The following is a 144,179-nucleotide window of genomic DNA, read 5'->3' on the forward strand; positions in this document are numbered from 1 at the left end:
GCTGGGTCTTTTTTGGGGGAGGCTAGACTGGTCCTTTAGGGAACAGGGAAAAATGGGGTCTGTGTTTACTCATTTGACAGGGACATAGTGATGAACCCATTTTCCTTCACCCTCTGCCTTTTATTAAAGGCTGTGGGTTCTTGCAGTAACTTTCGATCGCGCAGAATCCCAAGCCTTTGGCGCGGACAGACTGGTGGCGGCGAGCCCCGGCGCTGACCGCTGGGGTCCGCGGGGTCCCCGTGAGGATGGCGCGCGTCGCGGCGCGTGCGGCCCAGGTCGTCGAGCCCGCGAGAACAGAGGTCGGGGCCCCGGGGCGAACACGCCTCTGAACCAGGGCGGCCCGGGTCCGGGCCCTCGGGGTGTGTGCAGCCCGGGTCTGGGCCCTCCGGCAGCGGCGCGTCGGGGTCTGCTCAGCCGGGGGTCGCGGCCCTAGGCTACCGCGCGGGCAGCGCGGGTCCCGGAGGCCGTGCGGCCGGCGCCAACCGACGTCACTTCCGACCGGAGCCAAGATGGCGGAGGCGCGGCCGCGGGCTCCTGGGCCGGCGGAGGGGCGGCGGCGGCTCGGGCGGCGGCACTCGGCGCTCTGAGGCGCGGGGCGTGGCGGGCGCAGGTAAGAGGCGGCCGGGGCGGGTGGCTTCCGGGACGGCGGCGGGCTCGGCGCCGGGACTCTCGTTCCTGCCCGCGAGGAGCGAGGCGGCAGGGGCGACACGCCGGGGACCCGGGCGTGCAGGGCCGGGCGGGCCGGCGGGCGCGCCCCTTCCGAGGTTCCTGTGTCCTGCGCCCGCGGGAGCCTCGGAACGAGGCGCGGCCCGCCGGCAGCCCGGTGGCGGTCCGGGGTCAGTTCGTCCCGCGACGAGCACCTCGGCCCGGCCTTGGGGCCCGGCGCCGGGAAGTAGTAGGGTCCGCTTTGTCGCTGTTGGTTTGCCGCGCGCCCCGCGGGGAGGACGCGTGTGGGCTGCGGGGCGGCGGCGCCGGGCGGGCGGCTGCGACCCCAGCGGGACCCCGGGCGCCCGCGGGTCCCAGGGCCGTTCCAATTTCAAGTCGTCTTGCTTCTCTTTTTTGTGTTGCAGGCGAACGTGTCTCTCACACTTGCGTTCTGAATTTTTGTGTCTCGCGTCTTTGTGTTTCCTCAATCCACAAAGTGTGGTTTAAGCCTGGGAGTGTTCTCCCTCGGTAATCCCATCATAGACCCACCGGTGTTTTTGTTTTTAACAGACGTGCAGTTCTCTCTTACTCATTTTGTTACCAAAGGTACCCACGAACCTGTTTTTTCATGGTGGCAAGTGAGACACGAAGTAGACCAAACAGGTCTTTCCCACACCTCCGTGGTTGCTCCCGACCCACACGTGGACCACTGAACCGGGAATAACCCCACATCGACCTGGGAAGCCCACGTTCCCTCAACTACGCAGCTGTGATTTCCCCAGAGAGGACACGCATGCTGGCCCCTCATCTTCCGTTCAGCGTTGCTTTGGGGTTTTGGTTCTATTTCAGAGGTGGAACGCCCTTTGGTGAATCCCAGTTAAGTCTTTAAATCCCTCTAATCAGACTCTAAAATGGTCCTACCCAGAAGGCGATTAAAGTGTTATTTAAAGTTTTTGTTTACTGCAGAAAAGCAACCACAGTGTTAAACAAATGGAACCTTTCAGTGATTCTCTTAAGATGCCAGACTTCATCTCCGTTTGATCAGTTGTGTGCAAGTATTGGGGAAATGTAGGCCTTTAAACGTTGGTTGATTTTTTTTTTTAACATGTTATGAAATGTGCTGTACAAATATTAAGGAGGAGGAACTGAGAGACATATCGTATGTTCCTTTTTAGTAGGGTCTTGCTTTTGAGATGGCATGCAGCTGCCCCTTCATTCTCCAGAAGCTAACTTACACTCATTTGCCCACATTCTTTTACATGTAGAATCTCAGTGTAGGCTTGAGAGGACCTTTAAAGATCGTCCAACTCCCTCATTTCAAGCGATGGAAACTGAGATGGAAATTCATAGCAGGACTAACATTTGTTCACAGGTTCTGGTGTTCCAGGGCTCTTTTTACACATCTTTTTTGGTTTGGTTTAAATAAGTTAATACATTTGTAGTGGTTAGAAAAGTGCCAGGCACTTAGTCATAACACTCAATAGAGGTTCGCTTTTGTTGATTCTGAAGGTGGTTTCTTTCATTGAAAAGTTGGCATATTCACATTTGTTTTTTCTCATTTTGTGGCCAGTTCCTGAAACAATTTGGTATAAATTTGTAATAATGTATTGATATTCGTTTTGTAAGTACAAAACGTAACAAAAGATTCTCACTGTAGGACAATTTGAGAATGGAGAAAAGCACAAAGAAGGAATAGAAATCAGCCATTCCCTTCCCACTCCTCAGATAACCACTGTGAACATTTTGGCAGACCTCATCCTCCTCCCTGTCTCTCTTGGTGTGCAAGAGTATTTCTTTCCTTGTATATATTTATTCACTTCTATGTATTTACATTTGCTACAGTATTGATATCATGTATACTGTTTGTCTTCCCTTACGATATTGTGAGCATATATCCAAGCCACTAAATCTTATTCAATATGATTTTTAATGGCTATGTCATATATGCACTGGCCATAATTTATTTATCAATTCCATATTGATCAGTAAGGTTTCTATAGCCTGAGATTTTCTTTTCGTTAAGATTTGTTTGAAAGGTTTTTCTATTGTGAATTTTAAAGTTCTGTCATCTTTTAAGATACGTGAGAATGTAAATTCTGTTTTTTAGCCTCTAAACACTCATTCTTCCTGCCAATGCAGTTTTAAGAAATAGCACTCCATTTCAGCTCCCTTTTTTTTTTTTGCGGTACGTGGGCCTCTCTCTGTTGTGGCGTCTCCCGTTGCGGAGCACAGGCTCTGGACACGCAGGCTCAGTGGCCATGGCTCACGGGTCCAGCTGCTCTGCAGCATGTGGGATCTTCCCGGACCAGGGCACGAACCCGTGTCCCCTGCATCGGCAGGTGGACTCTCAACCACTGCGCCACCAGAGAAGCCCTCAGCTCCCTTTTATTCTCCTCCTTCAGCCGGGTCTGTGCAGTTACATACATATATCTGCACGAATATTCTTTTGATGATTATTTTACGTTAGATGTTTATTTATTCATGGGGCTGTTTCTTTAAGCTGCCCATCTCTTTTCAAGTTCCAGATCTGATTTACAAACCTTTTAAGTCCTGTTAAATCATAGACTTTCTGGGATGGAAAGCACCTTAGGTTATTTACTAGTTTCATGTCTTCTGACTTGATTTTCATGCTATTTTTAATCCCCATGCAGAAGCAAAAAAGCCTGTGGGCTGCACTAGAAAACTCCACAGTGGGGACTGAAAAGGGAGTAGGTGGACAGTGGGGGAAAATTGTCAAGCTTGCGTGGCAACGTGTAGATCCAGGGAGTTTCCAAATGATGGGGATGTTACCCGACAGAGACTACTACTGATACTGCTGACGTGTGTCCAGGGCTGTGCCGTTTGCCTGGAGCTGCTCAGTTATGCTGTCACTCCTCCCGGCACTTGGTGAGAGGTCTGGGGTCCTGTTCTGGCTCTTTACTTTTGAAGTTAGTTGTTTATAGTTAGAGCCGATAAGATCATCTGAAGGCAGTACTTAGGTTCCACTAAAGCAGGGTTTCTTGGCCTCAACATGGTTGACTTTGGGGTTGGGTAATTTGTGTGGGCTGACCTGTACCTTGTAGGATGTTTGGCAGCACCCCTAACCTCTACGCCCCAGATGCCAGTGGCACCTCCGCCAGGTGTGACAGTCGACAGAGTCTCCAGGCATTACCAGATGTCCATCCCTTGTGGGGGCAAAATCGCCCCAGTTCGCAGCCACTGCATTAAAGGAAAGTCCATCAGACTGGGTGGTTGAATCATTGAAGCGGTTTATGGAATCACTGTAGTCACAGAACTGGAAGAATATACTATTCAACGCATGGTTAACCTCAGGTCCCCACTGAAGCCAGGGAATGGACCTACTGTGGAAGTTCTTTCCTGAGTTTGGTTTTATGACTTCGTTGAATGGTCACTTTCAGAAATTTTGCTTTGGCGTCCCTTTCGTGGCAAGAGGTAAAGCAATGTGAGGTAACCTGGAAACTACGGAGGAGTTTTCATGACATAGGATCAGCGTTCCCAGTGTGTAGGTTAAATTATTAGGAATTTTAAATAAATTTGCATAGAGTTGATACCTGGTGAATAATTTAAGCTTGTGGTCTGTTATACTGAATAACACGGAAACAATGGTCTTTCCTAGAAAATGAGACTTAGTGAAGCAACCCCTTAAAAACTGATGATAAAAGTCTAGTTTTTCTAAAATCTTTTTTTTTTTTAAACCACCGGTTCAGGGTTATGCACTGAAAGTGATAAATTTGTCCTGAAGAAATAAAGTTTACTGTTGAAGTGCTTACTAACTAGTACTTTATAATTTCGAGATCGGTTATTGATTTTTATGGCAAACATGCGACTTCCCCTGGGGAAAAAAAGTATAAGTTGTCAAATCTTTATTTGAATTATTTAAAAGAACAGTATAGGTTGAAATTTTATCGAGGAATAAGTAATCTTTAATCAGTAGTAATAGTAATAATAATAATAATGAGTAATTTAGCACTTAACAGATAAATAAAGCGGAAAAGAAGAGACGTGCTCTTGGACCACATTTGGTGATGGGCTGGTTTTCTGAATTACAGACTATCTGAATGTACAGAATCACATTCATGCACTGGGATGAATGCATGTGTCATTTAAATATTCTTTCTTAAAGAGAATGCCTTTCATCCCCCACCCTGACTTCCCTGAAGCATGTATTAGAGTTACTGTATGTAATAAATCTGGTTCATTTGGAGTGAATTATACTTACAATACTTTTCTCAGTACTCTATAATCCTCATTCTGAGGGTCTTGGTTCACGTCATCTACTCTGTTTTCATTTATTAGTCCTTTGGAGCCTGCAGTAAAGGAGGTTTCACTGAATGCTTATATATTGGCCAGCCATTTTGGTGAAAAACGTATTTTGTAGCTCTTGCAATAAATCATATGATAGGCTTTGCTTTGGAAGAGCTAAATTACTTCTTGGCACAGTTTGCCTGAAATATGGAAAGCTAAGTGCAACTGTTAGTTTGATGACGGTGGGCAGCCTGTCTGGAAATTGGCGAAACTTACAGATTTTACATGTGCATATAAGTAGTTCCACTAAGACTTCATTAAACTCTGGTGGGAAAATTCTGTGGCATTTTGAAATAATTTAAATGATGCCATCAATGTTTGAAGAGAATTGTGAGATTTCACCAAACCTTATATATCAGTATGAATTCTGCACATTTCATAAGACCTTACTAAGGCAGTGTAAATTAGGCATAAATTGGAGTATCAGTATAAAAATGAGATTCTAAATGTTTCCCATTCCGTGAGTCTTATTTTAGGGACTTTGCCGTAATTCTGAGAGGCCTAATTTTGAAGTACATCTAAAAGTAGGAATTTTAAAAAGAAGGACTCTTGGGATAAATTTAGATTCTTCATTGTGAAGCTCTGTTACCTCTGTTAGAGGTTGTTGAGCAGGTCAGGTCACTTGTTCTGGTGATAAATATTGTATCAGTGCAATTCCCTGGTAATTTATTTGAGCGCTACCTCGATCGATATACAGAATAAACTATCTCACAGATCAAGCGCAGGGACTTCGTTATTTCTGGCTGTGGTAGGGGTAGGACAGTTATCTTCTCTCTCTTCTTCCTATTTGAAAAGTGTGGACAGTGATTACTTCTGTCTTTTCCTGGGATGTTTTAAGAAGAATAGATGAATATGTGAGCAATTTGAGATACTTCAGGTTTTTCAGAAACATTAATAGCGTTTTTCTTAGACACCTGTTTAATGTAGTAGGTATTGAGGGATAACGCGGCAGTTATTTTCAAGAGAAACACTTCCAAGTTATCTCTCAGTCGTAAAGGTTTTTGGCCTGTCCCATCCTCCCCCTACTGAACATGGTGGAGGGGGCGACTTTTTCTCCTAGTTTTTTCCACGCCTTTTGCACAAAGGCCAGTCCTTCACCTTCTACTCTTCTCTCTGGATAATTTTTCTCTTGGCAGTTTCCTCTGTCCCTAGGCACCCCCTTGTGGCTGAAGACTTTTAAATCTCTGTCCCCCCACCTTGAAGGCAGTCTGTGGTGGGACCTTTTTTTCCTGTTTGATGGATGCAGCTTCCCCTGAATGTCTGGCCTCTCCTCAGAGCCTCTAACGTGGAACTCACCACCTTCCACTTAAATGCCATCCCTACTCCTGGCTGCCCTGTCTTTAAAATGTACACATTCTTCTTGTCAGTCACATTCCAGATTTTGAACTCATCTTCACCATCTCTTTTTACCTCCTGTTCAGTTAGAAAACACATTCTGTTCATTCTTCCTCTGCAGCGCTAGTCATATTTTTTGTTTCTTTTCAGCTGTCATCTGTGTTTCAAACCTTTATCGCTTATCATCCAGATTCTTAACCGGCTTGCCTGGCCCCAGTCTTTCTGGCTGCCCTTTCCTCTCCTGCCTCCTCACTCTTTCCTGTCAATTTAACCTTCCTAAACTGTTAGGCATTGCTTTGTTTGTGGCAGTTCTCCGTCGGAAACTCCTCTGGGGCAAGTTGCCCACCCCAGGTGGCCGAAGCTGCCTTGCTGATGGGCAGTCCTGAAAGCAGGCTCTTTCCCTGGCCTCCTGCCTGCATACGTTCACCGGCGGCTCTGCTTTTAAGTAATCCCTCTTCCGTCTTTCTCTGAAGACCCTCAGGGCCTGTGGAGTGGGTCAGGAGGGAGGCTGGGTGGATAATAACTCCTCCCTCACTACCTGGGGAACGAACGTTACACACAGGCCAAGTTTACTTTTAACCTGGAACTTAAACGCCCCTAGAACTATCCCATCTAGCCTATCACTGCTCTGCACAGACCCTCACTTGAGTGGCACTGGCTGGCTTACTATAGCCGATGGTACCAAGGGGTAGTCTTTCATCCTCTGTATCATACATGGGGGGCGGGCATTCCTCTTTACCTTGAAACAAGAATCACAAATAATTTATTTTGAGGAAACATACTTCCCTTTAAACAATAAAAATTCATGTGTGTACAGAGCTTCTTAAACTGTAGAGCAGTACACAGACATTACTCTGCAAACAGTAGGTGTTGCTGTTATTTTAAAATGCTCTTGAGAACAGAAATAGTTACATATTTAGAGGATAGGCTCCAAACCTCAGTTTTATTTAAAGTAGAAGAGTCACTCCCTACCAGAATAATAATAAACTCTTGGGAGAAGACCTCTAGGATCTCGTGGTGATTGTGAGCCCGCCATCTTAGTGAAATCTAGTTTCAGTTGTCACTTTATGTGGTGTAACTTGTGATTTTGCCCTGTTATTCGCTTATGAATTTCAGAAGCCTCCTTGTCATTTATGTGTAGTTTGTGGAGGCTGAGTTTTCCTATGTATTTTATTGTGTAGGAAAAACCAAAAAAGCTCCGAGCAGCCACGTGTAAGGTGACCATATTAATGCTCAGAAAGTGAGAAAGTGCATACTTGAGAGCCGGGACGAGAGCCTCACGTTACTGACGCCTTCTTCCCTTTTAAAGGAGATTCAGAAGTATTTTGGGCGTTCTTGAAAATCTCTCAATTTTACATGTTTAATCACATAAGTAACATCTGCATTGGCAGCTCTAGTGGAAGAACAATAACTCAAAGGGCTCAGTTGAGAACTCATTTTATTTTGGGAATTGTGAAGTGAACTGTCACGGGGCATCTTTTGCTTTTAGAAAATTTGTGTTTGATTTGGAAGCTTGGCATTTGAGTGTTAGGAAAGAATCGACTTAATTTTCCTTTTATAATAATTGGAAGTTTTTACACATCTAACATAGGGGAAATGTTAGAGAAGTATCATTTCATAGGAACTTCTTTGAGTTTAATGCTGTTTTGTAGAATATACAGTCAGCAGTTGGTTCAGCTGTCCTTTTCTGGGGAGAGATGGGAGTTGTAATAATGATCTTGAATCTGTGCACAGTTCTCATCAGACAGCGGGGACTCGCTGGAAAGATGGAGAAATGGAAAGCATTTGTAGAATTATTTTAGAAACCCTAAACAAACCCTGAAATTTTTGATGTAATAAATTAAACGTTCAGCATAATATAATGACACAGATGTACACATTTAGTCAAAAGAATAGGGAGAGCGTATAATAGTAGCCATCTATAACAGCAGCAGGTAAATGATGAATAATCAGCAATTGCTATACATTTATTGCTAAACTAGCTCTTTATTAGTGGATGCTTGGAGCAGTGTTTTTTGAAAATTTTCCTTTTAATTTTTTTTTTTCAAGTGGAGAGATATTCTAAGGGAAGAAAAGAGCCCTAAAGTGCCATAATCTAACTTTGTGTTTGTAGTACTCTCCTAGTCTGTCTGCTGGTCTCTTATTTAACATTCTGCTGTGGTGTTGTTTAACTTAGATGTTTCAAACAAAAACTCTAATCAACCTCGTTGTCTCACCAGAGCTCTGTGGCTCTGAAGCCATTCAAAACAGCGGACCTTCTGGTTTTCCCCTCAGTTCTGCGGAAACTGTTGTCACTATCGAATTATCTCACCTGGAGTAAATTCTCTAATCTCTGCTTCCTTATTTAGGTTGGTGTCAGGACACTGCTCTATGAATTTGGGGAATCAGGCTCAGGGATATTTGCCTGTGGTATTCTGGGCCCATTGAGGAAACCAGTTTATTGAAATGGGAGAAATCACTGGTTTATTTGTGAGCGTTCTGTTCTCTTTGTATCTCTTAATATACACTTTAGGTGGGGAAATTCCTCTGTGTCATACGGTTTGTTATACCATTGCCTTTTGCCTTGGGTGGAAATCATTCTAGAGGGTAAGAAACGTGAGCAGTTTAAAGCAGTAAGAGTTCGTATTCTCTGATTTACCAAAGAATTACCAAATCCTTGCTGTATTCTCAGTCTCTTTACACGCACACACACACACACACCAACACACAGACTCCTTATGCTGAGAATGATAAACGTACCAGTTGTGATGTTTTCCACTTTAGCGTATTTAATTTGGTGATATCCTCTGCTTTTTACAAGGAAGGTTGGGGGTATATATTCTTCAGTGTGAAACCGGATGTTCTGGATGATTATTCTTGTGAAATTTATATATTATTTCAGAAAAGGAAAATGAATGATTTTTCATTTAGCAAATTGCTAGGCAGATTCAATATTTATGAATTATGTGCTTTTGCTTAATCCAACGAATAGATGCTGAAAGTTTTCATATTGATAGCTAGAGTTTATAGATTGTAACTTGGTGATTCCGTTCTTCTGATAGGAATTATGAATGGTAGCTTTTTATAGTGAGTACATCAGCTGTGTTTGTTGATAAAAACTGCATTTGAGAAGTTGGCATAATTTAGATATTCTGATTATTTTTCTAGAAGTTTCTGGATTGCAAGAATCTTTTGGTTGAGAAAGCTGAGTGTTAAGCACTGTAAATCTCCTCCGCAAAAAGCTTAATCATCTCTGTGTTTACTACAATGCTATTCATTTACCATGAGAGATCTACTGTATGTAGTGATGAGTTTTAGAATAATTTTTTTTATGTAGGTCATAAACTTTGCAAGACTCCTTTTACAAAGTGATATTTTTAAAACTTTTTTTTTGGCATCTAGTCCATTTTCCAGTGTATTTATGATTTTAAACATTTTGATACAGTCATGCTAGTTCTCTTATTTCTGTTTCATTCACTCTTTGTCCATAAGCTGTGTGTTGCTTCCTGAATCTTAAAAGTTAGTTTCTTCTGAGTCTTGATGTTACAATGTGGGATTTTTTTGTAATCTAAGAGAATAATTATAATATTAGTGACCCCTAAGTGAATGTTGCAAATTTGATTATTTTCCAAATAGCCCAAAAGATCTAAACTGATTCAAAAGAATAATTGTAAAGTAATTATCAGTAACTTATAGGTGAATATGCGAATCAAATGATTATTTTCCTCATTCTTTCCCTTTCCTCCCAGACTTAAACTAATCTTAAAGAATCTGCTATTGCTTTTTCTTTAAAGGTTTTTCATATAGTTTTGTAGGTTTCACAAGTCTACAAAGGACAGGTACGACAGATTGACGTGTTAGACGTATTGCATTAATGTTAGTTTGTTGTCTATCTTTTTTTTTTAATCTGCCTTATCTCAGAGGATGCGTGATAGAGGTATGGCTGGGGCTGCAGAGCTGGTCTGACCCTGGGACTGCATATTTCTATGGGGTTTCCTGCATATTTCTAGACTTTCTAGTCTCTGGCCTCCATGTCAGATGACAGCAGCTTAACAGTTGCTGAGGTTGTCTTGACTTTCTAAGGGACTGGCATTTGAATAAAGACCCTAATTATTTTATTGTTGCTGTATTCATACTGATCATGTATAATCAAATCATCTTTATGGTATTATTAAGCTAAATATTTGTAACGAAGATTTGCCCTAGAATTTGAAAGCAGTGTCTTGAAAAGTTAAGTACGTGCATATTATTAAAACCTTGGATCTGTAAAATCAAGGTTAAGCTCTTAGTTTTGTAGGAGTGTATGCTGTTAGTATAGTTGGTGATAGAAATTCACATGCTCTAAATCTGTATATCTGTCTAATATACTTTATCTGAAAAGCGTCAACAGGTAGAATAGAAGGGAAATGTAGACATACTAAAGAAGATTTGGTCAGGCATAGAAATCCAAAAAAGAAACTAAGACAGAATCCAGGGTCAGAGAAGTCCTGGGGATTTTAAGATTTTCATTATTTACCATTGGAAAACTGAAGACACTTAATTATTAAGCATTTTTTAAGGTTTGATGGAATTATTAAGTTTCGGTGATAGGTGTGGAAAGATTTCTCTTTGCTTCTACACTGATAGGATTGATACTTCAAGTTCTCACATTTGATAAAACTTAGACCTTGAGACATCTGAGTTAGATAAGGGGGTATATAAATCAATGCTATTGAAGTCAACACTGAATGTGAAAGGTACGTAGAATTGCCAGGCGCTTCCACAGGGGTTTTGCAATCCTGGAGGAATCTTAAGGAAGTTATTCCAATGACAATGTTTAGAATCTATAGTTGCTCTAAAATATATTATCATATTGTAGCTAGGACGTGATTACTACAGTTCAGAGGTTCTCCACTGGGAGGGTATCTGGGGATGTGTGTAGGTATTTTTGGTTGTCAGAATGCTTGGAGGGACTGCTGGCATTGATTAGGCAGGGCAGTGCTGCGTGGCCTTAATGGAAGGGACAGTCCTGCACAAGAGTTCTCCAGCTCAAAATGCAGTGGTCCTCTGTTGAGAGAGACTGCTAAAATCTCAGTTCTTTTCTTGTAACGTCCCTTGTTTTTAGTATAGTTTAATAAATCTAATTTAAAATATCATTTGAGAAGTCAGTGTCAGATTTGCAATGTTTTTGATTATTGTAAAATATTTTAGATATATAATATGACAATGTTGTGAGGCAAGAGGGAGAAAGAAAAAAAATGAGGGTGTGGTTTTTAGCAATTAGGATTAGAAGTGATGGGAGGATCTAAGCATACAGGGTAATTGTGAACCCTTAAACAAAGGTGTTAAGATCCTCTAGTCTCTGGAAAGAAATGTTAGGTGCATTCCTATTTGGACCGAGAGGGAACAGACAGTGTAGAAAGTCAGAGAGAAGATTATTAATATCTGAATTATATTGTAACTTTTTTACTAAGAAGAAGATTCATTGAGATAAATGGAAGACTAAGATGTTTCCAGTACTTTCATATTTTAGTTATTCAGTTTTAGATGTCACAGTATCTAAGTGGTTTGGTTTGTGCCTGTGAGCCAGCAACTACAAAACGGGAGGAAAAGGAAGGGAAGATGTTTTAAATAAAGAGGGAAAACAGATGACAAGCAGATGGGAAGAAGGAGGCAGCATCTCAGAAAACGGCAGCTCCATTCTTCCATGTCCTTAGGATAAAAACCCTGGTGTCATCCTTCACTTCCTCTCTTTGTTTCATACATAGTATCGAATCTGGCAGCAAATCCTGGGGACTCTATTTTAAAAATAGATCCAGGATCCAATGACTTCTCATATCTCCTCTGCTACCTGGGCCAAGGCACTATCATCTCTTGCCTATATTGGGGCATTAGCCTCCTAAGAGGTCACCCTACCTCCTTACGGTCTCTTTTTAATCTAAGCCTCCCAGTGGCTTTCCATCTCTGGTTGGAAAAGCTATAGCCATTCTGGTGAACAGCGCTTACCTTGCGAAGCCTGTCTTAGATCTGCCTCCCCTGTACCCCTCTCCACTCCGTACCATCACCTCCTGCACTAGGCCTCTCCTCTACTGTGTACAGTCTTACTCCCTTACGATGCTCCTTCCCCATCCCTTCCTGACTCTCAGCTCTTCTCCTTCCAGCTTTTAGCAGATGTCCCTTCTCAGTGAGGCCTTCTCTGACCATACTGATGGATTCACAGGCAGTGAGATAGAGACAGTTTAAAATCCCTGTCTCCCTGTCCTTCGTCTCCATGTGCCTCTGTTTTTCTCTAAAGCACTTTCATTGTCTGACTTTCTACACATTTTACTTGCTTATTTGTTTACTGTGGTCTCCGTCCTGAGAGGGCAGGGATCTGTGTGCTCACTGTTCAAAAGCAGAGCTTGGCACATAGTAGGTGCAAGGTGAGGCAAGAGTAAAAAGCTGGTGAAATATGGTTAAGAAACCTTAGCAGAAACCAAAATTCTGATACTGTGGCGGAGTTATCTTAACTTCCTTGAGTTTGTGTCGTTAGTTGAGAGACTAACCTTGTGAAAATTAGCAGAGCTGATTTATTTGACGGTAGCACAGTGCCTGCTGGTCTTAGAAGAAGCTTCATAAATGATACTGATGATTCTTGTGAGAAGGAAAGGACAAACCAAGGGAAATGATAAAGCATCTTTCCAAAGATCTTTTTCATTAAAACATTTGCATTTTACTGCAGGTTTTTTCTCAAAGCGAACTCTTCGTGGCCATCGTTAGTAAATCCACCTCTGAAAGTTTAGTGAGAGGGCAGGTGAAACCCCTGCCATTTCATTCACTTCTGGAGCCCTAAGGTGTCACACAAGGTCCTCCTGGTGGAACTGTACGGCTGTCAGTAGGCATTTGGTAGAGGGGGTCGGGCGTGCACGCCTCAGGGGCCACTAATCTCATCACTGTTTGACAAATACACATTTTAAACTTTATAATGATTTCAAGTCTCATAGAAAAGGATGGATTATGTTCAATAAAGGATGTATATACTAAGGAAGGACATGTTAAAAATATGTGAGAAAGATGCTTAATGTTAAAATTTAAAGGAATGGACTTCATGGGTTAACCACCAGTTTTCTGAAATTGTATTCACTGAGTATTTACTTCATAGAAGTTTATATTTGTATAGCACTGAGCTCTCTGACAAATTCCAAGTTATCAAATACATTCCCTGTGCCAGATATGAATAAAAACTAGTTCAGGTGACCAGGCCCTAGCTTAAATATAGTTCCTTTGTTAAAGGTGATCCAGGTGAGTGTGGTTAAAGAGCTCAAGAAAAAAAAAACCCAAAACGATCCATATTAATGAAATGGGGTGAAATGTCAAAGCACTATTCTTTAGGATAGTGGGCAGGCTATCTGCCCAGTGGCAGGTATATTCTCGGGCGAATAATGTCCCTGAATTATACTTTCTTTGGTTTATTAGCAGTTAGAACATGAAGTTACAATGTGAGCAGAGTCTTGTGGGTCTAGGAAGAAAACATAAATATAGGTAAATTCGTGAAGAAATAGAATTATGCTTAATGATGTGTATGTATACATGCTGAAAGCAAGAATATTACAGTGGAAGTGCTACTCTCATGATTTTCATATATTATGAATGACATCAAATGACTTCTAAGAGAGAACGTTGCAGAAGGGACCATCTTCATAGGTTGTTATCTAGAGACAGGTATGTCATTTGCATTTCCAAGAAATGATTTTGTCGTCTTGTTACTATACTCTGAATAAATTGAAGAAAAATTTTAAAGGAATAAGTGTAGGTCTTTCCAAACAGCTTTTATTAAAACATTTGCATTTTACTTCAAAGTTTTCATTCTTTTCCTCAAAGAGAACTCTCCATGGAAATGTTAGTAAATCCACCTTTCTACTTCAGGAACTTGAAAAACACAATAACTATACGTTATTGTGTTTTTCTAATTGTATTTGTATTCAACACAGTATTGATATAAGTAAAAGAAGAACATTTACATTGCATAATAAGTTACTCAGCACTGCTTTGTATTTCTGTTAACAAAGCTAATTTATTTCTTCTTAGGGATGATTCAGTTCCAAAGCAAAAATTTGATGTCATTCTAATGAGTCTGCTTTCAATTGTAGAGTACAGTGAAGCCTCAGTAAAGAATAGTAAGACATCTATTTTATTGTAGATAATAAATCTGCAAAGTAAGTTCTCAGCATATATTGAAGTTGATCTGGCACGGAGTTGCTTTATGAATAGCCCTTTGAGCAAACTCTGCAGTTCTGTGTGTGGTTTTAAATCACTGTCAATTTGTAGGCAGGTACATATCACAATTGTCTGTTTTTCTTTTTAGGGCTCATGTAATCAAAGAAGTTTCTTTGTTGTGTGTATCTTTTCAGAACACAACAGGAATTGAAAATGAATCAGGTGAGTTTAAAAATAAGAATTTATACAAATACATTACCTAGATGTTAGACCAGTTCTTGATTTTTAAAAGATAGTAACACACACCTTCATTCCTCCCAGATTTTCCTTTCTGTTTCTTAATACCAGTCATTAGTTCATCGTTTTCATAGTGTGTGTTTGTTCGTGGAGTGTGCATTGTTTTGGCATGAGTTGGCTTTTCTGTGGAACCCTGAGTAGAGGACTCATTCTTAGGGACCTTAGTTCAGACTTCCTTTTTTTACCTTCCCTGCCACACTCTAGTGTTATTTTTTTGTTTCGAAGCTTATTAAGCTTTCATTTTTAGTACTTTTTATTTTGTAATAACCCATTGGTTGCACAGGGAAAATTGGAAGTTATTTTTAGAGACCAAAACTGAATGGGGAACTTTAAGCTTTCTGTCCTTGAAAAACCCGTTTAGAGGGCTTCCCTGGTGGCACAGTGGTTGAGAGTCCGCCTGCCCATGCAGGGGACACGGGATCGTGCCCCGGTCCAGGAAGATCCCACATGCTGCGGAGCGGCTGGGCCCGTGAGCCATGGCCGCTGAGCCTGCGCGTCTGGAGCCTCTGCTCCGCAACGGGAGAGGCCACAACAGCGAGAGGCCCGTGTACCGCAAAAACAACCCCCCAAAACAAAACAAAACAAAACAAAAACCCGTTTAGAATAAAAACAAGAGGGCAGATATTGAAATGTAAGATGTATTTCTCCTTACAGGAGGGTGTGGGGTTACCTGGAGATTAAACAATTCTGTATTTCTGTAGCCTCAAGGGTGTTCTGATAAGTAGAACCAGTTATATAGATTTTATATGTTCTAAAGTAGGATTCTTATTTTCTGGTCTTAATATCATTTCACTTGCAGTTCTAGAAATGTATGGATGTCAGAAACATTCTCTTTTGAAATCTTTATAAAACTCTTTTTTAAAAAATATGAAGGACAGAACTTAAAAGTGTGTAGTCTGTAATTTTTGGTGTTTAGCTTAAAACTATCAGGCTTGAAAACATTTTGTACTCTGAATCAACTGAAACTTCGGACACCTTTTTTTACCATTTACAGGTGCGTCTAACTGGAGCTCACAACTCCAATTTCATTAAGTGACCAAGTTTAATAAATTCAGTCCTGTGTTGGGGTTGAGAGGTGTGAAGTTTTTGGAATGGATTCTTTTGATTTCTTTTCATTACTTTATCAAAAATGCGTTGATTTTAATGCAGAGGACTATACATCATAAAAAATGAATCTGGCAAACACATGGGGCACATGGTTGCTATTATTTTAAAGCTTGCAGATTTACTGACATGCTTTTGAAGGCAAATTATTTTTGAAATGGTGAGATGGGGGAGGGAAAAGAGAACAGAATGGATTTTTCATAGTCACTGTCCTTCAAAGTTATGTGCGGATATATGTCGTAGAGTTCATTTATTTTCCTTTTTTAAGATTGAGTCTTAATGCTGACCTGGTCTCCCCATGGAACTTGCTTTCCTCCTGCCTCGGAGCTGTTGCTAGAAGAGTCTCGATTCTGGAATGGAATGATGGTGAATGCTTCCAAAGTGGAATCTAAATACTGACATCACTTAGGTTACATCACTCTTCAACAGCCACTTACTTCAGGTGGCTAACTGTGCTAAGCTAATAACATTTCATTTCGAATGTATTTAGACCTGTTTGACGCCTCACACTTTGGCTTTAATATTCCATTTGTATCAAAAGGACTTGTGTTTGAAGAAAGTCCGCGTGCCATTCAAAAGAGTCGTGGTAATAACCGTTTCTTTTTTTGGCTCTCTTACAATTTGGTTTTGCTCTTGACAAGTTTTAATATCAGATCTACAGAGGACTGCCTTTGATACCAGATGCCAAATATCAGTGGGGAAGTGTCCTCTTATGTTTCTACTGGCTAGCACATTTTCTGATTTGGGTGTCATTTAAATGCTCTGGTAGCAGTGAAACTTTTATTTGGATTATAAAAATTGTCCCCTTTTTATGAGTAAAATTTTCAGCATCCTTAGTTATATTTTTATTATTGGAGGAGTATTAGTCCCATGATATTGAGACCTGATTACTATAGCATGACGTACAATCTATGAGTGTTTTTCAGTAATTGTCCCAGTGATTTTTAAAAATTAAGAATTGTTTCAGGACACTTCATGTTTTTCCCTCTTGTATTTATTCTTATTTTCAGCCAGTGAAATTGAGCAGTAAGTGCTTGAAAAGCTTCAAAACAACTACACAAAAATTCAGATATTAAAAAAGTTTTAACTTGAACCAGATTGATTTTTAATTAAAATCTTGATGGTGAGTTTAGGGTTAGATTTTTCTCTCTAGGGACTGATCAGCATTGCTTTGGTGAATTGTAGCTGTCAGATCTGTCTCTTATGATTGGTGTAGTTTCTAAGACAATAGCACAGAATCTTTCATTCATACATGCCTGACAGTTGAGTTTTAGGGACCAAAGGATCCCAGGAGTGAGCATACCATACTGTTTACAAGTGAGTCCTTTAGAAGAAACAGCAGAGTCCAAAGCCTCCTGGCATTTTAAACACTGACTGTTGAAGCAGCAGTTTGAACTGCTGTCTTATCAATGTGTTTCAAGTCGTTCCTGGTGTGGCTAGCCGGGCTCTCCCTCCACTCTCAGCCCTGGGCTCCACAGAGCTCCAGACCCACATGCTTTTTGTCCTTCATTCTCTTTCTGTCTGTTCTCAGCACTTAGCCCCTTCTTACTATCTCTTCTCTTTCTAATTTAGAATCCAGCCTTTGCAGCCACTGTATCTCCTCCCCTCACTCTCCATTTTCTTTTCTTTCCACTTTCAAATCACAGATATCCTTTACCTGCTTCATTGTCATTCCACACCCATCCCTATTAACGTGGAGTTGTTCCACTATTCTTCTTATCTTTTCCTAGATTTATCTAGGAGAATCCAGAACTTTATAAATGGCTGTCTCATGGACAGAGAGTTTAGAATGCTTTACTTTATAGAGCATCCAAGGTGAGCAAAGTTCCGTAATGCACATAAGCTCACAGTCCCTTAAAGTAGGTGTTCTAGGGTTTAATGCCACTTGCTGCCTCGTGAGCGCTTAACCAACACGCCAGGCACCGCGATGCGTATTACAGATATACTCTTTCAATTCAGTCTTTTGCAACCACTCTATGGAGAGTAGGTATCATAACTATTTTATGGATGAAGACATTAAGGCCAGAGGCCTGTGATCACTCAAACAGTAAGTGATAGAGCTCTCATTCACTCAGACTCAATCTGAATCTGATTCTGATTCAGGCCAGTCAGATTCCAAAGCGCAGGGGTTCTTGGTCACCATGCTGTACTGCTGTACCGGTCGGGATAAGCTGTGTTATGCTGCACTTACAGACGGGCAGCTCCAAAATCTCAGGGTCTTACACAGCAACCATTTATTTCTTGTTCTTGCTGCACATCCAGTGTGGATCTGCTATTTTAGTTGCTTAAGAACCAAGGATGATGGAGGCTTTGTCTCAGTACTTGTTTCTTCTTCTGCTGCTTAACTGGCTAGAGTTACTCCCATGGTTGCATTGAACTTAAAACTCAAGTGGGGAAAGCAGTGCAAACCCATCAGGTGCTTGGGAGGAGAAGAGAACTATAATATTTAGCTACAGCCCCAGTGATTTTTTTTTCCTGCTTTATTGAGATATAGTTGACATATAGCATTGTGTAAGTTTAAGCCCTAATGGTTTAATACTGCTGTCTTGATCACTAACTTTTAAAGAATCTTTATATAACTCAAATTGTTACTAATATATGAAACTTTCTATCAGTGTAGTAGTTTTATGATTGCAGCATGTCTGTATACTGATCAGTCATCTATGGCAAAGGTCCCCAGCCCCTGGGCGGCAGACCGGAATTGGGCCGCACGGCAGGAGGTGAGTGGTGGGCAAGTGAGCGAAGCTTCATCTGCGGCTCCCCACCGCTCCCCACCACTCCCCACCGCTCCGCATCGCTCCCCACCTCTCCCCATCACTCCCCACCTCTCCCCACCGCTCACCACCGCTCCGCATCGCTCCCCACTGCTCCCCACCGCTCCCCACTGCTCCCCATTGCTCCCCACTGCTCCCCACCGCTCCCCACCGTTCCCCATTGCTCCCCATTGCTCCCCACTGCTCCCCGTCGCTCCCCATCGCTCACGGTCCCGCCTGAACCACTCTCCCCACCGCCCCCGTGGAAAAAATTGTCTTCCACGAAACTGGTCCCTGGTGCCAAAAAGGTTGGGGACCACTGGTCTGTGGTATTGCCAGTAATCAGTAGCAAAGCAATTTAGTGTTCCAAACTTGTTTTAAAGTTTTACTTACTAAAATAGCAGAAGCAGCTTTTAATCACTGATGCTGCAGATCCAACCCTGAGAATTGTGATAAGCCCTCAGAATAATGGAAAGATCCATATCCCATTACTGTAGCTGTTCTGAATGTTCTCTCATCCCCTCATGCGTCCTGCATAGACTGCATCCCAGTGTGTTGTGGATTCTGCCTGCAGGGAACTAGGTACGCAAGGGCTCAGCTTTGTAACACAGAGTTTTAGAGGGAGACAGTTAAAAAGCAGGATGACAAGCAAGATAATTTCAGACAGTGAAAAGTGCTGTGAAGACAGTGAAATAAGGTAATGTGATAAAGAATGATGGGTGGAGAGGTTCTCTGGATTACATGGTCAGGGAAGGCTGTTCTGAAGAAGTGATTAATAACAGAACGGAGACTCAAGACATAACTAAGAACCAGATATATGAAGATCTGGGGAAAGAAATTCTAGGCAGAGTGAACAAACAGTGAGTGCAAAGGCTCTGAGGTGAGAATGAGCTTGCTGGTTCAAGGAACGGAGTGCAGGCCAGGGGCTGGAGCGTGACGAGTATCAGGGGCTCTGGACAGGATGAAGTTGGTATGAGGGATGAGGGCCAGATTTATAGGGCCTTTAGGGCCATGAGAAGAAGTTTATCTTTTTTTTTGTTTGTTTGAGGTACGCGGGCGTCTCACTGCTGTGGCCTCTCCCGCCGCGGAGCACAGGCTCCGGACTTGCAGGCCCAGCGGCCATGGCTCACGGGCCCAGCCGCTCCGTGGCATGTGGGATCCTCCCGGACCGGGGCACGAACCCGTGTCCCCTGCACCGGCAGGCGGGCTCCCAACCACTGCGCCACCAGGGAAGCCCAAGAAGTTTATCTTTTATTCTTCTAAATGCAATGGGAAGCCACTGGACAGAGACATCATCTGATTTCCACTTGTTAGAATATCGTTCTTCCTGTGCTGCAGGGACTGGATTGTTAGGGGCAAGAATGTAATACTATGTTTGTTCACTATTAACACCATATTCGAGGACAGTTTCTTTAGTTGGAAGCTTAATAGACCTGCCAGCTTTTTGAAGGAGGGTACTTTTGAAAGTGTTTTCAGAACTATTTGACTGCTGTTCTTTTGCAGAGATGCTGTATAAGATTTTCTTGTTCTGTGTCCCCATCTGCTTGTTGTTAATTGCAGTCGTACTCATTCCTTAACCAAATACAATTTAATGCTATTTTAGGAAACTGAAGCTTGTTTGATTTTTTTCCTCCATTGTTTGCCCCCAGAATAGTAACTAAGAGTATTGTTTGCCAGTCTAAACAAAGAAGAATTTGAGTGTTTTAATACTCTCTGATTCTTGGATGTCTTTTGCTGGTGACGACAAGTGCTATGGTGATTAGTATTAGTCTGTTGTAGCAGGGATATGTATCTTAGTGTGAATATACAATGTTGTGTTCTTAATATTAAGGGATGTTGAATCTGATCTCTCCTGTCACCCACTGCTGTTGCTCCCCAGTGTTGGTTTTGATCAAATCGATATTTAAGAAACGAGGAGCTTTAATTAAATAGGTTAAAACTGATGTAGTAATTTATGATCAGTCTTTGGATGAAGTGTATAAAAGGAGTTACTGATATAAATTTAAATGAAATACCAGTAAAGCTTGCTTATTCTCATATTTAAAAAAATAAAGATATTAGGGACTTCCCTGGTGGCGCAGTGGTTAAGAATCCGCCTGCCAATGCAGGGGACATGGGTTCAAGCCCTGGTCCAGGAAGATCCCACATGCTGCGGAGCATCTAAGCCCGTGTGCCACAACTACTGAGCCTGTGCTCTAGATCCCGCGAGCCACAACTACTGAGCCCACGTGCCATAACTACTGAAACCCGCGCGCCTAGAGCCTGTGCTCCGCAGCAAGAGAAGCCACTGTAATGAGAAGCCCGCGCACCGCAATGAAGAGTAGTCCCTGCTCGCCACAACTAGAGGAAGCCCACGCACAGCAACAAAGACCTAACGCAGCCAAAAATAAATGAAATAAAATAATTAAAAAAAAAAAAAAGAGGGACTCTATTTAGCATCTTGAAAAAAAATAAAAATAAAGACATTAGTATGTGTTGCCTGTGTAAGATGGTACATGCAGCCTTATGTAATAGCAGCCAGTGCCAGTGTGCTGCTACATATTAAACGCAGTGACTGTTTATTTGAGAGTGTGAAGAGAGGGGTGTAGGGAGGAAGTGGAGCAGGCTGGGTCCAGAACACACGTGCCTGGAGCAGAGCGGATGGGGTCAGAGAGGCGTTGGGTCAGGCCTGTGGTCATTGTGAGGACCAGAGCGGACTTTGCTCAGGGAGATGGGACACCTTTGGAGGCTTTTGAGCAAAGTAATGCTTGACTTGGGTTAAAGAAAAATCTTGAGAAAAATTTTTTTCTATGGCATTGGTATTTTTGTTCTTTATTTTCTCAGGGCATTAACGTCTCATTTTAGCACGATTTAAAGCGGAGGGAATAGGATTCATTTACTTATTTTACTTTAAAAATCAACTTTGAGGTATAATTTATGTGTAATGAAATACAGTCGTTCGAAGTGTTGAGTTTTGACAAATGTCTACACTCATGTAACTGCCATCACTGTCAAGATATAGGACATTTCCATCACCCTCAAAAGTTCCTTCTTGCTGTTCTGCAGTTAGTCCTCCCCCGAGCCCCTACCCCAGGCAACCACTGATCTGCTCTCTGTCCCTATGGTTTGGTTTTTCCCATTCTAGAATTTCAGGTAAATGGAATCATATAGTATGTGCTCCTTTGTGTTTATCTCCTTTTGGTCAGCGTATGTTTTTGAGAGTCATCCATTTGTTGTGCATATTAGTGGTTTATTCCTTTTACAGGAAATATTTTATGGGAGACCATCTGACCATCTAGATAAACCTGTTCATAATCATATTTCTAAAGATTTGGTGAAACTGTGGGATGGCTACTATCTTTCGTTTTAGGTGTCTCCCCTGCTTTTTTTCTAATCCTAAAAATATATATGGTGTAAAAAGTCAAAAGCACTTTTGCTGTTCTAGCATATTATTAATATAGAATTATATTTTTTGTAGGTAACTATAAATACAGATTTGACACTAAAGACATTTTTAAAAAAGCTTCCAACTAAGGGGATTCCAATCTGTTGTTATTACTTAAACCTCAACTAGTGAGTGTATAGTTTAGGAAACTAATGCATTGAATAATGATGGCCCTTAAATCTCATTTTGAATCATGTATTTTACTAGGTAAATTAGCAATTTTTATAAAATCCAGGACATTGTCTTTCCAAATGAAAATATTAGATTATTTCTGAAATTTGAAAAAAGAAATTAGTAACTTGAATAGCATTTCCTTACATAACTGTGGAAGGAACTGTGGCAGAAGTCTTACATTTTTTGTTGTTCTGATATTAATGCTTTGGTAGAGAAGGTTCGAGGGTTGTTTAGCTCTGCCTCACCTTTGGTGTCTTGTGACTCACATTCCCCTCCAGCTGTGTAAACTTGGGCAAGTCACTTGCCTTCTTGGTATTTGTTTCTCACCTGTTAAATAGGGATAATAGCGGTGCCCATTCCATGCGATTGTGGGCAAGAGTAAATGAGCAATAAATGTAAAGCGCTAAGACTAGTGCCCGGCACGTAGGGAATGCTGTGAGCATCGTTATTACCACCTTCAGCCAGTAACCAAGTCGCGATTCTGCCCCGTAAATACCTTCTAATCACTGTTACTGCTTGAGTACAGACCGAGACATTCCTTGTTTACTAAACCTCCTAGTTCATCATCTCACCAACAGTCTGTCTCTCCTCATGGTATCGTTCTCCACGTGCCTTGAAGTACTATATGTATAGAGCATAAAGCTGACCGTACAGGAAGCCAGAAAAGTGGACAATCCTGCATTGTTTGGAATGTCTTCATGGAGGAACTGGGATGTGAACTTGACCTGGAAGGATGTAGAGGATATTGACTGGTCAGAGGAATTGAGGGTCAGAAGCACCAGTGGTCTGGGTCATTGTAGGTTGTGAGAGCCCCAGAGGAGTAAGAGGACCTAGGCTGGTGAGGGCAGGAAGAGCCAGAGGGTTGTGCCTGTAGGGGCCAGGAAGGAACTTTGAAGAGTAATATGGGGAGTTTTCTTCCAATAGAATTGTTTTTTTTTTTTTTTTAAATCTGTGGGTATAGCAAACAAACTATCTGACTTGAAAGGCTGTAGGTCCACAGTTTGCTGCTTTGGGTGAAGGTGGTTTGAGAAGTTGCAACTCAGTCTTGCCAGTAACAGACTCACTGGGAGGCAACAGAAAGCTCCTTTTCCTGCTCAGCCCCCACTCCATTCCCACCCTGCATCAGAACCTTCTGGACAAGGGGCACGGGTATGTCAGGGTGAGAAAGCTCTCAGGTACCTCATTTTCTTTGCTTCCCTTGAACTGTGAAAGTTTCTAAAACCAGTAGAGGAACTACAGGACTTTATTTAGAATGTTTTTAGAAGAGCTTTGAACCAGATGCTTTATAGGTTGACTAATAGAGAAGGCAGAGCGTTCGGAGAAGTTGAATATGGAATAGACTAGAAGCCAGAAGACTATGTCACATCTCGTCACTCCCCTGCCCCAAACCCTGCAGCGCCCCACCGCTCTCCAAAGGCCGTCTGGTCTCTGTACCTTGGTCGTGAAGGTTCTGCAGGATCTGGTGGCAACTGCCTCTGCTTTCTCCCTGGCTCACTCTGACCTGGCCGCAGTGGCCTCTTTTTGTTCCTGAACTTGCCAAGCCCTTTGGTCTCCTCAGGACGTTTCTTTGGAAGGCTCAGGCCTTCACACATGGCTCATTCTCATCTTTGAAGTCCAAGTCTCTGTGTCATTCTCAGTGTCATTCTCTGGGATGCTCTTGCTCCCCCCCCAGCTACCCTAACTAAAGCAGTAGGCTGTGGGCCGCAGGTGGGCAGGACCCCCTGCCCTCCTTGTTGCTTTCCTAGGTTCCTAGGGTAGCGCTGTGGTGGCACGTGGGACAGAGACTGGGCGTTTGTTGGATGGGTGGGATTGCTGGGCTGTTCCAGCGTTAAAGGAGGGCGGCGGTGGGCCCTGGAGGGAAGGGATCAGACACAGCAGATTTTGAAACCTCACCAGCAGCGTTTGACTGTTGACCTCTCTCCCTTCCTTGAACCTTTTCCTGGCCTTTCTGGTACCTCACTGCCTCTGGGCTGTCTTCTTCTAGGCCTCCTCTGCTGCTTTCACTCTGAGATAGTGGTGTCCTGAGGGCTCGTCCTCACTCTTCTCTTGCTCTCCAATCTCATCCACTCCCCTGGACTCTGTTACCAGTCGAGCCATATCCACTTACAGCCGTCTGTGCGCCTGGACCTCTTGACATTGATTGCCAGACACTTGTTTATTTGACTGTTCCCTGCGACCACTGCTCTGAGCTACGCATCCTGTGCTGGGCTCCGGGGGCAGGGCGAGTGAAACAGACCTGCCCTGTGTGTCTGAGACCTCGGCTTTGCCTCTGGTGGAGAGGCCACCAAACAGGCCAACCCATCAGTGCGTCAGGGTGCAGCGTGCAGTGAGAGGCGAGAGCGTGGGAAGCTGGCCTGATGGGGACCCTTGCCCGGTAGGACACTGGAGACAGGCTTCCTCTGGGTGGGGCAGGGGCCTGGAGCACCGACACACACTGGCTCCCTTAGGAGTCCTCAGGCCTTGATGGGGTCGCAGTCCCACCATCTGGGGCTTAAAGCAAAGGGTAGGAACTCTGTTCTCCTTGTCCATCCTTGCAGGACCCCTGACGGGCATCAACGATAAGTTGTTGCCTTTAATATTTTGAAGCCACTTAACTCAGTTTGTTCTAGTCTGTTTTACTTGTTCTCCTTTGGTGATTAGCAGTGAAACCTTAAAAAAACCGAACAAACCCTTGTGCCTATAGGGGAGCACCCCCTCCAGTTGCGCTCAGGAAGCTTGGCATGGGGGGGAGGCGGGGGGGCACAAATATGTGGGTCCAGCCTCTTCCCTCGCATCACCACCCTCTCCTGTTCTCTGCCTCTCAGTCGGGAGATGGGAGGTACCGGAAGGTCAGGGGAGGTCTTCCTCAGTCCAGCCATTCTCAAGCTTTTTGTTCACGTGGATTATGTATTTGGATATTTACCATGAAATTGAAACAAATTTTAAAACTTTGGGGGTGGAATAATTATAGATACACAGGAAATTGCAAAAGTAGTAGAGTCCTGTACGGTCCTCTGCACTCACCTTCCCTGGATGGTAACGTCTAGTACGATATCAGTACCATGGAATCCACTTGGTACAGTGATGTTAGTCAGACTACAGCCCTTATTCATGACTCAGAAAAGTTAAAGCACAAGATTAAACAATCACACATTCCATTAGCCAGTGGCATGATGACATCAGCACATGTCAGAGCCTCCAGAAAACTTCCCTGTACACATCTGAGAGTGAAAAAGCCAGATAACGTCTTATTATTATTATAAAAATGGCTCTGACCTTGTGGACCCTCGAAAGGGACTTCCCAGGCACCACCGGATTATAGTGCGCGACCCCACTGGTTTAGTAGTTTAAATGTGGACTCCTGTCTGTTAAATTCCTGTCTGGAATTTACCTGGGCTCCACTATTTTATGTAATTTGGGAAAGTTACTCGACAGGGCTACTCTAAGACTTGGTATTTGGGATTCCTGCTCCTGAAGCATGACTGTCTGGGTTTGAATCCTACCTCTGCCACTTACTAGCTGGGAGTATAGGCAGGTTTCAGCTTCATCTGTAAAATGGGGTTATAAAAGAACCCACAACCAGCATGATAGTGTAAAGATTAAATGAGGTGCTGTAGAAAGAGCTTGGAATAGTGTCTGATTAGTATCCTGAATACTCCATCAGCGTTAGCTCTGATTATGGTGAGGATTCGGTGAGGTGATGTGCAGAAAGTGCTTGTTAGCACAGAGCCTGGCCCAGAGGAAGGTGTGAGAGTCATGTTCCCTGAGCTCCCCATTATCCAGCATGGGAAGGTCATCCTCGGCCAGAGGAAGAGTATTGCAGGAAAGCATAGAAGGACCTTTAAGAGGCTCCACAGCAAGGTCAAAACTGGAGATTCCAAATACCCGTAAGGTTTCTTGTGTTAGGAAGCAGAATAAGCGTTCCTCTGCTGGGGAGCCTCTTGAGAAGGGGGCCTGGGGCAGCTGTATTAACCGTAGTATCTTCACCACCAGCACATGCCAGCCCGGAGCAGGCACTTGGGAAGTGTTTGTTAGTGATTGAATGATGGACAACTTGTGGCCATTAGTTGGGGCAGAGAGGGGATATTGACTTTCTTTAACTTTGAGGTAGGAAGTTGGAGACATGGAATTAAGGAGGTCAATTAACAGTTAATAACTAACTTACTAACTTAAACTTACTATGTTAAATTTAATACATACCAATCCAGATCAGTTCACTGATACTTGTTTCATTAAGTAGGGAATTAAAGAGTTCTTACGTTTTCTATTATATAACAGGAAAGTAGAGAAGCCCTCGTAGCTTCCCCCGTGCTTATCACAGTGGTCAGTGTCAGAAACCCTTGAAATGGAAATGTGCCTTTATTCTGGGACAGCAGGGGTGGGGTGCTGGGAGGCCGTTGGCCCCTCTGGAAAGAGGAGCAGCCAGGGTTCCTTCCTGGAGTGTGCAGCCTGGCCTCCGGCTGCTTACCTTCTACCCCTCTCATTCTGTGTGGTTCACGGTTCTCCAATGGCATCACCCCCCGCCCCCCCGCCACACACACACACAGCGCTGGCCGCTCTTCTCTTCTCCACTCTGCTGTGGACATATTGGTCTAGTTGCCTGTCTGTTCTCTGAACACACCACACTTACTCCTAACTCAGCAAGGTCCTTTCCTGACCTGTTTATCCTGCATATTGTCACAAGATTCCCTTCCTACTTCTAGAGAGGTCTTCCTTAAGCCCTCTGTCTAAAATAGCACCCTGCCCCTTCTCCCATCACTGTGTCCCCTTCTTGTGCTTGATTTCTCTTCAGAGCATCAATAAGTACCAAGCACTGTCTGTCTTCTTCACTAGAGTAATAACATTGTTAAGGCATATGTGATGCTTAAAACATTGCCTGGCCCACAGAAGGGACTCAGAAATCTTTTAACTAGACGTTACAGTTTCTTTTAGACAAAATCAACCTAACAAGTATTCCCAGGATTGTGATTCTTTAGTGTAAGCACCAAGATGACTCTGTTTAGAGTGTGGTATTACCTCTAATACTATCTGTCTACCTATCTAATACTATATATATATATATATATGTATGGTATTAGATGTATATCTATCTATATATATATATATATAAAAAAGTGATTATGTGTGTGTGTGTATGTATATGAAAGAGATCCCAGTTTATGAGTGTGTTGGGAAGAGAAATTTTCTTTTAAATATTCTTTTGTTCCAAAGGTTTACTTGTAAACTGGTTGCTTGGAATTGAGAGCATATCACATTTTCTAAAAAAGGATCCTTACATTGACCCAGAAATACCTACCTCGAATTCAAGAAATTCAGGCACTCATAGAGAAAATGCTTTCAGATAGACGACTCTGCTATTTAATTTTTTCCTAGCTTTCTTTTTTCTAAAAAAGGTTTAAGTTAACTTGCAAGAATCATTTATTCATTCAAGTACTTAAATGACAACAAACATTTCAAGTCTGTTGCTGAGCACTGGGAATGCAACATGGAGTAAGGTGGACACAATCTGTCTTCCCTGCAGTCTGACGGGGGAGGTGCATTAAACACATAATTATACAAGTAATTATTTAAAATTGTGGTAAGAGCTATGAAGGAAAAATAGGGAAGGGGGGGAGAGGGTGGTTCTGTTTAGGCAAGCCGTCCTACCGTCTTCTACTTCTGATTCCCTGAAGATGTTCCATGCAGTTTGCAGCCACAGCCACTGCAGTGGCGTTTGCAACAGCCGGAGAGGTGAGAGGAAGGCCCTGGAGCTGGCCAGTGTCTGGACTGAGGTCCTCCGGTTTCAGTTGAGTCCCTTTGGAGTGTCAAGGGTACGGAAATAAACAGGAAAAAAAGCTTTCCTCTACTAACTGAAGGAGCCCAAATTAAAAATAATGGTTTTGCTGAAAGCAAGTAAATACATGTGTGGGGACTTTCCTTATTTCCTTTTCCTGTGGCACCTCTGCTGAGGTCCTTTATATTCACAGGTGTCTCAGAAATTTTAATATCCATGATCTTCAACTTATCCTCAAGTTACAAATTTCCTGTGGGAATGACCAGTCCTGCCTTAGGTGCCATCTCCTGTTGACATTTCTGGGGAAGTTTGGAGGTTTTAGGACAGAGATTCTCAGATTATATTCCAGCAGAATCTTTTCTTTTTTGAAATCTTTGCTTTATTGAGGTATAATTGACAAATAAAATTGTAAGATGTCTAAAGTGTGTGTACATCGTGGTGGTTTGATATACCTATACGTTGTGAAAGAATTCCTACCATCTACTTAATTCACATACCCATCACCTTGCATATCTATCTTTTTCTTTTTTTTGGTGAGAACATTTAAGTTCTACTGTCTTAGCAATTTTCAGTTCTGTAATACATGCTGTCAACCATAGTCACCATGTTTTATATTAGGGCCTCACACCCGATCCAGCAGAATTTTAACATACCCAAATACCACAGTAGTTACGGGCTCGGGCTCTGGGGAGAGACAGACGGAGTCTCAAATCCTGTCCTTGAGCAGCCTGGACCACTTCCCTAAGCCTCAGTTTCCTCCTCTGTGTGTGTGGTGAGGGAGAGGGGAGCTGGGAGGGGGCATTGACAGTGCCTGCCTCTTGGGCTGTTTGGAGTAAGCTTGCACACAAGAGGGTTAGCACAGTGCCTTGCACTGAGGCCTGAGGAAGTTCCCGGTACACATTAAGTCATTAATATTATTGTAATACTGCCTGGAAGTATCAGTTTGAGTTGGCTGACGCACTGTCTTTTCAGAGCTTCTGGGGAGGCTAAGTGGTGTCAAAACCTTTAAAATCTTCGCCTGGGTCCCATCTGAGAAAGGGGAAGAAAATTCCCACTGACTGTGCTAACTGGCCATGTGCTAATAGGACTCATCACTGCGGCTAGTACTTGTTAATATTGTGTAATTTATCCAAGTTAAAAATAATTATTATGTAGCCTAGGATAGCAACTACCAATTTAACACCTTTTCCCTCTTTGGAAAAATTTATTCACGTTTCCGAAATTCCAGTTTATACGTGAAAATTTTTAGAATGAGGGCACTGTATTTAGAAGTGAGAAATTTGTGTGCTAAATTTATTCACGCTTTAGCTAATGAAAAATACCATAAGACCATTTTCTGGGCCAGTTTTGATATTCCCATGTCTGGGAAGGCGTTGAACTTGTGCTTGGTGATACTGTCAGGACCAAGGCATAAATCAAGCAGGGTGGAAGTATTTGTGCTTCTGGAGTGTATGCACCATCACCTTTGCCCTGTCCAGGGAATGAACCCTGGTGCCTCGATGCCCCCTTTTGCACATTTCAACTCAGAATAGCACAGTAGACCCTCCTAGTGACATGCTTGTTGCGGCGGGATTTATTTCTCTCGAAGCAGCCTATTGATATGTTTTTTTAAAAACTGAAATGCTAGGAGTACAGAAATTTGGATGATACTCTTTCCTTGGCACAAAACATTCTTAATAACTACAAGATCTTCATTGTTCTGGGAAAATTAATCTTTTTAGCTTGGAGTTTGCTTTTTCCCTATGTCGGTTTCTTTGAAAGTCCTTGAGAAATGTTTCCCTCTGCAGTGAAATAAAAAACATTCAGACTACAAAACCCATCCTTCTTGGCGGGGTCACGATCTGCACATCAGTTCTTCAGGGTATATGTGGTGCCAGTTAATGGCCACTTGGTTTTCCTTTAATTTGAAAGTTATCTTTAGACTAACAGTCATGTTCTATGAGTTGGCTCAAATCTCCCCTTTCCGTTACCTTACATACATCTATCTAATAGTAATCTTATTTCTTAAGAATTTTGGCATATACTTAGTAATTTCTAAATTCTCTCTTTCTTAGAGACTTTGTGATATTGTGGGGACTTTGCTGTTTAGTTACTTGGTATACAGTCGTATAGTATACCGTTTCCTGGAAAGGTCTCACTTCCATGGAGGGCCCAGAATAAACTGTAGTGTTCTTGCTGGGAATCCTCAAGCCCGTCAAGGGGTTGTTGCTGGAGGGATGAAAGCATGGATGGGATGGGGGTCCGATTGGCTGGCACGGCCTTTACAGCATGTGCCAACAGTGTTCATTTAAGTAGGGAGTGCTGGTTTTTATTTTTTTAATGTCCTTAAATGCTGATGGTAGCCTATGACTTAAAAGTAAGCTTGAGCTGTATTTTGCTGCCAGATTCTGTGGGAGTTTAAAACAATATGGTGCCAGAGATTTACATGTTTTTAAAATGGCCACAGGTGGCTGGAACAAAATAGATTAACACAGACATGCTTGAAGGTTACAGTGGTTTCCTTTGGAGACTCACAGACAACCATCAAAGCCACTTCTCAAACGCTTGACATCATCATCTTGGTCTGGCTTGCCAGCTTCGGGTTTCAGTTACATTTTTGCTTATTTGCTTATTGGGCCAGAAAAAAATCAAAAAGGAGCTGGGTTTTCTTCCTTCTGCTGTTATCCTTCTGCTTCTTCACTTGCAGAACGCTGAGCCTGTGGCAGCCGCCGAGACCCTGGCCGAGGTACCTGAACATGTGCTTCGAGGCCTTCCAGAGGAAGTGAGGCTTTTCCCATCTGCTGTTGACAAGACTCGGGTTGGTGAGCACTGGGGTCAGAGAAGGAGAGGGAAGGGAGGGCAGGCTGTGGCGAGGCTTCCTCTGGGGCTTCTCAGGTAGGGAGCTCACTCTAAAAGCAACACATCTGTACTCTGACTCAGAAGATTATGTTTTCCAGTTAAGAATCCAGGGTGGACATAGATTATAAAATTAAACCAGAAGCACGCCTTCACCCATCCACCATCCTCGGTGATTCAGCCTGAGCAGCCCCCTTCCTCCGTGTCTCCCCGGGGCTCTTCTTCCCGTAGGATGGATTGCTCCCTCCTCTGATTTCACTGTGATTTGAGTGTGATTATGCTGTTATATTTATTTCATTATTTTGTATTTGTTTTCACATCTGTCCCTTTCACTGATTGTGAGTGCCTTCATTTCTTATTTAGCTTATGTCTCCAGTACCTGACGCTCAGTAGATATTTTAGTGAACGATGACATGAGTGTATTCCAGTGCTTCTGGCTGGAATTTCTTGTTGAATACAGCCAAGCTTTTTTTGTATTTAGTCTTGTTTTTGTGTCCTAATCTTTAGACAGAAGGCTAAGGAAATAAGTTATAAAAATTAGTCAAAGTACAGTCTTGGAATATATCATGTTTCTGTCCTGTTTTCTGTTTTTAAAAATGTACTTCTGATATTCCAGTTTATGTGTGTATGTGTATGAATAAATTTTTAATAAATGCTTTTCCTAATTCTCATTGAAAAGTATTCAGTGAGTAATTTGAGCATTTATATTGTGTTATTCATGAAAGTAGTTGATTTTATATCTCCACTAATTACTTATTAGCTGGGATAACAAATGGGATTCATAGCAGACTTACAGGCAGTGGAATTAGTTCATCGTAGCTGGGCAGGACTGGCTGAGACCACAGCCTCCGTCTGTAGGTGAGGTACCTGAGGCCAGAAGGTGACGGAACCTGTTCACAGTAAGAGTCACCCTGGCGCTGGTTCCCTTGACTCCAGGGCATCTCCTGCCATTTTCCCCACTGCTTCTGCATCTTGCTTGTTTGCCCTGTGGTCAGTGTGGAGAAAATAGAAGTATCCCTGAGAATACCACAAAGCAGCATAAATCTGAGTTGCCTGAAACTCTGAAAAGTGAGTTGTTCAAGTTTTCAGGAAACACAGAGAGGAGAGCGTTTTCCACATTGAGCAAACAAACTTCAAAAATATTTATTTGAAACTATGTTTCTAACCCTTTATAAAAGCAACTTATGTTCATTGGGGACAACTTGAAATCTGTAGAAAAGCAGAAAGAAGAACTTAAAATTTATTTGTAGTTTTGCTACATTCCAATATTTTTTTCCCTTTTAATTGTTGTGATTTTGCTCTTCTCCAAGTGTTTGTGATTATGCTGTCTGGGTAGTTTTACATGTAAACATTAAAAACAAGCAAATATAAAATAATCTGTCCTACTTATAAAACAGTATAGGTTCTTTGCAGGCTATTAGGAAAATACGGAAGAACATAAAGAAGAAAAATAAATATCCCCATTGAATACTTGATTTAATTTGATCTTGCGTGATCTCGATTAATTTAACATTGTCTTGCTTTTAGGCTATCTAGCCTTTTAAGTATTTTGTGAAACTGAATTGCTTTTAATGCTTTAGTCTTTAAAATAACCACAATACATTATGAAAATATTGGTTTTATTTTCTAGGTGTCTGGGCCACTAAGCCAATTTTAAAAGGCAAAAAGTTTGGGCCATTTGTTGGTGATAAGAAAAAAAGATCTCAGGTTAAGAATAATGTATACATGTGGGAGGTAAGAAATAATTCTGGTCCTTTGTTTATCAGAGTTCTGTACATTTTTTAAGATATTCTATTCTCTTAGGATTTGACATTCTGAAATTAAAATAATCATCTTAATGTGTTCTTTAAAATCAAGAATATTTTTGTTAGAGAGAAAATGTGTTTTCTTAGATACAGACTGATTTTACGTTTGTATTTTGAAAGTGCTTGGCTGTCCTCAACAATAAATGTCAGATCTACTTTTTATTTGCCTTGTTCAGGACTTTGCAGCCAGGACTTTGGTCTGCCACTTTACAGGCTTGCAGACAGATACCATAAAAGACACTCCAAGGTGGCCGCAAATACAGCATTGTTAGGGTCTTCTCCATATTTTAGAAGCTAATCTCTGTGTTGCTGGAACATTCAGAGTTGGACATATTTAGCACATGGTATATTTATATAGTGCTTTGGACTTTTAGAAAGGCTTTCATTCTGTTCATTTCACGTTCTCACAACAGTCCTAGAAGAGAGGGAGTGTTCGCACACTCCGTACTCAGGGAAGCCATCCAGAGCAGAGGGAGCAACTTCTCCTTGTGGGGCCCACGTGTCGAGAGTGTTGTCAGTGCAGAACCAGAACCCACGTCTCCTGCCTGGCAATGCGGCGGTTAAAAATGTTTCATTGGCTTGCCTGGGTTCACATCCCACCTTTGTAACTTTGGGCAGGGCACTTAACCTCTGGGCCCTAAAACCCTCAATTTAAAAGTGGGGAGAATAAAAAATAATCTCATTAAGAAAGCTGTAAAGATAAAATATCTTGTTATTGTTTGCCGGAGAGTTGCATGTGAATTCAGCATTTCTGTTGAACTTAATTCAGATCAGGTGCCCACGGGAAGCTCCTCATGTTCTTGTAGAACTCAATGGTGTGACTCCTTTTTAAAGCAAGTGAAATTTTTTGATGGTAAGGAAAAGCATTTCTTTCAGATTGTCTTAGATTGAATCACATCTGTTTCATATGTAAACATATAAAAGTCTAAAAATAAGATACGCCTAGGAAATGTCCGGACACTTTCCATCAAGAAGTTCGGTGGCATTTGTCCGTTGGAGGTGTGTTGCTATTTTCCTCAGTGCTACGAACAGTGTTTCTTGCCTTGAAAATTCTGACGGTTTCTCTAAGTAATTTTGAGAGTTTCTTTGAATCCCTTATAATAAATCTAGTGACAGTTAACCCAAGGGGACTTAGGAAATGACCATTTACCAAGGGAGTGATTACTTTGTGTTATTTCACAACTTTTGAGTGAAAAGAGTGCTGTATTTGTAGAAAAACTGCCCAACCAAAAAAAAAATTACTTATATACTGCCACAGTTTGGGAATCCTTATGACGTTGCCGATTCTTGTTAGTCAGGTTTAAACATTTAGTTCTTATCAAGGCTGGCTTTTCCTCCCTGCAATTAAAAAAAAAAAAAATCTGGCTGTCATTCAGATAGTTTCAACTCTGAGGTATATAGTCCGTGCAGAAACCTTTAAGCCTTTTGCTGTGTTAAAATAAAAGTAGATATATATGACATACACATGTGGAGGTATGTATTTGGCAAAGTATAGGAAGTGTAAATTATAATGTACATATTTCTTATAAAGAAGAAAATAAAAATCCAGGTAAAATTTAGTGTTTCCCCATTAACGTATTCCAACCTTGGTCTTATCTTCAGAGTTGCAACAGAACGCCCCCAATTAATGTAACAGAAACGGCTTATCATTAAAATCTCATCTTGGCATTTGTTCTTCCCATTAAAGCCCCTTAAGGCCAGTTTATCTTTTAGCAGCCTGGTCTTTTGCCTCAGCTAAAACTCCATTTTAAAGCTAATCTGAGAGAAAGTGTTAAATTGCTTTTCTTGAGCCCTTTATTATCTAACGCAGTCTCAAGTCCTCTAAGTTTTCACTGAAAGCATTCTATTAAATCAGAAATAACGAGAGAAACAGTAGAGTATCCTCAGGGTGAATGCACAAAACAGTCAGGTTCTGGAAAGAGGAGAGCACTCTTTGGTCAGTTCCTGGTGGGGAATTGCTGGCAGGCTAAAGGCTGGACTTCATGTAATACTTCTCTCAACTACCCCCCTCCCCCCGAAAAAACCCAAAAAAACCAAAACGCGCACACACGCAGTGAGCAATGTGCAGTATTCTAAAGCCACTTCTGGTAAAAGCCTTTCACAGTCACTTCCGTGGGGCTAAAATTGCTTCTGATGAACAGAACTTTTGAATTGTTTGCGTGCTTTAATAAGTCCTTTTTTAAAAAAATTAGTCTTTATTTTTTAGAGAGTTTAAGGTTCATAGGAAAATTGAGCAGAAAGTACAAAGAGTTTTGAAATCTCCCCCATGAGCCCTATACACACAACTTCCTCACTATCCACATTTCTACCAGAGTGGGACATTTGTTACAACGACACACCATTATCACCCAGAGTCCATGGTTTATATTATGGTCCACTTTTGGTGTCGTACCTTCTAATAAGTCCTTTTTAAATTATAAAGGTAATACATGCTCAACTGTAAAATAATATAAACAATACAGAAAACTATAAACAAGAAAGTAAAAATCACCAGTGAACATCATGGTGTGCATTCTTTTAGTTCTGCTTCTCTGTCCTGTTTTTTTTTTTCTCTCACACACACTGGTACGTATACAAACACCATATATAGACATTTCATACAGTTGAGATCAAACAGTATATGTATGCAATTTTGTAACGTGCTTTTTTCTCTTAATATGTTATGGATGTGTCCATGTCAAATGCTTATCTACATCATTATTTCTTATATAGTACCTAGAATTCCATTGTATCCTTCCACTGTTTAACCAGTGGACATTTAAGTAGCTTTAATCTTTTCATGATATTAACAATTCTTCGGGAGGGAAGGATTGGGAGTTTGGGATTAGCAGATGCTAGTATAGGATGGATAAACAACAAGGTCCTACTGTAAAGCACAGGGAACTATATTCAATATCCTGTGATAAACCATAAGAGAAAAGAATATGAAAAAGAATACATAGATACGTATAACTGAGTCACTTTGCTGTACAGCAGAAAACACAGCATTGTAAATCAACTAGACTTCAATAAAACTAAAAAAAACAAACAATTCTTCAAAGTATGAAACTCACTGTATATACATTTTTGTTCACTTGTCTGGTTATCTTCTTAAGATAAATTCCTAGAAGTGTAATTGCCAAGTCAAAAGTTATGTACATTTTAACTTCTGGTAAATTTTCCTAACAGGCCTCCAAACGGATTGTACTAATTTACATAGCTACCAAGAGTAAATATTCCTTCCTATTCTTTTTTTGTTTTTTGGCCGTGCCAGACGGCATGTGGGATTTTAGTTCCCCGACCAGAGATTGAACCTGTGCCCCCTTCAGTGGAAGCGTGGAGTCCTAACCACTGGACTCCCAGGGAAGTCCCTTCCTAGCTCTTTAAAACCAGTACTGTTAATGTTTTTAATAGTTTCTTCCCCCCATTCTTATAGATGAAAACTGATAGTTCACTGCTTCCATTTGCATGTTATTCATTTAGGCAACAAATTTTGAGTCGGGTGGATGGAGGGAAGAAGTAGAATTGCATTTCAGCTAAAATTGATAGAGAAATTATTTCTCTATAATGAGAAGACTTTAATTTTTTCAGAAGTGAAAACAAACTTTTTATCATTCACACTGTTATGATCAGATATTAACAAGTACATTTCATAATCTTTGCTATCTCAACTCTTCTAATTTCAAATTATTTCTAATTTAAAAATGGAGGCAAGAAGATATGAGACTAGAGAAGTCAACCAGCTGATTCTACAGAACCTTTTTTCAGAAAGTACCACTCAGCTCTTACTGCTCCTTTCCAGCCTCTAAACCATGCCTAGTATGCTAGCAAAAGACCTAGATCACTAGGGAAATCCAATCTGCCACCTGTTTTTTTACAGTCCGAGAGCTAAGAATGGATTTTACGTTTTTAAGTAATTTCAAACAAAGATCAAATGTTTTGTGACATATGAAAATTATATGAAACTTAAACTTCAGTTCATTAATAAAGTTTTGTTGGAACTCAACATTCATTTGTTTACATATTACCTGTGGCTGCTTTTGCCCTGCAGTGGCCAAGTTGAGCAGTTGTGACAGAGACCATATGGCTTGTAAAACTGAAAATATTTTCTGGCCCTTTACAGAAAGTTTGCTGAGCCCTGGTCTCTGTGTGTGAAAAAGAGAAGCAGTGGGAGTGAGGTCATGTCTGGGGTCTTAGGTTTACTGTGAAGCTGTGTGGTTAATAGGAGTGCAAAGATTTGGAACTTGGTACTTAAAAGTGGGCTAGCCATAGATTTCATTGTCATAGAAACTGCTATACCAATCATATTCTTTCAGGAACTTCAGGAGGGTGAGGACGTTGAAGTGCAGAGAATTAAGCGACCTTTTTGAATGAGTTAACTTGTGCTTAGATTGGCAGCTTGGTATGGTGCAAGAAAAAAATTGTCTTTGAGAGTTTATTTACTTATTTAACCCCTCTTTGTGAATAAGCTCTTACCACGTGCTGGGCACTTTCCTCAATTCTGGAGCGCTGAGCTTGGCATATAACATTTGTGGTATTGTATAGACTACTGACAATGCCCCATGGGGATTTTTGTTTGTGGAATAAAAGAATACTAGAAACACCCTAAATCTTTCCACAGATGAGAAATCTGAGATGAGTGCAGGTGACCTGCTTAATGTCTGAAACGGTCGGTTTTGGAGTTAGGTCTAGAGCCCAGATTTCTTGGTTGCCTATTCAGTGCTCTTCCCACCAACAGAGCCTAGAGATTATTACTCTTTTTTGTGTTGTGGACCCTTTTGAAAATCTCCCCGGAAAATATACAAATGCACATATATACACAACATTTTTTATGTGATTTCTAGGGTTATATGGAATTTTTAAACATCCGTCATCCAGAGTTAGAATTTCTGATTTAACAATGAGTTATTTCATTCATCCTGTGGAGGTTGATTGGGGACCTACTTTGAACCTGTCAACATTTATTGAGCATCTGTTGTTGTGCGGGTTTCCAGAAATATTTGTGTGGTCGTAGGTATGAAACTTACTCAGAGTAGTTTCAAATGAGGGTCAAGGGTCAGGCAGTGTGGGGTTTTGGTAATGATGGCTCTGGGACTGGGCTTTGCAGGTTTGAGAGGCCCAGCTGTTTAGTTTTCAAATTTGTATTTTAGAATCACCTATAGGTTGGCTTATGGTAGTAAAATGTGCTACCACCTATTAGATTTTTTATTTCCCTTATTCTAGAATCTTCAGAATATTTCAGATACAGTGATGCCTTTGAATAGCTCTTAAAAGAAGCCCTGGTTTTCTAAAGCAATCTGAAGAGTGAAGTGGTTGATACCAAAGATCCATTTTTGTCTATAGCCCTTGGAAAGTTACTTCTGTAGGGTGGTGTCTTATGGTCCTTAACAAGCCCTCTGGGCGTCTAATTCTGGAGCTCAAAAACAAATGGAATGTGAACAGACCAAGAAGGTGTAGTGTTTCCTAGGTAGCAGTGTTAATACAATTCTTTATAACTTATAAAGACATAATTTTTATTAAATGTTTTCCTTGAAATGCTCTTATTCCAAAAGGTTATCCTTTTTTTTTTTTTTTCCTTTATCCTTACTTTTAAATGAGGATAACAAGCTCCTCATAGATTTGTTTGGCTACAAATGAGATCATATATATGAAAATACTTGACATGGATGACTCTGGCTAAGTAAATATTAGTTGAACCTGAACATCAAAGAGAAACTCTTGAATGATCATGTAGAGGATAAAGACACTTTTTTTAAAAAAATGGTTGCATATTTAAAGATTACTGATCTTTATTTTTTGCTTAGAATTTCATTCTCTTCTAATGTCAGAGTATGGGCTGTAATTTGAACCAAGAAGTTAGAGTACTGTGTGGGGGGAAGTCCTGGAATCGACTTCTGAATGCACACTGAGTTATTATTTACTTATGGAAATGCATTGGGAGGTAAATGCCATGCAAGTTGGGCTAGTGGAGATGTGAACCTCCTGTCTCCCCTTTACTCCTTTTGTCAGTCTGAACACATGGAAATATAATTAGATGTTGTCTGTCTTCCAGGGACAGACAGGGAAAGTGGAAAATGATCATAATGTTGGAAATTCAACAAGCTAGATCCCCAGAGAAAAGAGATGAAAAGGGACCTCAGACAATATGACAAACCAGAGCCACTGGAATGGAGCTTGGACCTCCAGGAGAGGTTTCTGTGTCCATCAACAGTGTGTTAGAGCTCTAGGCTACATACAGGTGGAGGGGCAAGTCCAGAGAACAGCCAGCGGAAGGCTTTACTTCTGTAGACTCTAACTGTGGCGGGACTGGTTTGGATGAGTAAAACACTTACCTCAGAGTGAGGAGGTGCTCTGCCTTAATTCCTGGGAGTGATTTCTGTCAAAGAAGGTTGGTTACTGCAAGTTGAGAGTGGGTAAGGACCTCAGGCAAACAGTTGAGGGTTGGAATGATGATACATTCATGTTAATTGAATGAGGATTTTTTTTTTTTAATTTGCAAATTTGAATTAATGCATGTATATTATAACAAGTAAATGATCAGTTAAAACCCTCACCCCCAACCCATGAGGTAATAATAACTATGTTTAACAGTTTGGTTCTTTACAGACCTTTCTCTGTCTGTCATGAGGGTATAATTTTGAATGTGCTTTTAAATTGGAGTGTGTGCTAAAATGTGAATTTAGATTATTTTTAGGGCTTTTGAAATGATTGGATTAAATTGAATTGAAATTGGGTGGTGTGAAAATTACATTCTGTTTGACAGTGAGTTAATACCTAGTCTTTGTTTAGTGGTAGGGGCGGAAAGGAGGTTAGGCCTGGATGACCCAGGGGAGGTTAAGGATGGGAGGAGGGGGTTGGAAAGAGAGAAAAATAGAAATGGAGCAGTAAATGCGGGAACCAGGTTTGAATCCTGGCTGTGACTCTCAGTGACTTCAGAGTTCTAGTAAAATTATCATCTTTCCCTAGTGTCCTCATGTGTAAAAGGGACTTAATAATATTTCATAGGGTTCTTGTAAAGGTTAAATAAAATAACACGTAGAGCATTTAGCCCAGTGCTTGGCATAGAGGTGCTTCCCTTCCTTCAATTCTTTCTCTCCAAGTAGGGAATTTCCATTTGAAAGTTAACTTGTAAAAATTTTTTTATAATGGTACATAATCAGGTACCCTTGCTTTGTTAAAAGGGACTGTTTATAGAGGAAAAATTATTAATTATATGGAAGTATTTCTCCTTGGGATCAAGTCAGCTGAGTATTTCTTAGTCATTATCAAGATTTGGAAATAGACTTGTTATGTATCATTGTTGAGTTTGAGCTGGGCTGGGAGTTTTACCTGCCTTTGCATTGTCTCTGCCCGAAAGGAAGGGATTCTAATTCTCCCTGTCCTTCCACTACCCGAGCCTCGTGGTGTTATGGTACATGTGCAGTCTAGTACTTTGTACTTACATTAAGTAAAATTCTGTCACATTTTAAAAGATAGGTTCTTTGTGTCAGTCACTGAAGTTAATTCTGATTGGAAACCAAAATTTGACCAACTGAGGTAGGAATTGTATGAAAACACATTTTCATCCCAGTTCCTAATTACAAGGTTTGACTCTCAATAAAAGTGAGAAAGCTACATATATATTTTTTTAAATAAATTTGTTTATTTATATATTTATTTTTGGCTGTATTGGGTCTTCGTTTCTGTACGAGGGCTTTCTCTAGTTGTGGCAAGCGGGGGCCACTCTTCATCGCGATGCGCGGGCCTCTCACTGTCGCGGCCTCTCTTGTTGGGGAGCACAGGCTCCAGACGCGCAGGCTCAGTAGTTGTGGCTCACGGGCCCAGTTGCTCCGCGGCATGTGGGATCTTCCCAGACCATGGCTCGAACCCGTATCCCCTGCATCGGCAGGCAGACTCTCAACCACTGCGCCACCGGGGAAGCCCAAAGCTACATATTTTTTAAAAACTTTGTACGTGTGATGATGATGATGGGAAGAGGATGGGGGGTGTGAGCCTAGCATTCAGCAGATCTTGGCTGCCTTCCTTCAGACTTGGGTTTTCATTCATTCTCCCCACCCTCTTCCCCTTTTTTACTTAGAGATTATACTAAATCAGTGGAGGAAAGGTAGAAAATTCAGGTGAGCAGAAGAAAATAAAAATTATGAATAAATCCCACTTCTCCGAGAAAACCATTATTAACATAGTCACGTATTTAAGTTTCAGATTATTTTTCTCTTCATATATTAATATGTTTAAAACAAAAATGGTATCATCTGAGCCATACTTTGTATAAATGGCTTTATTCAGTCATCAGTGCATTACGACTTTTATACTGATAAGTATATTTCCACAACTTCTGGTTATCTTTGTTTTCTCCTAATTATAGAGATAATGTGTATTTACTGAAAAAATTCTTAAGGAATACAAAGATAACAGAAGATACAGGTTTCCACGTGAGTCAGTCATTCACACACAGTATTTGTTAAGGTCTGCTTAGTATTCCACTGTATGCCTGGATTGTCATACTGAACTAATCTGTGGTGGTCTCCATTTAGCAATGAATTAGAAACAGTCTGTAGTAAACCACGCTGCTGTGAACATCTTCGTACATACATCATGGTATGATTGCCCGGTCATCTCATGAGAATAAATTCCTACAAGTGTATATGCTGGTTAAAGTGTGTGTACATTTTAAAGTTCTTTGGTCAGTATTTCTTAATTCCATCCAGAAAAAATTAAACCAGTTTATTCTCTGATTAGCGTTTTGGGGGAATGTCTGCTTTCTAATGCTGTTTTTTGGGGGGTTTTTTTCCCTTTAAGAAACAATTTTTACCAGTTTGACAGGTAAAAACATTACTTAATTTGGAGTTATTTTTGATTATTAGGTAAATTTAATTTTTTTTCTGTGAGGTTTTGGCCATGCGTATTCCTTTGTGAATTACTTGTTTGCACGTTGTAAAAAAATGGAATTGTTCATCTTTTTATATAAAACTAAGTATTTTAGTTTAAGCATGACTTAGTAGATGCCTTAGTCTCTTTTGTAACAAAACGAGCTGTACATAAATACTTCACTCAAGTGGAACACCTTGCTCTTTGCAAAGGTCTTCATTGACCTGGGAGCCAGGAAATGTCGGCACAGCCTTATTATTATTCGCCAGTTGGCCTATAGACTCTTGATGCCTCTCTCCAGCTGCCTTTAACTGTGTGGGATTTTCCAGCACCATCTCTGCGTTTGTCTGTAGCTGTGTCAATATATGCGTGGGGAGTGAGTGGGACTCTGCTGTCTATGGTAATAAATCCAAACAAGACTTCTTATTCCTAAGTTAATAAAAGGTAACTAATATGGACTGTTAAAAGACCAACTGACTACTCCATTTTCCTTATTTTATCATGCTGGCAAACAGGGCAAAAATATCTCTTAAACATTTTAATGTAAAGTAGCTTAAGTTATTTTGGTGTGTAAAGTTTAAATTTTGTATTGTGATTCTGTGTCTTCCTAACATACCACGTGGGGCTGCACTTTCTCTTTGTTTTAAAGGGAGAGGAGCGTGTCAGGCATGCTCGCATGTGTACAGGCTGAGGGTGAGTGTGACAGTGAGTTTGAAAAGGAGTGAAGTGTGACATGGATAACCTCTTATTAGAATGGTGCAGTTAGGTGTTTTAGTAAACAACCAGTTTTTGAATAAACTCGCTGGGGGTGCTTACGGGCTAGTGAAAATATTGACACTTCGTGGTGACTAAATAGAGTAACCACAAAGCACTTTCTAGCATGGCACCTGTCACATAGTAGGTGCTCATTAAATGATGACAGTTATACGTTCGTATATCATTTCATTAATTTCATAGTTATTTATTGAGAGCCTACTCTCTGCCAGGCACTGGTCAGGGTGTTGGAGGTACTGCAGTGAATGAAAAGACTGAAATGTCTTCTCATGGAGCTAATACTCTGGTATTAGCTGGGGAGATAGTCACTAAATAAGTAAGTAAGTAGATGATCCCACACTTTAAAAGAGCACAAGTACCATGAAGAAAAATAAATCGGGGAGATGACTGGAGGTGCTGATGGGAAGCGAAGGATTCACAGCTTTAGCTAGGGTGGTCGAGGAAGGCACTGTTACGTAGAGGTCAAGCAGAGCTGGGATTAAGCCCATCTTTACTACTGATTAAGTGAGTGACTTTGGGAAAGGTATTTAATCTTTGATCCTTAATTTCCACGTTACAAAAAGGGATAATAATGAACCTGATGCATAAGGTTAAATGAGATAATACAGAAAGCATGTAGCGGTATGTCAGATATCTAACTCGCAGCAGGAAGAAAGTGTTGTTCGTGGCTAGGAAGGTGGGCACTGCCCTGGCAGTCACAGGCTGGGAGACACAGGCCTGCCCAGAGGAGCCGAGAGTGGGGGCTTTGTTCCTGCAGGAAAGCTGCCGCAAACAACAGTGTTTAATGTGGGCAGGAGAGAAAAGAAGAAATGAGTGGCGGGAGTCTTGGCTGTGTATGTGTAGGGAAAACACAGAAGCATCAAGATTCTCTCCTTTCTTCCAAAAGCGAAAGTAAAAGACTCATTCCTTTTGCTTTGTTTTTGACAGGACTGTCACCAAGTGATTCTGCAGTTCTATTTCAGTGCCTAATCAAGTGTTTTACAGTCTAATTTTGGGGAAGTAAAATCTAGATAAATGGATGTATGTATATACAAAGAAAGTTAACAATAGCTGCTCAGTAGATTGTCTTTAAGATGAAGGACTGAATGCTGGAAGCATCTGGCAGGAGGAATTCACTGAGAGAGGATGATCAGGGGAAGCTTCTTGCAAGAGTAGAGTTGATCTGACTCCTCAAAGAGGGATCGGGTTTTTGGTCTTGTTTCGGAAGGACACCGATATTCCCTGCTCTGGATAGAGAAGGTTTTAAGGTCAGCGGAGTTTGCAAAAGCATCATACCCTGTCACCCACGTGGAGGTTCACACCGCATGTTCACTTACTGAAGTTTCTGTCAGCCCTGCAGTAAAGGCACCTGCTGAGCTGTGAGCCCCAGCAGGACTGGGCCTCCACACTCTGACTTGCAGAGCAGCCCAGAAAGCTCAGGGCATCCGGGTGCTGTGGAGCACCGCTGCGGGCTCACTCTTCCTCTGTTACCCTGAAGGGAGTAGAGCTGTCACTTGTCTTTGTGTACGTATTTGCGAAGCATTTGGAGATCATCAAGCGCATTTCCTTATAGCACTTGAAGTTTAGGAGAAAAAAATTACACCCAAATAGAAAAATAACTAATGAGGATTATACAATTTTGGATCTCAGTTTTCATCTTTATTTTCCTTTTTTCTGTTGCTTATTTATTTTGTTTCCGTGAAATGCTTTTATAGAGTATTTGCGTATAATGAGCAAGAACTGTCTTAGAAGTTGAAAATGGAAACCTTTAAACGATATTTTATTTTAACAAAATGTGTTTTTCCCCCTCCCAAGGTCTATTACCCAAATTTGGGGTGGATGTGCATTGATGCCACCGATCCAGAGAAGGGGAACTGGCTGCGCTATGTGAATTGGGCTTGCTCAGGAGAAGAGCAAAATTTATTTCCACTGGAAATCAACAGGGCCATTTACTATAAAACTTTAAAGGTAAGAGTGTTAGAATTAGCCTGCCGGTAGTTACTCGGCATGCGTTTCTGCAAACGCTGTCCTCAGTCGTGACCGTCGGGAGTGAATTTGAAGACCTTGAAAGGGTTCTATTTGAAAGTGGTTCATCGAAACAGTGAAAGGTCTGTGTTTTAAATATGCAGTTGCCACTGCTTCGTGTGAGGAAGGGCACTAAAGCAGGAAGATCGTGTTGAGTAATTACGTACGGCGTCTTTATAGGTACTGATGAGTTAAGCATGTGGCAGCTGCTTCCCTCCTCTTAAGATACAGATGCATTGGGCACTGTCTGACTGGCCAGTTTATCTAACTGTAAGAAACTCTCAATAGCTCTGGTGGTTCTGTGTTAACTGAAAACACATTCTTAGTCTTCAGTATAGTGTAGCTTTGGATTAGCTTTTCTTTTCCCTAAATTTTATTCAGAATGGAAATTACACAGAACATGTTTCTTACTTCTGCCAAATTTTTATTTGGAGACATTAATTGTTGAGGAAAATCAACAAGTAATGTAAAGAAGAGGAAAATCATGTTTTAGAGTTTGTGGTGAGGTCAGAGGTCACTGAGTACATTCAGGGAAGTTAGAATTAGGAAGCGTTGTTATACCTGCAACAAGCAAGCCCACATCTGTCTCCCTCGTTTTCATGCTCTCCTGGAAGGCAAATCTGCACTCATCCTGCAGGGAAATGTTCTCTCAGGCAGAGTCTTGAGGCTCTAAAGATAGATGATTGTTGCTTTTTGCTTTTTGGAATAGGTATGTTTGCCAAAGTTGCTGTAAGGCAGATTTTTCCTTATTCACTTACTTCCATTAAAAATGTCATAGACTGGGGGACAGTCCATGAAAAAAATTATCTCCATGTAGGTGAAAACTCTTGATGAACAAACATTTAAGATGATGGTCAGCTTTGTAGCATGCTGAGTTTTGCCTGTGTGTAGCACTAGGACTTTTGGAAGTTAGCTTACAGCTGTTTAACTTTCCTTTGTATTTTTCCCTGTCATCTTTAGGCAGTTGGATTGCCCTTTACCTCATATAAACCCACGTCCTTGCTTTCAATTCCTGTAGGAAATATTTTTTTTTGTGGTACTTCTTCATTTAAAACTTCTATAACCTTCTTCCTGCTGGATTGTAATAGCATGATTTTCTGGTAGGCATTACTGTACAATTTTGTTACACTGGAGTTGGAAATTGGATTCAAAATTTGATTCAATAATTCATTCTGTTCTCAAATTAATTTAAAGTGAGAGTTACATCTGGTTGAATCAGTGAGGCAGAATTCTGGTGGAGATGAAGTACCAGCGAGGGGATGCATATGAGACAACTGAGGGAGTAGGAATGAGGTTCCAGGGCAGAGGAAGCCCAGGGAGATACTGGGGCACTTGGCAGTTCTTTCATCAGACCTCAAGTTATGATGTGTTCATCTCTGATAGCAAAGCCGAGAACCATTGAGAAGCAAGAGAGAATAGTGTTTGGGAGTGAACTCTGGAGCCAGACCCCTGGATTAAATCCTGGCTTGCTGTGTGACCCAAGGCGAGTCATTGTGATTTTACTAGCTGTGTAAATTTAGGCAAGTCACTTTCCTGTGCCTCAGTTTCCTTATTTGTAAGATACAGATAATTATAGTGTCGACCTCATATGGTTATCATGGGTGATTGTGGGTAGATTTCTAGCATCTAATAAGTGCTACATAAATGATAGCTGTTATTTTTGGCAAGGCAGTGTAGTGTCATGGTTAGGATTGGGGACTCTGGAGCAGACTGCCTTGTGAGCAAATTTTGGCTTCGAGATGTGTGACCATGAGAAGTTACTTACACCCTCTGTCTTAGTTTTCTCATCTGTAAAAATGGAGGTAATAGTAAAAATTAATAATACAGTTGTGAAAATTAAACAAACCAATATGTGTAAGATTCTGTGAAGAGTTCCTAGTCTAACCTAAGTACTCAAAGTGTTAACTAGCTATACTACTACTGTTATTTTTACCTTTCTTTGTTGGAAGTAACATAGCTCTGATCTTTGCAGACCTCCCCCAATCCTGACCTTTGATGTTTGCTCAAGTATGCATAAGGCCTTTCAGATTCCTTACTTGTGATTATATTCTTCTAGATTAAGCTTTCTGTGGGTTAGGTTTTGTAAATAAATTACATGTGATGTTCTGTATCACCTTCTCACCTGTAATCTAGGTTTTGTTTGTAATATGATTAAAAACTGTTTTAAATTCCTGAAGGTTAATTGTTAGCTTGCTCTCCATTCATTCATCTATTTATTAGTTCAGCAAATACTGAGTGTCTACTATGTACCAGGTATTCTCCTATAGTAGTGAACAGAACAGACAAGGTCTCTGGTCTCATGGAGCTTCCATTTTATGGGGGAGGTGGCAGATAATAAACAAGTGAACAAGTAAACAAAATAATTTCAGATAGTGATAAGTGCACTGAAGACAATAAAATGTGATAGATTGTCTAGGTAGGGGGAGGGCTGCTGTAGCTCTGGTAGGTCAGGGAAGACAAGACATGGGGACACCTCTTCCCTTCCCCCACTGGCATGGGAAGGAGCCAGCCACTCGAAGATCTCTGCTGGAAGAGCAGTTCAGGAAGCAAAGGTATTGAAGTGGGAATAAGCTAGATTTTTGGGGGTTTTTTGTTTGTTTCTTTTTTTTTTTTTAAAGGAATAGAACAAAGGCTGGTTTGGGTAGGGCAAGGAGAGGCGGTGAATGGGGCTGGTAAGGTGGGCAGGGGCCAGATCGGGGGGCCTACTGGCCTGTAGGGAAACATATGAGTTTTAGTCTTCAGTTCACCCATTTGAGAATTGAAGCTGTCTGACCCGTGACTTTTAAAAGATCATGCTGGGGGATAGATGGTAGGTGGGTAAGCGTGGAGTGCTTTGTGTGTTCTCATAATTCTGGAGTATTCCTCTTAATTTGACCTAGTGTCAGGAATATTTGTGGCAACCCTTGCCTGTACCTAATTGGTCTGGTAAAATTTCAGGTTTATATTTACTGATATTTAGAGAAGAGAGTGTGCTTCATTCTATAAGCCTGTCAGAACCCAAAGGAAGAGTTTAAAGTCTTCCTGTTGTTGTTTTTTGTTAAATATCAAAATATATTTAAAAAAAGGTTGTTTGGACTTTTGACTTTATTTTTTTAAATGTGGGTTTGTATTTCCTGTGTTTAAGGACATAAATTTTCTTTTCTTCTGAAATTTGACTTACAAAATCTTAAATGCGCTAAGCAGTGCAGAAGAAAAAACTACAGTACAGAAGAAGCAAGCAATCGTTCATTTTAAAAGATGTATTATTTTCCTCTTCTTCATAAAGCCCTGTTATTTGTGTAGCTGTTTTAATAGAAAGTTGGGAAGTACATAGCTCAATAATGTCATGATCATCTCAGTTGCTAACAATTTTGAAGGTTGTTCAGTAGCTAACAAATCAGGTTGCTCTTAATCTAGCTATTCAGTTCATTAACAACCATTTAGAAATTGTATATTAGATTTGAGGTAAAAACAGATACTGGGGTGTTTTGTGGTTTTTGCAAGAACAAAATCGGACCCTCCTAAGTAGAGAGTCTGTGCTGATATTTAACTTCACCCAGTTGCTAGTACAGTTAGTCCTCTGCACAAGGTTGGAGTGGCATGAATGTAGATGCTTAGGCTGAGTCGGGGATCAATCTCGAAGATGTCCAGTAGGTTCTTCTAGCCAGTGTTTTGGTTATGCTGTTTGGTTTAGGAAGAAATGGGGAATATATTTTCCCTCACTCCTTTTCATGTTCTTTTTTACTTTTGTTTTATTTAAGACTTTACATATCTCTGCGGACCCTAATCATTTCAAGTATTATATGATAACACCATTTCATAAATATGTGACTTGTAACAAAAACATAGAGAAGAAGCATACTATATATACATTTGGAGCTAGAAATAGTTTACTTAAATAAAGAAGCTCATTCCTTCAACAAAAACAGGTTAGCTCATAAGAGTGCCAAAAGGCATCTGTAATGGCTATTTTAACTCATTAAGATTTTATACATTAGATTAAGTTTTTTTGTTTTAGGTGTAACTGATTCAAGAAGGGAAATAATACATTGGTTTAAAGATTTAAAAAATGGCAGGTTTTAGCCATCCTTGGAGGAACAAAGGAAACAGTGGCTTGTTCTTTTATCTTAAAGAATTTAGAATATTTTAAAATTTGGACTATATAAACATTGAGTTCTGCAGAGAATGAAACAAAATAATATTTACTTTCAAAGACTTTATCTAGACTAGAAGGTATGTTGAAGTGACTATGTTGTTTCTAAATGGACATCTTAGAGGGAATTCCTCCTGCCCCTAAAACAAGGGTATCCTCTTCCATAACTATAGTGCAGTGATCAAAATCAAGAAGCTCACACTGGCACAGTGTTTTATAAGCTAATCTATACTTATTCAAATTTTGTCAGTTCCAATCATGTCCTTTTAGGCAAAGAAAACTCCATTGAATTCAGTTGTGATGTCCCATCAGTCTCCTTAGTTTGTATAGCACCTCAGTCTTTTATAACATTTCAGTTTTGAGAGAATTGATCAGTAATTTTTGTAGAAGGTCCGCCAGTTTGGCCTTCTCTTAAGTTTTATCATGATTGAATTACATTTATGCATTTTCAGCAGAAGTGATGCTTTACTTCATCTCCAGAAGTGATGCTGTGTTCTTTTCTGTGCATCATATCAGGAGGCATATGATGTTGACTTGTCTTATAAAGGTACTGTTTTTCTCTTTGTCATTAATAAATGTTTTATGGGGAGATATTTCGAGACCATGCAAATATTTTGTTATTCCTCAAACTTTAATCTACTAGTTTTAGCATCCATTGGTGATTCTTGCCTGAATCAATTATTAATCTGTGATGATTGTCTAGTTGTGATTTTTTAATTCCATTATTTCTTTTTCATTGATTAGTTGGGATCTACTATAGGAAGAGCTCTCCTTATTTATTTACCTGTCCGTTCATTCATTCATTTCTTCATTCATTCATATCAGTATGGACTCATGGATTTTTATTTTATTCACTGGGTTTTAGGTGGAATTTTACTTGTGTTCATACTCTTGGAACTTTTTGAACAGATGAGTCATTGTGAGAGAAACCAATAAGCCATTTCCTTCAGTGTTACTTAGGAGTGTAATCTTTCCACTCGGTGTATTTTTTCTTCACTCTCTTGTTCTCTAGGTATAATCAGCATGGTGGTGGTGTACATGACTGTTAAGAATTCATGTTTTAGGAGCATGACACGTGAGGTATTTTTAGGCATTTCTTTCTAAATTTAAAAGTTGTCTTGTAGACTCGAGGTGTAGTACAGAGGGCAAGGCAGTGAATTCTCCAAGGACCGGAGCAGGTTGGCAGCAGCGCAGAGACAATACACTGCCAGGACGCTCGGGTCCTCAGCACCGCCTCTTCTTTTAGCATTTCCGTGATATAATTAGCGGTGCATTATAAATGTGCACTGGCATGTAGGTCTTATCGTGCTTAACTTGCTCTTGGACTCTGAAACCTGCGCTGATAATTAGCTTTCATCACGTCTTCCAAACTGCCAGGGTGTTTTAAATTATGCTTTAATTTTCTCATCAGCTTAGGTTTCGTGGACATTGTGGTTCCGTGGCATATTTTTCCTTCTGCGTGGTTAGTTGTGAGGCTTCCAACAGTAAGATTCCGGAACATATGGCAGTTTTAAGTTTAAAGCGATCCTATCAGATCCCGACATCCACCGGACGGACTCCGGGGAGGAGGCGGCCGGGAAGTGAGGTCCTCCCTCCAGCAGAGGGTCCCTTCCCGCGTCGTCCGGCCCGCGGCCGCCGAGGCGGAGGAGCTCTTCCTGCCGGGCTGGCCTCGGGCGGCCCGGCTGGGAGCGCCGCCCGCCTGCCCCGCCCCGCCCCGCCAACAACCTTCGCTCTGATTGGCCCGGCGCCTGTCTCTTCTCTCCCCGCAGCCAATCGCGCCGGGCGAGGAGCTCCTGGTCTGGTACAATGGGGAAGACAACCCCGAGATAGCAGCTGCGATTGAGGAAGAGCGAGCCAGCGCCCGGAGCAAGCGGAGCTCCCCGAAAAGCAGGAAAGGTAGGAGCCCGCTGCCGCCCCTGCTCCCCGCGGCTGCCCGGCCCGGGCCGAATCGGGGCTCGGGCAGCACCCGCAGCTCACAGTGACCCTTTCCGGACCCGGTGCCAAGCCTCCCCCGCGCCCCCCCCCCCCCCCCGGGTGCAGTTCCCCCCCTCCCCCCCGGCGCTGCTGAATCACGGCGCCGGACGCCGCGCTCGAGCTCTTTTCTAACTTGGGGTGGAGGAGCCGGACGCGGAAAAGTGAGTGGACGCGCACCGCGAGGGGCCCGAGGCCAGTTGTCACTTCCCTTGTCCACAGCGCAGGTCTCTGGACTTGCGGGTGGGAGCGGCGGTCGGTCTCTCCAGAGCCGTACACTGCACGCCCGGTATATTCTTAGTTTTTTGTGCTGTTCGCCAGCAACGCGTCATAAAATGTGTTCCGAGAGTGACATTTCCAGCTCCGCAGATTCGGCGGCCTCGTGTCCATCCGCCCGGACTGTGCGGGAGGGCCGGACGCGCTGCGGCCGATGCACTGGCCTCCCGGGGCAGGGAGAGCCGGCCGGGCCGTACACTGCCGCTACGCCCGGGCCGGGCCCTGCCATCCGGCCGCCCCACTCCTCCCCGGGCCGGGCCCTGGGCCACTCCACGCCACTCAAGACTGCGCTGCACACGATTGCAACACTCGCGGCTGGCGAAGGTTTCAGCGCAGACCTTTTTGAAATTAGGCCATTAACAAAATGGAAGTTGAACGGTGTGCTGTTACTTTTGACTCAACTCCAACAGTTTTATTTTGTTTAATAATGTTTTCAAACAAAAGGTGAAGTGTAGTCACACTTACAGAAGGCAGGGGATAATTTCTGGGAGGAAGATAGTTTGGTTGGATATATCATATTTCCAGCTGGCATTCTCCACGTTGTTTGTTTGTTTTGTTTTTTTTCTTTTAATGAAGAATTTCAATATTAATCAGTGAATCTTTCGTAGAGCCCTGTTTGAATATATGCCAAGGCGAGGGGTATGGTAGTTTCTTACTAATATAAATCTCCTTTTTTTTTTTTTTTTTTTTTTGCCCGCCCTAAGTCTTAAATAAATGTTTGTAGCCATCTGAACTTGAGTCCAGCCTTTACTTAGAACACTGCAAAGTGAATTGTGGCAGTCATACTGTAAATAAAATCATAATGTAAACTTGACTTTGGAAAAATGTAAAAGTAACATTTAAAAATGTAGGCGAGAAGTTAAAAAAGTCTATTCTGACTTTTCCATTACATATTCTTTGTATTTTACGGTATAATCAATAACCCATCCAAGGGAGTTTGTTAGGCCTTTTACTGAATACATGTTCGCTGTTTATCTAACTCGATTTCGTCAGTTTTAGGTCATTAAATGCTTTGATCATGAATCAGATGATCAGGGTCTAGAAAATTGCCAGGTGTTTTTTGTTTGTTTGCTTTTGTTGTTGTTTACTGTTTTGAGGTTTGAGATTTTTGTTGCTGTTAGGCTTAGCGCATAATTGTTTGCAAACTCTTCACGTAATTCAAATTGTTCCTTTATTTAGTGTTCACTTTGTGTATAACTAATGTCACCAGCCTTTCTAGGTAAGCTGTGATTTGCAGGGGCCGGAGTTTGGAGGGCAGCGAATCTTTACTCTGTTACTAAGCATAACTAACTCATGTAAATTTAAATATAGTCATAGGTTAATAGGTTAATAGCAACTTCATCCTAATGCTTTTCTCTGTTCAGCGTACTTTGCTGTGCATGTTTAGAACATTTCATAGATTTTTATTTATTCCTTAATTTTGTTTTTTTATTTGAATGTGGGGGAAAAAACTGAAAATAAGTTTTATTAGTGGTACATGAACTTACACATCTTCATTTTTATACCTGCCCATATTGCTGGGTTTTTGCATTGAGTTAAGTAGTTCATATTTCTTATTATCCTGTTATTTATAACTACTCCGAGCTGTGTATAACCGACTGAATCTTAAGTTTTAGTTAAAATACTTATGTGAGGCTGCCTCTCGGAACTTAACAGTCTGTTTTGAATAGCTTACTGGTAAGGAGCTGTGTTTGCTCTTTATGATCTAAAGTTTAAATAGTCAAACCTTTTTTGTTTTTAAATTAAGTACTCTGTGAAAGCTAATTTATAGCTTACAAAGACCTGAAATGGAGAACTTTTTATGTTAACTTGGTTCTATTTAGGTCTTATGTGTGACCTCAGACATTTAAATACCTTTTCAGGCAGTGATGTCAGAGAATAAATCAACATAAATTTTATTCAGTAGCAATATTAACTTAGTGTTTCTGAAAGCCAGATGTTGAAGACATGCAGCTGACAGGTAGATTGACAGTGGACCTAACTTCATTTTGGTTAGGAGGCAGGCAGAGAGAAACAAAGGGCTGAATTCTTCATAGTTCTGGGCCTCTGATCCTTTGCATGACAGCTGCTGTGCCTACAGCTGTGCATTGCATGTGGTGCCTTTCAGAATTCATCAGATCGCTGGTGGATCATGCGGCGTGTTCTGGGCAGTGGAAAGCCCTGATTCCTTTGCATACAATGTGGCCCCTCCTCTTCTCTCTCCCTCTCTGTCTCTGTCTCTCTGCCTCTGTCTGTCTCTCAGTCATTCATTGAACTAATGTTTGTTAAGCCCCTGCCATGTGCCAGGCGCTCTGCTAGGTCGTACAGGACAATGGTGAGCAAAAAAGCAGCAGTAACTTTTCTCCTGGCGCCTGTAGTCTAGTGGGGGAGACAAACATTAAATCAGTAAGCTACTGATCGGGGCCTAGATGGTTGGCATGGAACAGGCCCTCAATAAATAATTTGTTGATTGGCAAACAAAGACTCATGCAAACCTGCAATGAAGGAAGAGAACACAGTGCTGTGAGAACACAGTTCATATTGTCTCTGACCAGGGAGCATGCGGTTTTGCCAGTGGCCGAAGGTGTTCATATGTTAGGCATTTTGAACTAGAATTCTGGATTCTCACCTTTGTAATTCAGCCTAACTCCTTACATGTCTGAGCAGCCCCTGTAATGAGATTGAGCGTGAGAAGTTCCTTGGATGGGACAGATTAAACTTTCTAGGTGGAGAGGAAGGGAGGGTTTTCAGTGTCGGGTTTTCACTATTTCACTGAAATATTCGTATTTAATCCACGGGAAGACTGTGATCTGAACATAGAAAGGCCAAATTTAGAAGTATTTATCGTCTTGATTTCTGTTGAATTTGTCTGTTAGCAGTAAATGACTGTTGGCAAATGTTCTTTTAAAATATAGACTATAATAGAATGTTGTTGCCCTGCTCTCTTTTGGCTACATAAGAACCTTACCCAGAGTTCTTTTTACTCTAAAGCAGCAGCAGTGTCTTGATGCACATGGGCTTAGTGGAAGGAATGAAAAACGTGGGACTCTCGGGCTTTTACCAGGTGTATGGCTGGGCAAATCATGTCACTTTTAATGGGGGTGCAGTTTCCATATCTTTAAAAGTAGGTGTCATAACATGGAATGGTCCTTGTGCTGTATACCCAACCTCACTGGGTTGCTGTCAAGAGCAGGAGAGATAATAATAAGGAACATCTCTGTGCAGCATGTGGGTCCGTGGTACCTGTAAGTGCCACTGACAGAATGTGGCTGATGGTTGGCTACCTATGTGAGTCTTGCAGAGGAGCTACTGAGCTTGTGAGTCAGTTAATCAGTCAGTATTTATGGAGCACTTGTATTAGCGCTAAGGAAGCAGTGGGTCCTCCCTCTCCCTTCCCGTGGCGGGGCCTCACTGTAGGCTGCTTCTCTCTTACTTTAGGCCTACTTCTAACCTGTTGACTTTCCTGTCTATAGCAAATTAGAAGGAGGAAATTAGAAGAGTTATTTGTAGCAGCAAGTAGTTTTATAGCTAATAGCCAGACAGTTAAGAAGACAAAGTTTGTAACAAAAACAGTAACGAGCTATAAAGAGCACAGTGCCGTGAGATCCCTTAACAGGTTCACATAATCTTTTCTAAAAGCTGTAAATAGTCCCTGAGATCAACTAGTTTTTAGTATTTATCTAAGGTGACTTTTAGTCACCACAGAACAGTTAAATTATAACCAGTTTAAAAAGGAAATAGTTCATGTTTCCATAATTAAAATTGTTCACATAAAAAACCTGGAGCTATCCACCACCCATCCCCTTGCCTTGTTATTTAACAAGTATATTCTGTGTCAGACACTATGTTAGGTGCTGGAAGCTACAGCAGAGAACTAACATAACCCAGGTCCCTGCTTTCATGGAATTTACATTCTGGAGAATGAGGGGACAACCAACCAACAGATGAACAAGACAAATCTTATAATGTTAATAAAGTGTGTGTGTGTTGCAGGTGGTTACGTATGGTGTGACTGTGGACGGGTAGCCAGGGATAGCCTTTCAGAGGCTGTGACTTGACTGACACAGGGGTGGGCCCTGTCAAGTTCTCGGGGCTGAGAGCTCCAGGAAGAAGGACCGGATTGGGTGTTCTTTTAGCAGTGTTGGTTATTTATTGCTGGGGTGGTGTATAGGGAGAGCCACCTAGAACCCCACATGAGTCTTTCTGTTTGAAACTCAGTTGTGCAAATGGACATACTGGCCCTTTTCCCACCAGCACTGCACTCAGTGGCAGGATTGGTAGGGGAGATTAGAGAGATGAGTAAAACATCCGGGGAGGAGTTTATCGTCTGTTTTATTGCAGCTCAGTGTGGGTCAGGTTTACTAGGTGTTCTAGCTGATGTGTGTACAGGCTCTAGAATAGGGAAGGGGTTGGCAGGAGCCCTCTGGGAGAGGAGGTGATGCTACTTTGTTGTCGAAAAGCAGAGCACAGTGGGGAGGATGCCTGTGAAGAACATTGAGGAGGGGAAGAAAGAAAGATTTGGGGAAAGAAACTCACGGGGACATGAGAGGTCACAGGACATTGCTGGACAACAAGTAGAAACAGAGATGCGGCAAGAGGCTCTGATGGAGACGTGGAGCCTTGTGGGCTGTGTGGCGCTGCGGCCAGACGGAGCAGTGAGCCCTGAGTAGTGCTGAGTGGTACTGAGCAGTCTCGTGGGCATTCCCATTTAGCCTCTGCTTCTGCGTGGTTTGTACCAGCTCCAGATGAGGAAATGGACACGTAGCAAGGGTGGATAACTTGTCCAAGCTCTGTCTGCCAATGAGTGTCAAGAGTCAGAGCTTGAGCCCAGGTTTTGCATGCCTTTTCTTCTTCATAATACTCTGCTTTCTGTCTACTTTTGCCTGTGGTGGACAACAGCAGAAGTGATAGCACTGGTTCCATTTAAAGTTAACATTAGAGAATACATTTAACAAAAGCGAACAGGTGGGCTTCAGTGGAGTTTGATGTCTTGACCTTCCCCAGTAGCCGACAGCTCTTTTCGAGGTTCCTTGGCCAAAGCTGAAGAGTGGAGGCCTGGCTGGATGACAGAGGCCTAGCCATGGTGCCTGAGGATGATTGCAGATGGGCCCTGAGCTTTCTGGGTGCCTGGTGGGCAGGTCCTGTGCCCACTTACAGGGCGCTCATCCCTAGTTCTTGTTGGCAAGTGTTGGAGCAGGGCTTGGGGCAGTTGCAGGTGGCTACGATCCTGTGGAGATAGGGCCCCAGCGTTAGATGTTACATGGCTTGTGAGCTTGTCGCCTTGGGCCCAAGTGAGCAGTGTCCTAGTCGGTCCCCAGTGGAGCTCTCGCTGCCACTAGTTTAGTGATGCCTTTGCTGAACATTGGGTGACCTGTCTCTGAGGGTTTCCTGCCTGGTTGATCCTGCTGTTTTTCTGGTCTGTTTTTAAAAGCTTAGTGCAGCTTTAATGTTTTTGCAACAGTAAGAATCTAGGAATTTTTTTGATTTCTAATTCTACTTCTACTGCTACTGAATTGCTCTAAATTTAGGTAAATAAGTTGGTTGATTTTTTTTTTTTTTTTTTGCGGTACGCAGGCCTCTCACTGTTGTGGCCTCTCCCGTTGCGGAGCACAGGCTCCGGACACGCAGGCTCAGTGACCATAGCTCACGGGCCCAGCTGCTCCGCGGCATGTGGGATCCTCCCGGACCGAGGCACGAACCCGTGTCCCCTGCATCGGCAGGCAGACTCTCAACCACTGCGCCACCAGGGAAGCCCAGTTGATATTTTTGTGCCTTTGATTCTTGCTGTGTATAACCTTGTTCATAGGGAAATTTATGGATTAACTACAGGTTTTCAAAGCATTTTGCAGAGTTTCAACTGTATTTTAGTGGATGAATTTGCAAAATTCTTAATATATACCATAATGGAGTGTGTTAGGAAATATGCTGTGCTCTAAGGTTGTTATCCTGGTTCTCCTGTCCATGTGGAAACTGGAAGGTGAGACTTGCCTCATACAGAAAAAAAGGGTTAATTATTAAGTTTCCTAAAAGATAAAAGGACCTTGAATGTAGGGAGTTCAAAATTGTTGATTTTTAAAAATCCAATTGTAATTTGAAAGTAAAAAAAAAAATTTTCTGTGCTTTGCCTAGATAAAAATACTGGGTTCTTTTTCTACATTATGAATTCATTATTGTTTTTAAAACTTATCGAGTTTTTCCTTTTCTTAGACAGTTTTACATTTCTGTTTACAGAGCTGTTACAGTATTGGGTTGGCCAAAAAGTTCGTTGGGTTTTTGCCGTAAGATGGCTCTAGTAAGTGCTTAGTTGTCTTTAACTTCACTTGAAACGGTTTTGTTAGATTGCATTGTGACAGCTGTCATTATCAGCATGCATTTAAAACGAATCTTATCAAAATTGGTGATCCCCCCCCCCACCCCCGTACGTGCGGGCCTCTCACTGTTGTGGCCTCTCCCATTGCGGAGCACAGGCTCTGGACGGCCGGACACGCGGGCTCAGCGGCCATGGCTCACGGGCCCAGCCGCTCCGCGGCATGTGGGATCTTCCCGGAGTGGGGCATGAACCCGTGTCCCCTGCATCAGCAGGCGGACTCTCAACCTCTGCGCCACCAGGGAAGCCCAAAATCGGTGAATTTCTGTGTAGCCATTTTAATATTGAAGATGGAAGAAAAACGGCAACATTTTCGGCGTATTATGCTTTATTATTTCAAGAAAGGTAAAAAAAGCAGCCTAAATGCAAAAAAAACCCAAAAGATTCGTGCAGTGTATGGAGAAGGTGCTGTGACTGATCAGATGTGTCAAAAGTGGTTTGTGGAGTTTTGTGCTGGAGATTTCGCGTTGGACGATGCTCCACGGTCACTAGACCAGTTGAAGTTGATAGCGATCAAATCAAAACATTAATTGAGAAGAATCAATGTTATACCGTGTGAGAAATAGCCGACATACTGAAAATATCCAAATCAAGCGCTGAAAATCATTGGCACCATCTTGGTTATGTTAATCACTTTGATGTTTGGGTTCCACGTAAGTTAAGCGAAAAAACCTTCTTGATTGTATTTCTGCATGTGATTGCCTACTAAAACATAACGAAAACGTTGCATTTTTAAAACAAATTGTGACTGGCAGTGAAAAGTGGATACTGTACCATAATGTGGAACGGAAGAGATTGTGGGGCAAGTGAAATGCACCACCACCAACCGCACCAAAGGCCAGTCTTCATCCAAAGAAGTTTTTGTATATGGTGGGATTGGAAGGGAGTTCTGTATTATGAGCTCCTTCTGGAAAGCCAAACGGGTAATTCCGGCAAGTACTGCTCCCAGTTAGACCAACTGAAAGCAGCACTTGGCAAAAAGCATCCAGGATTAGTCAACAGAAAATGCATAATCTCCCATCAGGATAATGCAATGCGTGTTTCTTTGATGACCAGAGAAAAAAGCTTGGCTGGGAAGTTCTGATTTCTCTGTCATATTCACCAGACATTGCACCTTCGGATTTCCATTTATTTTGGTCTTTACAAAATTCTCTTAATGGAAAAAATTTTCTTTTCCCTAGAAAACTCTAAAAGGCACCTGGAACAGTTCTTTGCTCAAAAAGATAAAAAGTTTTGGGAAGTTGGAATTATGAAGTTGCCTGAAAAATGGCAGAGGGTAGTGGAACAGAACAGTGAATACGTTGCTCAATAAAGTTCTTGGTGAAAATGAAAAATGTGTCTTTTATTTTTACTCAAAAACCGAAGGAACTTTTTGGCCAACCCAATGCATGAACTTCCATGTTCACAGTAGAACTACAGAGAGGAGAGTGTATATACTTTTACATTTGAAGTTGCCTCTGAAGAACTGAGGAATTGGATAAATACCCCAAGGATACCTTCAAGCTGGTTAAAAATTAATAGACATTTCCTAGCCGTTAAAGGTTGTGTGGGGAACTGGGAGTTGCAGCTTCAGACAGGCTCACACGGTGCTCCTGTTGGCCTTCATGTTATCTGCTCATACTCTGCGTGCCGCCAAGGACAGTTGCTTTTATTAATGTTAATAGCTTGGTCGACATAGTTTAGGAAGTTGAATGACTTGGAGAAGCAGGAGTTATTTGAAAACATTACTGTTGTTTCTCAAAGTGAAGAAGATAAATGTGGAAAGCAACCGTTTTTCTTTATTACTGCTCAGATTAAACCAGTGTCAGACATTACAAGAGTTCTTGGCTGAATTCATTCATTACAGCGTATTTTGATGGGGACACACCTCATGATTTGACACTTACACACACATCATGTCGTCAAGTGATGAACCGCTTTCTGTTGATGGTGACAGTGACAGCAGTTACTCGTTTCTTTAGCACGTCTGTCTTGTGCCTAGCGCTGTGCTTGGTGCTCCGTGTACATCATTGCTAATCCTCCCAATAGCCCTGCAAAGTAGGGAATCATTTTCCTCCTGTGTGGATGAGGTCACTGATGTTTGAGGGGTTCCATGGTTTGCCCAGGTTCGCCCAGCTACTAAATTGTTCAGCTCCGCCTTGCCTAAATCTAGTTTTTGTTTATAATGTTTCTAAGCAGGACACTTACACTGAATAAGTAGCAGTGTTTTATAAGGCTTTGCTAATTAGCCAAGATGAATGTTCACTACTCACTTTAGAATTGCCCACTTTAATCCTAAATAATAAGGCAGTGTGATTAAGTGAAATCTTTGGTATTGGAAAGCTAAGTTATGGTGAAAACTAATGCCTTGAGTTATTTTTGCTTTGGGGTTTATGGATTAAACAGATTTATTGTATTCCTTTGAGCACCTCAAACAGCTTTTAAAAAAAATAACAGATTAAATTTTTATCCCTTTCCAGCCCTTGTCTATTAAGTGTTTTGGTTTTTTTTAATGACATATTTGTTGGTTTGAGCTTCTTATAAATATTTCATTTCTCTTAAGTTGTGTATTATTTTTGAAATCCGTTTGGAAACCACAGGAACCGAGTGAGACATTGCCTTGGCCTAACTCCCTCAGCAGTGTGGATGGCAGAGGGATTGTGTCTAGGATTGTGGAATTCTTCCATTTTGTTTTATTGATGATTTCAAGAAGCCACTGATGTTTAGTGTCCTCTTCTGCACTAGTGTTCTTTTGTTGAGAATGACTGACTCTTCCACTGAGTAAAATATAACTTTAAAAGTTTTGTTAAGCTGAATGTTATAGATCATGAACGTGTTTTAATTAACATACACTCTAAAAATTAAATCTAGAAACTGATTTTAAGTGTAATTCTGATTTGTTTGTGGTAGAATTGAGTAAAATCATGCTTATTAGTTTCCTTCACTCTCATGATGTGACACCAACAAAAGATAGCGATCTTGTTTGTTTTGTCAAAATGTTTATGGGGGCGTGGCTTTTTATTTTTTACCTTTTCCTTTAAGAATTCATGAACTGTTTGAAGCAGTAGCTTCTTAAGAGGTTTTGTTTGCTGATAAAGCTGTTCCTATTCTAAGCATCTTGGCTCATTCTGGAGGAAAAGCAAGAAAGGAAATAAGAATGAGAAAGGAGTTGCCCTAACCTGTTTGTGTGCACTCCTGAATTCTCCTCATGTGGGGCAGGGGTGATTCTTAATTGTGTTTATCCCACAATAGAGTCTTTAGAATATGCGTGCATGTATAAAACTTAAAACTTCTTGGATTTGTAACAAAATGTAATATGGCTTTTTCCACCTGAAACTTTTACTGAGAGTTCTTTATTCAGTTGTTCCTTAAAGGTTTAGTAAGTCCTTAACACCCTTACCCACACTGTAGGCCGGACGGAACTGCTGCTTAGTAATCTGTGCTTTCATTTTTCAAATTTCTTAAGCATTTTTCTTTCTGTTCTGTTTAAATTTTCTCTAAAAATTAAGGGGAAGTAACTTTGTTTAAAAGGTTAAAACTTGGCACATATATTGAGAAAAAGTCCTGAGGGATTATGGGTAAGAGACTAGAAAATCCTCAGCATTCTGAAGCACTTATTGTAGCTATTTATTTCCTCTTCTCATTTTTGTGGTCATGACTCTGAAATTTAAAAATATTTTTTGATAGAAGTTTTCATTATATGATGGTGTAGTTATTTTAATTGTTATATAGTAAATTTAATATACTTTAATATTACAAAGAATATTTGAATAGCTTCAGAGGTAAGAGATTTATTTTAATGATAAAATAATGATATTGTATGTGTGTGTATATAAAAATACCAGTTTCTAAGATAAGATTATGACGTCTGAAATCCTTGCTATTTTGATACTTTAAGAACTTTAAATTTTATATGTTCTTATTAGTTTAATCAGTATCTGAATGACCAAAACCTAATCTCACCCTTAATGAAAGAGCTGTATGTTACCCGTTATGTGGAGCTGCAGAGGATTATCTTTGCTTTGGTTAAAAAGAAAAGCAGTAAATAATACTTAGACTAAAATTCATCTTCCCCCTTATTTCTATTAAAGCTACAGTGATAAACGATCTTTTCCTCTTGTACTTATAATCCTACCTCTTGGTGCAGTCTTCTGTAGGTTTCCTGAGCCACCACATGCCACAAAAATGAGGGCAAACTGGTTTGTTCACCCGTGTTTAGAACCCCCAAACAGAATTATGTGTGGTGTTTGAAGTTGAGGGACAGTTTAGAATGGGCAACACTGAAATTTCTGTGCCTTCTGTTATTTTTCTACCATTTGGTTTCTTAGGTTCAGTTTTCCATCTCTTGCCGGTTTGAGGTATAGAATATGCCTTTCTAGTTCTGTTGGGTGTATTTTTGTTTTTAAGCTATGAGGTTTTCAGAACCTGTTTTCCTGTGAAGTAAAGCAGAAAGTCTCAGGTCCCTGTGAGGAATGGGAGGTCACTGCGCTCCACCTCCTGCCTTGGTCCCTTCGCTGTGAAGATGTTAGTGCCGGCATCAGTGGAAACCCATGTGCATTTCGACCAGATTTATGCTGCCGGCAGCACGGTGGTCGTTAGTTGCAGTTTTGATCTTTGTCGGTTTACACATATGGATTGTAATTTTTGTAGGATTAACACTGGAGTTGAAATTACAGTTTCCCCTCTCACTGTCATCCAGACAGATAAAAAGGAATAATTACCAGTAGTCTCAATCTTGGTTGGATTTTTGAACGAGGGGTTTAAGATTGCAGATTTGCTTGCTTTTAGGAGTTTTATTAGTTGCTAAATACATTATTCAGGAAGTATCTCTTCCTTGCTAGGTGTGATCATAGGAGTCTTCGATAGCAAGATCAGATTTGAGTGTTAAGCTTAATAACATCTATTTGTGGTTTTGATTCCATCAAAATTATAAATTCAGGAATTGGCTGGAAAATAAATTACTGTCTGTATGCTAAAGCAAATTAAATTCATGGTTGAATCAGAGCGTGGAAAGTATTGACTCAAGAAAAAGTGACCCTTAACTAACACTATTTCTGACCCCTTTCAGTTGTAGAGAGGTGGAGTCTTCTAAATCTCATGGGCAATTGTCAGAAAGTACATGGAATTGGTAAACTTTGTTTTCATAGTAAATGACTGTTACGTTCCCCTCCAACTTCTTTCTGTGTTAAAGCACATTAAGTATGTTGCTCAGGCTTCACTGTTGCTTCTGTATTAAATACAACTGGATCAGTACTTTGCAAATGATACCTTGTTTAAACGGGCCTGATGTGTGTATGTTGAGGGGAGGAGAGAAGGGAAAAATTGCTGACCCAGCTAAACCTTTGAGTGCTGGGAGATGCACAGTGTGTGGATCTTATTGTGGCATGCTAGAACAGAGCCTTGGAGTTACAAGGCCAGATCTAAATCCTAGCTCCACCAGTTACCAGCATGTGACTTTGGGTGGATTACTCTACACGCTTTGATCTTCAGTTTACCTGTCTGTGAGATGAGGGTAACACCTACAGTGTAGGGTTGCCTTGAACATTAAGCGAGAGCCTCACAGGAGCATGTGTGGCACACCGACCTTGGTCCACTTCATTGTAATTGGTGGCCACCGGCAGAATTAGCTCTGTGGTAACTCTGCCTGTTCTTTGGCCTATCGTGGCACTTCTGGATTTAAAAAAAAAAACAAAGAAATGAACAGTTTCAATATCTTCTTTAAAAAATCCATATATTTTGCTTTGGCAACATGGAATGAATTAAGTATAGATTACAAATTAGGTGAGAGTAAAGAGCCTCTTTGGATCTGTAACTAGATACACATTGGGACACTAGAGAATTCCTCAGTTGCTGGAGATCTGCTTCTATCTTAAAAGCTGTCTTGTTTCACTAGTTACCCCAACTAGGACACCTGTGATCACACAGGTTGGTGGATTAGAGAACTCTTGGAATTCGATTTATTGCATAGGCAGAAGTAAACGTCTCACTATTTGCTTGCTGCCCAAATGAAGGGCTTACTGTCTTCCTGTTTCTCTGTCTTGCCTTTATGTGATCCAAATCACTCGTGACTCCACTGTTACAACGAAATTTTATGCAGGTGAGATTCTGGAGGAATTTTGGATACATTTTCTTAGATAGTAAACTATCAGACATCCTTGAAGGTAACTGTGTGGGAGCTATTTCAGTGCTGTTTATGACAGATTAGGAAATCTTGACATTTTACATCTTTGTGGATATGAATTCAGGGCAAAACTAAAGTGTGAAAGAGCCATTCTCTTCGGAGAAGTTACTATTTAAGTTGACAATGTCAGTTTTATTTATTATGTATTGTACTTATTAAATGTCCTGATTATCTGTGCAGTATTTTTATTGAGCAGTCTGGGGAGTCGGGGTTCTTTTTCAGGGTCACACAGGAGTACTCCTGTCAAGATGCATATTTACATGAACTCACAACTTGACTTCATAGTAACACAGGTATCCTTGAGCCCCAGATGTTGTGTTTACGGCTCTTCGTGACTGTGTGGGGAGAGGAGCCTTAGGTGCTATCTGATTTTCAAAGAGGTCTAAGATTCCTTCCCGAAAGGATTAGGAACCAGTAAAGTGAACTAGTATGCTTAACTTAAAAAATTAAGAACAGAGTGTTCTTTAGAAGCTGTAAAATCAGTGGATTACAGACTTTGAAAATTGACGTATACTCGCAACTTCCGCTGTTAGAGCATTCATATATATTAATAGAGATGTTAGTGAGTGTTTGACATAATTCTCTCTTATCTCAATTAAACGTCTGTCCTCATTGGACTTGTACATTTCTGTAATGATATCTGGGTGGGATCCTGTGAATCGATGTAGAACAAATGAGTAAAAGAAATGGATGAATTCGGATTTGTTAGGGAAGCAGAATGTTATTGTCTTCATAAGAAGGAACATATGCTGACAATTTAGACTTGTAGGCATGGGATTTCTGTAATTTGTTTAGTAGAATCTACTGTGAGTAATCCGTACAATTGATTCCATTTATTGAGTCTGTCAGCCACTGTGCGAAGTTAGTTCTTTGTGCACGTTATCTCATGTTCCCTTCCCTAGGACAGTATCAGGTAGTTATCACCAGTATGTATCATAGTTAGTTCCCCTCTGCTCTGAACAAGATTACTTCTCCTTAATCATGTCTTGGCCCATGGCTGCGCAATATAATTTCAGTTCTGTGAATTTCCGTTTTGTGGGCTATTGTCGTTTGGGGACCTATTTTATTCAGAATGCCACCCCAACACCAGGGAGGGAGAGCGGGGAGAGCCCAGTCCGAGTCTCACTTTAGTTGGGGTCAGCTCTTTGCAGGGAAGATGTGTGACCTTGGTGACACAGGAACCTTTGGGGGCAGGTGAAGTGAGTGACTGGATTGAGAGTGAGACCCCTTCTCCCAGCGTGGACACTGGCCTAGGAGGCAGCTGTGTTTCAAATCCTCATCCTTTTGTGAGCTCTTCCTCCTGGACTTCTTTGTTGCCTGAGGGCGTTATTTTACCTCTACACTGGCAAAAGAGAGAAGCAGCATCAACTCGGGACCCTGTGGGATAATCCTTGGAGAGCACCGAGTAAGATTTAGCGTTTCTAGAAGGCTGTGATCTCAGTGCCGGAGCCTGCTAGCAGAGCTGGAGCCCCGTGGCTGTGGGCTGTAGCTTGTAGCTTGGTTACTAGCAATTCCCTGAGCCTCCTCACTGTACCTGGCTGGATGGTTATTTACATCACCCCACCCCAGTCTCTCTCTCTCTGTCTCTCTCTCTGTCTCTCTCTCTGTCTCTCTCTCTCTCTCTCTCTCTCTCCCCCCCCCCACCACTCTCCTCCCTTCCTCCCTCTCTCTCTGCCATCCCCATCCTTCCTGCCAGCTTCCTCCCTCCTTCATTCCCTTCTTTATATTTTTAATGAAATACACATTTTCTGGAACATTTTTTCCACTCAAGATTTGCTTCTTGTTGACATTAGTAGGGCCTTTTTTGCAAAGGGGATTGCTTTTCACAAAGTTAGACATATAACTTCCATTTAAAGTATCTTTGGGGCAGACATCTTTGTAGTAATATGTATGTGTCCCTTATAGCTCTTAACAAAGTGCCTTGTAGGTAATAAGCACCCAAGAAAATGATCAAAATACTTCTACTTCACTGTTATTCCAGAAACTTCACAAAGTACGTAGCGGAAAATTTTTTTATCTAGCAAGAATAATGAGCTTGGGGTAAATTTTCATAGTAGTCTGATAAAGGCTAATACATGTGAGGATGAGATGAGTTGTTAAATAGGCTAGTAGGATTTTGTTTTTAGGTGGAGGTCTGTAAGAGAAAAAATCTGGAATTGAATTTATATGTAACTTGTGGTTTTAGAAATAATTGCTTTGTGAAGAGAATACAATACATTTTAGTTCCTTCTCTGCTTCTTGAATCTGAAAGACAACCTCGGCAGTTTTGAGTTAGTCAGAGGGGTGAATTTGTGCTACCCCGGCTACATGCCTAAGCCCTGGAGAGCTCCAGCCTCTTTTCCGATGGGAGCAGAGATGTGTCATTTCATACGCTCTGATAGAGGCGCATCTGCAGGCGTGAAAGGGGCTGGAGGACAGTTGAGGTCTTGAACAGAAGGGAATGAGCTCATTTAGCGATAGTGATGAAGAATCTTAAAAATTATACTGGAATAAAAGCGTCTCATTTCATGGTAGATCCCAGTGATTTGGTAGTGTAGTAGCTATAAATTCTTTTGTGTTTATAAATGAATTGCTTAAACCTCTTCCAAAATGTGTCATATTCAAATGCCATTGCCAAATTTTTACATTTTAGGAGAAGCAAAATAAAAGCTAATGAACAAGACTCTCATGGTGATCAGAGTTGACTGCCAAGACATTGACCCTCAGCTTATACCTGGGAGGTACTCAGGGTGATTGTTTAAGTTAGATTTTTGACTTAAATAATTATGGGTATGGTAACCAAGTACATTGAAACAAGAAAAAGAATAGGGGGTGTGTGGCTTTTCAAAAGGAGGAGACAAATCAATTTTTTGTTTGAAGTAATGTGGTGCGTGGCAAAGAGAATTGAAGGATATATACCAAAAGGCTCACAGTGGTAATGTGAATGCTTAAGCAGTTAGGGCTATTTAATAATGTCTGTTATGAATACAGTTGACCCTGAACAACATGGGTTTGAACTACAGGGTTCCCCTTATATGCGGATGGTTTTCAGTAATGAATAGTGCAGTACTCCATGATCTGAGGTTGGTTGAATCCGAGGATGCAGAAACCCAGCTAGGGAGGAGCCGCGTATACGGGGGGCTGACTACAAGTCATACAGAAATTTTCAACTTTGCAGAGAGGGTCAATGTCCTGAACCCCCCTGGGCTGTTCAAGGGTCAAATGTATTTTAAACCCCAAATGTCACTGTATCTCTGTTGTGGATTTGGTGTTCCTGGGGAGAGTGCATTCTGGACACTGCTGCGGGGTACAGGTAGGAGATGGAAAAGAGAAACACTTCAATACTTTTTTTTTTTTTTTTTTTGCGGTACGCGGGCCTCTCACTGTTATGGCCTCTCCCATTGCGGAGCACAGGCTCCGGATGCGCAGGCTCAGCGGCCATGGCTCACGGGCCCAGCCGCTCTGCGGCATGTGGGATCTTCCCGGACCGGGGCACGAACCCGCGTCCCCTGCATCGGCAGGCGGACTCTCAACCACTGCGCCACCAGGGATGCCCCGCTTCAATACTTTTTGCTGTGCAGGCAAAGTGGAAAGTTGAGGCCTTTTCCAAACTGTACTGATGTAAAATTGCATATGTTAATCTCAGCCAAAAGAAACGTTTTCTCTTGTCTCATTAATTTTGCTTTTGTAGGTATTTCTTTTTAAAAAATCATTTATTTTTTGCAGCATGTAACCAAATGTTCATCTAGAAAAATTAGAAAATACAAACAGATGGAGAAACAGGTATCCTACCCTCATCAATAATCTTGTCACCAGGAGCCACCTGCCAACATCTTAATGCAGATCCTTTTGGTTTACATCTGTGGATAAATTTTAGCCTGATTTTATGAATTGGTGTTATGGCTTGACCATTGTTCCTGTGGGCATTTCTGTATACAAATGTAAAGGATGAATTTTACATGTTGCAATTGTGTTGCCTCAGATTTATATCTAGATTTTACTTCCTGAAAGTATTTTTAAACTAAGTTTTGTAATTAATTAATTCATCAGGGTATAGCATTGTAAAACTTATCATGGGCTTTGGGAGGAGAAAATAGACTTTCCTTTTGCTGAGACTGACCAATTCTCGAGGGTGTGGCTGTCCCCTGTGTTTTAGGGTCGCAGGCACTTGTAACAGACCACCTCCCTGCACAGCTCCCAGGCCTGGTTTGTTTGGCCACAGGGGACTGACACCTGAACTTTGAATTAAGTTCTTTACTTTGCAGTTGCCAATTCACTTTTTATATGTAAGGTTTTCAGACTTTAGATACATTTTTTTTTCCTGTAAAATAAAGGCTACTGAAAATCCATGAGAGGAACTTGAGAAATTAAAATGATTGTAAAACAGAACAGGCTAGCAGCTTGTTTAAGTTTCAGAGGTATTTAATTAGTCTCTAACATTTTGTTTATGCCACAAGACTTCTTGAGGTTCCCAAGAGTGTAAGGAAATTTGAAGCTTTCTTAATTTGAATTTACTGAAGTTTATTTGGGGAACCATTTCTAGTGTTTGGAATTATCCAGTCAAAGCCACTAAAAGCCTTTTTTAAAAAAAGAAATTAAAAGCTCCCTTCAGATGTGATCGCTGTTCTTCCATCAGCCTGACATTTGGAAGAGGCAGGGAGCCAGAGCCTCCACAGCAGCAAAGACTGTGCCCCGCTCCCCCGCCCCCCCCCCATCCCTCACTCGGGCTGCAAGCATTCCAGGAATTTATACTGTGATCTGCAGCGCTGAAAAATCCAGAACTTTGTTCCATTGTTTCTGTTGAAGCAAAGCCTAGAGTCCTGTTTTAATACCATGAGCAACTTAAAACCAGAGAGGTTTTATTTTTATAATTTGCCTCCGGGATTGCAGACAGCTCTTGGTGAGGAGTTTAACTACAGAAAAAGATTTGAAATTTTGCCCAAGCAGCGTAACAGAATTTTTTACTACCAGGTACATTTCAAGGTTATTTTCTGTGTGAAAAAAATCTGTAGAAAATGTATAGCGTATCACTTTCGTAAAAACCAACTGTTGCAGCATCTTACTGCTTTAAATTCCTCTCTTTGAAACACAGCGAACTGATGGGGCTAAGGCCACAAGTGGTTTGTTTACCCACTGGTCTCACCTTGGCCAGTTGTAACGGCCACTTCTGATCATCTGATAAACACGTTCTTGCGTGTGTGGTGACATGGTCGACCTTTACACAGGGAAGCCTTTCTGGTTGCAGTTTCTCACGTGTGGCCTGCTGCCACAGGTTTCCTTCTGATGATTTCCAGGGTAGTAAACTCAGTATCTTTTTCTTTTTTTTTTTAAAGAATACATGAAAGGACTCCCCTGGTGATCCAGTGGTTCAGACTCTGCGCTTCCACTGCAGGGGGCACAGGTTCGATCCCTGGTCGGGGAACTGAGATCCCACGTGCCGCGTGGCACAGCCCGAAAACAAAAAAAAAAAAACAACAACAAAAATGAAGATTATTGAAATGACCTGTTATTCTTCGTGGAAAACCTAGTTTTGTATATCCGTTTCCAGCTTCTTTTCCCTCTACTCATCACACCCACTGCAGAAGGTTAAACCACTGGCAGATGTGAAGCAGTGCTGAGGTCTAACTGACCACCCTCAAGGAGCTCACACAGCATCATTTTGGCCATTCTTTCAGCTAACAGTTTTGCTGTTGTCCATTGGTTCCCCTTCCTTACTACCTGATCTGCTAGAGATCTTGTTTGTTTGTGGGGTTTTTTTTTTAATCCTATAAAGAAGTCATTTAACATGAACTTTATGCTTTTTCCCCAGTTAAGCTTTTCATCTTGTTTGGGGCTTGCTGTCTTGAAAACCACTCCCTTGCCTTTCAGATATTGAAAAAGATGCATAATGACTTTGTACGTTCATGATGAATTTCTCAGACTTGCCTGAAATGCATATGGCACTGTTAATTCTTTTCAAGGGTGAAATTGGAACCCACAAAGTGTCACTAACAAGGCTGTTAGAACACGGTGGATAGAATGGTGAGTTGGATGGGAATAAAAGTCCCAGTTTTACTACAAACTTGCTGTGAGATTTTAGGCAGTTCTTGTAAATGAGAGAAAGCTCAGAGAAGTGTGTTTGTGAAGTTTGGTTAAACCGTCTTCAAGGCTCTTTCTACTTCAAATCTTAGGGTTCTTCTCTCTCTTACCTTTTAATACAGCCCATTAATTCCATTATTCCATGTCTGTTGTCATCTCTAAGATCTGTATCCTCTGCCTAGCTGAATACTTTGTTGAAGCCTTTCTTCAACCTTGGGTGAAAGCATGCGTCCAGTCTTCAGATTTCCTATGTGGGAGCCTCTCATTTCAAGATAGAAAGAAGAGAAAGATTTTTGCCATAGAATGGTCACAGAAGGAGGACAGTCTAGATGGTAATGTCATAAGGCTCGGGAGAGGGATTTTAAGATGTTAAGCCCATCAAACTGATCAGACTGTCAAATGCCAAAGAGAGACTTGGGGGCAGATAAAGAAATTAGGGGTTTTGTGATTACAAGATCAGAGGTAACCGTCCGAGTGGAGTTCCGGTAGCGAAGAGAGGATGAAAGTTCCGTTGCAGGGATGAAGGGCTGAGTGAGTGAGGAACTGGAGGCAGCAGGCACACCCACCCTCTGGGGGGTCAGGGTTGGTCCCTGTTCAGGTCAGCCTATTTCCTTGATGACCTTTCATGGTGTGATTGTGGGTCTTGCCTGGTTTGGAATCATCTTTGCATCTGAGTAAGACGGTAAGCTCCCCAGACAAAGATGGGCTGGACCTGCTTCCGTGCACTGATACTGAATTCTGATTTTAAGCTTCAGAGTGGGGTAGCTCCCCAGTGAGGAGGCAGGCAGTGCACGTAGAGTTACATATGGTTCTAAATTTAATTCATTTCAATCACCAAATGCATGAGCCTTCACTGTTGTGATGAATTTTTAATGTAACTTGAGCAGGCCTTCTAGAATTTTGCATTCTCTCTGATGCCTGAACATTTTTAACTGAAACATTATTCTTTAGAATTTCCTGGTGTCTGTCTAGCTCATCAGAAGAGTAGAAAATAGTCCAGAACTTAAATTATTCATGTGATGCTTTAGGCGATTTTGGTTTTGCACCTTGCATTGCAGGCACCAGCAGCATAATGCCACATGTTGTCTTTAAAATGTAGTCGTTGTGGCCGTCTGATTTCTCTATATGGTAGCTGTTTCTCTAGAAAATCCAATTTTATTGATATTATTGAACATATTTGCTCAGATTGGGGTTCCGTGCTGTTGACTGATAACTTGCTTCTGGCATAAGATAAAATTGAACTGGAAAAAAATCTCCATTCCAACTTGATCATTCCTTTTCTTTAGATGTAATGAAAGTCTTTATATCCCTTTACTTTCATTTGCCGTTGAAAACGAGTGAAATAATGGATATAAAGTGCTTTGTAAAGAATGTTTATATTATGCATTATTGTTCTGAAGAACTAATTTTATGTAGTAGAGCACTTTCGGTATCGTCGTGGTTGGGTTTTAATTCTGACTCCTCCAGAGATACTTCAGTTGTGTGACCTCCGGCAGATGACTTCATGTCTGTGGTCCTTGGGGTCTGTAAAATGAGAGGCATGGATTGGGACTTTCGGGCCGTCTAGCGGAATGGCACTTAAGTGGTAAGGGCATCAGTTTTACAACATGGGCATGGGATAGGCCTGAGAGTAAGTATACCACATCCGATCCCCAACTAAGAACCAAAGATTATTATTTGGGGGAGGGTGGTGGGGGGAGAACCTTGCTGCAGTGGATAACTGCTCCTTTCCTTCTGTTTCATTCAGTTTTCTTCATCTTTATGTGTGTATTTCTTTTCCTTATATACATGAAGTTTTGTCCTGTCCTTCATTATGTTCTTTGTCATTGTCTGCATTCCACTTTCCTTGTGTTTCATTCCTGTATCTTTCTTGTTTAGACCATCTGGAGCACGCAGCTGGCAGAGCCTCTATGTAGGACCCTTCAGGAACCTGAGGGTAAGTGCACACGTGTACTTACCAGGCTCCCAGCGGCTCTGCCGGACCAGTTCTCCAGGCACCTCCTGCCTCACAGACAGGAACTAACACATCTCCCTCCCTTTGTAAAAGTCCTTACAGGTTGTTTTTGGTTATGAGTTGTTTTTGGTTTTGTTTTCTTTTAATTTGATTGCATATAGAACGAAAACCAAGTATCGGGGGGAAAATGTATTGATTTAAGGAAATATAGCAGGTGCCACCGGGTGTTATTACAATATTTGGCTTTGTGAGTGACACTCGGCATACCTAAGTGTGAGTCAGGATACCCGGGTTCAGACTTCTGTCATAGATTGATCGGTCAGTCCCCTTGGGACCCTGGTCTTCAGTTTCTCTCAGAAAAAATAGCAGGTAGGACAGGTGATTTCAGTAGCCCCTTCATCTCTAGTCTACACTCCTAATGGGAAGTAACTCAGGTATTAGATGATTCTGATAAAGATTATGAAAATCACTTTATGTATCACATAATCTCAATTCCATGAATGAGTGATGATTAGATTCATGATAGACTCATTTTCATCGTAAACTAAGTCTATCAGTGTTCACCAGAGGCACTCAGGAGGTAAATTTAATTGTTCCATTTCTTAGTTTTTAGAATTGGTGTACTAGTGTTACTCGAATACTTAAAAAATGTTTATAAATATGTAGACTGTGGAGCCCGTATTGGTTTAGCCCAGTGGTTCTCAACGTAGAGAGACAGCCCCTCCCTCCTTTCGGGTGAGACTTAGGCCACGTCTGGAGACACTTGCTCGTCACAGTTAGAAGGAGGGGCATGCTATTGGCATCTAGTGGGTGGAGGTCAGTGATGCTTCTGAGCGTCCTCTGATGCTTCAGACAGCCCCACAGCAGCGAGTGATCTCCCCAGATGTCAGGCGTGCTGTGGTCGGGACGCTTGTAGCAGCCTGTGGTGGGTACTCTTGTTTGTCCTCCGAGTAGAATGCACATGTCCCGCAAGTGGCGTGTCTTCCCAGGGCGCAGATCAGGCTTTCCTGGTCCTGGTGTTGAAAGAGGATACCAGGGGTGGCACGGGGGTGGGGGGATCTGAGGGTGGTGCAGCTTCTCACTGCTTAGGTTTGGAGAGTCTAAAAATAAGGCATTTGACATTCAGTATCAGCTAGGTGTTCTAATATTCTTTTATGCAGGGAATAAAACTAAAAATAGCACTTTTACCTTTTAGTTATATGATTTCATTCTTAGTACATATTAATGAAAGGTACTGTTCAAGTTGTGCTTTGCTTTATGTAAATCTAGAAATTTTACTTATTTAATAGTCTATTTATACATATAGGCCAGTTTATTTTTTTTGTACAACCTGCTACCAGGTTCATATAGCACTTGATAGGTTTCAGGAAATTTTTTGAATTGCTTTTGCAAGGGATTGTATTACAACAAATTGACATCTGTTTTTCTATTGTATTTTACAGTGTGACTTTAAAAAAAAAGTATGTAAGGTTTATGCGTAAGAGGTAGGGTTTACACCTCCAGTTTTACTTATTTCGAAAGTTCATACCTGTACAAAGTAGAAGGTAAGAGGTTAGTTAAAAAAAAGAAAAGGGTCACATTCGTTTGTCCTGTTTGGGGTACATGAGGTGGTACTGATATAAAAATTGGGGGGTTTTGATCCAGGGAAAAAACTGTCTGAATATAACTTTTGAATCAGGCGTCTGTGGGCACTAGGAGCCCTTTCTGTGAACCTCATCAGACGTGAACTGCACTTGCTAGAGCAATTATGTTAATAGCTAGGTAATCATTTATATTTGCATTGTTTGCTACCAGCAGTCTGATGTGGGCGGGGCATCACAGACAAGGAAGGGCATATATCATCATGAGGATAAGAAAACTGGTTGAATCCAATTCCCTTAAAACACAGCTGTAGTTTTCAAGAGCCTTTGTCATCATTAGATTTAGGCTAAGTGCTATTAAGTTGACAAAGGCAGAAAGACTTGAAAGAGGAGGTTACTTCTTACAATATGAAAAGGTGTATTCATGTCCTTGCCCCTTGCAGAGGGGATTGGTTTATAACCCTTCCACCTGGAGACTCAAATGGGCCATCTCCAGGCAGACTCTCAGCTTCTGTTTCCACCAGAGTGTGTGGTTCCAGTGAAGTATATGCTTGTGTCCTGGGTTCCACTTCAGCTGCCTTTAGAAGTGAACGGATTGGTGTGTTGTTATCAGGAATTCGAGTGAAGGTTTTATATAATTGCAAAAAAACAGCTTCTTTTTTTTTTTTTTTTAAACAGGCTGAAGAGTTAGGGATTTAAAATGGTATTTTAGAATTTGTTTTTTAAGACTAACAAATTAAGTGGCTGATTATTAAGTACTCTATACTTTATTTTTCTTGTTTGCATCTCAAGTATTTATCAAAATCTGGGGATTTTTTTAGGGTTAATATTTGCTTTGTATTGTAATTGATGTTTCTGTTTCTAATCCCGATCTTTGCAGTGGTGGTATTTTGTATCTCTGACCTCATTTTCATCTGTTGTCTGTATTTTAGTTAATTATTCTCCTCTCTAGTGATTCTCTGTTAAGGAGAATACCGTTTTCCAGAGGCTCTGAGTGGTTTCTAGTTTGTCGTTTTACTAGACCGGCGATAAGGGTGTCAGGAGGCTTGTTCTGAAAGAGAAAGGACAGCTCTGAGAGCTATTTGGGGCCTAGCTGGGGAGAGCGTTGCAGAAAGAGAAGGAAGGTTTGGGGAGATGGAAAGGGACTTACTCTGAATCTGAAACGGAAAACCAACAGCCACCAGGAGTAAGAAACGTAGAATGGAAAAAGTGGAACAAGGTCGCAGATTCTGACTAAATCCCAAAGAGACTGAGCTTCCAAGCCTTCAGTATTAGTACTTCCACAGAGAATTGTTTTTCCATGTTGAATATCTCGGTGACTTTAGTTCATTTTTCCAGCTCATCAGATATGTGTTGCATTTCAGTCTTATCTTCTGAACTGTGTTGTCACTTGGAATGCAGTTAGTGTTTCCTGACTTCATTCTGCGAGTTGTTAATGAAATGCTGAATTGTGCTGGACCTGGGACCCTCAGAGTGCCATGCGGGCTGACAGTGAATTATCCAGAGTTACTGTGCACTTGATATTTGAGCCGTGGTGCATGGGAGCATCCCTTGCCATTCAGCAACATCTCTGCTTCTGTTGTTTTACTTTGACAAGTCTGAATAATGTCTTAACTAAAAGGGCCCAAGTTATAACATGTTATTTTTCTCTAATGTGCTTCTTACAAATATCTAGACTTCTGCCAGTTCCTATTATTTGTGTGGCGTTGAAATTAGTGCTCTTATCTAATTTTCCTGTTACATCAGTGTTGTTAACTTTTTTAGAGTATTTTACATATTAGTTTGATAGCTATTATAGCTAGGAGGGGAACTGTTACTCGAGATTCTCAAAAATATAGGATTTCTGGGTTCCTTGTCTTTGACATAACTTAAAAGTATTCATATTCATTGTCTTTCTTCAGGAATCTGGGGTGATAATTGCCTAGAAATATACTGTTTGCTGTGTTTGAATTAGTAATTGTCCCCAAGAATTCAGGATAATAATGAGAGACTGAACGAACAAAACAAATAAATATTGTGTTTCAGGGAAGAAGAAATCCCAAGAAAATAAAAACAAAGCAAACAAAACTGAAGACATACAGCTGAAGACAAGTGAGCCAGATTCCACCTCTGCAAATATGAGAGATTCTGTGGAAGGTAAGCTTGGGTTTTGGACCCGTATGATTCGGGTATACATTGCCACCAGTTACTTTGACTTTGTATCTCCTTGGAACGCCCTCTGAGAATCATCCAATAACCATAAAGGGTTAAACAGCAGAAAGGTCGCCTGGATTTAATGTGGCAAGTTGAACCTTACACGTCTCACCTCCCCTTCAAAAAATCATTGAAGACCTTCCTTGTTAAAAATGAAGTTACTCCCTGGTTAAAATAAAATGAAACATACCGTGTGATTGTATTTACTGGCAGGGACAGGAGGGGCCTCTGGGGTGCCAATACTAGTCCATCGCTGGGTTGGGATGAGCACATCTGTGTATTTACTCTGTAGACATCTCACCTTGCTATACTTTTCTTTACGTTTTTTACTTTAATTAAAAGCTCACTAAAACATATCAAGCACCTTTGATTTTATATATCAGAATGAAAAGTATATAGAATGAAAAGTTTCTGTTTTTTTTCTTAGAAATTAAATTCCTACTTTATCTCTTCATGTTTCTCCCCACAAATTTTTCTTCTTTAGAGCCCCTTCCGAGAATTCATATTCTAGGCCCTCCACGATGTAAGAATTCCCAGAGACGGGGATTGAATGTTACTTGGGAAGGCAGATTGCCCTGTGCCTGGTGCCCTTGAGACACCATGTCGAGACTCTTGCCAGTAGAAGTGAGGGGGACGGTGTGTGTCTTAATTTGTTATGTGGCAAATTCATGCAACAGACCGGGCTTGCTCAAGAGTTCGTAGTGACCCAAACAGGCAGCTTTCAAAATACAGGCTGTGACTCTTTCAAAAAACATTTGCAGGAAAAAAAAAAAACCCCAGCAAAATACTGTGAATGCCTTTTATAATCATTTTATTAGCACTGTTTGTGGGGATGACATTCGTAAAGGATTGTAATTTTCTGTGGCATCTTACGAAGCAAGAATAGACAAATTTATTTCCCAGAGCCCTATAAAAAAAAGTTCTGCCTGCTAACAGCAGGTTTGCTAAGACGTTTGTTTGAACAATGACAAAAATACTAAAGAACCTTACTACTATTAGTGGCAGAATTAACAAGCCAACAGTCCCCTCTCCCATTCAGTAATTCAGGACAGTTATTTTTTCCTGATATAACATCAGGTCCTGTGAAAAAAAGATACTTAATATTTTGCCTGCTTGTGGTGCAGCTGGTCAGTATTTGATTGGTTCCGTACCTTGTGGTTGTCAGCTTCTCCTGCACGTTCTGTTTGGTCCTCAGAAAGTAGTCTCTATTACTGAGCAAACAGTTCAGACTCTTCCTTGTGTTTCCCAAACCACTGTTTATGTTTAAAACTCACCAGACCTCGAGTGTGGCCACGCTTTGGTTCATAGAGCCGTGCACATTTTGGTTCATATTACTTTGGGCAGTTTTAAATCTGGGATTGTTTACCAATCATAGAAAAAATACTTCCATTAAAAGAAGCCATGGATTTTGGCTAAAAATGAACTATATAAAGAAATTTTTGAGCCTTAGAGATGTTATTTTCATTTCTGTTGTCTCATTTTGATTTTTTTTAGCAGTGTGCTGGGTCTTTGTTGAAAATGTATTTGGAAAGGGAGTTAGCCCCTAATTTGAAATACATTACTACCATCAAATGACTGGTTTCCCAGTTCGAGGAAACCTCATGCAATTTAAGAAATATGTCTGGAGGAAAGAAGGCTGGTGTCCGTTTAGAGGCAGAAACCTTAATTGCTAGTGGATGGTAGCGGTAGATGGGGAAAAAGGAAGACCGATATTCCTAGGAAACAGCAGGAGGACTAGGACGGAATCACTGAGCTTGCATTAATACCTTGCATGTGCAGAGTGTGAAAAGGTTGGCTTTTAAAACCCTTCCTTGTCCCCGGTATCCAGGCAGTCACCAAGTTTGTTTACAGGACTCTGGTAGCGTATCTCCATGATCTGACCGCTTTTTTTTCTGCCTCTTCTGCTTCTTTCCGTTTCCATCTCTCAGTGTAGGTAGCCAACCTCTCCCTTCTGATGCCACTGCATCAGTATTGGTTTTCTGCCTCTCCCCAACCCCTTGATACACACTGCAGCCAAATCTCCCAAATGGCACTCTTCTGCTTTAAAATATCTTAATGGCTCCCTGTTGCCTCCAGCTAAGTCCACACTGACTTACAGTGTGCTGCATGTTTTGATTGCTCCTGCTTGATTTTCCTCTTCTATCCTTGTCCTTCAGGTTCTGCCTGCTTAGTACTTTCTCTAAGAAGCCTCCCCTGATCAGTTAACCAAGCCGCTGGATGTTCCTCCCGTGTGCTTCTGTCCTGTACCTTGTTGACCATGTACTTCCATAAGCTTGACCATTAATTCATTGTAGTAATGTTGCCTGCGTGCCTCGCTCCTGTTAAAGTGGAGCTCTATAAGGATAAGGATCTTGGTGGCTTTATTCACCTAGTACTGATGTGTAGTAAATACTTGTCCAGTGAATAGGGGGAGAGCCAGTTAATAGAACCAGGAGAAGTCAGAGTAGCTCTGCTTCTTCTACAGACCCATTCTTAACCTTGAGGTATCTGCAGTAAAAGGGGTATAGTTCAGCAGAGAGTTAGGTGGTCCTGTAGAGAAAGCGGCATCGTGGGCCATCCCCACCAGCGTTAAACGCTCTGTGCCAGCCCCTGTCTCAGAGGCCCTTGCCGTCCTTGTGTTTCCTTCTAGCCGCTACCCCCATTTTTCTGCTTTCCTTTACAGCTAAACTTGAGAGAGTTGCTTATAGTCTCCCTGTCTCTCCTTCCTTCTGTTCTCTTCTGAACTCCCTGGGGCCTCTGCCCCCACTACTCCGCCAAAACTGTTGTTGTCACCATCACCACAGCTCCACCGTAGCAAATGGAATGTTCAATTCTCACTCCCATCTTACCCAGCCCATTAGCAGTTCTGGACACAGCTGATCACTCCCTCCTTAGTTTAAGGGCCGCCACTCTCTTGGCTCTCCAGATACCTCCCTGGCCATTCCTCTGAACCCTGGGTACTGGAGTCATCGGGGGGACACAGCTATCCCCCCTCTTCTGTCTGCATTCGCTCTCCAAGTGACCTCGTCCAGACCCGTGCTCCAAGTGCCATTTCTAGTCTGAGGACTTAGCCATTTCTAGTCGTAGCCTCTTTTGGACCGTGAGTCATATATAACTACTTAATATCTTTACTTGGATATTTGTAAGGTACGTCAAACTTCAGCACATCCAGGATAAACTCTAGTTTCCCCCCAACACACACAAACGCACACAGACCAGACTTGCTTTTCTCTCCGTCTAATACAGTTTAGTGAGCAGGGTAATGGCAGTTGCTGTGGAATCCTCCTTGACCCTTCCTCCTCCACCACCACCCACCGTAGTCAGTCAACAAGCACATCTTGTCAGCTTCATCTCCAAAATAATCTAGAGTCTGACGACTTCCTACCACCTCCCCAAGCCACTCTCATCTCTTCTCCTGGAGCATATAGTAGGGTTGCCTCCACCCTTGTCCACCTACAGTTTCCTGTCTTCCTCGTAGCACCTGGAGTGATTCTCTTGTATTTCAGTCGATCATATATTTCTCTGTTAGAACTTTCCGATAGCTCCCTGTTTTACTCAGAGCAAAGGCCAACAGCCTACAAGTCTCTGCATGAGCTGATCTCATCTCCTGCTCTCCTTTCTCCCCCCCGTATGGACCGCCCCCACTCGCCCTACGGCCTCTACGACTTCTTGGCCGTTCCTTGACTACATCTAACATGCTCTTGACTTAGAGCTTATGCATTTACTGTTTCCTCTGTCCAGAGGGCTTCCGTCCCCCAGATATTTGCATGACTCATTTTCTTTAGGTCTCTGCTCGCCTGTCACCTTGCTAGTGAGTCCACCTGTGCACCATTAACCTCAGGTTGGGCTGGGCTGGATTCCTCCTGGGCACAGAGACTCAGAAGTGACTTCAGATTTCTTTTTCCTTCTCTGAGGTACTCCTGAGTCCTCCATAATTTAATCAGCCTTGGAAGAAGTGAGCTCCGAAGTTCCTTTTACATGAAAAATGATGATTGCATGATTTTGGAAAATGTTCTAGCTCTCAATATATAGTTTTAGTCAGGAGGAGGGAGAGAGAATCATTGCATTCAAGACAGACCACTGAGAATCTAACCTGGTAATATGTTTAGCAATTTTCTGGTTTCCATTCGGAATCATGAAAAATTGGAATTCATGACCATAGTATCTTGAATTTCAGTATCAACTACTACAACACAGTTTTTTTTTTTTTTTGTGGAGCGCGGGCCTCTCACTGTTGTGGCCTCTCCCGTTGCGGAGCATAGGCTCCGGGCGCGCAGGCTCAGTGGCCATGGCTCACGGGCCCAGCCGCTCTGCGGCATGTGGGATCTTCCCGGACCGGGGCACGAACCCGCGTCCCCTGCATCGGCAGGCGGACTCTCAACCACTGCGCCACCAGGGAAGCCCTCCGACACAGTTTTAAGCACTACAGTTTCTGTAAGCAAAAATGTTGTTTATATGTATGCGATGAAACACAAAAGAACCTAAGCTCCTTCAGGCATTTATTGTTCACATTGTATCCTCACTGCCCACGACGCTGCCTGGTACAGAGCAGGTGCTCTGTAAACATTTGTTGAATGAGTGAAATGGAATTTTATGCAGTACAGCTTTATAACCGAGAAAGCAGAGCTGTGTGTTGTTACGACCTCCCTTACACATTTAGGGGATCAGAGAAATAACGTGAATAATGGAAACTGATCACAAGTGGCTGGTGTGTGCCCTGACTTCCATGCTTCTGCCTCCCTGTGCTTTCCAGGCCCCAGAGACGAAGACGAGAAGCCTTCCGCGTCCGCCGCCGAGCAGACGGCTGCCCTTCAGGAGGTGGTGAGTCAGGATGTGCCTCTGGAGCCCGCCCTCCCGCCCCCTGCCCAGGACCCCCAGGTGGGACCGGCCGCAGAGCTGGACGCGGCGCGTAGCGATGCGAACGACGCGGAGGAGGAAGAGGAGGAGGAGGGGGAGGAGGGGGAGCTGGACGAGGAGGAGGCGGCGGCAGCTGGCGTGCCAGGCGGGAGCGCCGCGGGAGAGCTGGAGATGCGGTGTGACGAGAGCCCAGAGGATCTGTTAGAAGAGCCACGGACTGTTCCGCTGGGCGCTCTTGAAGACTCTCCGGAGGTAGCACCTGCCGTCAGAATTCCCAAAGCTAAAGAAGAGGCCAATGGTGACGTGTTTGAAACGTTTCTGTTCCCGTGTCAGCACTGCGAGAGGAAGTTCACGACCAAACAGGGGCTGGAGCGGCACATGCACATCCACATATCCACGGTAAACCACGCCTTCAAGTGCAAGTACTGCGGGAAGGCGTTCGGCACGCAGATCAACAGGCGGCGGCACGAGCGGCGCCACGAGGCGGGGCTGAAGCGGAAGCCCAGCCTGACGCTCCGGCCACCGGAGGCCCCAGCCGATGGCAGGGCGCCCGGGGACGGCGCTGCTCCGAAGGATGACGCGCAGCCTCCCAGTCTTGGGCAAGACTCTCTGACCTTGAATTCAGAGAAGGCTTCCCAAGACACGGTAAATTCTTCTGTTGTAGAAGAGAACGGAGAAGTTAAGGAGCTTCATCCGTGCCAGTACTGTAAAAAGGTTTTTGGAACTCACACCAACATGAGGCGGCATCAGCGCAGGGTCCACGAGCGTCACCTGATTCCTAAAGGTGTGCGGCGAAAAGGGGGTCTCCTCGAGGAGCAGCCGTCCCCGGCGGAGCAGGCCCCGCCCGCCCAGAGTGTCTACGTACCCAGCACAGAGCCAGAGGAGGACGCGGAGGCAGACGACGTGTACATCATGGATATTTCTAGCAATATCTCGGAAAATTTAAATTACTACATTGATGGTAAAATTCAGACCAGCTGCAGCACCAGTAACTGTGATGTTATTGAGATGGAATCCAGTTCGGCAGACTTGTACGGTATCAACTGTCTGCTCACTCCGGTTACAGTGGAAATAACTCAAAATATAAAGACCACACAGGTCCCTATAACAGATGATCTTCCGAAAGAGCCTTCCAGCAGCACGAACAGTGAGTCCAAGAAACGGAGGACTGCCAGTCCTCCTGTGTTGCCCAGAATTAAAGCCGAGACCGAGTCTGATGCCGTAGCACCTTCGTGTTCCTTGAGCCTGCCTCTCAGCATATCAACCACAGAGGCCGTTCCGTTCCACAAAGAGAAAAATGTGTATTTGTCATCGAAGCTCAAACAACTGCTTCAAACGCAGGAGAAACTGACTCCTCCTGCAGGGATTTCAGCCACTGAAATACCTAAATTAGGTCCTGTCTGTGTGTCCACGCCTGCGTCGATGCTCCCTGTGACCTCGAGCAGGTTTAAGAGGCGGACCAGCTCTCCCCCCAGCTCCCCACAGCACAGTCCTGCCCTTCGAGACTTTGGGAAGCCGGGCGATGGGAAAGCCATGTGGACTGAGGCAGTTCTGAGTTCCAAAAAGCCCAAATTAGAAAGTCATAGCAACTCACCAGCATGGAGTTTGTCTGGGAGAGATGAGAGAGAAACTGGGAGCCCTCCAGGCTTTGATGAATATAAAGTATCTAAAGAGTGGGCAGCTAGTTCTACTTTTAGCAACGTATGCAACCAGCAGCCACTGGATTTATCCAGTGGTGTAAAACAGAAGGCTGAGGGTACAGGCAAGGCTCCGGTCCAGTGGGAATCTGTGTTAGATCTCAGTGTGCATAGAAAGCCTAGTAGTGACTCTGAAGGCAAGGAATTCAAAGAAAACCATCCGGTGCAGCCAGCCTGCAGCGCTGCAAAGAAAAAGAAGCCAACCACCTGCATGCTACAGAAGGTCCTTCTCAACGAATACAATGGCGTCGACTTACCTGTAGAAAATGCTCCAGACGTGACCAGGAGCCCCAGTCCTTGTAAACCCCTAGATCCTCAGCCGGACCCTGACCTTGGTCCCGACTCTAGCTTACCTGCCCCTCCTGGCGAGTCTCCTCCTTCGTCACCTGCCCTGCAGACATCTTCCCTTTCTTCCGGGCAGCTGCCGCCTCTCTTGACCCCAACCAATCCCTCTTCCCCCCAGCCCTGTCCTCCTGTGTTAACTGTTGCCACCCCACCCCCTCCGCTGCTTCCCACTGTACCTCTTGCAGCCCCCTCTTCCGGGGCATCCCCTCATCCGTGTCCCTCTCCACTCTCGAACGCCACCGCACAGTCCCCACTTCCAATTCTTTCCCCAACGGTGTCTCCCTCGCCATCTCCCATTCCTTCCGTGGAGCCCCTCACGTCTGCTGCCTCACCGGGGCCTCCGACGCTCTCTTCGTCTTCCTCCTCATCTGCTTCGCCTTCGTTCTCTTCTTCGTCCTCCTCCTCTTCTCCTTCGCCACCTCCTCTCTCAGCAGTATCGTCTGTGGTTTCCTCTGGGGATAATCTGGAAGCCTCTCTGCCCATGATATCTTTTAAACAGGAGGAATTGGAGAATGAAGGTCCGAAAGCGAGGGAAGAATCCCAGTCTGCCACTGCGCGGGATATCGTTCAGGAGACATTCAACAAAAATTTTGTCTGCAACGTCTGTGAATCACCTTTCCTTTCCATTAAAGATCTAACCAAACATTTATCCATTCACGCTGAGGAATGGCCCTTCAAATGTGAATTTTGTGTGCAGCTCTTTAAGGCTAAAACTGATTTGTCAGAACATCGCTTTTTGCTTCATGGAGTTGGGAATATCTTCGTGTGTTCGGTTTGTAAAAAAGAATTCGCGTTCTTGTGCAACCTGCAGCAGCACCAGCGAGACCTCCACCCCGACACGCTGTGCACACACCATGAGTTTGAAAGTGGCACCCTGAGGCCCCAGAACTTCACAGATCCCAGCAAGGCCCACGCAGAGCATATGCAGAGTTTGCCGGAAGACCCTTTAGAAACGTCTAAAGAAGAAGAGGAGCTGAACGATTCCTCAGAAGAGCTTTACACGACCATAAAGATAATGGCTTCTGGAATAAAGACGAAAGATCCAGATGTTCGATTGGGTCTCAATCAGCATTACCCAAGCTTTAAACCACCTCCATTTCAGTACCATCACCGCAACCCCCTAGGCATTGGTGTGACGGCCACAAATTTCACTACACACAATATCCCACAGACGTTTACTACCGCCATTCGCTGCACCAAGTGTGGGAAAGGTGTGGACAACATGCCTGAGCTGCACAAACACATCCTGGCATGTGCTTCCGCTAGCGACAAGAAGAGGTATACCCCGAAGAAAAATCCAGTCCCGCTGAAACAGACTGTGCAGCCCAGAAACGGTGTGGTGGTTTTGGACAGCTCTGGGAAGAATGCCTTCAGACGAATGGGACAGCCCAAAAGACTGAACTTTAGCGTCGAGCTCAGCAAAATGTCCTCAAATAAGCTCAAGTTAAATGCGTTGAAGAAAAAAAACCAGCTTGTCCAGAAAGCCATCCTTCAGAAAAACAAGTCTGCAAAGCAGAAAGCCGACCTAAGAAATGCTCCTGAGTCGTCCTCGCACATCTGTCCGTACTGCAACAGAGAGTTCACGTACATCGGGAGCCTGAACAAGCACGCCGCTTTCAGCTGTCCCAAGAAACCCCTTTCTCCTTCCAAGAGAAAAGCTTCCCATTCATCCAAGAAAGGAGGACACCCATCACCTGCAAGTAGTGACAGGAACAGCGGCAGCAGCCACCGCAGACGGACAGCGGATGCAGAGATCAAAATGCAAAGCATGCAGGCGCCTTTGGGCAAGACCAGAGCTCGCAGCTCGGGCCCTGCACAGGTCCCACCGCCCTCCTCGTCCTTCAGGTCCAAGCAGAATGTTAAATTTGCAGCTTCGGTTAAGTCCAAAAAACCAAGCTCCTCCTTAAGGAACTTAAGCCCGATACGAATGGCCAAAATGACTCACAGCGACAGCAAGAAGCCCAAGGCTGCAGCCAGGAATCATGCAGCTCAGCTCTCGGGCAAGACGTCTCGGAGCCTGCACGTGAGGGCACAGAAAAGCAGAGCTGTCTTACAGAGCAAGTCGGCCTTGGCCAGTAAGAAGCGGACAGACAGGTTCAGTGTAAAATCTAGAGAACGAAGTGGGGGGCCGATCACCCGAAGCCTGCAGCTGGCAGCTGCCGCCGACCCGAGTGAGAACAGGAGGGAGGACGGCAGCGGCAAGCAGGAGCTGAAGGACTTCAGGTAAGCGAGGCTCCAGGGCCGGAGGAATTCAGAGCTCCAGAGCGAGGGGGAGGACAGTTGGAAGAAAACACTGTCCTTGCCCAATGGCTTCTCTTCCCTTTTCCTGCACGATTTTGACATAAGCATTTAAAGGAAATAGCTGTTGCTTAAGGTGTAGGCCGGTGTGCAGGAGGGTCAGTGCTTTGGCTGTTGTAGAGATGGATACATACAGCTCTTACTTCAGGCGTAGGACTCACAAAGTGGTACAGTTTCTCTAATAGGGCCAGTTATGAATTGGATTTGAAGCCATGAAAAGCTCCCCAGAGCACCCTACTATGAAAAGGTGAAATTCTCTCAAACTTCCTTTATATCTTGGGTGGTATCCCAGTGTCACTGGTATTATTTTCTGATCATAGCTTACTTCTTATGTTAAGATGGATCATGGAGTTCATTAAAACCACAGTACAATCTGGTGTAATATTTCTGTGACTTAAGTGCAGTTCTAGCAGCTGAGACTGCTTTTTACCATCCATGCTTGCTTTTATTGTGTTTTAATTTTAAAAACTTGCCTCTTGGTTAAAATAAATCAAAACACAGCACTCTATTCCTTTTAAAAATGCCATGTGTCCTCCCACTTGCTCCTGTTCTCAGGCATAGGGTGGTAAACAGCCAGATTCCCACGGGCGGGAGGAGGAGAGAGTGCCTGCCGAAGGGCCAGAGCATGGTTCTTTCAGGTGCGGGTGGGGACGAAGGGCAGGTCACCCCGCTTGTCAGTGCCTTTGTTTCCCCGGCGTGATGCCAGAGCCCGTCTTAGCTCAGCTCTGAGGTGGTCCCACTGTTTATCCTGTGTTCTTCCTATATTAAGAACCGTTCTTGGCGACCGGTGAAAACATAGGGCAGGGGTTAAGTTTGCTCCATTGACTTCTCAGACTTCCGGAGTTAGTTCAAACGTGAGTGGAGTGCACTCTTGGTATCCTGTGGTTTCCTGAATGATGCCTACAGGTTCATCTCAGGTGAAAGTATTCATCATCAGCTAGAATTTCTGCACAGTATTTTAAAATCCTGTCCTTTCAGAGTGAGCTGCAGGACTCTAGGCTCTTGGCTATAACTTCCAGTGTCTCAGAATTCTTTGGTGTTTTAAGCAAATAGAAGCAGAGTTAACTGGGAGGTGACTGCCGTTTGGAAAGGTCACGAGGGCTCAGAGATGCTGTTTATCACTGCGCATTCGATGAGGCAGAGTTCTCGGTGCTGGTGGGCCATAAGTCATGGCTGAAGATGGAGACGAGAATCATTAGCCAAGGGTTGATTGGAATGATTGACTGTAGGAATGAAGGATCAGACTTTTTTTAAAGCTACTTCATAAAAATACTAAGTAACCAGTTACGGTAGACCTTACTGACATACGTGTATACAGCGTCTTGGAGCTTAGTTAGTCCTGGTGAAAGTAAACACCTGTTTATCAGCTGTCCAGACTTCCTGCCTGTAGCAGTTTCACTGTGTACCTCCTTGTGCTCAGTCTGTTCGGGAAGTTCCAGAACAACAGGACATTCTTGGACTGTCCTTTTCAAGGTTAAACCACCCAGAACATGCCGTCATTTTCATGGACTGTACTAAAAAACGTTTCCCAGGTGGTTGATGCTTTAGAATGTATATGTGTATTCTCCTTTGTTTCCGATAGTATCTGAAAGAATCACTTATTTTGTACTGGATCCCATTTATACAGTTCAAGGGTAAAGTTGATAAGAAAAAATTAACGTACTATAAAGGAAAACTCTCTGAGTGAAGTTCATCCAGGGCTTTTGAAGAACCCTTAAGACTGCAAAGGACTGAAGTGCCTAATAAAATTGTGTCTCTATTCTTTGCTCCACTTAGTTTTAATTATTTTGCTTTGTTTGAAAGTTAACGTTGCTGGAATGAAATTTGGCCTGAAAGGAAACAAGGAACGAACAGTTCAGAAGACACGGGTATTATTCTGACTGTAGATGGTAGCAGCAGGCTTCCGTGACCATAAACTTGGGAAGTATTTTTGGGAATTACAGAATGAGCGTTCAGGGGCATCATATTTGGATCATCTGGGCAGAAGAGTGGGCGATTCTTCAGAGAGTTCTTAGTACCTTGTAGTGAATTTGGTATAAAGCCGGGATCCTAGGCGCAGGCCTGGGGATGTGATGGTCCATCGGTGTCAGCCCAGGGCTCTTAGTGGAGGCTTCGTCCTTTTCCACGTTTGTTGTACTGCACTGGCAAGGAGTTGCTCTAACTAGTCGTCTTCCCTTTTCAGTATATTTCTATTTGTAAATTTTATTCAGGGGTGATTTCGTAGCACAGGTTTGGAAGTATCCACTTTCACTCTGGTTTTCAGTGATTTCGCTGTCCTTGCTCCATTGCATGTTCGAGGACTTACCCCGGGCCTGGCAGCGCACCCTTTCCCTGTGTGTTTGATCATAACTGTGATTAAGGGCTAGTCCTCGGCACGCAGACGTTTTACATTCAAATGCCAGTTTAGGATTCCACAGATTTTCAAGTATACACTTGCAGTCAGCCGTGAGAACGACGTCAGTTTTCCATTCTACACCGAGAGCTCAGCAGAATTTGCCGTTTGGTCATTTCCTGTAGCACAAGCCATTGTGCCAATCCGGGTGTGAAAAAGGCGTGTGCTCCAAATCCTTTTCTTAGGACAAAGCCGCAGAGACATACCACCGACTAGATTCTCCTGTTACAGCTCTTAATCCAGCGAACGCTGTGTCGGGCTCACCTTCCGCGGGTCGGGTTGGAGCCCACCTGTGGCTTGTCGGTGGGACTGCATTTAGAGCTGGTGGCTGAGGGCTCACTTCCACGGACTGTAAGACAGAAAGATAAGGAAAGAGGTACATTTTCTACTCCCTTCTTACCCATCTTTGCTCTTTGTAAATCCCAAGGCATTTTTACATTCTTCAGCGCTGCTTCTCCAGCAGCTTTTCTTGTTGTTGTTGTTTAATACTGTGTTCCCATTGCAGCCAGTTAAGGACACGTAAATAAGTGATGGAGAAGCAGAACGAAATTCCAGACCAAGCTTTTCCATTTACCGTGAAATGGGCTAAAAAAACCAAAATGGTGCTGATTTCTCCCATACCATCTCCGCCACATCACTCCAAGGAGACTGTCTGCGTCCCTCTCAGCATGTCTCTTTTGCGCGGGACACCCACGTTCCCACACACCTTCCGAGTCATCCTGTTGCTGTCTTAACATTCGTCCCATGGTCTTCCCACCTTTTCTTTACCGTGGTCAGCTCATACAAGGTTGTGTTATGTTGTCGTTTATCTTCAGTTTTCTTATTTTCTAGGAACTTCCTGTAGAAAAGCCCCCCAAACAAAACAAACCTTAATTGACTAAATAAAGATAATGCATGCTCAACTTAGGATAAGCACTACGGCAAAGCGTACGAAATCTACCAAGCTTGCAAGACCAGTTGAAGCTGACTCAGAAACCCTAACACACAGCCGATTGCCAGTGAGTGGGCTTCTTGTTGCCCTGGTTAGAGTCAGGCATCCGCTTCTTCGCTGGCGCCCAACACACGTGCTGGGCTCACAGGCGATTAAGATGCACAGAGGAGGGCGCTATAGGACAGGCTAGCTGACCTGGCCCCTCATCACAGGACTGGTAACTCAGACCTGAGCGTGGCCCTGGCTTTTGGCACAGAGCAGAGAAAGGAATGAGTTGAACCTAATCTTGCAAAGCAAGTTCTCTGTTTTATCAGTAGTTTGTTGTAGATTTCAGGGATGACGGATTCTGATGCACTCGTTTTATAATGTTTTGGTCACACCAGCTCTTGATGCCTTTCCTTTAAATGAATTGTAGACAGAGGCATTTAGCTTCTTTCTTAGCCTGTTTCTTTTTGTTGTTGCTGTTGTTGTTGTTTTATCACAAGCCGATTGCCAGCATAATGGAGAGGAAGCCAGATTGGATATGGACTCTTTTTTATGCCTCTTCCAGTGTCATGTTTATATATCCAAATGGACATTATCCTCTCAGATTATTATCTGGCACTAATTTATAACTGTTGTATTATCGGAGACGGTAGCAATATTATCAGTGCCCAGGATACATCACAGGCCTGTATAGATGTATGTCTACACCTAAGGGTAAATGAATTCACTTATCAGGTTTTACACATCAGTCTCTAATACAGAGATTTAAACAGCCCAACGGATTGGCCTATTTCTGAGTATACAAGTGTCATTTCTCCACGCATTATTATATGCCTTCCCTCTAATTAATGACGGAGTTGGTGGACAATGGCTAAGTTTTATTCGTGTTGTTTTTTTTTTGTTGTCGTTGTTGTTCTCAACTTTAAAAGTAATCTACCTCTTAAAATTTGTAGTTTAATACTTGTTTGGTGAATTTGTGCCACTTTAACCCTTTCACTATCATTCCCATTTTGTTACATTTCTGTTATGGGGACTTTATGTTGAAATATTGTATAAAGCATTTGTAGCAGTTTAAAAATAAAATATTTAAAATTATTTAAATTGTTTTGGACGCTTCAATTGTATTATATGTGATTTACATTTTACATTTTGTTTGAGTTGTTAATCTGGAGAGTGTTCTTGTATTGAAGTTTGCTGTTAGTAATTTTATTGTTTCTTGTTGCAGAGTGATATAAAAGACTATTCTAATGAAAACATTAAAATTTACAAATTGACATACAAAAGGGGTTGTCCGTTGATTTTAACCAACGTAGCCTTGAGAGAGAGAGAGAGGTTAATTATAGACAAGTTAAGAGTGGTGTTTGCTATTTTTCCCCTTCCAGCATGAAATAAATCATTTGAGCTTGTCAGATGTACAGAAAGTTTTCTTATGCTGTTGCTAGCAAGCACTTACTGACGGGGGAATTCAAATGATGCATTTTATATCATTGTAACCAATAAAAAACTTTCTAAAAGCTGTGGAAGGACTGTATTTTGTACATCATTGGGAGCAGTTAAGGGGGAAAATGAAGGTGCGTGTGGGAGGGGTGCTCACAGGCTGCATCTCTAAAGTGCAGTTGTCGAGCCCCACGGCCGACCTCTTCCCACTTGTTTCTGTTTGGCATTGATTGAATATTTGTGAATTCACATCGCTTCCATACCACCTAGAGAGTAGACATGCAGTTGGACGGTGGTGCTAAGAAGTGCGTGGAGAACTTACTTTGGTAAGAGTGAAATAATTTCCTGTATGGGGTGTCAGTTTCCTCTGTGCTTGTGACCAGTTCGCGCTGGTCTGGAGGTTTTTATATTTATGGCTCCCCTGAAGAATGAAACAAAGTTGTTGTAACATTTGTATTAGGTTGATATGGAATTGCTGTTTGTTTGTTTGTGTTTTTAAAGATTAAAAATGGCTGAAACAAGCAGTTTATTCATAAAGTCCTACGTGGGACCACTTGTCCTCATTTTTTTTCTCCGCCTGTGTCCTTCCTGCTCGGAACGGTGGTGAAGCTGAAGGTGCGGTCAGCCTCCCTCAGCGAGATGTGTTCACACTTGTGGCTTACGGATTCCTACCTTAGGAAACCCCAGAAGGGTTGTGGGCAGGTGTATGGGAGGAAGAGGCAGAGGTACGGAGCGGCTCTCAGCGTTAGCTGTGTAAATGTTCTAGAAACTGAGCGCTGGGCACGCACAGCACCCGGGGAGGAGCCGGACGCTGTGAGCTGGAAAGGGCGCTGCTCTGGGAACCAGGGACACCTGTCCCTCCAGGGCTCTAACAAGCTCCTCCTCCGTCCCTGCCTCGCTGGCTTAGCCTCGGGTAGGTATTTTGCCTCAAGGTTGTTAGTTCCTGGTCTGCCCAAAGTGGGGAGTGGACAAGGTGGTCCCGAGTTTTCCTTCTAGCCGGAAGCCTTCTTCCCAGGCTGCGGACGCTGACATTTCCTCGGGTCTGAAAGAGCAGGGTGAGGTCTGTTGTGTCACCCCCGTTCTTACAGCAGGGCCTGGATGTGGCAGCACCCACATACTCAGTTGAGGAGTCCCCAAGCAGGTGGTCAGCTCCCTCTCGACAGGAATGAGCTGCCCCAGTTTGGTTGCTTTACTCTTCACAGAGTTAAACATTTTGAAAAATTTAGAAAGCTCGTAACTAAAGCCTTGTGTCCCTGCAGCTGACACTTTGAAAGATCTGTCAGTGTCTCTAGGCTGGCTGTTTTAATTTGGATGTTACAGGTACTTTCTAGCGAAATGTTTTGCAAAATCACATTAATTTATCGAGCACCTACTGAGGTGATTAGGTTACATCAGTGGACCAGAATCCCAGCCTTTGTGAAGCTTATATTTGCGTGGTGCCTTTTTTTTTTTTAAACACTTCATATCCAAAACCTCCCTCACTCTGTCACAGTTCTCCCAAGTCTGGGTGGTCAAGAAGGTGCTTCTACCTTAATATTTGAGGGCAGATACCTAGATAACTGCTGACGTTTAATACTTACGTTAAAGCGACTCTTCTAAAATTATATCTCAATGCATTCGATATTTGATTTCTTGTCGATTTTGATTTGATATCAGGCCTCACTTTGAATCGATTGGCTTATATCCTTTAAGTACGGGGGGGTGAGGAAAAGGGTAACTCGGATATAAAGGCCACGTATAAGGTCCAAAAACCAGGCCGATGGTTAAGGAAAACGGTTTGCCATCTCTGTCATTTTTTGGACACCTAAAGTATCCCCACACCCACCCCAGGCAATGTCATTGCACACGGAAGAACTTCAGAATTTATGTGGGATAAATCATAAGGAATGTGTGTAGCTCTTAATTGCTGAAGGACTTGAGTGTTCTCATTTGCGCCTCAAGTGCCTCGACATTTACAGTCGCCCTGCTGTAGGATTAAAAGAAAGAAGAAGATCCAGATTGGTGAGAAGGGTGACATCCAAATTACCACTGAAATTCTTTACAGACTAAAATATCAAAAAAAAAAAAAAAAGTTGAGAGGAACAAAACTTGAGGTTCGAGTGGGTGTGATGTCGGGAAAATGTGGAGCTGCTCATTGGCCGATCCCTTCCGTCAGATGCCTGGAGTCCTGTTTGGTACCGCCCGAGGGCCCACCTGGACCCCTGCTCCACCCGGCCCAGGCCACACCGGGCCCTTCGGTTCTCCCACTGCCCTCCCTCGTGCTGCTTCCTCTCCAGGAGGTGTTGAAACTATCTGTTAAGCTCTGGGGGGAACCTGACATAGCCTTCGGGTGCTTTCCGTGTGCGAGGTACTGTGCAAAGCATTTTTCAAACTTGATGACAACCCCCTGAGGCTGGTATCATTTACAGATGGGGAAACAGACCCCGGGGGGAAACGAGTTTTGTTCAGAGGTCACACAGTTCTCGAGTGGAAGGCTGGGATTTGAACTGCCTCCAAGCTGTACCGTCCTATTGATCATTTTTGTAGTTTCTTTTTTGAAAGCTTCATTTCCTCTCGATGTAGGATACAGGCCTTGATATCTTCTCTAGTGAGGGCTTTCCCGGCATTGGTGAACAAGTAGAATCATCCCTTCTCTGTAAGGCTTCTTCCTGATGCAGCAGGACTGTTGATTAGTGTGGAGCTGCCTGGGAACGTTCACGTCTAGTTCACTCTTTTAACTGTGGGACATGCTTCTACCTCCATCATAGACCTTTCAGGTTCAACTGGCTTTGTAGACCAGTCTGATTAGTCAACAAAACGCTGTTTAATAGAAATCAAGCGCATGATAATAATATGCTTTGATTCTGGAAGTGTTGGTCGCCAGGAGTATCCTCAGATGTGACTTAAGAACCTTGACCTGTTGGGCCAAAACCAAAGTCTGTCGGGGCTTGCCCTGCCACCTTGGCACATAGTCCATTGCGTGCAGAATGGAAGGTTAGGTTTCTGCCAAAAGTGAAGTTACTTGTAAAGTATAGGATTAGAGCCTGGAGGGTGCGTGTAGGTTTTATTTACTTTCTGGATGAAGAATAAGAATTGGAAAAACCATCGTGATGCTGCGTTAAATTATTAGCCGTTGCAAAAGTTACATTCAGTCATGAGCCATTAAAAGGGGCTTGGACACACTTACTAGAGTAAACTTGCCGAACCATTGGGGTGATAGGATTTGTATGAGCTTCTGTTTTCTGCCTCACTTGGACCAGCTGGATTCCTTTTCCACTGTCTCTTATAGAGAGCGAGCTGAAATTCAGGTGGGTGGTTCAGAGAACATAAGCCTTTAATGGAAGAAGTTTGTGCCTAAGTGTGCCTTCCCGTGTCCAGCTTATAATCCACAGCAGGAAGCCAGACAACAGACGGTTTTGAAGATTCCTTGATAGGCGCGCCCCGAGTTACTCAGTGGGGTGTTAACTTCAGTCATGACAGAAAGCTACAGGCAGAATTTAAAGTATCGGTTTAGGTCCTGAATCAGAACGTATTTAAGCTGAGAACATTTCCATATCAGTGTGTAGATAGGAGCCTACTGCATAATACGGAGTTCTGCTTGGATGACTGCTGAGTCTTACCATGAAATCTAGATATAAATTTTAAGTAGAAAACATTTTTTAAAAGACCTACAATTTGTTTCGCAGGTAAGTTAATAATAGAAGGGGATTTAGGCCTTAGGATACAGTTGTGGCAGTTTTAATTTTTTAAGTTAAAGTAGAATTTCAGTATAAAATTGCATTTGTTTTAGTATTTAATACTTGCCAAAAACACAACATTTTAATACTCTCTATTGGAATGAAGTTATTTAAAACTCATATGGATTTGATTTTCCTTGCAGTAACATTCTCTTCTCACTTGCTTTTTATAATCACATCCAATCCTTGCCAGCCCAGCTCGAGTTGAGGCACATTTTCAGATGGCTTCTATTTCCAAGCTATTATTGGACCTGTGAATTCAGGGACATTCTCCTGTAGTGATTCAGTCGGTCAGCCATTCAGAAAACATCTTTAATGATCAGCCTGGATCATGAAGGTGTTGGTCTGTAGATCTGATGGACTCTGTCCTGTGTACGAGGGTGTTCAGAGGACCTTGGGGTGTAGCTGGCCATCACGGAGGAGCTGAGGGTGCTCCTGGCTGTTCCTACCCGTCGGGCACTAACTCCTCGGGAGCTCTCCCACCACTTGAGGGAGAGCAGTTGTCCCCATGTACAGACAAATTGACCGAGTCTGAGAGAGGCCACGGCACCTGCATTATGTCCCACAGCTGTAAATGGGGACCCCAAACCCGGCCATCTGACTCCAGAGCCATGCTCTTTGCTGCCATGTGAAACAACCTAATTCACCGTGCCCTTGGGTTTGACGTAGTTCCCGTGTCCCCCAGGTGATCAGTGCTGATGTCATCACCCACAACGGGGTTCTGCTGTAGAGAGGTTGGGTAGCATACTGGGAACAAACACTGGCCTTGAACTCCTAGCCACCTGAGTTTTAACTCCCTGGGTTCCGAACGTTTGTGACTGAGGGGTGGGGCACGCTGCTGGCTGGGCCCCAGGCTTCTGGTTATGTGAGCGGTCGGGCTAGAGGAGGGCACGTGTATTCCCAGTGAGAACTCAGGAGATGATGCCTGTGGTGGCGGTGTGGCGACGATCAGTGACCACTGTCTAGTGACCAGGGCTCGGGTCTCACAGTGATAGCGCCGGGGAGGCCCCGCTGAGGAAACCGACAGGGTGTGGTAACCGTCCCCGGTGGAAAGAGCCAGAGCATGGATGGTGGTGATCGCTGAGGAACTTCTGGAAGAGGCTGCAGAAGAAACTGCTCATGTGTTCAGAGGCCCAGAAGGAAAAAAAAGATTCCTTCATGGAAAATGACAAACCTCGGTTTATGTTAGTTTTAGAGAATGGTGGTTACTGTCTTTGGGGAGAATAGAGCTTTTTTCAGAATTTTAGAAACACTCCCAAAGGCTTCCAGGATGGTCTTAGCCCTCCGTCTGGGCCCAGGCAAAGTGAATGAGCCTGGGGCACCTGAGGGTGCCTGGCCTCCTGGGAACCCCTCAGGGTTTTGCTGTGACTTCATTTCGGGCATTGGGATGTAGGAAAGGGCACTGATGGGCCCTACACCCGGAGCCGCTGATTACCTGTCTATCCCGACCATCCGATGGGAAGGACTGCCCTTGTTCGTCCCTCTGCGTCTCCTCACTCTGCTCTCCTGTTCCTGGAGGGACTTCACTCATCCGTACGTTCTGTTCTCGACTTGTTAGGGAGGTTTATTAAATGTCCCCCTCCTAGAATGAAAGTTCTCCCTGGGCGGGAACTTTGTTTTGTTCACTGCTGCGTTTCCAACATCTCCCACGGTGCCTGCCATGTAGTAGCCGCTCGGTAAATAACTTGCTGAATAAAACACTTGAATCCTGGCTCTACCACTTATTAGCTCTGTAATGTTGGGCAAGTTACTTAACCTTTCCGAGCCACGGCTTTCCTTTCTGTAAATGGCAATAACAGTCTATCTGACCAGGAAGGACGGTTGTGAAGACTGCAGATACGCCTGCCCTAGGATGTGCTGCTGTTACTATTGAGAGGCGTCCTCCTGAGCCGCAGCGTGAATCTGACTGACAGTTACGTCTGCTGCTCAGAGCTGACTTTTGCCACGTATGAGATTTTGTGGTCGCACAGATAACAGTGGCCGGAACCTTGCTTCATCGTCTCTTGCCTCCGCCCAGAGAGGAGGGGCTCAAGCATCCCCAAGTCCTGGTTCTGCTGCCAGTGACCCCAGGGCCCTTTGCTGTGTTGCTGCCAGTGACCCCAGGGCCCTTTGCTGTGTTTCAGCCAGGCCTGTGCTGTTCATATGCCGACCGTAGCGCTCCCTTTCTCCCATCAGATGAGAATGAGCCATAGAACAGGAGATCATTTTTCAGATCACAACGAGAAAAAGAGATGATGATTATTCTGCCGTCTTTCCATATAACTTTATTTCCCTTGGTTTTGAATTTCAGAGTCAAGATATAAGTTTTTAAAGCTAGGTTCAAAAGAAGACACTTCCTTAGCTCTATGAAACCATGACCACTTAAACAAGGGACCCCGGTTCATTGAAATAATCCTATAAGAATGGTCACTGATGTTTTAAAGCGCTTACTAGCCACGGTTTTCAGGGCTTTACACATACTGCCCCATTTAATCATTGCAGCAGCCCTATGAAATAAAATACTTTTATGTTCTCCCGTTTTACATATGGGGAAAGTGCAGCACAGAGGTTAAGGAATTGGCTTGAGGTCATAGCTAGGAAAGGGGGAGCCCGGAAATGAGTCCAGCAGTCTGGCTCCATTTCTGAATTGGGAGTCTCTCCTGCCCCTCACCCACAGATCTGGGAGTGAGTTCATGCCTGGTTCACCACCTTTAAGGAGCGGGGAGACGTGGCCTGTTAGTACGTAGTTGCCCGGGGAAGCACCAGCTAATCCGAAGGAATCAAAACATGCTGGAGGTGAACACAGGTCTTGGTCCTTCCTGGTCGAGTCCAATTTGTAAGTTCTTGGGAGACCACAGGGAATGGTTTCAGCCAGGCCGGTGTGCTCACGTACCAGCTCTGTTAGGAAGGGAGCAGATCCAGGTACTGACTCATCCAGAGCATTAAACCTTGTTCCCTGGTGTGAACTTTTTTCTTTTTTTTTTTCTGTTTTCATAGCAGTCTTTCCAAGCCATGGTTGGCAAGTCGGTTTCCATTTGTGCAAGGGGAGCAGCTGCCTGGGGGTGCTGCGAGCTGGATTCCCAGGCGGGGTCCCCTTCAGGAATACAGGGCGGGCCGAGTGCCCGGGGTCCGCCTTGGACGCGGGAAGGGCAATGGCTCTGTTGCACAGGCGTTCGCTGTCTGAGGTCTAACGTATCTGCTACTTCCCTTGCTTTTAAAAAGTACACGGGACATAATTTCACCTTTCCTGGAAGGCTCAAGGTGACCGTCAGTTCATACTTTGTTGTGGCGAAGCGACACCCTCGGAGTTCAGGCATACAGGATCCAGAAGCTTGAGATGTGGCTTAAGTATTTTTGGAGAAGGATGTACTTCTCACCATCTCCTTTTTCATCTATTATTTATGGATACTGTCTGTACTCCCTGGCAGCCTTCTGATAGGCTTCTGATAATCGTCTGTGAGCTAGGAAGCCAGGGAGGGGTCCTATTGATGGGATACATAAGTAAAGAAGCGCTAGGGCCTGAGAACACCCGGGGACCTCCCTTGTAAGCAAAGTGCACTGCAGAGAGGGGCGAGTTCAGTGTAACACACATGTATAGACTGCTCGCTTGCCTTTAAGCTCCCAAAGCAAATGTTCTACGTGTGGAGAGAATAAAAGGAAAGTTTGGGTGATGATGCACACAGTTACTTCCTCAGCAAAGGTTTGTCGCCCGGGGAAGCACCTTAATTCTGAAATAGAATAGCCTGCTTCGCTTTCCCAGATACCTCTGTCCTGTAATCTGTATTTGGGATGAATATTTTATTTGGTGCTAAGTGCTCAAAAGTGGTTAAATCTGTAAGGATATGCCTGGAGGTTTGTTCCATCCCAGTACTTGCCTCCCAGGCTGCTGGACCTGCTCGTGGATTGGATTTTCCCCTTTCGTTCACAGTATTCCTCCAGAACTTTTTTAGAATTTCTCTGACAGCCAACGCATAGCTTATAGGTGTTTTATCCTCGTATCTTCTTCATTCACGTTTAGGCTCCTTTGAATGAATTTTACGAGCGAGTCTGGTGAGAAGTCTGTGTTAACTTCGCCTTCACGCACGAGCCTCTTTGGATGCACCTAAATAAATTGGTGTCAGATACTATAATTGACATGTAGACTCCGATACGTTCTTATGTCCTTAAAACTAAAAAAATTACAGATACAGCCCATTGGTGCCAGCCAGCAGCAGGTGTTGTATTAAGGTGATGTCCTGAATCATGTTGGGCAGGTGCTTAGAGGGGAGAGTAGTTTGCTGGTCCAGTAGGTATTGTTAATTTCAGGCCAAGGAAGTACATTTCCTGTCTGTGTTCCCAGGTGTGTGAAGGGACCCTAGTTTGGATTATCTCCCCAGGATGTTAGTGGACCACCTACATCAAAAAACCACCTGGGAGCCGCCTTAAGAATTTCAGACCTACTAAACCATCACCTCTGGGAGTGGGTCTCTGAAATCTTCATTTTTATTAGCTTCTCCAATGAGTCTTACCCAGACTTCAGAGTTCCCTTATGGTTCTTATAAAGGGGGGAAAAAAATGACATGGTGTCACCACATACCATCATTTTTATTTGCTTCCGGTCTTCATTTTAAATTATTTTCCTTTGCTTATTAACAGTCTCTTTCATATACTCATAACATTTTTTCAGTTCTCAGTACACTTCACTTGTATATCACCATGCTGTGACAGATGAGCCAGGGTCGCTCAAGAGTTAGGGTCACTTCTGAGTGTCAGAGCCAAGGCGGACTTGAGGGTTCCCTGCCTTGCATTGTTGCTCTTTGTGTATCTTTTTGAGGGGAATATATGACCTTAGGTCATTCACTAGGACAAGCCTGGTTATCGCACAGTGCCCTGTTGGTGTGTGTTCACTCTACCCCAGCACCTAGCACACAGTAGGTACTTAGTATCTGTGGAATAAAAAGAAAGGAAGAAACCTCTGGGAATAATGGAGCCAAAGCCACCACTCCACTTCAGTGACCTCTCATCTGATCCCACCTTATGACTTTAGGGCTTAAAATGTGTATTTGGGGAGCCATTAACTGTTAGCAGCTGAATAGAGAGCATCACTTGGATAAGTAAATGATCAATTAAAATCAGGTTGAAAGAAAAGACTGGGTTATTTGGTGGATAGTTAATTACAATTGGTCTTAAAGGGTTGCTGCCTGGGGGCACGGTCCTCAAGGTTAAGAATGTGTAGTGAAAGCCCGTCAGAGGGAATTGTGCGCTACAGCTGGTTAACCAAAGGTATTGGTGAAATTATATCCCCGCACCTCCCGCCCCCTGCCCGGTCTACACCGGTGCACACACAGCCTGTCTGCGATTATAACCGAGCATCCGGAATTTCGTGAGGTAGGACAATCCAGATACTCCTTCACATTTTTAAATCCTTTCCCCCAGTTTTTGGCTCTGAAAATAGGGGTCATCCTCTGTCTCTAGCTTTACTTCCTGACATCTACTAAGGAGTCCTCTCTCGTAGAGCCTCCCATATACATGGCCGTGGATGGCTTCCCTTCCGTGTTTTTTTAATTTTTGCTCAAAATGAGGAACGCCTCCCCCTTAGAGCCTAAACGCTGATTGATTTCACGATGCCACACGCACTTGACTGGGCTGTGCCGAACAAGGCTGTTGCCCAAACTGGACTCATGGCGCATCTCACTCACCTGGGCGGTTTCTCCATCGCGCCCATGAGTCAGAGCCGCTGCGTAATGGGATCCAGCCGACGGAGTCAAAGGGCCACATGCAAGCATTTGACGAAGGAAACACAGAGGTCTCCCATTTACACATTCACCCAACCATCAAGTCCGCGTGTTCACCATGGCCTAAGGAATAATTGGCGTGAGAGCCTTTTGCAGAGGACGGGGCCTGGGAGGGTGGGGTGGTACCAGAAATCTTTCTGAACTGTTGTTAGAATACCAACTGTGGATAAAATGAAATACAGTCGAGGCTCAGTTGATTTTCGTTTAACCAACCTGCCATGTTCATGGATGCCCCTCACTCCCCCAGTGACACAGGGAATACCCGTGCCCTTCGGTGCCCTGTAGTAAAGTGAAATGCAGCCAAAAGTCAGCTGTATTTGTTCCCAAACCTGTTTATGACACTGTTTTAATAACGTTGAATAATAATGTTAACGTAACCATGTTTATAATAAACATCATAACAAATATGCCAGTATTTATTATTGTACGTGTATGAGTTCATTAAATACCCAAACTGATGAAATGTGAACAGAGTTGTTTACGAAAAACAAGTTGAATGCGTAGAAAGGCTTACAGTAATTTGCTTAAAAACTGCTGTCCAGTTAGGTGGGGGTGAGAAACAATGAAAAATTCACATAAAGACATAGGAGCATTTTGCATTTACATCGCTCTTAAAAATGTCTTAAGTTCTTGCCCCACTTGAAACAATAAGTGGAAAACAATAACTAGATGATGCATTCTGGGTGTGATTTAGTCAAGAAAGACTGTAGACCCTGACCCTTCCTTCCTTCATTTATTCATCCGTACACTCAACGTGAGACCAGCGCCTGCCGTCACGTGCCAGGCACTGTTCCGGGAGGATGTAGCAAGTGAGCAAAACCGACACGATTCCCCACCCTCATGGACCTTACATCCTAGTGGGGGGAGACTGACAATGAACAAGCAAGTAACTATATGGAATGTCAGATGGTGAATGCTGTGGAGAGAAGTAAAACAGGGAAGGGGGAGTAGGGGAGTAGAGACTACGAACGTGAAAATGGGGGCTACCATGTGAATGTAGCCTGACTGTAAAGGGACTATATATATATATATTTAGAGAGAGAGAGAGAAATGGGGGTGGTGGGGGAGGGAGAGGGGAAGCAACCCTGTGGACACAGGGGATGAAAACACTTAGAGGGAATGGCAAGTGCAAAGGTCCTGAGGTCGACACATCCGTGGTGTGCTCAGGGGAGCCAGGCCGGGGAGAGAACTAGAAGATGAGGTCAGGGAGGTAACGAGGGGCCAATTTATATTGGCACTTGCAGCCCTTGGGAAGACTTGGCTTTTATCCTGAGTGAGTGCGATTCATTGCAGGGTTTTGAGGGGCGGAGTAATAGGGTATGACTTGCCTTTTAAAAGAATCACTCTGGCTGATGTGTTAAGAATAGGCTGAACGGGCCCAAGAATAGAAATACAGACTAGGAGGTGAACACAGTAAACCAGGTGAGAAATGATGGTAGTTGGACTGGAGTGTAGCAGTGGGGCTGGTGAGCAGCAGTGGAATCTGGATGTGTTTTGAGGGCAGAGCCACAAGATTTGCTGAGGATTGGATGAAAGAGAGAAATCGAGGATGATGACATGTTTCTGCCTCCTCACCCAGATGGATGGAGTTGCCATTCAGTGATGAGGTGATGGAACCAGTTTGTGGGGTACGTGTGTGCTGGAAATTCAGTTTGGGGGCGTGTTAAGCTTGAGCTGCCATTAGACACTCATGGAGAGGGTAGTTGAATACACAGGTTTGAGTTTCAGAGGAAGGGACCCAGGGGGAAATGTAAATTTGGGAGTCCTCAGAGTACACATGATACTGAAAACCATGAGGTTGGCCTCCCCAAGGGAGTGAGTACAGCTGAAGAGAAGCAGCCCAAGAATTGAGGCTGGGGGAGCTCTAGTGTGAGAGGCTGGAGAGATTTGGAAGAGCCTTGGCAGTGTCCTGGGCTGAGGTGTGAATGGCACAGCTGTGACATGGGATGGAGGAGACCTTCGTGGGCTGAAGGCTCCTCCCCCGGACTTGAGTAGGCACTCTGCGCTTTGCAGTTCTAAGTAGCTTTCCTCTTCACCATTTTGGGGTCTGTAGCGCTGCTGGAAATGGCCCCCTTGACTTGTCCAGGTAGACACATCACAGTCATCCCCGACTTTGCTTCCACTCCTCCAGGTGGTGGGCTGTTTCCACCTGAAAAACCATCTGCGGCAAGCCAAGGAGACCCCATGAAAATGCAAGGCTGTTCCTCAGCTGTTCCCAAACTCTCAGACCAGCTTCCTGGAACAAGTAAGAGACCCCGTGTAACCAGATCTGTTGTTCACGGTTCAGATAAAGGCCTGAGGCAGAGACTCGATGAACTCTTACCCCAGTCCTGTTCCCACTTGCAAACTCCCCAAATCCCCTTGTGTATAACTTGCCTTGAGACTCAGGCACAGCAAAGAGGGCGGGAGAGATTTGGGGGTGAGGGTAGGTGGTAACAATGCCTTCTCCATCCCCGAGGAGTGGCCTTCAGAGACAGAAATGACCCCTTCTAGAAATCCTGTCTCTTTTCTTTCTGGGGGTAAAGTAAGTTACACGTTCTGTGCTTTCTTTTCCTTCCCGTCCCTCCCACCCCCAAATAAGTAAAGCAAAGGACAACATGGTAAAGTGAAGCCAATCCCAAAATGTGTTCCATATGTTCCACAGAACACGAACGCGCGCGCACACACACACACTGTTTACACGGTGTTTCTGCGGTCAAGTCCCTTATTCTGAGCTCTGGTAGCCTGTTTTTCTTCCTTCCTGCTAATCACACTTTGTAATTTTGTATTTATTTATGTATTATGCAGGTAGCTACCTTCCCCTTCTAGAACACACGCCCCAGTGTTCTAGAGACCAGATCTGTTTGCTTCACTGTTATATCCCCAGTGCCTAGCACGGGGTCAGGTGTATAACAGGTGCTTGGTGTACTGATCATCACGGGAATGCCCGGTCTTGTTTAGCATGTGGACAGGAAGGCTGACTCACCTTAATAGGCCGGAGGACACCTCTCCCTGTCGGCACATGATGCCACGTGTATGTGTACAGAGTTGGAAATCTGGCTCCCAATCTGATGAGCATTCTCGCTAAATCAGATTCAGGACACGTTGCTTCATATGGCTGATCTTAGAACTTTTCTGTCCAAAAAGACTAAATTACAAAAACAAAAGCTTCTGGGTGCTTAAAGGGCCCCCCCTGAGGCTCAGCACAGCCCACGCCATCCCCTTGCAGAATTGTCATTGTGCCTTCAGAGATCACGTCTGTCGGCACGCCGCTGTACCCCACAGTACCTGGCACAGAGCAGTCGGTCAATACACTGTTATCAGATACGTGGGGTAAATGACAGCCTGTGTCCTCTTCCTGGGAATTTACACTGCCTGTGGGCACATGAAACTCTCAGAAATCCTGCAGAGACATGTCTCACTGCATGAGCCCGTGCTCTGGAGTAAACAAATGGCTCTGGCTTCCGTCCTCCCTCTGCTGCTTGCCAGCTGTGTGTTGTTGCAGAAGCTGCCGAACCTCTCTGTGCCTTTGTTCCTCATGTGTCAACTGCAGCAGTACCCATCTCATAGAGGTCTCGTGGAGACTCCATTTGTTATTCCATGTCAGGCAGTGGGCACCGTGCTCCACATGTAGGCAGCACGGAAACGCTAGCTGCTGTGATGCGCATGGTAATGAGGACGACCTGTGCAACATCTGGGCAAACCTTCCACCAAACCTGGCTTGGGAAATGCTGGTAACAAGGAAGGAAAATCAGGAGGGGTTTCATTCCACGTCTGCCACCGCCTGGCTGTGAGTCGGTGGGTTTCCCAGGAGTGTCTGGCTGGGCGGTGTCTGTCCCCTGCAGGGAGGGAGCCTGTTTGAGAGGCCCCTGCAACTGAGCGGTTTCCAAACCTAAAGGGCTGCGAGATCCTGGCGAGGCCCGAGCAGCCCAGGGTGGAATCAGGCGACCCGGGTCCAAGTCATTTAGCATCTGCAGGCCGCCTCTGTCTCCCGCTCTGTAAAAAATAAAAGGGTGAACTGTCCCAGCCATGACTACCTGACAACCTGTTTGAGGTCAGCTGGGATTCGGGGTGAGGGCTTTGGGGTTCTCGGGGCAGGGATGGGGAGAAGGGGCAGGGGCAGCCTCTGTATCCAACCCCCTGCACCCTCGAGGAAGAGGCCTCCAGGCCCACAGCGCACGGCGCCCCTGCCCTTTGGTCAGCCTTGTCACCCGCTGACTCACATCTGGTTCAGGCGCGTAGCAAGTGTGTCTTCCGTGTAGCTGTGCCAGCCCTGCGTCTGGGATGCCCTGCCAGCCAGCATGCCCAGGCCTCCCAGGACAGACTGGTCTAGACGCCTTGGGTAGCACAGAGCCCCCTGAGCTCCCACAAGGCTTTCCATCAAGGCAGCCACCTCTTCTCGCTGGCATCCTTGGAGGGGCACCAGACATCAAGTTTTAGAAATCCTGTGATCAGGGCAGATGCCTCATAGGGTTTCTGAGACTCTCAGTCCCAGCAGCTCCAAACCGTGCAAGGGTTTGTCCCTGGAGCTTAACTTCTTTGGCCTAAGACAACTTTAAAAGATGAAGTGTTTGTAATCATTAAATCTTAGTGTCCTGATAGAATTTTGTTATTTAAAAGAGCTTTCGCATCTGGACTTCGTGGGAGACCCATCAGTCCTTTCTGTCCCGAGTTGGAATCTGTTTGCTTTGCATCCATCGGTCTTGTCACGCTTGTATTTGTTTCTGTTTTCTTTTTGGCTTCCCCCCCCCCCCGTTCTTAGAAGTTTCCTTTTGAAGAAAGCAGACCGTTTCGGCTCAGTTGGAGGGAAAGAGAAGGGCCGGCATCTGGGCTAGAACCAAGTGGTTCCCGGGGAGAAGGGCAGTGAGGGTCAGAGACACAGCCAGGGGCAGAGCTGGGTCTGCCCGAGGGGCTCACTCCTCCCTCCAGTCAGGACTCCTCACCCCCAGTTTGTACCTCACAGGCTGTGTGACTTCTCCTGCAGGTGTGACGTCCTCCAGACGTGACCCACTGCACCAAGTGGAGCGGGGAGGGTCTGTTGGGGACCCTGGTTTGAGGCCTTGGTGGTGAGAGTAACCTTCCGGGAAGCTGCTGCCTTGGATGATTTGGTCTTGGAGAGACACAGCCGGGCACAGTTGGGCTTGGGCTTCATTGGGAGCCTGGCCCCTGGTTTGCCACTTATTGTTCAGGGAACCTTCTCTGAGCACCTCCTGGTGCCAGGCCTGGTGGCAGGTGGGCAGGTGGGTGAGAAGTGAATAGAGTCACCCTGTACTCTCCAGGGTCGAGTCCCCAGTGGGAGGCAGGGACAGAGCTGGAAGTGCCCTCGCCTGGGCCATGCTGAGAAGGGCACCTGCCTCCCAGGGTTGCTTTTGCCCAAGTCCACAGGGGCCCCTCACTGCCCTTCCTCTCCATCATCAGTGTCCCCCAAAAAGCAGTGCGACCAGGCATGTCCCCCCCTGCCCCACTCCCTCCCAAGAACAACTTGCTGTGTGACCTTGAGCAGGTGACCACCTCGCTCTGGTCCGTTGGCCTCATCTGAGAGTGAAGGGCTGCTTGCTTGGCCTCTGGGGTCCCCTGCCCCTTGCTTGTCCTGGCAGGGCTGGAAGCAGCCCCGGCTGGGATCTCCCTGCTGGCAAACTTCCTTTGGCCAGGGTCATCGCGGGCCAGGCCAGCCTTCCTGTTGACCGGCTTGTGTCACGAGCTGTCACATGCTTGGTGTTTGGAGTTCAAGCCAAACAGGTTTGGGGGACTCATGAAGACCTAGGAACCTGGCGTAAAAGCCCCAGGAGGAAGGTATGTGATTGGTTTTTTGGATGCACGGAGGCCAACCAGCAGCCTCCCTCAGGGCTGATGAGAGGAGCAGACTATCTGCGGAGCGGACTTCAGCTCTGGGGTCAGATTCCTGTGAATCCTGCCTTCCTTTCTTCCTCTCTCTCTTTCCTTTCTATTCACGCCTCTCTGTGACCTAAAAGGAGTTACTTCACCTCCCTGTGCAACTGTCCCCTCGGCCATAAGAGGGCACAATAAGCCATCTCACGTGGTTAAGGGAACATTAAATGGAAAAACCACCTAAGCTACGAGGGCCCGCGATGCCGACCCTTCATGCGTTAGTTGAGGGACCACGGCGACTGCCCAGGCCAGTGGTTTCGAACCTCTGCCCCATCCCTCAAGGACCACTTTCATTTCCCTCTTCTCAGCCCGCACACTGCCAAGGCTTTCCCTATAAAACTTCACTAGGCACGGACGGGGTCCTGCCCCAGACTTCAGAACCAGGCCACCACCTATATAGCACGCCGCCTGCACCTGACTCTGCTGAAGGTTTCTCCCAGCCCCACGCTCCCCCGGTTTCGGTGCACAGGTGCCTCTCCAGGGATCTTGTTAAAATGCAGATTGTGACTCGGGAGGTCAGGTGGGGGCTGAGTAGCTGTACTGCTGACAAGCCCCCAGGGACTGCCGATGCTGGTCCGCGGACCACACTTGGAGTAGATGGGTCCAGACCAGTGGCTGCTCTCAGAGTTGGCTTTTAAAATTCCCAGTGCCTGGACTCCAAGCCGGCTAAGTCAGAACCGGCAAGTCTGAGGAGTGGAGCGGGCACAGGGATTGTTCTCATGTCTCGAGGTGATGCCAGTGAGACCCCCAGACCCCCAGTTCCACCCAGAACTGCTTCCTGGCTTCGTGGGTGGCTTGTGTGACTATTCTGTGGGCAGACGGCCACCCCATCAGGCTTTTTGGAATATTGAAAAGAGCTCTTTGATCCCCATCACTACAGGGACTGTGTCTGGGAGGGGGCCCAGGCTTTGGTGTCAGGTGGTCTTGGATTCAGGTCTTGGCCGCACCCTGTTGGCTGATAGAGTGTGGACATGGGCCTCCTCACCTCTCTGGGCTTCCGTCTCCTCCTCTGTGAGATGCAGGTCATCACTGTCCTGCTTCCGGGAGTGAAGCACCTGCAGTAACTCCCGGTGTACAGCAGGCACCTGTGTAAATGACGCTATTACCTTTTTTTCCTTGTTTGACATCCTCATTTTGCAAGCAAGACTACCCTGGCTCAGAGAGGTGGTGGCATTTTCCAGAGGCCACACAGCACGTTATCGGTGGTTCAAGGGCTGAAGTTCGGGCTCCTGCATCCCAGGGATGTGTCACTACTCCCACCCCCGACTCCCAGCCTGGGAGACCCATTTGAGTGCAAGGGGCCTTCTTGGAGCAGAGGGTGGAGCCTGCTTGGATGCCGACGACCGTTCCTGGCAGTGGCAGGTGCCAGGAAGCAGGAGGTGGCTCCCGCGAGCTCCCACCTGGGGCTTCACCCACCTCCAGGGAGCGTCGGTATCATCTCAGCTTGTCTCGCCTTTGACGTCGGCTCACACGCCCTTTGCCTCTCCCTTGCCTCCTGCAAAAGTGCTGAACGTCAGACGACAACTTCAAATGATTTGCTCTCTCAGAATTTGTGGAGAGTTACGTAAGACGCCGCGGCGGCCGTGTGGCCTAACCAGCTCTGGGGGTGGCATTCCACGAGGCCCCTCCTGACTCCTATGCAGGGGAAGAGGTGGAAGGCGGGGACGCAGGCAGGGTCTCCGCTCAGAGCGTCCAGGCAGCCTGGCAGGGAGCATGGTGGGGAGGCACCCCGGGGCCCCGGAGCGCGCGCCCTGGAGTGTATCCCGGAGGTGGCAGCCCCTCCCCTTGACCTAAAAACTCCTCGGTGGGGTTCTCTGAGCCCCTGCTGCAGTTCCTCTCCTCCCCGTCTCTCTTGAACTCACTTCTCTCAGGCATTTGTCTCCACCATGTCCTGGAAGCTGCTGTTGCTAAGGTTACCAGCAGCCTCTAGGCAGCTAAATACCGTGGCTGGTTCTGTCTGTCTTCCTGAACGTGTCGGTAGTGTCAGACACTGTAAATTCTCCCTCTTCCTTGAAATATGTGTCACCGTGGACACCACTCTCACATCACCCCCTGCCCCTCTGCATCCCATCCTCAGTCCCTGGACCCGCCCCCATCTCCCCTCCCCTGGGTGAGCCTGTCCAGCCCCCCTAAATGCTGACCCGTCCCAAATTCATCAGTTTCATTTAACCCGCCCTCTTGATTTCTCCCTTGGGTGTGTAATGAACGTTTCAAATGTAATCTTTTCAAAACGGCTCTCCCCACAAAGTCTTCTCCTGCCATCGTCCCCTTCTCGGTCAAACAAACCGTCCCACCCTGGACTCCATCTAGACTGCCTCAGCGCTGCCCCGACCCTGACACCCAGTTCCAAAATGTGTCCTGATTCCACTTCTCACTTCTCTACATCCTCCGCCTCCATCATCTCTTGCTTGACGAACTGGTCTCCCCATTTCCGTTCTTTGCTATCCTGCAATCCGTGCCCAGCACAGCGGCCGCATCGGGTCATGTCACCTTGCTGCCCAGAAGGATGCGACCCTCCCCTCTGCCCACTCTTACCTCCCTGACATTCCAGGCAAGTGAGAAGATGCTCTCAGGAGGTGGGGGCAGGTGGGCACGGCCTGCCCAAGTGTCAGGGAACCGGGGGTGTCCTCATCCCGCTCACATTCCCTCACCTGCGGGTAACACCCATACGGCACCTGTCCCCCGTCTGCCCTGTGAAAGCGGCCTCTTGTGTTAACTGCTCTTCTTGGACAGTCGTAGGGCGGCCAGGCGTCTCTGCATATTCCTCAGCTTTGGATTTCTCTGTGAATTGCCTTTTCGTGGCATTAAATGATCTATTCAGTGATCGGCAGCCTTTGCTCATTTTTCTTAGGCACTCCTTAGTTTGTGTTGTCACTACTTCATCTCCCTGGCCCCAGCATCCCCTGCCCCCGGGACGACTCGGAGATGAAAGGCCAGGTGTGGGCCCTGATCCGTGACGTCACCTTGTCCCCAGCTCCCCAGAGCCCAGTGAGGGCGAGCTCCAGTTGAGGTGCTGACCTCCTTCCCCTGTGACTCATTACCTCGTGCAGACACCCCTCGCAGACAAACCAACCCTGTTAGATCCTCGCCAGGTCCTTGCATCCCTCTCTCTGCTCGGGCCCCATGCTGGGACCTCCCCCACATCCCCTTTTTCCCCATCTTCTCCCCGACCCTGGCCTTCCCTCCTGCTGCTTCAGTTTTGTTTGTCGTGTGTAGTCCAGTGTATCGGATGCCTCCTTTACCAGAAACCACTGGGGGCTGAGCGAGAACTGGAGGCCCAGAGGCCCCAGTCTCAGCCTCGCACCGGCATCTGAAAATGAGGGTTTTTCCCTCTAGGCATCGCTGAGTCACACGCAGACTGTGAAAGGTAACGACCTCTGTGTCATTCACCAAAGCTTCCTTGGCAAAGCACCTGGCAGGTAGTGGACACGCCATCCGTACAGCAAATAATGAAAGGCTCCCTACTGTGTGCCAGCCACGGGTCTAGGTGCGGGGGACGTCAGGGACAAAACACCTCCAGTGGAGCCAGAAAACCAACAGCCGGGTAGACACCGAGTGTGTTGGTGCAGTAAATACAAGAAAGACAGAGAAATGGACTCGAGGCTGGAGTTGCAGGGTAGGATGTTTGCAATTTCAAATAGGGCATCTGGGAGGGAGGCTTGCTGAGGAGGAGGCCCTTGAGCAAGGACTTGGAGCGGGGGTGGGGGGGGTGGGGGCGTGACTATGGTGGGGAGCCTTCAGGGCAGGGTCCGCAGGAATGGACCGGAGGAAGCCTAAATGACACCCTCGAGGGTCAGGAATGGAACAGCCCTGCCTTTCAGTGCCTTCAGACTCTGGAGGTTTCTGACAGTGAAGAAGTGACTGTCCAGCCCTTTCTCGATGCCCTGGATTCAGGACCATGAGTGTTACCCATTTTACTGGGCTGTGAGGAAGGATGCTCAAGGGGCCCCACTCAGCCCATGTTCTGGCCCCCGCACTGAACGGGCGCAGATTTCCGTGACTGAGAAGCCTGTGCAGCGGGGACGTCTGGAATCTAGGATCATCACCTCTTCATTCATTACATTTTGGGGGTTTGCTGTCCACGCCTTCAAAATGAGGTGTTAAGGCTGCTGTGACGAGCAGACCCAGCTCGGTTCCTTGGCCTCACATGCACCGTGCAATCATGTAGATGACGTGGAACGGCCCGTCGAGGGCGCGGGGGTGTGTGCTGAGAGGTCAGTGGGGCGGGGCCCGGGAGCATCTGCAGAGCACTGGTTCCCAGCCCTGGTCCCACACTGGAACCGCTGCGGAGCTTAAAGATGCTGATGCCCGACGCCACCCCAGAGGTTCTGACGTCACAGGTCCGGCAGCAGCCCAGGCCTCCCCAGCGGACTCTAGTGAGTAGCCGGGGCCTCTAGTGAGGCCACGGGCAGGAGGGCTCCGCGTGCATGTGCCGAAGGAAGCCCTGCGGAGCCGGGGAGACAGGAGCTGAAGGAGCGAGATGGCTGGGAGGTCGGTGGGGCTGGGCTGTGTGTGGAAGAGCTCGGTCCCCACCAGGAGCCTGGGGTTGAGTTTCGGCAGGGACATGTCACATCCCGCTGTACCTTAGGGAGGGGGAACAGATGGGAGGGGAGCCAGCGGGGTGGGGTGGGGAGGGGGCCTTGCAGGAGACCAGACTGGGCGGCAGAAGAGAGGGAGGAAGGCGGACGGAGCCGGCAGGGCCCTGGTGGGTCCCCTGCGCTGGTGACCCCTGCCCTCACACCTCCAGAAATATCCCCCTTGTGCCGAATTCTTTTCAGAAGGCAAAGGGCCCCCGTATCCTGGTACCCCGGGGCTCTTCCTAGCCCCGCTCTGCATCAGCAGGCTGCAGGGATTGTCTCCATTTTACAGATGAGGAAGCTGAGGTTGGGAGGCCGGGAGGCAGGGAGGCCCTTCCCGGGGTCACACAGCCAGTGAGTAAGAGGATGGGAGCTCGCACTCAGGTCTCCGACGGCTGTGCTGCCTCCTCGGGGCTTATGACTGCTGCCCACCCCCACAGCGGCCACAGTCAAAACCCCATGCGAGTTGATGTTGGACTTGATTGTCATAATAACCCTATGAAATAAAATTGCTCTTCCCGTTTTGTGGATGGTGAAACTGTAGCTCAGAGAGGGTCCATGGCTTGCCAAGGTCACACAGCCAGTGAGTGGGAACCACGAACCACAAGGTGCTCGTGGGTTAAGCGTAACTGTGCTGAGGATTGGAGAATATCTGGTTTCTTAGCACCTCACCTCTCAGCCTCAGACAGCTGCTGGGCTCTCACAGTCCTCCGACCACAGAAAGGGTTTCACAGTCAGGAAGGAGACTGTCCTGCTGGGCAGCACCACCCCAGTCCCTAAAGGAAACACCCAGGTGGTGACTTGGGGTCTCCTCCAAAATTGTGGCCCATAGAGCTGAAAGACCTGGGCTCTGCTCCCCCAGGAAAGTCTCCATCTATCTGAGCCCCCGTTTCCTCATCCGTGAAATGGGTATAAAATCACTTGTTCCTCCTACCTCCTGGACTGCTGGTAGACTCCGGAGATAACAGCAGGCACAGCACTTGGGAATCACAGCGGCTGTTGTGTTGTCCTCCATGGGGCCAGGCAGTGTGTGAGGGGTGGCGAGAGGCACCTGCCTTCGGGGGCCTTGCCCCTGACCATTAGCGCTCTACCCAGGAGGACGACTAAGACTGGGGAGAAAGCCTGCTCCCGAGTAGAGATGGCTGTGCGGCCACAGGAGCTGGAGGGTGGAACGGAGCAGAGGGGAGCAGAGATGCCTGGCAGCTGCAGAGGGCTGGGAGGTCCACGGTGTTGTCTTTGTTTGATTGATTAGGTTTTTGAATGTTTCATAGATGTGTGATGATGGTGAGACGAATGAAATGGAAATTGAGAGTACCAGCCCGTTCGTCCCCAAAGCTGCTACATCCTGCTGGAGACGTTGCCCCAGAGAGGGGACAGTGTAGGGGGACCTGCCACGTGCCAGGACTGTCCCTTATTCCTCAGCCGGACAAGGTGTGCAGGTCGTCCGTGTTTCCGGGCAGCCTGGCAGCTAGCTGACTGTCCCCTCCCAGCATTGGGTGGGCTGGCCGAGGGGTCGTCGTCGTGCTCACCCTGAGGTGCCCCCTGCAGGCCACACCTCATGGGTCTTCTGGTCCATCCGGGGCACAAGCTTGCCGCCGAGCCTTGGGTCTCAGTTTTCCACCTTGAATCTCGCTCGGGACTGATCGCACAGTGTCGGGGAGGAATTCAAGCAGGGGCAGTCCTGAGCCATGACTGAGAGCCAGGACCTCAGAGGGGATCTCATCTGTGGAGAGAACAGAAATCTTCCCTCTGGCACCTTCTTTGTTGTTCTGTTTATACATTCGTCTATTCTTGTAGGTATGTGTGAGAGCTAACCTTGTCAGCTGTGGCACCGTTAACATCTGGGCGGATCAATCGTCATGGGGGCGTCCTGTGTGCATTTAAAGATGTTTAGTAGCATCCCTGGCCCTGTCCACCAGATGCCGGGTAGCAGCATCCCTCCCCTCAGATGTGACGACCCCAAATGTCTCCAGATATTGCCAAATCCATGCCCTGGTTGAGAACCACTAATTGAAACCCTGATGTTTCAGCTTTGAGACGGACCCCGTTCCCAGCTCTTTCTCCCTCCCTGGAGCAGGCGAGGTTCCCAGAAGGGGTCCCCCTTCCTGCTTTCCCGCCCACTCACTTCCATTCTTCTACCTAGAGAGGCAGACTTGGGACCCGGAACAAGTTACTTGACCACTCTGTGCCTCTGTTTCCCCGTCTGTAAATTAGGGCTAACAGAGAACCCATCTCGTAGGAAGAGTAAGATAGTTGATATACATAAAATATTTAGCACAGTGCTGAGCACCACATGTGTTGTTCTTATTCAACAAATACTTATTTTTGTGATGCTAAGCCGGGGATGCAGCAGCGAACAGGACAAGGGCCCTGACCTTGAGATCTCACAGCTCCTGAGGGAGGCAGATGCACGATTCTGTGATTGTGATTCAATATAACAAGGGCTGTGATGGGCAAGCATGGGGGGCCGTGGGAGCCCACAGGAGGGACACCTCATCCAGGAGTTAGAGAAGGAAGTCTTCCTGGAGGAGGTGATATTCCAGCTAGGATCTGGAAGGTGAGTACGACTTAGCTGGATGCAGGAAGGGGAGGAATAATGGTCTGGATTGTCTATCTTTAAAAAAAAATTAATGCTTTCCTGAAAAAGAAATCCAGTTTAATGGGCTGTAGTAGCAAATAGGACCAAACCGGGTCAAGGGATCCAGGTTTATACCCCCTCTGAGATCCCTGACACAAAAGTTCTCCGCACAGTGAGGCCGGAACAGCTGCCAGGTGCAGAGTTCCAGCCTGGAGGGGACCCGGACCTACTTCCTCTTCCTTCTGTAGGTGACGGTGGTAACTTGGTACCAGAACGCCCCCCCCCCCAGATGCTTTTGCGGGGACCATGGTGCCCGGGGAGGCAGGCGGGGAAACGGTGAAGCTGCCCTCTGCACAGCAGTGTCCATTCCTGGCTCGCCTGCCCATCCAGTGGGGGTCCTGAGGGCGGGCCTGCCCGGTGCAGTGTCTCAGAACCCCGCTTGTGGACGCTTCTGCCGGCCCATCGCCTCCTAGTGGAGGGAAGGGGGTGGGCGGAGCATGGTGGCGCTCACACCGGTTGTTCAAGGTGCCTGGAGAGGCGGTGCCAGCACGAGACCTCCCGGGTGCTGTCTGGGTACCCACCGGGCTGGGCTCCTGGTGATGCTGTGTGTTATTCCTCTCCCCACACAGCTACAGTCTCCGCCTGGCATCTCGATGTCCTCCGCCAGCTGCCCCGTACATCACCAGGCAGTGTAGGAATGTCAAGGCCACAGCTGCAGCCCAGTTCCAGGGATCCCTCTTCAAAGAGTAGATGCTTCGCCTGCTCCTTGACAGGTACGCGGAGGGTGGAGCAGCCTCCGGTGGCTCTGGGGGCCGAGGGGCAGGGCTTGGATTTGGGGGTGGGCTGGGCAGGAGAGAAGGGGGTGTGTTAGGTGGGGCAGGGGGCCTTCCTGCAGGGAGGGTATATAGTGGCTGAGAGTGTAGACCCTGGACCATCTGGTTCAAATCCCACCTCTGCCTCTTACGGGCTGGGGGACCTCAGCAAGTTACTCTGTCTCTCTGAGTCTCAGTTTTCCCATCTATAAAATGGGGATGACAGTAGTATCTACTTCATAGGACTGTGAGAATTACAAGTGTCAAATGTATGAAAGCACTTACAACAGTGCTTCACACAGATAAGCACCAGGTAAGCCTAAGTATTAGCGATCGTTATTGTAATAATAATAATGACAATAATACTCAGCACTTAATTGAGACCTTCAGCGGCTTTACGGCCAGAAAAGGTTATGGAGTCCCTATTCCCACAGTGTATTTGAAAGTGGAAGTAATACTAATTCATAAAGTATAAAAACTTAGATTTCTGTGGGACTAGAAGTCTCCTTCCAGATTTTCTGATGGTGAAACCTGAATTCATTCGTGGATGCTGGACTTTTCCTCTTGGGGGGCCGGGCTTTGCCAGTGACCTTGAGCAGGCTTGGGTTTCCCTGCTGGTGACCTGGAAGGTCTTTTTTCGTTGTGTCCCCGAGACCAGCATCTCAAGCATGATTGGGGCACCGGTTAAAAATACAGACCCCAGGATCCCACTCCAATTCACTAAACGAGCATGCTGGTGAGCAGGGCCTGAGAATCTGCATTCGCAGGTGGCCCCGTGGCTCTGGGACACACTCAGATTCGGGGATGGATCCCTGCTTAACATGGCCAAGGTCACTTGGAATGAGACCGCGGCTGTTTAAGGCAAGATAGGCTGAATTCCGAAGCTCTGGGGTCTTTTGTGCCGTGCCTTCCTCCCTCACGCCCCTCCTCTCCTTGATGGCTCGCTCACTCCTCTCTCCCACAGCAGGTGGAGTTTCTGGGATTGGCCTTATTTCTCTGGGGGTTCACTCAGGAAGGGAGTGGAAATAAAACCCACTTTCCCTAGAGAGTTTGTGCTGCGCAGCTGGCACTGAGCCCACCTCCTGGGCACCAGCTCCTGAAAGGGGAGGTGAGCCCAAGTCCGGAGCGCAGTGGAGCAACGTTGCGTGGATGCTGCAGTGCTCAGGACTGGACGGCCCAGGAGACCATCCCCCCTCCCACTTTACAGCTGGAAGGGTTGGGCCCCGGAGAGGAGGCTCAGCTAGAGTCTTCTGGAGAGCGGCAGGCAGAGCCAGGATGTGCAGTTCCCCACTCTGGGTCCAGTGCGTGTCCTGGGATCATCCTTTTGGCAGCTGCGTGGACTTTCACGATGATGGGCTGGCAGGGTGTGGCTTCCAGCTCAGGGCAGGTGTTCTTTGCAGCCTGAGGGAGAGGCGGGTGCAGCTGGACTGATTCTTGCCCAGACCGGGGTGTTTCTGTCGGCCACTGCAGTCTCAGCCTTAAGCATGCCTTGCAGCTTCAGGCCCTCCCCTGGGGCCCGTGCTCAACCCTAGATGAATTCTTTTCCCTTAGTTTCAAATGTGTGCAGCTTCCCAAGCTGGGTGCTCGGATGAATAGAGGCCCAATTTCATTTGTATCTGCAGCTCACAGCTTCTGTTCACTCACCAACAGTGAATGTTCAGAACTCAACAGTTTACTTTCAAAGTGACTGAAAATTGCTCCTTAAAATCTTATTTAACTTTTTCCCTAATTTTTAAATTTGTATGTATAATAAGTATGTGCTACTTATTATTTCAAAAAATGACTTTTTTTTTTAAACACCTTATACTATTTGTCTTAGTCTGCTTGGGCTGCCATAGTAAAATACCACAGACTGGGGGGTTTAAGCAACAGACATTTACTTCTTATGGTTCTGGAGGCTGGAAGGCCAAGATTGGGGTGCCAGCATTGTGGGGTTCTGGTGAGAGCTCTCTGGCTTGCAGATGCTGCCTTCTAGCTGTGTCCTCACATGGCAAAGGGAGGAGGCTCTGGTGTCTTTTCTTATAAGGGCACTAATCCCATCATGAGGGCCCCACCCACATGACCTCATTTAAGCCCAATCACTTCCCAAAGGCCCCATCTCCAAACACTATCATTTTGGGGGTTAGAGTACAATTGTGGTGGGGAACACAATTCAGTCCACAGCACTGTTTAACACAGTTCCAAAATGAAGTTTTGAGATGCCGCGGCAAAGGATTTTAGCACCGGAAGGGATGTGTAGGCAGATACCCTCACTTTACAGAGAAGGAAACTGAGACACAGAGGGGCAAGTGACAGCCCTGGGATCAGCTTTTTGAGGCCCAGATGGATGATGGATTTTAAGTGGTCTGTGCCCACTGTACAGGCTCTGGGGTTTGTTCTGAGGAAAGGATGACATCCTCAAAGCACCCAGGACTGCCGTTCATCCTGCTGCCCTTGCCGGGGTAGAGGCTCTGGGGCCAGCTTACTGGACAGTCTGACCCAAGGCGGGGACCAACACAGAGGAGCTTGGCTTTTCTCCAGCACCTGCCTTCCACTGCCTCCCTTTTCTGCGCTCTCATGACGTCTCGGGCAAAGCCCAGAGCTCTCTGCTCACTTTTAGGTGTAACAAAGTGCCACGTTGCCTAGTCCAGCCTGACACTCCCATTGCACATCCTATTTTGCCTCTGTCTCTTTCCCATCCTAAGGGGCCAGCCGGACTTCTGCCCTAGGGTCTAGGAGGGGAGGTCCAGGGCAGGGACTGGCACCTCTCACTGGTCTGGCCGCTGCCATGATCCTCCTCTTGGCTGTCACTGTTCCTTTGGCTAAGACTGGCCGGCCTTGGGGCAGACTTCCCGGTGCTGGCCCTCCCACAGGGTTGCAGGAGTGGGGTGTGTGGAGGGTCTCCGAGATAGGAGAGCGCCCCTCTGGCTCAGCCTCTGCCGACCTCCCCTCAGCTCCAGTCCCAGTGGTCCAGCCACAGCGCCTGCTGCTGGGGTCTCCTTCCTGGAGGGCTGCCTCTCGGGTGGGGGGCTGGCAAGATGGCTTCTTTTTTGGATCTCACCCCATGACCCACAGGGGACTCACATATACTAGCCACACCAAACCAGGGGAATGCAGAGCGCTCCACGCTGGCCCGTCTCTACGTCCTTCTCCTGCTGCTGCTTCTGCTTCGATGGGCGGGGCACATGCAGGCCTCCTCCGGGCATGAGGCTCCCTCTCTCAAAGGCACCCTGCTCCGCTGCAAGCAGCTCTTTCCAGCCCCATCGAGAGGTCTTGGGGGGTTGGAACTGACATAGTGTAGTGGTTAAGAGCACACTTTCTAGAGTTGAATCCCGGCTCCAGTAATCCTGGCAGGTACTTCACTTCTCTGTGTTTCAATTCGTCCGTCTGTAAAGTGGGTTAATAATAATAATATCACACTATACCATTTTATATAAAGGACTTGAGCATCTGTGGATTTTGGTATCCGTGGGGGTCCTGAAACCAATCCCCCTGTGGATACTGAGGGATGACTGTACCTCTCTCACGGGAATATTGTCAAGATTGTGTAGGTTAGTACAGTAAGTGCCCTACACGTGAACCTTCAAGTTTCGAACTTCCAAAGATGGGAACGTGCGTTCGCATGTCCAATCACGTAAGTTAGTTCACGTGTCTGGCGTACATTATCACGTGCGTGTATCCTCTACAAGTGGCTGTGCTTTTGTGAACTTTACTGTACAGACTGTATAGAGTACAGTAGTACCCCTATTGCTGACCATCCTTCAGCTCTACCATCTCCCACCTCTTCTCCCTCCTTCAATCAGTAACTCTTGCCTGTTCACTTGATGCCAGCCCCTGTAATGCCAGCTGTTATACTGTACTATTGTACTTTCCAAGGTACTGTACTGTGAGATGAAAAATGTTTTATTTTTTGTGTGTGTTTGTTTTTTATGTATTATTTGTGTGAAGAGTATTATCAACCCATCACAGTACAGTACTATATAGCCGATTGTGTTAGTTGGGTACCCAGGCTAACTTTGTCGGACTTAGGAACAAATTGGACTTACGAACTCGCTCTTGGAACGGAACTCGTTTGTATGTAGGGGACTTAGTGTACATGAGAAGCACATAGGAAAGTGCCTGGTATGTAGTATTGAATAACTCTTCCATAGATCAGCTCTGCTATTATTATTATTCTCACTGAATTATTATATTAGTAGTAGTTGTAGTAATAATAATTGTAGATAGTAGAATAGTAATAGTAATGATGACCGGGTCCACTGGGTGAGAGAACTGAGCCCCTGAACTTGGCCCAGCGCAATTCCAGGCTCATATTCAACCCAGTGCAGCAAATGTCATGAAACAGTCACTCATGTGCCTGGCTGTGTGCCAGCTACCGTGACTGGGGTTTCCTTGTTGGAAGCCTGTGAGCTAAGCCGCTCCCTCGGAACAGAGAGCACACACAGGCTCTGGAGGGGGCTTGACCTGGGTTCAAGTCCCACCTCTACTGCTGGTCATCAGCCTGACCTTGTAAAAGTTACTTCTCCTCTCTGGGCCTCTGTCTCTTCCATTTGAAATGGGGATGTGTGTCACCTGCCACAAGGGTCATTTTGAGTATTAGCATGAAATGAAGTGACAGTGTAATTACTTTGGAAAACTGTCTGGCAGTGTCTACTGAAGCTGCCCCTATGCATTCCCCAGGGCCCAACAGTTACAGTGCTAGGGGTACACTCAGCAGAAATGCATACACGTGTGCACCACATGTTCCTGTATTATATATGCACACCCTACTGCCTAGAGTTTCCTTCCACTCGGCATAAACACGTACACGTGGGCACTGTATGCGTCTTCTAGACATACACAAGAACATTCTAGCGGCATTACTCATGATGGCCCCAAACTAGAAACTACCCAATTGTGCACGGGCAGGGGACTAGGCAGATGGAAGTGGCCTGACCCTGCACTAGAATCCTATAACAGAGAAAGGGAAAGAAGTACAACCACGTGCTCGAAATGGGTGCATCTCACAAACACGTTATGCAGAAGAAGCCAAACACAAAAGGATAGGTATTGATTGGTTCCATTTATTTAAGTCAAAAAATGGGTAAAATCAATCTATGGTGATAGAGGTTGGCAGAGTGGTTGTCCTGGCAGGGGGGCACGGTGAGGGTTGGTGGGTATCCTAGAAGGGGGCCTGGGTGGGGCTGACAATTGGTCGAATTGTTTCTCCATCTGGGTGTTGGTTACACAGGTGTGTTCACTAACAGTTCGTCAAGCCGTACTCTTCCATACCTGTGGTATACTTCCAAAAATAGTTTAACTAGAAAAATGAAGTAGAGGGATCATGGTTGAAGAGCCCAGGGTAGGCCCTGAATATGTAGCCGTCATTATTATTTTTCTTTTCTTTTTCTCCTCAGCACCTGAAGTGACCTGGAATCAGTGAAGCCAAAGGGACTGGCCTTCTGGCCTCCAGGGAGTACCGACCTATTCCAGATCCATGAGCCTGCAAGAGAGAGAGAGTGCGTGTGTGTGTGTGCGCGCGCGCGCGCCTGTGCGTGCGCCTGTGGTCTTCAGATGAGGGTCCCGAACCCCAGGGAGGCAGGAAGGCAGCTGATTGCACGCCGTGGATGACACCTGGGTGCAGCCCCCGGCCCATGTTCTGCAGCTCAGCCTTCCTGTTGGGTTGGGGCCCCTCCTACTATGCAATTTTCCAAGAGCTCCTTGATCCTGCTTTTTGCTTCTCCAGTTGTCTTTTGCCACGGCGGGGACTTGGGTCTGGCCCAGGGGTCAGCTCCAGCCCCGTCCGGGGAAGGCCTTCGGGAAGAGGCCAAGTTCCCCTTCCAGGCAGCCCCGCCCCTGCCTTCCCTCGCCCCCAGTGTCTCTGGGAATCCGTGGTGTGTAGACACTTCGGAGCCTTGGTGATCATCCCCCTTGGCCCTTGCACTTGGAAGACTTCCTTCTTTGCCTGAGCAATCTGAGCCGCTGGCGCTCGAGTCGTTTCCAGATTTGTCTTTCTCATCAGTCAGGCCCTGTGCGTCCAGGAGAAAGTCCTCATCTCCGTTTATAGATCGGCTCCTCCCGTGGGAGAGGCAGGGGACAGGATGCTGTGAGGGCGGTGCGGGGAGCTCTCCCGTGTGTGCTCTTCTTTGCCTCCCTTGGTGGGACCATCAACACCCTTAGGGTCTGAGCTTCTCCAATTGGCTGAAAAGGGAAACAAACAAGCAGAAATTGGGAAATGAAAAGTAAGCTGGAGGATTAAAAAGCCTAGGGGGGAGAAAAAGAGATTTCCGGAGGCCGTCTATCGCCTGCCAGGGAACGATGGACCTGGCTCCATCTCTGATGGAACAGTCCATGTCTCGGAGAAACGGGTGAGCTGAGCTAGGAGTTTGGACCCAGTTCAGTGAGGGTCTTGGGTTTTGTGCCTTTGGGGCAGACTCTCAGACAAGGATGTCTGAGACCACTTTGGCGCTGTCTTCTCAGCCCCAGTTTGGATGGTGATACGTCAAACCCAAAGCGGAAGGAGGGAACTCCTCAGAGTACTCACGAGTGGTCGTGCAAAAAAAAAAAAAAAAAAAAAAAGGGACTTTTTTTCAGGGCTACTATGGTTGATCTTGCAACTCTGTAAATATGTACATAGACACTTTTAAAAAGCATGTATTTATGTCCCTGACTGTAAATGCCCCATTTTTAAAGTTTTATAACTTGTGTTATTTAATGAATCGGTCGACTGGCTGCAGTGTGCGATTTGATAACCGTCCAGGAGGAAGGTCTCACGAGAGCCTCACATGGGCAGAAAAACGCTGATCGTTGCCCTACGTCACAGTTTTCCTGTTTCCCACCCAGCTACAAACCGTGGTTGGTTTTAAATTCTCACAAACTGGAATCCTTTGGCCCACTCCTAAAATTAACCCTCCACAAGCATGAAAATCTGTTGCTGTTCCTTAACCTAACAAGACGATTTTTGTCCCCTCAATGTTGACACTCGTGAACCGTACCCCAGCCTCTCAGTTCTTGAGGGTGTTTTTCCTTTCAGCAGCGAGGGAGGTCCACAAACCCCAAGCTTGGAAAGTCACCTTCAGCCAGTGGCGAGTTCTGGAAAACGTTGTGAGGCCTGGGGAACACTCGTGTTTTGCACGTGTGAACGTGCTGGTCAGCCTCCAGCACTCAGACTGTCAGGAAAACTGTCACGAATGTTCTAATCATGAAAATGGGGGGGGGGTGTTTTTTTTAAAAAAAAGCTGTGTTTGCTGGTCAGTGAAGGTCTCCGAGCGTGGGTCTGGATTGCAGAAGAGGACATGTAAAGAAAATTAACAATAAAAGTGTGAAGCGCGATTGCGAGGAACAGGCGTGGGAGTGATCATTTTGGTTCCTGTGTTTCGTGTCTTGTGTTTTGGTGACTTCTGTGTCTGCGGGCTGGGGGTCCTTGGCGGCTCCATTCCAGCGATGAGGGAAACCTAAGGTTCCCAGGAAACCCCCTGTGGAAGTACCCCACCCGGTGAGCAAGCTTACTTACCCTTCCTTCACATCCCCTCCCTCACCCGCCAGCCTGTGAGTTAAGCCATTTGGCTGAGACGAGAAAGGCCTCCTGTGATTGCAAACATACTCTTTGCTTTAAACAGCTTCATTGGAGATGGAATTCACATACCGTACCATTTACCCATTCAAGTGTACAAATCATTGGTTTTTAGTAGATTCACAGAGTTGTGCAACCGTCACCGCAGCGGTCAATTTTAGAACATTTTCAATCACCCCCAAAAGAAACTCCAAACCCATTAGCAGTCACTTCTTATTTCTGCCCGAGCCCTTAGCCCTTGGCAACCACAAATCTGCTTTCTCTCCCTGCAGATTGACCTATTCTGGATATTTCATATAAATAGAATCATACAAAATGTGGTCTTTTGTGACTAGCTTCTCTCACTTTGCATAATGTCTTCAAGGTTCATCCAGGTTGTGGCATGTATCGCGACTTCATTCCTTTCTACGGCCAAATATCCCATTGTATTGCATATGCCACATTTTAGTCATTCTTCAGTTGATGGATTTTTGGGTTTTTTCCACTTTTTGGATATTAAAAAGAATGCTGCCATGAACATTCCTATAAAAGTTTTTGTGTGGATATAAGTTTTTTTTTTTTTTAGTATATTGCTGGGAGGGAATTGGTGGGTCACGTGGTAAATCTATAGCTAACATTTTGAGGAACTGCCAGAATTTTCCAAAGTGGCTGCACTATTTTACATTCCCACCAGCAGTATCGGAGGATTCCAGTTTCTCCACATTCTCCCCAGCACTTGTCATTGTCTATCTAATTTTTGTCCTCTTCGTGGGTGTGAGTACAAATGAATTCTTTTGAAGAGCTAACCGTCCTTCTGATCACACATCCTAGCAGAGTTAGATAAAGGCCCTTGAGAGGATGGGGTGAGGACAGGTGAATTATGATGGAAGGTGAGAGAGAAGCATTTTCTTGGGTTTGCGGTGGGTAGACGGTAGGAGGTCCCCAAGTGGTCTTTGCCCATATCCAAATATTTCAGAGGGACAGGAGGAAGAGCACAAAGTTTTGCCTTTTCACTTAAACACTTTCTCTAAAAACGTGATAAGATGTCATATTAGAATTCTCTAGAGAAACAGGAGATATATAGATATAGATATATTAATTAATTATAGGAATTGGCTCACAAGATTAGGGAGGCTGAGAAGTCCCGTGATCTGCCATCTGCAAGCAGGAGACCCAGGAAAGCTGGTGGTGTAATTTATTCTGAGTCCAAAAGCCCGAGAACCAGGGGAAGCTGATGGTGTGAATCCCAGTCCAAGGGCAGGGGATGAGATATCCCCGTGCAGGCTGTGTCAGGACAAAAGGGTGAATTCCTCCTTCCTCTGCTTTTTGTCCTGTTCAGGCCCTCAATGGATTGCGTAAACCCACTTACACCGTGGAGGGTGACCTACTTAATGTTAATCTCACCCGGAAACACCCTCACAGACACCCAGAAACAGTGTTTAATCCAGGCTTGCCATGCTGTGCTCAAGTTGACACAAAGTAACCCTCACACCTTACTTTCCACTCTCTGGAGAAAACTTACCTAGAAAGCAAACATTGTGGAACCTCCCAGTGAGGTGAAATCCAAACATCAGGCTCTTCCACCTCGGCTGACCCCTGGTCTGGGCCTGCAGAGATGAATTTCCCACAGGCCTGGCTATGGAGGGAGTGGTAGTGGGGGAGGGGCGGGAAAGTAGAGAAGAAAGGAGGCTGTTTCAGGAAGTGAAGGGGGCTGGTACAGAGCTCAGCCTTGGGTGATTTGACGGCATAGAGGTGGGATCCCTCACCAACCTGGGGCATTAGGGAGGGCTTCCTGGAGGAGGAGGCCTGTTGCTGACCCTGACAGTTCTCACCTGATCTCCACATTGGGCTTTACAAAGATTCATGGAGGTTTCTTAGTTATTGCAAGTAGCCTGGAATTAAAATAACAGTGTCCATTAATGGACCACTTTTCAGCTCCATCAGATACCCTCACACACATAATTCCATCTCATTCTTCTAATAAGCCTTGAGGTAGACTGGGCAGGTCTACTGTCTCTTCTACCAGGTGGAGCTCTGAGAGCAGGCAACTGACCCAGGTCACACCTGTTCAGTGTCAGCTGGGACCTGAGCCAGCCTCCGAATCCAAGCGCAGGGCTGTCACCCACAGTCACCGTTTACTGAGCACTGCCACATGCCACACATGCCCTGCACTATCCCTCTCCTGTCACAGCAGCTCAACCACATGGTACCTCGACAGCCAGTTCACAGATGAAGAAACGGAGGCTCAGACACGTTAAGCTATTTGTCCGGGGTCACACAGCTGGCAGATGTGGGTCAGGAACTGGACGCAGGCCTTTCGGGCTCAATGTTCCCTATTTCCCAGTCTCCCACCCCAGCCCTTCAGTGCTCCTTCCACCGCTGCCCTGTTGTTCTCCCAGCACTTCGAGCCACCTGCAGGTGGGCACTAGACAGGTCAGTCCCCAGCCCTGAGAACACAGCAATGAGCTGTTGGACTTTCGCTCCACCCCCAATGTGTGGCCATAGGAAGTATGGGTTTAGAAGCACAGGCTCAGAGGTCCCCGGGCCTGGGTTAAATCTCAGCTCTGTTCTGTACCGGCCATGTGGCCTTGGGCTGGTCACTGAACTCAGCTTGGTTCCTTGTTTGTTGTACCCTCGTTTGTTGTACGCGGGTACGATCACTGTACTCGCCTTCCTGTGTTCTAATGGGTATAAATCAGCTACCACTGTGTCTCCTTAAGGTAAATTAACATACTCGCCTCCGGGATCACCTGACTGATGGTTAAACAAGAGACTGCCTCCACCCTCACAACCGCTGAATCAGAATCCCCGGAGGAGGGGGGCGGGGTCTGGACCTCCTGCATTGGCAACAAGTTCTGCGTGTCCCACCAGGTTTAATGCCGCAGATTCTGAGAACGATGGTCACGGCAGGGACTGGAAATAAGCATCCCCAGCCTCAGCCGGACCCCCGAGTCAGGCGGCGGCCCTGGGGTCTCGAGTTCGCATTAAGCAGCATCTCTGGTGATTTCTTTGAGCATCAGGCTGCGCCTGGCCCTTGGTCACTGCTGGGAGAGGGGAGGCCCGCTCCAGAAATGGACTCCTTCCAGGAGCTTCGCAGATCCTGTTGGAACTGGCAGGCCACCTGTGTCCGGTGAGAAACGAACAGAGAGGTGCTGGGGGCGGGGATCAGGAAACGGAATCCCGCGGCCGCCTGTGGCAGCCGCACGAGGAATGAGAACTGTCTCGAATTCCCAGGGAGGGTTTGTCTCGAATTCGCGGGGACGGCGATGGAGACTCTGGCGGGGGCTGGAGGCAGCCCGCCGCGGAGCGAGCAGGCCTGGAGGCGGGTCGGCCCAGGAACCAGGCTGCGGTGTCACTGCCCACCAAACCCAAGATCTGCGCGCGCCGAGAGGGGGATCCCGAGCGCCCCCGAGGCTGCGATGCTGACAGCCGCCAGCAGAGGGAGCCCTTCTCGCGCTGCGGCTCCAAGGCCCCAAGGGGAGCCAGGTGCTCCTGCTTACCGCTGATGAAGGTCAAAAGGAGCCCCGAGGCCACAGAGCTGCTCGGTCGAGGGTGTGGAAGGCAGGTTCTTGGGCTCCCTGCTCCAACAGGGAAGCTTGGCACCCTCCTTGGTGTGAGGTGAAGGCAGAGAAGCAGTGGTCTGGGTGGGATGTCCAGCTCCGTCTCACCCGCTGGGTCCTGGGGGGCGGAGGTCCATTAGGCCGGGGTCTAGGAGCTTCAGAATGCCCCAGCAGCTTTGCCTCCCCACGGCGCAGCTGAGACGCTGACCCCCAGCTCCCGGTGACCGGTGCCCCAGCAGGCGCCCTGGCCCCTGTCTGCCCCGATTTACCCCCCGCTGGTGGGGGTGGGGCAGGACGCGCCCAGCCAGGTGGGAAATGGACCCTGAAGCCTGTCCCAGATGGATGGAGCGCAAAGTAAGTTTGTCTCTTCTCTTCCTGATCTGCCCTCTACTCCAGCTGCTGGTCAGATAATGGGCAGGTTTGCTGTAGGGTGAAGCAGGGGACGGTCACTCCTGGTCATGTGCCTCCTGGGGTCCTTGCAGGGTCTGGGGGAAGGGTGCTGGTGGGCACTGAGTCAGCACTTGCACAAATCTAAGAATGACGGTCTTCCTAAATTTCGTACCCTAAACGCCTTACCTGTCTCCTCCTAGACCTGTCCTGGCAGCCTGTGGTCCTGTGTGTACCTCTCTGAATCCCATCATGTCACTCTAAAAACCCTCCAAGGATTTTTTTGTGCACCAACTCCCTTTTCTGGTTCAGAAGCCCCTCTGGCCCCAGGCTCCCCTGCAGACCCCTCTCTCCCTCCCTGCCCTCTCTATTCTAGCCATAGCGATTGTCTTTCTGCTCTCTTCTGCCACAGGGCCTTTGCATGTACAAATCCTTCTGCCTGCAATGGTTTTCCCTCCAATAGCCACATGGCTCTCAGCCTAAATGTTGTCTCCTTAGCTTCCTTTCCCGACTACTCAGTCACCTGGTTTTGTTGACTGTTTTCTACGACCTATGATGCTGTAGTTTCTCAGCTTCCCTAGAATGTCAGCCCCACGGGAGCAGAGGAACCTTATCTGTCCATCTTCTTGTTGGCCACGATGTCCAACACCCAGACAGGGCTTTAGGATTCACTGTGCGATCCGTTGAGAGGTATCCCTGGGGTAAGGTGTCCTCATCAAGAGGAGCCCTTAATGAGCTGGGAATCTAATGCAGGTGTGTGAAAATGCTGGTTTGCAGCCTCCAAGCTGGGTAGAACATTCTGCCCGATTCTCAACCATGGGCTGCTTCTGTGGCCAGAGGGGAAATGGGGGGGGTGTTTTCTTTTAAATGTCACTGCTTCAGAAGTAGGGTTGCCAGATAAGATCCAGCATGCCCGGTTAAGTTTGAATTTCAGATAAATAAGGAGTGACTTTTTAAAGTATAACTGTGTTCCAAATATAGTAGGGGGCATACTTATACTAAAAAAAAATTTGTTGTTGATTTGAAATGAAAATGTAGAACTGAGCGTCCTCTATTTACATTTGCTAAAAGCTGGCAAGCCTGTTCGTCGGGCTAAGGCCCTCCTCGATGCCCTTCTCTTCTGGGACATCTTGCCAGGGGTTCCAGCTGGTCACTGCACACTCGTCAGCCAGCCGTGGCCCTCAGCCCAGCCCCCGCTCTTAATTACAGCTCGAGCCTTGGATGCGAAGGTCACCAAATGTCAAGTGGGGCCCTGAGGACTGTTTAAGTGGCTCTTGACGCCTGCCTGCATCGTGGGGTTGTGACTCTGACCTTTGCTTGATGTGTAAGGTTTTTTTTGTTGTTTAAAGCCACCTTACCTTTCTTGCCATCTGATGCAAAAGATGCCTTGACAGAGGGGCAAGCGAGTGGAGCCGTTTGGGCATCGGCTGGCAGGATGTTGCCAAATGCCATCATTCTTGGGCAAGGAAGGAAGGAAGGGCTCCTACAGCTGTGGGCCCCCCTGCCCCTCCACAGACAAGGCTGGGTGAGCCCTTCCGAACCAGCTGTTGCGTGGTCCACATCAGCTCCATCTTACCTAAGTGCTGCTCTCAGGTGCTGCTGGCAGGGTTAAGGTGCAGGGAGAGGGAGGGCAGGGGCGTGGAGCTCACAACTGCTCATGCTGGGGCCCAGGAAAGGGCAGCCTGTACTGTGGGCCATCCATGCCTCTGGGACTTCTTAGGCCTGGGTTGTGCCCAGCTGCTAGTGAATGCTTAACCTGCGTGTGCTACCTCGGCACTGAGGCGTGGCGCCAATGCTTGTGTGTTTCCTTAAACAGCGAATTTTTATTTTTATTTTATTTTTTTGGCCGCACCAAGCAGCGCACAGGATCTTAGTTCCCCAACCAGGGATCAAACCCATGCCCCCTACAGTGGAGGTGCAGAGTCTTAACCATTGGACTGCCAGGGAAGTCCTGCATTTTTAATTTTTTAACTAGAAAATGTACATTATAATAACTTGAGAAAAATAGAGAAAGTCCCAAGAAATCCCCAGTCACCAATGGACTTTTTTAGTCCCTAATCCTTCAGATTTTTATGTAAACAAATCTTAGCTAACCGGCTGTGCCACCAACCTGCTGTGTGACCTCGAAACCTTACTGAACCTCTCTGTGTCTCAGTTTCCTCTGTACAGTAGACATGACTGTAGCCCGTGGAAGAGAGAGTTGAGTCTAGAGTAGGTGTGGGCCTCAGGGCATATGCAGGATCTGAGGCTTTGGTCTATGAACCTCATCAAACAGCCCCTCCCAGCTCTCCCCAAGGGTGCATCGCTTGTTCCTTGCCAGGTTTACTGTAACCCGTTTCTAAGTCCTGGAGTCCAGACAGCTTTTACTTGTGCGCTCTCCCACAATGGATGCATCAGTCAGGGCTGTTTATGCGGTGGTAACAAACAGACCCTTAGTGGCTGATAAGTGCTTATTTCTTGTTGCCATTGCGTGTCGATGGTGGATTGGCTAGCGACTGCTTCCAAATTTGCTAACTCCTGGATCAGTAACGAGGCAGACAGAGCAGCTGTTATCTTTTATTATTTTTTTAAACTTACCGTAAAACAAAACACAGATGCAAAAACAACCAAAAAAAATCACACAAAACCTATGTATAGCTTGGTGAATTATATCAATTCCCTCCTAACTACCATCCAGGACAGGAACGGAACTTTGCCAGTCACCCAGTCCCAATCCCAGCTGCCCTCTCTCCCTCCAAAAGTAACTGCTGACTTTCATAATGATGACTTCCTTGTATTTTGGAGTTAAACTTTTAGTTCAACTTTTAACTTCATTTTGAGGTTAATTGTAGGTTCATGTGTAGTTGTAGGAAAATAATACAAAGATCCCAGGTATCCCTTGTCCAATTTCCCCCAGTGGTAATTATGGTATAACAGTTACACAGCCCGGAGATTGACGCGGATACCATCAAGATACAGAGCATTTCCATCACCACAGAGAGCCCTCTCGTGGCCCTTTTCTGTCCACTGCAACCTCCCTCCCTCCCCGTGCCTCCTCTTTAACTCCTGACGACCACTAATCTGTTCTCCATCTCTATCTTTGTCATTTCGAGAATGTTCTATAAATGGAGTCATACAGTATGTACCCACTTGGGATTGGCTTTTTTCACTCAGCCTAATTCTCTGGAGATTCATCCAGGTTGTTGGGTGTTTCAATACTTTGCTCCTTTCTATTGCTGAGTAGGGTTCCATGGTGTGGATCTATCACTGTTTGTTGAGCCATTCATACACTGCAAGGCATCTGGGTTGTTTCTAGTTTTGGATTATGACGAGTAATGCTGTTAGAAACTCTTGTGTACAGATATTTATGTGAATGTGGTTTTCATTTCTCTGGGATAAATTATTGGGAGTGTGACTGTAGAGTTGCAGGCTTACTTTTGTTTTGAAGAAATTGGCAAACTGTTTTCCAAAGTGGCTGGACTCTTACATTTTCCATCGTATGAGTGATCCACTTTCCCTGCATCCTTGACAGTATTTGGTGTTGTCACTATTTATTTTAGCCATTGTGATTTTAATCTGTATTTCCCTGATGGCTTTTGATGCAGATCTTTCCGTGTGCTTATTTACCATCTGTATATCCTCTTTGGTGAAATGTCTGCTCGTGTCTTTGGCCCAGGTTCTAATTGGATTGTTTGGTTTTTGCTATTGAGTTTTGAGGGTTCTTTATGTAATCTAGACTGTAGTTCTAGAATTTGAATTCAACTCTAGCATTTGAATTTGTATTTGCAGATATTTTCTTCTAGTCTGAAGCTCGTCTTTTTGTCCCTTTATTTATTTATTTAATTTATTTATTTTTGGCTGCATTGGATCTTCGTTGCTACGTGCGGGCTTTTCTCTAGTTGTGGAGAGCCGAGGCTACTCTTGGTTGCAGTGTGCAGGCTTCTCATTGCGGTGGCTTCTCTTGTTGTGGAGCACAGGCTCTAGGCACACGGGCTTCAGTAGTTGTGGCTCATGGGCTCTAGGGCACAGCCTCAGTAGTTGTGGCACACAAGCTTAGTTGCTCCGCGACATGTGGGATCTTCCTGGACCAGGGCTCGAACCCGTGTCCCCTGCATTGGCAGGCGGATTCTTAACCACTGCACCACCAGGGAAGCCCCTTTTTGTCCCTTTAACAGGGGTTTTCACAAAGTAAAAGTTTCTAATTTTGATGAAGTCCAATTTACCAATTTATCCTTTTATGAGTCATGTCTTTGGTGTCAAATCTAACAGCTCTTTGCCCTAGCTCCCCAAGAATTTCTCCTATGTTTTCTTTTTCTTAATTTTTATTTTTTCTTCCAGTTTTATTGAGATAAATTAAAATACAACACTGTATAAGTTTAAGGTATACAGCATAATGATTTGACTTACATACATTATGACGGGATCACCACAATAAGTTTAGCAAACATCTGTCATCTCATATAGATGCAAAATTAAAGAGAGAGGAAAAAGATTTTCTTGTGATGAGAACTCTTTGGATCTACTCTCTTAACAACTTTCATACATAACATACAGCCGTGTTCATTATATTAATCATGTTGTACGTTACATCCCTACGACTTATTTATCTAATAACTGAAACTCTGTGCCTCTGGACCACGTTCACCCAATTCCTCCTCTCCTCACCCCCTGCCGCTGGTAACCACCAATCTGATCTCTTTTTCTATGAGTTTGTTTGTTTGTTTTTGAATTATAGTTGACCTACACCTCTATGTTATTTTCTGGCACACAACATGGCGACTCAATATTTCTGTACCTTACAAATTGATCACCGCAATAAGCCTAGTTACCGTCTGTCACCAAAGATGTTACATTATTATTGACTCTATTAAAACATTATTATATTTTCTTCACTAAAAGTTTCATAGTTTCATGTTTTACACTTAAGCTGGTGATCCATTTTGAATTAATTTTTATATAATGTGTGAGACTTAGGTCAAGGGTCTTCCCCTCCCCCTCCTTTGAATATCCACTTACCTCAGCATCTTTGTTAAAAAGGCTATGATTTCGGGTTTCCCTGGTGGCGCAGTGGTTGAGAGTCCGCCTGGCGATGCAGGGGACACGGCTTCGTGCCCCGGTCCGGGAAGGTCCCACATGCCGCGGAGCGGTTGGGCCCGTGAGCCATGGCCGCTGAGCCTGCGCGTCCGGAGCCTGTGCTCCGCAACGGGAGAGGCCACAGCAGTGAGAGGCCCGCGTACCGAAAAAAAAAAAGGCTATGATTTCCTCCATTGAATGACTTTTGCATCTTACCAAGAATCAGTTGGGCATATTGTGAGAGTGAGCCTATTCCTGGATTCTCCATCCTGTCCCATCGATCCATGTGTTATCTTTTTCCTGCCTTCCTGTGGCAAAGTTACCGTTTTGATTAACTGTAACTATACAGTAAGTCCTGAAATCAGGTAGACTAATTCCTCCAGCTTTATTTTTGTTCCCTCAAATTGTTTATCTGTTAGAGTTTCTTTGCCTTTTCATATAAGTTTTGAATTTGAGAATAATCTTGTCTATATCTACCAAAAAGTCTTGCTGGAACTTTAATAGGGATTGTGTTAAACCTGTATATCAATCTGGGGAGGACTGACATTTTTACTGTGTCGAATCTTCCAATCATGAACGTATGTCTCTCCGTTTATTTAGATATTCTTTGAATGCTTGCATCTGTGTTTGTAGTTTTCAGCATAAAAGCGGCGTACATGAATTGTTAGATTTTATCTAAATGTTTGTTTGGAATGATTGTATATTTCAACTTTAATGTTCATGTGTTCCTTGCAAGTATAAGAAATATAATTGATTTGTGTGTAGATCTTGTATCTTGTGATTGATAAACTCACTATTAGTTCTAAGAGTTTTTGGTAGATTCCTTGGGATTTCCTATATAGACAATCACGTCATCTGCAGATACAGACCATTTTGTTTCTTCTTTTCTTATCTGTATACTTTTTATTCCTTGTGTAATGTTGGTATTCATTCTTCTTTAAATACTTGGTATAATTCTCAAGTGAAACCATCTGGACCTGGAGATTTCTTTTTTCAGGGGTTTTTGCATTATGAATTCAATTTCCTTAATAGTTACAGAGTTATTCAAATTATCTATTCCATATTGGGTGATTTGTTGTCATTTGTGTTTTTAGATGAAATGATTTCCTAAAGTTGTCAAGTTTATGGTTTACAGTTGTTGCTGGTCCCTTGTTATCGTTTTGATCCCCCATCTCTTTCCTGATATTGTTTCTATTTTTTCTTTGTCTGTCCTGCTGGAAGTTTATCAGTCTTTTCAAAGAACCAGCTCTTTATTGCATCGGTTTTCTCTTTTCAGTTTCATGGATTTCTTGTCTGTGGTATCTCCTTCCCTCTGCTTTTGCTCTTGGCTTATTTTGCTTTTCTTTTTCTAGTTTCTTCAGCTGGGACCTTAGATTACTGATTTGAGACATTTCCTCTTTTCTAATGTATGCATTTAGTGCTATACATTTCCCTCTCAGTGATAGCTGTGCCCCAGAAATTTTGCTGTGCTGTATTTTCATTTTCATTCAGTTCAATGTATTTTTGATTTCTCTTGAGACTTCCTCCTTGACCCATGAGTTATTTAGAAATATGTTGCTTAGTTTCCAGGTCCTTGGAATTCTCCTGTTATCTCCTGTTACTGATTTCTAGTTTGAATCCATTTGGTCAGAGAATACACTCCATATGATTTCAGTTCTTTTACGTGTGTGGAAGTTTATTTTTTCCCAGTTTTATTGACATACAACATTGTATTAGTCTTAGGTGTACAACGTGATGATTATATGTGTGTTATATTTATTTATTTATTTATTTCTGGCTGTGCTGCATAGCTTGCAGGATCTTAGTTCCTCGATCAGGGATTGAACCCAGGCCCAAGCAGTGAAAGCGCTGAGTCCTAACCACTGGAGCACCAGGGAATTCCCTATGTATATGATTTTTTATATATACACACACACATATATGTATGTGTGTGTGTGTATATATATATATATATATATGGCAAATATATATATGGCAAAATGATTACCACAATCAGTTTAGTTAACATTATCACCTCATATAATGCTAAAAAATTTTTTCTTGTGCTGAGAATTTTTAAGATTTACTTTCTCAGCAGCTTTCAGATATGATACAATATTATCAGCTGTAGTCACCGTGCTGTACATTACATCCTCAGAACTTATTTATCTTATAACTGGAGGTTTGTACCTTTTGACCATCTTCACCCATTTTGCTCACCCATCACCCCCCACCTCTGGCACCATCAATCTGTTCTCTGTATCTGTGAGTTTGGCTTTTTCAGATTCTACATATAAGTGACATCATACAGTATTTGTCTGTCTTTGTCTAACTTGTTTCACTTAGCATAGTGTCTTCAGGGTCCATCCATGTTGTCACAAATGACAGAGTTTCCTTCTTTTTTATGGCTAAATATATTGCATTTGTGTATGTAATACATTTCATTGTGTATGTATACCACAGTTTCTTTATTCACCCTCCAGTGGATACCTAGGTTGTTTCCATGTTTTGGCTAATGTGAATAATTTTGCAATGAACTTGGGGGTGCAGATATCTTTTCAAGATAGTAACTTTATTTCCTTTGGATATATGCCCAGAAGTGGAATTGCTGCATCATATGGTAGTTCTGGTTTTAATTTATAGAGGAACCTCCATACTATTTTCCATAGCATCTGGACCAATTTATATTCCCAATAATGCACAAGGGTTCCCGTTTCTCCACATCTTTGCCAGCATTTGTTGTCTCTTGTCTTTTTGGTAATAGTCATTCTAACAGGCGTGAGGTGATATCTCTTTGTGGTTTCAATATTCATTTCCCTGATGATTAGTGATTTGAGCATCTTTTCACGTACCTGATGCTTGATCATGTATCTTGTTGCTTGATGCTATTCTGATTTTTATATCTGTTTTTTGTTTTCAGAAGTTTATCAGATCTTTATCCCTAATATTCAGAAACTTCACAGTGCTAATAGGCCTGGCTCCCTTTTTTCTCTGTTATACTTGCTGGGTACTCTGTTGGGAGCTTGAAACTTTCCTATTATTTTTTAAATTATAAAAATATTTCTTGGAATTGGTTCAAGATGGCGGAGTAGAAGGACGTGCTCTCACTCCCTCTTGTGAGAACACCAGAATCATAACTACCTGCTGAACAATCATCGACAGGAAGACACTAGAACTCACCAAAAAAGATACCCCACATGCAAAGACAAAGGAGAAGCCACAATGAGATGGTACGAGGGGCACAATCACAATAAAATCAAATCCCATAACTGCTGGGTGGGTGACTCACAAACAGGAGAACACTTATACCACAGAAGTCCACCCACTGGAGTGAAGGTTCAGAGCCCCATGTCAGGCTTCCCAACCTGGGGGTCCAGCAACAGGAGGAGGAATTCCTGGAGAATCAGACTTTGCAGGCTAGCAGGATTTGATTGCAGGACCTCGACAGGACTGAGGGAAACAGACTCCACTCTTGGAGGGCACACACAAAGTAGTGTGCACATTGGGACCAGGGGGAAGGAGCAGTGACCCCATAGGAGACTGAATCAGACCTACCTGCTAGTGTGGGAGGGTCTCCTACAGAGGCAGGGGGTGGCTGTGTCTCACCGTGAGGACAAGGGCACTGGCAGCAGAAGTTCTGGGAACTACTCCTTGGTGTGAGCCCTCCCAGAGTCCACCATTAGCCCCACCAAAGAGCCCAGGTAGGCTCCAGTGTTGGGCCGCCTCAGACCAAACAACCAACAGGGAGGGAACCCAGCCCCACCCATCAGCAAACAAGTGGATTAAAGTTTTACTGAGCTCTGCCCACCAGACCAACAGTCAGCTCTACCCACCACCAGTCCCTCCCATCAGGAAACTTGCACAAGCTTCTTAGATAGCCTCATCCACCAGAGGGCAGACAGCAGAAGCAAGAAGAACTACAATCCTGCAGCCTGTGGAACAAAAACCACATTCACAGAAAGACAGACAAGATGAAAAGGCAGAGGGCTTTGTACCAGATGAAGGAACAAGATAAAACCCCAGAAAAACAATAATATGCAGTGGAGATAGGCAACATTCCAGAAAAAGAATTCAGAATAATGATAGTGAAGATGATCCAGGACCTCGGAAAAAGAATGGAGGCAAAGATCGAGAAGATGCAAGAAATGTTTAACAAAGACCTAGAAGAATTAAAGAACAACCAAACAGAGATGAACAATACAATAACTGAAATGAAAACGACAATAGAAGGAATCAATAGCAGAATAACTGAGGCAGAAGAATGGATAAGTGACCTGGAAGACAGAATGGTGGAATTCACTGCCACGGAACAGAATAAAGAAAAAAGAATGAAAAGAAATGAAGACAGCCTAAGAGACCTCTGGGACAACATTAAACACAACAACATTCGCATTATAGGGGTCCCAGAAGGAGAAGAGAGAGAGAAAGGACCTGAGAAAATATTTGAAGAGATTATAGTTGAAAACTTCCCTAACGTGGGAAAAGAAATAGCCACCAAAGTCCAGGAAGTGCAGAGAGTCCCATACAGGATACACCCAAGGAGAAACATGCCGAGACACATAGTAATCAAATTGGCAAAAATTAAAGACAAAGAAAAATTATTGAAAGCAGCAAGGGAAAAACGACAAATAACATACAAGGGAATTCCCATAAGATTAACAGCTGATTTCTCAGCAGAAACTCTACAAGCCAGAAGGGAGTGTCATGATATACTTAAAGTGATGAAAGGGAATAAGCTACAACCAAGATACTGTACCCAGTAAGGATCTCATTCAGATTCAATGGAGAAACCAAAAGCTTTACAGACAAGCAAAAACTAAGAGAATTCAGCACCACCAAACCAGCTCTACAACAAATGCTAAAGGAAGTTCTCTAAGTGGGAAACACAAGAGAAGAAAAGGACCTACAAAAAAACCCCAAAACAATTCTTAAAATAGTCATAGGAACATACATATCAATAATTACCTTAAACGTGAATGGATTAAATGCTCCAACCAAAAGACACAGGCTTGCTGAATGGATAAAAAAAGAAGACCCATATATATGCAGTCTACAAGAGACCCATTTCAGACCTAGGGACACATACAGACTGAAAGTGAGGGGATGGAAAAAGATATTCCATGTAAAGGGAAGTCAAAAGAAAGCTGGAGTAGCAATACTCATATCAGATAAAATAGACTTTAAAATAAAGAATGTTACAAGAGACAAGGAAGGACACTACATAATGATCAAGGGATCAATCCAAGAAGAAGATATAACAATTATAAATATATATGTACCCAACATAGGAGCACCTCAATGCATAAGGCAACTGCTAACAGCTCTAAAAGAGGAAATCGACAGTAACAAAATAATAGTGGGGGACTTTAACACCTCACTTACACCAATGGACAGATCATCCAAACAGAAAATAAATAAGGAAATACAAGCTTTAAATGACACAATAGACCAGATAGATTTAATTGATATTTATAGGACATTCCATCCAAAATCAGCAGATTACACTTTCTTCTCAAATGCACATGGATCATTCTCCAGGATAGATCACATCTTGGGTCACAAATCAAGCCTCAGTAAATTTAAGAAAATTGAAATCATATCAAGGACCTTTTCTGACCACAACGCTATGAGATTAGAAATCAATTACAGGGAAAAAAACATAAAAAACACAAACAAATGGAGGCTAAACAATACGATACTAAATAACCAAGAGATCAATGAAGAAAGTAAAGAGGAAATCAAAAAATACCTAGAGACAAAAGACAATGAAAACACGACAATCCAAAACCTATGGGATGCAGCAAAAGCAATTCTAAGAGGGAAGTTTATAGCTATACAAGCCTACCTCAAGATACAAGAAAAATATCAAGTAAACAATGTAACCTTACACCTAAAGGAACTATATAGAAAGAAGAACAAACAAAACCCAAAGTTAGCAGAAGGAAAGAAATCATAAAGATCAGAGAAGAAATAAATGAAATAGAAACAAAGAAAACAATAGCAAAGATCAATAAAACTAAAAGCTGGTTCTTTGAGAAGATAAACAAAATTGATAAACCATTAGCCAGACTCATCAAGAAAAAGAGGGAGAGGACTCAAATCAATTAAATTAGAAATGAAGAGGGAGAAGTTGCAACAGACACCGCAGAAATACAAAGCATCCTAAGAGACTACTGCAAGTAACTCTATGCCAATAAAATGTACAATCTGGAAGAAATGGACAAATTCTTAGGTATAATCTTCCAAGACTGAACCAGGAAGATATAAAAAATATGAACAGACCAATCACAAGTAATGAAATTGAAACTGTTTAAAAATCTTCCAAAAAACAAAGTCCAGGACCAGATGGCTTCACAGGCGAATTCTATCAAACATTTAGAGAAGAGCTAACATCCATCGTTCCCAAACTCTTCCAAAAAATTGCAGAGGAAGGAACATTCCCAAACTCCTTCTATGAGATCACCATCACCCTGGTACCAAAACCAGAGAAAGATACTACAAAAAAAGAAAATTACAGACCAATATCACTGATGAATATAGATGCAAAAATCCTTAACAAAATACTAGCAAACAGAATCCAACAACACATTAAAAGGATCATACACCATGACCAAGTGGGATTTATCCCAGGGATGCAAGGATTCATCCCAGGGAGGCAAGGATTCTTCAATATATGCAAATCAATCAATGTGATACACTATATTAACAAGTTGAAGAATAAAAACCATATGATCATCTCAAAGGATGCAGAAAACCTTTTGACAGAATTCAACACCCATTTATGATAAAAACTCTCTAGAAAGTGGACATAGAGGGAACCTACCTCAACACATTAAAGGCCATATATGACAAACCCACAGCAAACATCATTCTCAATGGTGAAAAACTGAAAGCATTTCCTTTAAGATCAGAAACAAGACAAGGATGTCTACTCTCACTACTGTTATTCAACATAGTTTTGGAGTCCTCGCCATGACAATCAGAGAAGAAAAAGAAATACAAGGAATACAAATTGGAAAAGAACAAGTAAAAATGTCACTGTTTGCAGGTGACGTGATACTATACATAGAGAATCCTAAAGATGCCACCTGAAAACTACTAGAGCTAATCAATGAATTCGGTAAAGTTGCAGGATACAAAATTAATGCACAGAAATCTCCGGCATTCCTATACACTAATGATGAAAAATCTGAAAGAGAAATTAAGAAAACACTCCCATTTACCATTGCAACAAAAAGAAAAAAATACCTAGGAATAAACCTACCTAGGGAGACAAAAGACCTGTATGCAGAAACTGTAAGACATTGATGAAAGAAATTAAAGCTGATACCAACAGATGGAGAGATATACCATGTTCTTGGATTGGAAGAATCAATATTGTGAACATGCCTATACTACCCAAAGCAATCTACAGATTCAATGCAATCTCTATCAAATTATCAGTTGCATTTTTTACAGAACTAGAACAAAAAATATTAAAATTTATATGGAGATGCAAAAGACCCCGAATAGACAAAGCAGTCTTCAGGGAAGAAAACGGAGCTGGAGGAATCAGACTCCCTGGCTTCAGACTATACTACAAAGCTGCAGTAATCAAGACAATGTGGTACTGGCACAGAAACAGAAATATAGATCAATGGAACAAGATAGAAAGCCCAGAGATAAACCCACGCACCTATGGTCAACTAATCTATGACAAAGGAGCAAGGATACACAGTGGAGAAAAGACAGTCTCTTCAATAAGTGGTGCTGCGAAAACTGGGCAGCTACATGTAAAAGAATGAAATTAGAACACTCCCTAACACCATACACAAAAATAAACTCAAAATGGATTCGAGACCTAAATGTAAGACCAGACACTATAAAACTCTTACAGGAAAACATAGGAAGAACCCTCTTTGACATAAATCACAGCAAGATCTTTTTTTTTTTAACATCTTTATTGGGGTATAATTGCTTTACAATGGTGTGTTAGTTTCTGCTTTATAACAAAGTGAATCAGTTATACATATACATATGTTCCCATATCTCTTCCCTCTTGCGTCTCCCTCCTTCCCACCCTCCCTATCCCACCCCTCCAAGCAGTCACAAACCACTGAGCTGATCTCCCTGTGCTATGCGGCTGCTTCCCACTAGCTGTCTACCTTACGTTTGGTAGTGTATATGTGTCCATGCCTCTCTCTCGCTTTATCACAGCTCACCCTTCCTCCTCCCCATATCCTCAAGTCCGTTCTGTAGTAGGTCTGTGTCTTTATCCCTGTCTTAACCCTAGGTTCTTCATGACATTTTTTTTCTTAAATTCCATATATATGTGTTAGCATATGGTATTTGTCTTTCTCTTTCTGACTTACTTCACTTTGTATGACAGATTCTAGGTCTATCCACCTCATTACAAATAGCTCAATTTCGTTTCTTTTTATGGCTGAGTAATATTCCATTGTATATATGTGCCACATCTTCTTTATCCATTCATCTGATGATGGGCACTTAGGTTGTTTCCATCTCCGGGCTATTGTAAATAGAGCTGCAATGAACATTGTGGTACATGACTCTTTTTGAATTATGGTTTTCTCAGGGTATATGCCCAGTAGTGGGATTGCTGGGTCATATGATAGTTCTATTTGTAGTTTTTTAAGGAACCTCCATACTGTTCTCCATAGTGGCTGTACCAATTCACATTCCCACCAGCAGTGCAAGAGTGTTCCCTTTTCTCCACACCCTCTCTGGCATTTATTATTTCTAGATTTTTTGATGATGGCCATTCTGACTGGTGTGAGATGATATCTCATTGTAGTTTTGATTTGCATTTCTGTAATGATTAATGATGTTGAGCATTCTTTCATGTGTTTGTTGGCAGTCTGTATATATTCTTTGGAGAAATGTCTATTTAGGTCTTTTTTGGATTGTGTTGTTTGTTTTTTGGATTGTGTTGTTTGTTTTTTTGTTATTGAGCTGCATGGGCTGCTTGTAAATTTTGGAAATTAATCCTTTGTCAGTTGCCTTATTTGCAAATATTTTCTCCAATTCTGAGGGTTGTCTTTTGGTCTTGTTTATGGTTTCCTTTGCTGTGCAAAAGCTTTGAAGTTTCATTAGGTCCCATTTGTTTATTTTTGTTTTTATTTCCATTTCTCTAGGAGGTGGGTCAAAAAGGATCTTGCTGTGATTGATGTCATAGAGTGTTCTGCCTATGTTTTCCTCTAAGAGTTTGATAGTTTCTGGCCTTACATTTAGGTCTTTAATCCATTTTGAGCTTATTTTTGTGTATGGTGTTAGGGAGTGATCTAATCTCATACTTCTACATGTAACTGTCCACTTTTCCCAGCACCACTTATTGAAGAGGCTGTCCTTTCTCCACTGTACATTCCTGCCTCCTTTATCAAAGATAAGGTGACCATATGTGTGTGGGTTTATCTGTGGGCTTTCTATCCTGTTCCATTGATCTATCTTTCTGTTTTTGTGCCAGTACCATACTGTCTTGATTACAGTAGCTTTGTAGTATAGTCTGAAGTCAGGGAGCCTGATTCCTCCAGTTCGGTTTTTTTTCTCAAGATTGCTCTGGCTATTCGGGGTCTTTTGTTTTTCCGTACAAATTATGAAACTTTTTGTTCTTGTTCTGTGAAAAATGCCAGTGGTGGTTTGATAGGGATTGCATTGAATCTGTAGATTGCTTTGGGTAGTATAGGCATTTTCACAATACTGATTCTTCCAATCCAAGAACATGGTATATCTCTCCATCTATTTGTAGCATCTTTAATTTCTTTCATCACTGTCTTATAATTTTCTGCATACAGGTCTTTTGTCTCCTTAGGTAGGTTTATTCCTAGATATTTTATTCTTTTTGTTGCAATGGTAAATGGGAGTGTTTTCTTGATTTCACTTTCAGATTTTTCATCATTAGTGTATAGGAATGCCAGAGATTTCTGTGTATTAATTTTGTATCCTACAACTTTACCAAATTCATTGATTATCTCTAGTAGTTTTCTGGTGGCATCTTTAGGATTCTCTATGTATATTATCATGTCATCTGCAAACAGTGACAGCTTTACTTCTTCGTTTCCGATTTGGATTCCTTTTATTTCCTTTTCTTCTCTGATTGCTGTGTCTAAAACTTCCAAAACTATGTTAAATAAGAGTGGTGAGAGTGGGCAACCTTGTCTTGTTCCTGATCTTAGTGGAAATGCTTTCAGTTTTTCACCATTGAGGATGATGTTTGCTGTGGGTTTCTCATATATGGCCTTTATTTTGTTGAGGAAAGTTCCCTCTATGCCTACTTTCTGCAGGGTTTTTATCATAAATGGGTGTTGAATTTTGTCAAACGCTTTCTCTGCGTCTATTGAGATGATCATACGGTTTTTCTCCTTCAATTTGTTAATATGGTTTACCACATTGATTGATTTGCGTATATTGAAGGATCCTTGCATTCCTGGAATAAACCCCACTTGATCATGGTGTTTGATCCTTTTAATGTGCTGTTGGATTTTGTTTGCTAGTATTTTGTTGAGGATTTTTGCATCTATGTTGATCAGTGATATTAGCCTGTAGTTTTCTTTCTTTGTGACATCCTTGTCTGGTTTTGGTATCAAGGTAATGGTGGCCTCGTAGAATGAATTTGGGAGTGTTCCTCCTCTGCTATATTTTGGAAGAGTTTGAGAAGGATAGGTATTAGCTCTTCTCTAAATGTTTGATAGAATTCGCCTGTGAAGCCATCTGGTCCTGGGCTTTTGTTTGTTGGAAGATTTTTAATCACAGTTTCAATTTCAGTGCTTGTGATTGGTCTGTTCATATTTTCTATTTCTTTCTGATTCAGTCTTGGCAGGTTGTGCATTTCTAAGACTTTGTCCATTTTTTCCAGGTTGTCCATTTTATTGGCATAGAGTTGCTTGTAGTTATCTCTCATGACTTTTTGTATTTCTGCAGTGTCAGTTGTTACTTCTCCTTTTTCGTTTCTAATTCTATTGATTTGAGTCTTCTCGCTTTTTTTCTTGATGAGTCTGGCTAATGGTGTATCAGTTTTGTTTATCTTCAGAAAAAACCAGCTTTTAGTTTTATTGATCTTCGCTATCGTTTCCTTCATTTCTTTTTCATTTATTTCTGATCTGATTTTTATGATTTCTTTCCTTCTGCTAACTTCGGGGTTTTTTTGTTCTTCTTTCTGTAATTGCTTTAGGTGCAAGGTTAGGTTGTTTATTCGAGATGTTTCCTGTTTCTTAAGGTGGGCTTGTATTCCTATAAACTTCCCTCTTAGAACTGCTTTTGCTGCATCCCATAGGTTTTGGGTTGTCGTGTCTCCATTGTCATTTGTTTCTAGGTATTTTTTAATTTCCTCTTTGATTCTTCAGTGATCACTTTGTTATTAAGTAGTGTATTCTTTAGCCTCCATGTGTTTGTATTTTTTACAGCTCTTTTCCTGTAATTGATATCTAGTCTCATGGCGTTGTGGTCGGAAAAGATACTTGAAACAATTTCAATTTTCTTAAATTTACCAGGGCTTGATTTGTGACCCAAGATATGATCTATCCTGGCAAGTGTTCCATGAGCACTTGAGAAAAATGTGAATTCTGTTGTTTTTGGATGGAGTGTCCTATAAGTATCAATTAAGTCCATCTTGCTTAATGTATCATTTAAAGCTTGTGTTTCTTTATTTTCATTTTGGATGATCTGTCCATTGGTGAAAGTGGGGTGTTAAAGTCCCCTACTATGAATGTGTTACTGTCGATTTCCCCTTTCATGGTTGTTAGTATTTGCCTTATGTATTAAGGTGCTCCTATGTTGGGTGCATAAAGATTTACAATTGTTATATCTTCTTCTTGGATCGATCCCTTGATCATTATGTAGTGTCCTTCTTTGTCTCTTCTAATAGTCTTTATTTTAAAGTCTATTTTGTCTGATATGAGAATTGCTATATCTTTTTCCATCCCCTTACTTTCAGTCTGTATGTGTCTCTAGGTCTGAAGTGGGTCTCTTGTAGACAGCATATATATGGATCTTGTTTTTGTATCCATTCAGCCAATCTGTGTCTTTTGGTGGGAGCATTTAGTCCATTTACATTTAAGGTAATTATTGATATGTATGTTCCTATTCCCATTTTCTAAATTGTTTTGGGTTCGTTATTGTAGGTCTTTTCCTTCTGTTGTGTTTCTTGCCTAGAGAAGTTCCTTTAGCGTTTGTTGTAAAGCTGGTTTGGTGGTGCTGAACTCTCTCAGCTTTTGCTTGTCTGTAAATGTTTTAATTTCTCCATCAAATCTGAATGAGATCCTTGCTGGGTAGAGTAATCTTGGTTGCAGGTTTTTCTCCTTCATCACTTTAAATATGTCCTGCCAGTCCCTTCTGGCTTGCAGAGTTTCTGCTGAAAGATCAGTTGTTAACCTTATGGGGATTCCCTTGTGTGTTATTTGTTGTTTTTCCCTTGCTCCTTTTAATATGCTTTCTTTGTATTTAATTTTTGACTGTTTGATTAATATGTGCCTTGGCATATTTCTCCTTGGATTTATCCTGTATGGGACTCTCTGTGCTTCCTGGACTTGATTAACTATTTCCTTTCCCATATTAGGGAAGTGTTCAACTATAATCTCTTCAAATATTTTCTCAATCCCTTTCTTTTTCTCTTCTTCTTCTGGAACCGCTACAATTTGAATGTTGGTGCGTTTAATGTTGTCCCAGAGGTCTCTGAGACTGTCCTCAGTTCTTTTCATTCTTTTTTCTTTATTCTGCTCTGCAGTAGTTATTTCCACTATTTTATCTTCCAGGTCACTTATCCATTCCTCTGCCTCAGTTATTCTGCTATTGAACCCATCCAGAGTATTTTTCATTTCATTTATTGTGTTGTTCATCATTGTTTGTTTCATCTTTAGTTCTTCTAGGTCCTTGTTAAATGTTCCTTGCATTTTGTCTATTCTATTTCCAAGATTTGGGGTCATCTTTACTATCATTATTCTGAATTCTTTTTCAGGTAGACTGCCTATTTCCTCTTCATTTGTTAGGTCTGGTGGGTTTTTACCTTGCTCCTTCATCTGCGGTGTGTTTTTCTGTCTTCTCATTTTGCTTATCTTACTGTGTTTGGGGTCTCCTTTTTGCAGGCTGCAGGTTCGTAGTTCCCGTTGTTTTTGGTGTCTGTCCCCAGTGGCTAAGGTTGGTTCAGTGCGTTGTGTAGGCTTCCTGGTGGAGGGGACTAGTGTCTGTGTTCTGGTGGATAAGGCTGGATCTTGTCTCTCTGGTGGGCAGGTCCACGTCTGGTGGTGTGTTTTGGGGTGTCTGTGGACTTATTAGGATTTTAGGCAGCCTCTCTGCTAATGGGTGGGGTTGTTTTCCTGTTTTGCTAATTGTTTGGTATAGGGTGTCCAGCACTGTAGCTTGCTGGTCATTGAGTGAAGCTGGGTGCTGGCGTTGAGATGGAGATCTCTGGGAGATTTCTGCCGTTTGATATTATGTGGAGCTGGGAGGTCTCTTGTTGACCAGTTTCCTGAAGTTGGCTCTCCCACCTCAGAGGCACAGCACTGACTCCTGGCTGCAGCTCCAAGAGCCTTTCATCCACACGGCTCAGAATAAAAGGGAGAAAAAGTAGAGAGAAAGAATTAGTAGAAGTAGCAAGAAAGAAAGAAAGGAAGGAAGGAAGGAAGGAAGGGAGGAAGGAAGAAAGAAAAGAAAAGAAGGAAAGAAGAAAGAAAGGAGGGAGGGAGGGACAGTGGGAGGAAGGAAGGAAGGAGGGAAGGAAGGAAAAAGGAAAGAAAGAAGATAAAGTAAAATAAAATAAAGTAAAATATAATAAAGTTATTAAATTAAAAAATAATTATTAAGAAACAAAAAACCGGTCGGATCGAACCTTAGGACAAATGTGGAAGCAAAGCTATACAGACAAAATCTCACACAGAAGCATACACATACACATTCACAAAAAGAGGAAAAGGGGAAAAAATCATAAATCTTGCTCTCAAAGTCCACCTCCTCAATTTGGGATGATTCGTTGTCTATTCATGTATTCCACAGATGCAGGGTACATCAAGTTGATTGTGGAGCTTTAATCTGCTGCTTCTGAGGCTGCTGGGAGAGATTTCCCTTTCTCTTCTTTGTTCTCACAGCTCCCAGGGGCTCAGCTTTGGATTTGGCCCCGCCTCTGCATGTAGGTCTCCTGAGAGTGTCTGTTTTTCACTCAGACAGGACGGGGTTAAAGGAGACGCTGATTCGGGGGCTCTGGCTCACTCAGGCCGGGAGGAGCGAGGGGTACGGAGTGCGGGGTGAACCTGTGGCGGCAGAGGCCTGCGTGACGTTGCACCAGCCTGAGACGCGTTGTGCTTTCTCCCGGGGAAGTTGTCCCTGGATCACGGGACCCTGGCAGTGGCAGGCTGCACAGGCTCCCCGGAAGGGGGTTGTGGAGAGTGACCTGTGCTCGCACACAGGCCCCTTGGTGGCGGCAGCAGCAGCCTTAGCGTCTCATGGCCGTCTCTGGGGTCCGCGCTTTTAGCCGCGGCTCGCGCCCGTCTCTGGAGCTCCTTTAAGTGGCGCTCTTAATCCCCTCTCCTAGCGCACCAGGAAACAGAGAAGAAAACGTCTCTTGTCTCTTCAGCAGCTCCAGATCTTTCCCCGGACTCCCTCCCGGCTAGCCGTGGCTCACTAACCCCCTGCAGGTTGTGTTCACGCCGCCAACCCTAGTCCTCTCCCTGCGCTCCGACCGAAGCCCAAGCCTCAGCTCCTAGCCCCCGGTCGTGCCGGCGGGTGAGCAGACAAGCCTCTCGGGCTGGTGAGTGCCGGTCGGCCCTGATCTTCTGTGTGGGTATCTCTCCGTTTTGCCCTCCGCACCCCTGTGCTCTCTTCCGCGGCTTCGAAGCTCCCCCACTCCGCCACCCGCAGTCTCCGCCCGCGAAGGGGCTTCCCAGTGTGTGGAAACCTTTCCTCCTTCACAGCTCCCTCCCACTGGTGCAGGTCCCATCCCTATTCTTTTGTCTCTGTTTTTTCTTTTTTCCTTTTGCCCTACCCAGGTGCGTGGGGAGTTTCTTGCCTTTTGGGAGGTCTGAGGTCTTCTGCCAGCGTTCAGTAGGTGTTCTGTAGGAGTTGTTCCACGTGTATATGTATTTCTGGTGTATCTATGGGGAGGAAGGTGATCTCTGCGTCTTACTCTTCCGCCATCTTCCCCTCATCCTTTGCAAGATCTTTTTTGATCCACCTCCTAGAGTAATGGAAATAAAAAACAAAAATAAACAAATGGGACCTAATGAAACTTAAAAGCTTTTGCACAGCCAAGGAAACCATAAACAAGACAAAAAGACAACCCTCAGAATGGGAGAACATATTTGCAAAGGAATCAATGGACAAAGGATTAATCTCCAAAATATATAAACAGCTCACGCAGCTCAATATTAAAAAAAACAAACAACCCCATCCAAAAATGGGCAGAAGACCTAAATAGACTTTTCTCCAAAGAAGACATACAGATGGCCAAGAAGCACAAGAAAAGCTGCTGAACATCACTAATTATTAGAGAAATGCAAATCAAAGCTACAATGAGGTATCACCTCACCCAGTTAGAATGGGCTTCATCAGAAAATCTACAAACAACAAATGCTGGAGAGGATGTGGAGAAAAGGGAACCCTCTTG

At 44.3% G+C, this 144,179-nt stretch overlaps 1 protein-coding gene across 4 annotated transcripts; it reads left to right on the forward strand.

Moving 5' to 3' along the window:
• Positions 1 to 512: 512 nt before the first annotated feature.
• On the forward strand, positions 513 to 119,410 carry PRDM2 (PR/SET domain 2). 4 transcript variants are annotated; one of them, XM_060014783.1, is made up of 9 exons: positions 513 to 610; positions 30,630 to 30,744; positions 32,409 to 32,512; positions 43,999 to 44,151; positions 50,110 to 50,236; positions 74,710 to 74,820; positions 79,610 to 83,978; positions 111,920 to 112,063; positions 117,478 to 119,410. In XM_060014783.1, exons 3-8 carry the CDS (start codon positions 32,504 to 32,506, stop codon positions 112,038 to 112,040), a joined length of 4,890 nt encoding a protein of 1,629 aa, XP_059870766.1. In that variant the 5' UTR covers positions 513 to 610; positions 30,630 to 30,744; positions 32,409 to 32,503; the 3' UTR covers positions 112,041 to 112,063; positions 117,478 to 119,410. The 4 variants fall into 4 exon arrangements, 3 of the variants coding, with proteins under 3 accessions (XP_059870766.1, XP_059870744.1, XP_059870752.1); XM_060014761.1 differs by lacking the exon at positions 513 to 610 and adding an exon at positions 14,529 to 14,661; XM_060014769.1 differs by lacking the exons at positions 513 to 610; positions 111,920 to 112,063 and adding an exon at positions 14,530 to 14,661.
• The last annotated feature ends 24,769 nt before the right edge of the window (positions 119,411 to 144,179 follow it).

Source organism: Delphinus delphis, chromosome 1 (genome assembly GCF_949987515.2).
Source record: "Delphinus delphis chromosome 1, mDelDel1.2, whole genome shotgun sequence".
Taxonomy (NCBI): Eukaryota; Metazoa; Chordata; class Mammalia; order Artiodactyla; family Delphinidae; genus Delphinus; species Delphinus delphis.

Coding starts and splice junctions, on each gene's coding strand:
- PRDM2 (XM_060014761.1), top strand. Junction 32,513..43,998: donor ATAATGTATACATGTGGGAG/GTAAGAAATAAT, acceptor CCCCCTCCCAAG/GTCTATTACCCAAATTTGGG. Junction 83,979..111,919: donor CAGGAGCTGAAGGACTTCAG/GTAAGCGAGGCT, acceptor CTCCCCACACAG/CTACAGTCTCCGCCTGGCAT.